The 144,179-nt window shown below is 32.0% G+C and overlaps 3 protein-coding genes across 3 annotated transcripts; 2 read left to right on the plus strand and 1 right to left on the minus strand.

Moving 5' to 3' along the window:
• The first annotated feature begins 4,992 nt into the window (after positions 1–4,992).
• On the plus strand, positions 4,993–58,988 carry ort (glycine receptor ora transientless). The gene is made up of 10 exons (XM_088239128.1): positions 4,993–5,155; positions 19,829–19,995; positions 21,459–21,606; positions 27,616–27,698; positions 30,141–30,367; positions 48,515–48,649; positions 52,446–52,546; positions 55,605–55,765; positions 58,316–58,415; positions 58,543–58,988. The coding sequence occupies exons 2-10, from the start codon at positions 19,895–19,897 to the stop codon at positions 58,723–58,725; spliced, it is 1,239 nt and encodes a 412-aa protein (XP_088095254.1). The 5' UTR covers positions 4,993–5,155; positions 19,829–19,894; the 3' UTR covers positions 58,726–58,988.
• Positions 58,989–65,412: 6,424 nt separating this feature from the next.
• On the plus strand, positions 65,413–100,188 carry LOC148273106 (uncharacterized). The gene is made up of 20 exons (XM_088239129.1): positions 65,413–65,525; positions 65,937–66,022; positions 67,840–68,019; positions 69,685–69,934; positions 71,149–71,344; positions 72,934–73,029; positions 74,857–75,002; positions 76,774–76,900; positions 77,845–77,985; positions 80,070–80,234; positions 80,836–81,275; positions 84,536–85,433; positions 86,201–86,399; positions 87,767–87,881; positions 89,827–89,960; positions 93,612–93,747; positions 94,226–94,376; positions 94,600–94,728; positions 96,378–96,480; positions 98,993–100,188. The coding sequence occupies exons 1-20, from the start codon at positions 65,425–65,427 to the stop codon at positions 99,070–99,072; spliced, it is 3,873 nt and encodes a 1,290-aa protein (XP_088095255.1). The 5' UTR covers positions 65,413–65,424; the 3' UTR covers positions 99,073–100,188.
• A 28,052-nt stretch (positions 100,189–128,240) lies between these two features.
• Positions 128,241–143,710, minus strand: LOC148273107 (dual specificity tyrosine-phosphorylation-regulated kinase 2-like). Its single transcript, XM_088239130.1, has 7 exons — positions 143,705–143,710; positions 138,311–138,467; positions 137,469–137,654; positions 135,158–135,260; positions 133,071–133,215; positions 132,600–132,678; positions 128,241–129,500 (listed from the first exon to the last, which is right to left on the minus strand). The coding sequence occupies exons 1-7, from the start codon at positions 143,708–143,710 to the stop codon at positions 129,370–129,372; spliced, it is 807 nt and encodes a 268-aa protein (XP_088095256.1). The 3' UTR covers positions 128,241–129,369.
• Positions 143,711–144,179: the final 469 nt, after the last annotated feature.

The raw sequence follows: 144,179 nt of genomic DNA on the forward strand, positions 1-144,179 counted from the left end.
TACTCTGAGGTTTATTTAGTCTATTTGTTATTTGGATAATGTGTTCATTCCAACGTGAGAGGAAATCCATACTGATATTATAAAATGCGAAAGTGTGTTTGTTTGTGTTTCCTTCACGTCTCAACGGAGCAACCGATTGACTTACTTTTTTACACAAAGAGAGCCGGAGAGGTGAGAAGTAAAATATGATACTTGTTTTTCATAGTGATTTAAAAAAAAATATATACTTATTTATTTATTTATTTACGGACGTTGTCCATTTATACAATTCATGGGTTATTAATATTGCAATATAAAAATAGTTAAAAACATTAATAAAGAAGAAAAAAGCATTGACAAACATAAGGGACATCGAGACAAATTAAAAAATTACAAGAATGAAAAAGTTTTTTAAATTAACAAAATGTATGTACCCAATACAGGTTAAAAAAAATATGAAAAGCGTATTAAAATTACATATACATAATACAAGCTAAAAAAGTATGAAAAAGCATAAAAATCATTTCAAAAGTTTTAAAAATTATATATACAAGCAAATATAAATGTCGGGTTGTGGTCCCGTGGCTAGTATCTCGGACTCACGGACCGAAGGTCCGTGGTTCGAATCCCACTCTACCCCAACTTGATTCCATTTTCTAATAGTGAGTTATTTACAACTCGTTGAAAATGGCCCTGAAAATTAAATATTTGGGTAAATCATAAGAACGCAAATATTTCTTTTTTTTTTTTTTAAATTAAAAAAATATATATATATATATATATATAAGTATTTTAAAGTATACGCTCAAGATTCGCATTCTCTGGATCAATCAACATAATTTAAGCAAAGTACTTCTATAAATAATTCTTCAATTCGCACGTCCTGTTTCTGTATTTTGAAATTGGCGCTTTAAATTTTTGTGGCAATTCATTAAATTCTTAGAAACCTATGTACTAAAAGATCTAGTACCAAATTTCGTGGACTTCACAGATCCAATATATTTATTAATTTTTTGATCGAGTACTGTACTGATGGACGTCTCTATTAAAAGCGGGCTTTATGTTACTGCGCATTGAGTCGAGATGCGTATTAATGATAGTGCTAGTTATCTCGAAATAGGAAAGCATGCTAAAGGGCATGATTTTTGTTTCAAAATAAATGTCCCAAAAGCTAGGGTTTCCTAGGACAGCGGTGCCCGTATCTTAACGGCCGTAGTGAACGGTGATGCGGTAGACAGCCGTCGTAGCGGTGACTAGACAGTGGTTTTATTTTTTAACGTGTTATCAACACCCTTTTTCTAGGAAACTACTTTCTAGCCACCATTACGACGGCTGTCCACCGCATCACCGTTCACTACGGCCGTTAAGATACGGGCACCGCTGTCCTAGGAAACCCTAGCTTTACATGAGTATCATACGCAAGGTGAAACACATTTCTGATCGCTCTATTCTGAATAACCTGCCCCTCCGAAATTTTGCGATTAGTTGCAAAACCCCAAATACAGCATAGGTTTGATAAATGCGAATGGATCATGGTAAAACAGATTGCTCGAAGCAACGAATCTAGAAACATTCTCTGAAATCTGTACAGTATTCCAGCTACCGGGACAATCTTTCCCTTCACGTGATCAACATGTTCATTCATGAACTGGCCATGCCTTTGTGAGATTTTTTTGTTTACTATTTTTACTGTTAATATGTTTTTCATTTCTATGTAATTTTTTCCTTTATTTTTTAATACTGAAAATTCGCTGGGTAAAAAATAAAAAAAAAATTAAGTAATATTATGTGACAGACAGTTCGTATTATGGTTTGCCCTAACGGAATAAATATATTAATTTTGATAAAATTTAAGTTATATTTAAATTAATAAATTATTTTTTTTAGTAAAAAAATACAAGAAAATATGTTATACTGCAATTAAAAGAAGTTTTTGGCAAAAAATGCCCTTTTATTCAGTAATTTAGTTAATGTCTTTTTTTCTTAGTGTTAATATGCCAATAGATTCTACTCAAATAATAAAATAGACGTTACTGGCTATCAGTGGCGAACGGTGATATTATTTACAGGTAAGCTATAAAAAATATCATATATTTGTACCTACATAGAAGGTACATAATATTATGTAAGTAATATATACTATAAATTGATATTTTTCCGTGGTTCTGTGTGATACAACAACTCTTATCCACAAAATCAACTCAAACGATGTAACTTCGTGATATATTATATATTGTAGAGAAATATTATCCATTCTTTAATACATTATCCTTAAAAAAATACCACTATGAATTCAGTCGATATTAGGTATTCAATTGAAATGTCAACTGGCCGAATTGTTCTAGTAATTACTTGTTCTAAAAACGACCGCGTGGAGTGCTATATGTCATGCAACATGACGCATGAAAGTAATTAAGGTCTTATGTCAAAAGTACCATCTCTAAGATAAATAGTCCTTAAGAACCAATGTTTGAAATACTGTTTGCCAAATCAAGAATCTTCATATAATTTGTGTAATCTGCAAGTTTAATCCAGGAGAAAAAACCCGCACTGAGGTTAATACATTCAAAATATAGTATACTTATTTGTATGAAAAAATAAGCTGGAATAATCGGCTAGTTTCTTAGCTCAAAGCAGGCGCTGGACGCGCTTTATTAAAATCTATATTTATGTTAGGATACTTAAAACTTACAAACGGTGGAAATTATTTAAAGTAAATGGTAATTATTTATTTGTTTTTCTGTAAATAAAGTTAAAATAAAACATTATTAAGGTTAGTCAAATATAATGGTAAGCTGTGCATAATCGCTTCTATACACGGTTCGCCCCTGCTGGCTATTTACTTACTGTTACTGGCTTTTCAAACTAGTAACGCCGACCTAGTTATCAATTAACAAGAAAAGCACGGGACACCCCAGTGAGGGAACATTATTCTGTATTAAAAATAGAATACAAACAATGTAAAAGTATGAATAAATAAAATAAAATAAATAAAGAAAAAGTTCGAAAACTCTATTTAATCTATGTTTAGGGATTAAAGAGCTAAACGATGGCAAGTACTTTCGTTCAATGGGATTCGTATAGCATAGTAAATCTGACTGAAAAGCGGATACCGTGGAAAGACGTACTATATCGTCGTTCGGCATGCAACACCGCGAATTCGACATTTTTTTCAAAAGTGACTTTTTGATACCATTCGATTCGTTATCTTTTTCTCCACAAATGTGCATACTTAGGATGTCAAACATTTGTATAAATCGTCATATTTAAGGGCAAACTGTAACACCGCGTATGTTGTCTACACTGCAATACCGCGAATGTGTCATGGCGGCCATAGTGTATTCACAGATTTACGAGTGTATTTTTGACAGCACACCGAATGTACGCCTCGTTGCTTAAGGTGAGAAGTCTTTTCATTTTAAATTGTGTTTAGGTCTCCCATTTAACGGTAATTAACAATAAATAGTAATTATGATGAGATGGACTATGCTTAATATCATTTTAACGTCGATATAACTTTGTTGATATTTTGACGGTTACACATTCGCGGAATTACTTGTAAAACACGCGGTGGATACGCGGTATTGATGTATATAAATATAAGATTTAGTATAAAAATATTTTGCAAGATTCCCCTAAAAAGGGGAGAAGAATGGGTCCAATGTGCAATCTCTCCGCGTGCAAAAAAGTCTCATATCAAAGTAAAATTTGATAATGCAACAAGAAAGGCAATCTTAAAAAATCCGATATTTTATGACTCGAAATATCGATGAATATTGCCAAAATGTAGAACCAACAACATGAAGATGAAAAAAATATGTTAAGTCCACCAAGATAGTCGAAAGGGTAAGATATTTTTTAGATCAGTAGCCAAAAACACCATCCCATTACTGCAGAAAGTCGACCAATCAGTTATATTTAGAACCAATTATTATTTATTATTCTATTAAAGACAAGACATTTATCAGTCTATAAAGCCAAGTCGCGGTGTTGGCCTTAATATAACAGACATTAGAGTTTTGTTAAACCAGCCTAATGGAATAATTAAATTTGAAACTAGTTTCAATGACAATTTTACGGATTTGCCTCATCACCCAAAAAACCTCTCTTTACCAACTTTTTTCCCTCCCATGTTCGAGGGGCCATCGAAAATCAAAAAAACAAAATATCAATAACCTTTAAGAGTTAAAAAGTTTTTGTCTGCTGATTGTCAGCCATTTCATGATCAAATACTACACTTAATTTTGATGTAATAATATATTGTATTATCTAATATTATTTGTGTAAGTATAAAAAATATAATTTGTTGTAGTACTTACATTAATAATATTTAAGGAAGTAGTATTATGAGCATAATGTGACATTATAAAATATAAATAAAATTTAAAGCTTACTGTTTTTATTATCTTTAAATTCTTGGAACCAATAAAAAAAAATTTACAAAAAATAATTTTTTTATTTTTTTATTTAATAATCATAATTTAATGTAATACTCATACAAATATTTATTATTTATAAGTATAATTAAAGTGTAGTATTATGTACACAATGTGAAATTCTGTGACATTGTGAAAAAAAATAGTTTTCGAAACTTACTATTTTTATTATCTTTAAATCCTTGGAACCAATCATAGTTTTAAAGAAAAAAAAATGTTTTTTATGGTTGACCTAATATTATTTACATGAAAAAAATGTGAAAATCCGCGAATGTGCAATTATTTGGCTTAAAAAAATGACATAACCGCGAATGTGAACGTAACAATTATAATACCGGAATAAAAATGATTTCTGAATTAAAAACCAATAAAATAAACATACAGGTATTTAAAAAGCAAAAAAAAATCTTTCATTAATTACTTATGTAAATAATCACTTTATTCGCTCTCCTGAACATTTTGTTTCATGTCGCTTACGCGGTGTTGCATGCCGACCGACGATATCCAATCATCAGCGGGCCTCCCCTCTCATTACTCACCTCTGAATTTTGCTGAAATATAATTTCAGGGGACGGTTTCAGTTACATTTAAACCTTCGTACAAAGCGCAGCCTTACAATACATCATTTGAATCCTGAAATATACATTTCAGTTTTTCAGTTTCAGTTTTGAAAACGTGTTTTAAAATTCGAAACAGTTATTTAAGCGGGTTTATAACAACAAGAGTTATTTCACATTTTTGTGAGTATCAAATTATCCAAATTTTTTTAGCATCTCCAAATGTTTGTAGACAAGCTGGATTTCCTCCCTAGGGAAATATTTTGATTGAAATCTGTTGCAACAGAGAGAGAAAAACATTTTCGAGAAGGGAATATGGAAGTCAAGGCATTTACAGGGCTTATGACTTGTCATTGGATGGTTTAAGAAACCAATTTACGCATGGTGTAACATTCACTATTCTGCTTAGACTTCCATATTGACTTTTCAAAAATGTTTTCCGTCTCTGTTGCAACAAATTAAGATTTAAAGATAATAAACTGACCAAAAGAACTGTTGTGGCAAAATCTTAAATTTTTGTTTTTTAACAAAAAAATTGTGATATTTTTCTTAAATAAAATTGTGCCTTCAATCTTAGATCTATAAATAAAATTATATTATTATATGGTGCGAGATTATTTACTTTGTTTACTATTGTTTTAATGGACTATAATATGTATATGAGATTTAAACTATCTATGTGCTTCTTTTTTTGAAACATGTTTCTGTAATTACCTTTTTTGTTTTACTAATAAATTTCGTAAAAAGTACATGTTTTTGTAAAATTCTAAACATATCTACTTTTACACATCTAGTAAATGTTTTCACTGTAACTCTCCAATAAAAGAGACTAACTTTTGTGCTTGGAGAGTGACTTACACTGTTTTAGTTGTTTATTTATAGGAGTTTATATAATTTTAAATTCGAGTACATGAAAAAGAAAAATAAAAACATAGGATATATAAAGAAAAAACATAAAACAATAATACATTCATTCTGATTAAAATGTAATGTTGTTTTTACACGTGTTCAAAAAATTTCTTTAGATAACTTTAAATTTATTTATTCATATATTTTTTTTCATAGTTTTAAGTTCATTTTAGTTCACCTTATAACATAAATTTTTTCACCTTATAACATTCTGTATTAAACATTTAAATAAATAAATTATTGAACGCATAATTTCTCGTAGAATTGAAGAAAAATATCATCAAATTTAAGTAATTAAAAATGCTTGTACTCGTATTTCTTGTCAAAATCCAAAAAAAATGATTTTGCTTCCACAGTTCTTTAGTTTAATTTATTACCTTTAAAACTTTTTAACGAATTTCCAATAAGTTTTTAAATTTATTTATTTATTATTATTAACGGTCTATTAAAAAATGCTAAACACAAATTTTTATAATACATACAAGCTCAATTGAAATAAAATACAAATAAAGAATATTAAAAATATCGGTCTCATAGTGTAATGGTCAGCGCATTTGCCTACCATGCAAGAGGTCTCGGATTCAATTCGCGACATGGTTGATATGAAATATTTATTTACAAGGGTGTTTTTACACTAGAATATTACATAGTTTCTGGGCTGGTACCTCAAGCGTAAGACTGATCATATTTCCTTCATCTAACAAAAGTGATCAAGATACGCTGCGATTGGTGGACCAATGCAGAGCCCTATGCACCACTAAGTGCGGAAAGGGAATAATGAAATAAATGAATGAAAGATAGGAGAAAAAATAAATAATCTATGAGAATCAACGTACCAAGTTTGGTCTAAATTTTAAGAGGCGTAATCTGTCGATTTAAAAGTAATTATATTTTACGTAATAAGTTTTTCTGGGTTATTTTTTTTATTTATAACTAACTAAGTACTTTGGCGGACTTATTGTTAAAAGCAAGATCTTGCAGCCGACCAAAACTATTATTATGCCGTGGGTCGATCGTACTATTTACCGAAGTTTCGGATCGCGTTATAGCGTCGATAATCAGAGTTTATGTTATTTGTGTAGATATGTAGATGTGTAACGTTATGTACCTAGGATTTTTGAAATTTTATTTAAATTGAAAATTTAGATTTTTTGTTTAAAAAAAAGTCATTTAGGGACATGCAGATAACAATATTTATTTACAGACATTTATATTTTAAACTATAACATAATTTTCAAAAGCAGAACGGAAATTCTGATAGACTACATTAGCCTTTTCCCTACTGTCCTAAAAACACCCGCGCGTTACGATGCTGTGTAGTCACTACACATTTAAAAAATAATATATTTAAAAAGGGAAAAATGGAATATTTGTAGGGAATGGCTTTTATTAACCATAATTTAATTCAAATATGATAACATTTCAAATTTAACTGCTGAAAACATGAAAAAACCATTGGGTATCGCCAATGACTCGGGCAAAACGTGCACCTGTGCCAACTTCCCGAGAGCTACTAAGTAGCTAGTGCTGGATAACGTGACTTGACATGTAGTAGACGTGTAACGCCAGGTGTTATCGGTAAACTGTAAGTATACTTTTGATGATATCTGTAATTTATACCTGATTTCCGATAAAATGCTTTTTTTGTGTCTAATAAGTTCTTATTATTTTATAACAGATTATTTCAGTCGATATGTAAATGTGTAATGCAGGAATACTGAAAATCGAAACCCAATTATTATTATATTTATAAAGATATTTTAGTTATTAGACGCAATGTGTACTAGCTACACATCACCGGGGAGGGGGGGTTAAAATAGTATGAAAAAGAGTTAAAAATTATATATACATAATACAATCTATAATAGAAAAAATAATATGTTTAAAAAGTTATAAATTACATATATTTGTTTATACTTACGCACCCACACACACACACACGCACCCTCTCCCTCATTCATTCCCACGCGCACATGTACCCTCTCCTTAACGCTAAAAAAGTATTAAAAGCATATTAAAATGACATAAACGTACATAATACAAGAAAAAAAGTATGAAACAGCATACAAATAGCAAAAATGGTAATAAAAAAATCAAAAATTATATGTTCAAGATCCGCATTCTCTAGATCAGTGGTCTCCAAACTCAATGAGGATGTGAGTTACTTTCCGAAATCGAACTTGTCTGGTGAACTGCCTATAAAAATTCTCTCTTTATAGTTTTATATCATTAGCCCTTATCGTATTTTTATATTAGTTTAAATAAATAAAAACTCCAAATTAACAATAAAACATAAAATGCGTTCTTTAAATATTTATTTATAAATAAAATAATAATTGAAAAAAATGAAATAAAATAAATAAAACTTTATTTTTAACCACTAATTTTTTATTATTATTTTTTTCATCTATATTTACCATCAAACGTTAAACCGGCTTTCTACACAACTAATAATACAGGAACATTGTTAAAAAATCACACAGACAAAGTCCATAAATATAATAAATGAGGGATATACAAATTAAATTGTAATGATTGCGATTCAATCTACATTGGAAAAACTAAAATAAACTTTAATATAAAAAGAGTAAAATAACACTTAACATGCTTAAATAATAATCATTTTTAGGAATTTGCAAATCATCTGATAGAAAATAATCATAACTTAAATAAAGACACTGGATTAAAATAAGACAACTTAGAAATCTTAGAAATTAAAAAAGCGATTCATAATAAGAAAAAAATAATTAACAACCAAATAAACAATATTTCTTTTAGTCCTCTCCTGTCTAGCTTCAAAAATATTGATTTCAAATTACCACCCTTGTAAGGAAGGAAAAAAAGACTTGATTTATTGGGTCCACGTGTGGTATTTAGGTGAACATGATAAAAATAAAATAGGCATTAATTCATTAGTTACGTAAACCTTGACGAAGAAGCTCGTTTGCTTTGAAACCGGTCGGTGGAAAAAATAGTAATTAAAAATTAGTCGTTAAAAACAAGATTGTTTTATTTATTTTATTATAATGAATAACCACAAAGTTTTTATTTTATTTTTAAATATTATTTTATTTTATTCAGAAAACATACAGGAATACATAATACGTATTAAAAGCAACAATTTTTCAACATAAAAAGAACAATTAAGTTTTCATAAATTATGCAAAAGATATAAACATTGAATGTGATAAAAAAATAAATAATAAGTATTTCAAGTGAGAAGAGAATAATTGTTAAAATTTGCGTTTTCCATGGAGGTAATAAATTAAAATAAATAAAAATACCGAACGTACACTCCGAGCCATCCACGCACACACATGAACGCACATATAAAACATACACAAACATATACATTACATGCGGCACATATACATAGCTTAATCTGTTGTAATCGGTGGCTTCTGTTCAAACTTTTCTTCTATACCATCAGGAGTGCCCCAAGGTTCACACCTCGGGCCACTCCTTTTCAATGTCTATATTTATGATATCAGTCAATGTTTCAAATTCGCACAATTCAGTCTTTTTGCCGATGATATGAAAGTATATTTACCTATTAATAATGATCAAGACAGTATAAATCTTCAAGAAGACCTTAATAGATTAAACACATATTGCATTAAAAACAGATTGTCTATTAACATTAAAAAGTGTCAGCAAATTTCTTTTTACCGCATTCGTTCTAAAAAAAATAATTATTCGTATAAAATCAACGAGTTAATTATAAATTCTTCTACGGAAGTCCGTGACCTTGGTGTTGTACTTGATAGTAAACTTACATTTAACAAACATATAGAAAATACTGTAGAAAAAGCTTACAAAATGTTAGGGTTTGTCATACGATCAACCAAACCTTTCACAAGAACTGACGCATTAAGAAAACTTTTTTTTTCATATGTACGTAGTGTCCTCGAGTTTGGTTCGCCAATTTGGAATCCCCAATACAATACGTACAAAAATCGTATTGAACATATTCAAAATTATTTTCTTAGACAATTAGATTTCAGAAATAATGTTTCATTCTCAAGTAGGACTGAGTCAGCTAATTTTCACAAGGTTCAAAATCTCGCAACTCGGCGTACCATGTTGGATATGAGCTTTCTATACAAAATTGTTAATAACGTAGTTGATAGCCCAGAAATTGTTAGAGGCATTTCATATCGAGTCCCTGTCCGTAGAACTCGTCAATCTGTACTCTTCGACATTCCTAAGTCAATGACTAATTATTTAAGAAATAGCACTCTACGAAGAATACAGATTACCTATAATGACAGTTTTAGTGACATCGACATACTACATTGTAAATACCATATTTTTATCAGATCAGTTAAAGACATTTTAAATTTATCTCCTGCTTGACTTTTAACTTTTAATTTGATTCTTGATTTTGTCTTTCAATTTTAACTTTTTAGTTTTAATTCTTAATTTTAACTTTCAATTTAAACTTTTAACTTAATTTTAATTTAAACTTTTCATTTTAATTTTAACTTTTACTTTTAATTTTAATAATTTAATTTAACTCTTAATTTATACTTACCTACATCTACTACCTGCATCGAATAATTTATTGTTACTTGTGATTTTTTTTTACAATTAAATTGAAATGTTCATGGAAGCAGAGAGAGAGGGAGGAAAATAGAGTAGCTTTACAATGTCTTCTCCTTTATATGAACTTTTTATGGAATATTTTTATTTTTACTTTTTTAGAATTAAATTATTTTTCCCCTCTCCTCCTGCATTCATTAGTGTGAAATCTGTAATTGGTCTTACTTTTTAAAATTGTTATTTTGTACCTTGTTGTTTATATAAAGACTGTATGATTTCATTAATAAATAAATAAATAAATAAATAAACCACTCAAGTGCATCTTGAGTGGTGCAACTATCCCAAATAATCGACCCCATGAAGAATTTTCTGTACAAATGCAACGTGCAGTTAAAAATTCGTTAAAAAAAGTCAGTGCTTCAAATATAAACTTTATATATGGAAAAAAAAGATGTGATTGAAAATTATCATAAAAATAAAAGTAAAAATAAAGAGTAAATATAATTAGTGAAAAGAATGGCATACACTTTCCTCCACAATTTTTTCGATTCTCGGTGAGTACCTAGTAACTCACATCCGAATGCAATTATCAAGATGTAAATCTATGAGTCTGTTTCTATATTTACTCTTAACAACCTTCATTTCAATTTATATTTCTAACAGGCATAACCATTGGCAGGTTTTTTTTTTTTTTTTTTTTTTTCTTGGTTGTGTTGCATTGTTTTTCCCTTGCTTATTATTTATCAAGGTGATATATTTGTGCTGTTTTTAGTGTTAGTGCTTTGTGTATGATTTTACGTGTAAGTGTTTGTGTACTGTCAATTAGTTTACAATCACATCAAAAGCACTAACACAAATACATGTGTCGGCGCCCCCGAATGCGACTATACTTGTTTGTGTTATGTATTTTGTTATTTGTGTTCGTTTTTATGTGAGTCATTTTGCGTGTTTGTGTTTTGTGTACCTATAACCTCTGTTTTCATGGGCTAGTTTCGCTTTCCGACAAAGTGTTAAGGGAACCATGAGAAACCTTAACAGGATAGGGAGGTATCTGTGGAGAAATTTTGATTAGTTTACATTTTTATATTGTTATTATCACAGATTGTTATGACAAGTATAGAGTGCCAGCCTCTTTACTTGTTCATGGGTCTTATTCTATCAATAATTACTTTAGCAAAGTTCACGACCATTGGCAGGTTGGTCCTGTATATTGGAATGTGAAACAGTCTATCCTGACGCTGTCTAAGGTAATTATCCGGAACATAAAAGCTAATGCTCCGCATAATTTCAGGGTTGTCAATAATACCGCGCGACAATCGAAAGAAGTGCGTTGTTAAATACACATTACTTCTGGTCTTCAAACTGCTGTAACCAAGAATACCCTGGAGGAACTCAGTGGGATAAAGCCATGGATAATATCATAGTGGAAAACGTTGACAGCAACCTTTTAAGCATTTCGTTGAAGATAGCACATTTTTTATTTATTTTTTTGGAGCTCAATAATAAAATTTATTAGGCAAATTTAATATCCTACGTGAGCCACCGAAATAGCCTAGGCGAGCTACCGTGTGGCGATCCCTGTTCTAGATCAACTAATATTATTTATTTGAAATACATTCGGCAAACTAACAAAAAATAATAATATACACGAATGAGAAAAATATGTGTACGCGAAAACATGAATAAATTATTGCACGGTCATAAACACTTTCAACGTTTTATTCTCCTGATGCCATATACAAGTATGCGCTGGGGTCGTTTGATCCCCCGTCCGAATCATGTGTAATTTTTGGATGCTTAGTGAGGGAAAGGTTAATACGATAGTAGGTCAGTAGTAATTGCGAATTGATTTCAGGGTAACTCCTACAACTCCATCATTGTTTTTTTAGGAAGAACTTGTGACAAATTTTTAAGTAGTTCCTTATTATTATTTTTATTTCCAATATCCCGTATCATTAAACATCCTTATTCCCTTAACCCTTTAAATTTTACCAAAATTAATTCCATCAAAAATATTATATTAAAATGTATTTTTTTGAGGAATCAATCTTTCCCCAACGTAATTACTATACCCCGGTTTCCAGCTCACTTCCATAGTAAAGACGCACCCTTCGTCGTCCTTAGCCGAGTTTCAAAGCTCCCATTATATTTCTCACAAATAACCCTAAAGTGGGCCAGAAAAGTGGCGATTATACCCCTGGACGTTACTAACCCTCCCCTAAGCGGAATTTCAAACAGAATTCTTTGCTTTTGTACCCTGGGGTAAAAAATAATCTTAAAATCAAATATTTTATTTTAAGAATTTTTCGAATCGAACAACTGCTTTATAGAGAGAGTTTTCATTAATGAAATAAAAACAGGTTAATGCAGTATTCTTTTACTTAACAAATCGTTAAATATTCAACAATATTTGTCCAGTTCAACTATCAACTTTCATACCGTTTGCCATCGGATGAAAAAATATTTTTAAATAACCCCAATATTACTTCAACCATAATGTGACTTAAACATAAACAATACCCTTAAATATATTCAAAACATATATATATATATACTACTACTACTACTACTACAACCATCACGCCATTTCCCCGTAGGGGTAGGCAGAGAGAATGGACCGCCACACACGTCTATCCTGGCATACACTCCTAGCCTCTTCCACATTCATACATCTTGTCATACATGCCCTTCGGTTCGGTCTGCTTTTGACATGACCAGACTTAAGATTTCGGTTTATCTGATCATGCCACGTCTTCCTTGGTCGTCCTCGTCTAACGTTGCCGTTCATTTTTGCCATATATACTTGTTTTACCATTCTCTCGTCGTCCATTCGTTCTACGTGACCAAACCATCTCAGAGACCCTTTCTTAATCTTATCAATTATACTTGTCTCAGATTTACACTCTCGCCTGATTTCATCATTCGTAACCCTGTCATACATTGATTTCCCACACATTCGTCTAAGAGATCGCATTTCAACCGCGTTCACTCGGCTTTCATCCTTCCTCTGCCAGTTCCATGTTTCACTTCCATACATAAGTGTTGGGACTAAAACTCCGTTGTGCACTGCCAGTTTAGCTTCGATTGACATATTTTTATTAGAAATTACTGTGCTTAGTGCTCCGTTCATTTTGTTGCCCGCATTCACTCTTCTTTCAACATCTTTTTCTACTCTTCCATCTCTTGAAAACATGCTTCCCAGGTACACAAATTCTTCTACTTGTTCGAGACATTTGTTTTTTACATTTATTATGCAGTCAGTAACCTCACTATATATATATATATATATATATATTAAGTATACACATAAATACGTAGTGTTTAAAACTGTCTGAATATTTTGTTAATTATCTCTGTTTATTAAGTTAGTCTTCTTTGTTTATTCTCAAATGTTAAATTATTTTTTAAAAAGTATATTGTTAAGTTTCCTCGGCACGGCTAACCCCAGTGAGGTCACATTATTTTTGTTATTAATTATAGTTTGTAAGAGAAAAAAATATGAATAAATAAATAAGTAACCATAATCAAAAACAAATATAAAGTAATGTAATATATAAGAATATAAACTGAGCAACAATATTTTGAGTTTGTCCAAATTTTTGTAGACAAGGACTGGATTCAACTCCCTCGGAAGCTGTTTATATTGACATATTACAACAGAGATGAAGAACATTTAAGAGAAGGTAATATGGAAGTCCAGGCATCTACAGGACTTATGACCTGTCAATGGCTGGTTTAAGTGGCCACTTTACACACTGGGTAACATTCACCATTCTGCCTATATTTTAATAAAGATTTCAGCTCTTTAACTTCACAAACATTAACAGATGAAAGAATTGAAGGAATATAGATGTTCAAATATAGGCAGAATGGTGAATGTTACACAGTGTGTAAAGTGGCCACTTAAACCAGCCATTGACAGGTCATAAGCCCTGTAGATGCCTGGACTTCTATATTACCTTCTCTTAAATGTTCTTCATCTCTGTTGTAATATGTTAATATAAATTGAGGACAGGATATACTGACAGAATGCTTTAAGTCAACACGCTTTAAATATTTCAAATAAATATACGTGAAAAATGTTGATTTCAAATTTTATGATATCCCAAGAATAAATATTTTTCTTTTAAAGCTTTAAAAAAAAAAAAATTGTGGGAAAAATAATGCGTCGAAGGAATAAAAAAGCTTTAAATGCGATTATCTCGGAACTTGTTTTAATGATTTAATGCATTCTCTCAGTAAAGCCTAGAAATAATATGTGTACCAATTTTGTAAAAAAGTACGTTTATTTGTCTCTACATAATTTTTTTTAAATCCCTCGTCACACTATTTACATGTATTTATATCAGGTTATTTTTATTTTAAAATTTGTTTTACATTTTGAGTCCTTTATATTGGTCATTAAATATGTTTGGTTTTACAAATGAGACAGTTCAGTTGTGTTGCTGTGCGAGCATTTACATTTTGTAGAGTTCTTTTGAACTCACTTAGTGTAGCATAAAAAAATAAGCTATAGGCACCTCATAAACAACTGTCTTACATCCAATATCCTAAACTTAAACATTCCTTCAATCATCCTTCACCACTCCTTACCAATTTCCTTATTTTCCTTCCCACTATCTCCTTGTTTTGTCCATATTTCTCTTATTTTAATATATAGTATATTTATCTATATATATAATTCCTCAGATTCCTCTGTACGTGTGATGCCACTGAACTTCTTCTTAACGACTTAACCGATTTACGTGCGGTTTTCAGAGAAATATAGATCTTTGCGCTGTGCGTGTTCGTAGATATTAAAATCTTAAATATGTGTAAAAAATAAGTAAGGAGCATAAATGATTTATTCATCGATCTACCAAGGTTGCATTCGAGGAGAATGCATTTAGAAAAAAATGAAAGATGTTGTTATATTGCGAATAAAGTGTTTGTTTTTGAATGTTTACAAACAGCATTTGTTTTTTGTGGATCTCAATCAGATTATTTCCTTGAATTCCTTCTAATTTCTACCCATTTATTTCTTTTTACTGGATTTTTGGTAATAATAAAATAATATTTAATTGAACACATTTTTTTAAATCGTATTCTTACATACGTACACCCTCTGTTGGTGAGAAGACCAGAGTTTGACGTTTGCAAAAAAATGCCATATTTGATAAAATATTTATTTTATGTTTTGGAATTCAACCATAAACAAGTACTTAGGTACCTACTTATCAATATCTTTTTCTGAGCTAATAGCAGGCAAGCCAGCGTTCGGGTAGGACAACGTATGTCGGGTCCGCTAGTTATTTATATAGTTTAAACTTTAAGCCGTCGTCGCTTTATTACAGTATTATTTAGTGAATGCATATAATTGGATCTGATATGTATACATTTTATATAGTTTTTTTTAAATATTAATTCAACCTGTACATCTGTTTGTATTTGAAATAAATAAAATAAACTCAGCGAATAGATTTTTTGTTGGATATCTCAAGAGCTTAATGATAAATAAAAAATAACCCATTAAAAATAACTTACCGTTCTTTAAAAATATAAAAATTTTCTGATTATTGAAAAATTTATACGAGTACATGAAAATAACATATTTATATCTATAAACTAATATGTATTTTTTTTTATATATATACGCCCAAAAGGCATTTTTAAGGACATATTGTAAGGGTCAGTATATAGAAGAGGTTGAAGTTATTTATTTGGTCCCAGTTGGGCGACATTTGTAAAGGTAGGTTATCACAAACCAATTCAAATACAAAAAATTATAACCGAACTAAACTCACTAAAATCGCCAGGTATAGACTCAATAAGAATTCGGGATTTAAAATATGTAAAGGAAAATATCAGCCACTTGCTTTGTAAAATAATAAATCTGTGTCTAGAAAAGGGGATTTATCCTGATTGTCTAAAAATATCTATAATAAGGCCTATTTACAAAGGAAACTCTCACTTGGAATACTGTAACTATAGACCTATCTCTATATTGACTTGTATAAATAAAATATTTGAAACATTCTTGGTTCAGAACATAACAAAATATCTTCATAAGAATTCAATAATAAATTGTAAACAGTATGGGTTTCAAAAAAGAAAAAACACAACACAGTTATTGTCTGACTTTGCAAACAATATAAACCAAGCCTTAAATAACAAAAAACACGTGATTGTTATATTCGTCGATTATGCTAAAGCCTTCGACACCTTAGATCACTCTCGCCTTGTAGAATGTTTGGACGATGCTGGGATCAGAGGAAAGTATAAAGAACTACTCGCTAACTATCTCAAAAATCAAAATATAATTGTGAAAATACAAGACATATTCAGCAAAAAAGTACAAGTAAAAACGGGAGTAGCCCAGGGGTCAGTAATTGGTCCCCTAGAATACCTGATATACTGTAACTCTATGGCAAATGTCATACAACACTCACTGTGCTATCAGTTTGCAGATGATACGGCAATTGTTGCTATTGGAGACTCACAAATAGACGCGCAGCAAAAACTGCAATCGGATTTTAATCAAGTTTTAAGATGGTCACATGATTATAGCCTTACAATAAATATAAAAAAAACGAAAGCGTTACACATTACGTCCCCATATAATAGACCAAAAGAAGATTTGTTAATATATGCACACACTCACGAATGCTTGCATATCAATCTGCAAGACTGCAAATGCACAAAAATAGATCACGTATCAAATTATAAGTATTTAGGTATTATTATAGATTCCACTTTTAATTGGGAAGAACATATGAAAAACAGTTTGCAATAAGCTAAGAGTTTGCCTACTAAACATGTACCATTTAAAACCATACATACCATACCCAGTGCTGAGACTAGTTTACTTGGGGCTAGTTGACCCAATTATTCAATATGGATTAAGAATATGGGGATTAAGTTTTAAATCTTATACGGATAGAGTCTTGAACTTACAGGTACAAATTTTAAAAATTATCGTACCTGTAAAAATAAAGAATGAGGCAAAAGACAACAATAAAATATTATTTGATTTTGTTAACGTTTTGCCAATTAACAAACAGTGTCAATATAAGATAGTGACAGATCACTTCCTCGATTGCAATTTCAAATCCAAAATAAACCACCAGATCATGACCCGACAAGTATCGGCACAGCAGCTGATGGTACCACGACAGAAAAACTACTATGGTGACAGAACAATGGGTAGTGTAGTACCAAAACTGTACAATTTAATACCAGCCAAAAATCGCGAAGAAAAAAACCTAATTTCATTAAAAAAAATAGTCAAAAAATTATTAAACAGCAAGTGAAACTTAAGTGTATAAATATATCTTATTCTTTAATTATTATTAAACTATGTACTTACTTATAAATTTTAAAAAAATAAAATGTAATGTAACCCGCAGACAAGCTTCGGCTTTGCGGGAACAAAAATACAATTTTGTATGTTATTTACTTGTTAAAATGAATAAAACTTAATAAAAAAAAAATATAAAAAAATAAGCAAATTTTTAAGATTTAGAAAAATAATGAAGATACCCAAATAAAGTACCTACAAACAACTTACCCTTCACCAGTTTTGCTCAATCGGCAAGAACATGAGAATTCTCCCAAAGAATAAGATTATGTTATATAAATTTCATTTTATGAATGGCATCAAAAACGTTATATATAAAATACCTTACTGTAAAATGGAACAAATATGACTCAAAGATCTGGATTCTATGAAATAAACAACTCGTTAGTGAAATACAAAATTTTAATAAAAGAAGCAATTCTCTACAAATGTAACAGGATTAGTTAATATAAAAGAATCAGAATTCTGCCTAGCTGATATGAATAAATGGTTGACAGTAAATTTATCTAAGAAGTAAATATTCGTAACAATAATAATGACAAGTGAAATAGATTCTTAGTTGTTTTCTTCTCGCCGTAATATGAAATAATGTTGATTTAAAGAAATAAAATCCGCCGATGAAATATGCGACGTCTTCGGTTGATATGTTTGCCCTCATGATTGGCTCACTTGATGATTTCCCAGAAGATTGTTTGTCGACATCCGAATTCAGTAAATGATCGTCCGCTTCATTGCATTTTTTAATTTGTGTCTCATGATCTTGTAGAAAAATTTTGAATCTGACACCGACTTTTCCAGGTATTTACGAATAAACTTCGTAATGATTAATGAACCATTCAAATCATGGAGTAAATATACCATATTGTAAAATCTTTATCATAAGACAACGTAGATAAAATATGTAGGAAAATGAAGAAAGGGAGATAAAAGTGGAAGAAGGTAAAAAGGTAGAAAAAAAGAGGGAACCTGTATAAAATACAATCTCATTAGATCATGATATCTCTCTCTACAAGAATTGCGCTAATAAAATAAAAAACAACTACGCTTGCGTTACGTTGAACGTTCCCTTTCTTGAAGGACTACAGTTTTGAAATGTGTGGTCGCCTGCCCTTCGAGTTCTTCCACGACAGATGGACTGTTCGTCCCGAGTTTTCAAATGGAAAAGAATTTATTTCTACCGCACGGATATCGTATGGATGAGTTACTACCGCGGCCGTCAGATGGCGCTAAATCAGGCAACATAGAATTGTATTCCTGTACTAAAATGCTTTCAAAAACGGGGTACGTTGGACTTTTTTTTTACAACGTTACAATATTTACTCATAAAAAATTATTTAAAAAAATATATAGTATATATATAAAATATATATACTATAAAAAAAATGTATAAAGTAGACTTTGTTGGAGTGGAAGCGGAAGAGAGGTGTTTATAATTAAATTTGATTAAGTGGTCGGTTGAAAAAAGACAACTTCTTATCAAATAAATCAGGACTGGTATGTTTGTTGACAGACCTAAGAATTCTGGGCATAGGAGAATGAAAACCATAGTTAGTTTTATTGTTATCTATAACCTACTTCTACTATCTATTAAAACAATTAGTAACGAGAAAATGTTCAAAAAGGCTATAAAAAATGGATAGTGGAGCTAGATAGAAGTAAAATGGATTGTCTCATTCACCCAAACCAATATTGAAACAGCTGCTCCACAAGTGTATAGCTTATGTTAGGTTTTTGTTCTTTCATTATGCGTTTTGTAATATAAATAATATAGATGTGCATAAATTAATTATAAACATAAATACGTAGTGTTTAAAACTTTCTGAACATTTTGTTAATCATCTCTGTTTATTAAGTCTTATTTGTTTATTTTCAAATGTAAAAATATTTTTTTTTTAAAGTATATTGTTAAATGTCCTCGCCACGGGTAACCCCAGTGAGGTCATATTATTTTTATTATTAATTATAGTTTATAATGGAAAAAATATGAATAAGTAAATAAAATATGTAAACATTATTCATACATTTTTAAAAAAGAGGGTAAGATGAAAATCATGAATATTTTATTTCAGATAGTGACGGGGTGGAATGTGGAATAGTGGAACGGAGAAGACCGGCTCTTGATATGATGTGACGTAATGGGATCCATCATGACGACCAAATGGACGCGCTGGATGTGGATAATGATGGGAGTCAGCACAAACATTCTTTTGGTGGTTACAGACCTGTGTTACGCTCAGTAAGGCCGATATTTTTTAAAGATAAAACTAAACATTTCAGTTCACGGTTTACATCTTCGAACACTAAAGTACCCTCTTACATAACAGGGAAATATTACATACTAGAATACTGATAAAAACGTGTGAAATTGTTTTTTTTTATAATTGTATTTTGGAGATTTGGGTATTGTGGAGAAATGTCTTCGTACATCATTTTTAGTTAAAGGGGATGCAAACCTTTTTTTTTTTTAGATATAAGTTCCATCTCCATGGGACTAAAATTCCTGAGTTGAGTAGGACGAGTAATTAGTTATCACAGACATACGAGTATATCACCACAAATAATATTACATTACATAGGATTATAAAAATAATAACATTTTGTAAAAAATAAATATATGGCACATCAATATGGTAAACAGCAAACATTTCGTTTATATTAAATAAAAAAAGAATGAAAAGAAAAGGTAGTCATATATTCGGAAAATCATCATTTGATTGCAAGTCGCTTTAAATTTATTATTTATTTCTTCATTTCGGTTAAATTTAAGTATAGTTGAGAATACTTTGAGTTAGTCAATATATTTGTAGACAAAAGACTGGATTTCACCTCCAAAGGAGTCATTCAACAAATAGCAACAGCAATGGAGAACCTTTTATAGAAGGAAATATGAAAGTTAAGGCATTTACTGGGCTCATGAACTGTCATTGGCTGGTTTCAGTGACCACTGTACACACTATAATGTTCTATATTAAGCCAATATCAACAAACATAAATTAAATTTTCCAAATATCTTTTATTTGCAGATAACCTTAAAATATTCAAAATTATAAAATCAATTGATGACTGTCATAAACTACAAAATGACCTACATTCATTCCTTATCTTGGTGTCATGAAAACGACTTATTTTTTAACATAAATAAATGTATGTCTATTAAATTCACAAGAAAAATAAAAAATATCGTTTTTCATTATTCAAACAACAACACAATTTTAATGAACGTCTAGACTCTAGACAATTCGAGATCTTGGGATACTTTTTGATAACAAACGCAAATTCAGCCATCACATTGACCACATTTCAAAGAAAGCGTCCAAAATCTGTGGATTTATTTTGCGAATATCTAAGCAATTCAAAAGCCCAAAAATCGCAATTTCATTGTGTAAATCATTTGTTCGTAATTTGCTTGAATTTAATTCTATAATATGGTCTCCTAATTATAATATTCATATAACGCGGATTGAATTGGTGCAACGTAAATTTTTTTAATCGTTAATATTTAGAATCGGATCAAATACTTTCATAATCAACTATTATGATCGTCTAGACGTCTAGAGTACTTTCATATCTTAAGTTTAGAATTCAAAAAAAATTTGGCTAGTTTGATATTCTTGCACAAATTAATATCTAACTGTATAGATGCCTATGCTGTCCTTGCTCAGATAAACCTTAATGTACCTCGCCATTTTACATTTTCAGGTCCAGCTTAACATTCCAGGACATTTTGCCTGAAGATCCAAAGCAATATGATAAGATGCGACCGCCCAAAAAGGATGAAGGACATCCTACGGTGGTCTACTTCCACGTAACAGTGATGGGTCTGGACTCCATCGACGAAAACTCTATGGTAAGAATATATCTAGACCGCTATCTTCAAAGGTACATACCGGGACGGTATGCATAACTTATGTACTATCTCTATCTACTTCAGTATGTTCTACCGATCTATCATCAACGTCATATGTTCGAATCCAACCAATGAATGACCCCGAAAATAAAGTCCGCGTTCCATACTTAATTAAAATTTTAAATAGTTCTAATTAACATTTCTGTCTGTCTTTAACGTGAGTCTTGTAAATTTAAAAAATCAATCTTAATATTTCATATCGAAAAGAAATTAATATTCATTTTATATTGTATGATAATAGTATGCACCTAGCTGCTTTAAACTGTATTTTTTTAATATGTTTGTTTTTTATTTTATCTATTTTTTAATTTCAATATCTAGCTTCCTTATCTTTTTTTTATATATACGAACTATACTTCTAAACGCTGTATTATATATTATTTCTTTAAATTGTATTTTTTGAAATTTATGTTGCTTATACACTCATCTTTTTATTTTTATTTTTAACCAACTATACTTCTAAACACTGTTCTATCTTTTATTGCTTTATATTGGATTTTTTAAATTTTATGTTATTTATATACTCATATTTTATATAACTTTCATGTGTGTAAAAGCCTTATGGGCGTAAAAATTAATAAAATAAAATTTAAAAAATAATAGGCTTCTCTGATTAAAAGTAGTGATTATAAACTAAACCTATAAATTCCACAATGTTTTGAGTATGTCCAAATGCTTGCAGACTGGCTGGATTTTCTCCCTAGGGAGTTGTTAAAAATAAATGCTCACTTGAACATGACTCGCTTGTGTGACTTTTGACAATTTCCAAGACGATATGCTTATCTTTGGTCTGCATTTATCAAACGAGTGATTAAAAAGCCGTATCTTCTGACATCTCGATACGTGCACACATGAAGATAGTAAAACATATGGAAAAAATATGAAAATAAATTTATTTTTATAGAGGCAGCATTTGTACGACTAGATACTCTTATATATTAAAAGGCAACATCTAGCCAGTCTGGCCACTGCATCTAGCCGTTCAGATTCAAAACTGACGGTCACGTCAGAATTTAATTCGACTTCAAAATTTACTTACTTTTCTCTCCTGTTTCAACTAGGCTTTTAAGAAAAATATATCCACCACAGAATGATTAAAAAGTTAAATAAATTGTAATTTAAGCAAAAACTGCTCGGCGAAAACAAAAATTTTGCCACTTTGAATGCGTGCCATCAGGTACTAGACCCATAGTTACATACATATGTACCTACCTCAAAACTTGAAGGGGGGGGTTCGGTAATAAATCTTCGTGATCGCTCGGTAACATGAGGAAGTTCAAATTCTTTGTTTATTTGTTAATAGACTATTAAACTAAGCTAATTTTGCGCAAAGCACAATGATTTATTAAAGTTTTGTATTTCTGAAATAACTCCGCGTGTGACGTCAGTGGTTCTTCGCTGTCAGTTATTCCAACTGGTTTGTTTACGATTAGCAAACCGGATATTCTTCATAGCTCTCATATCATTAGTTGGTCCATATGAACCTGTTACGTTGTTCAAAGTAGTGCGTCTTTATTAAAATATTTTAAATTATTTTTTTCGTACATTTTCAAGAAACTTTGCCAAACAATTTAATGCACTTACCGCGCGCAATTTCCCGTAGGGCTGAAGTTCCTCATTGACCTTCAATAATGAAGTTGTGTCACTTTAGTGCGTAGATATATGTACCGTGGCGTACGCTTCCCCTTGTTACATATCGATATACCTACTCAAAACTTAAATGTAGAGGTTTGGTAGTGTATCTTTGTAATCGCTTGGGAGAGTTTATCTTTAACTATAACATCATGGTGAAGGTGTGACGTCCTTAACTTCCCATTGTAATCGTGGCCCTGTAGCTCAATCACAAATAACCATCGACATGCTAATAAGTGACGTGATAACAATTTCTCACCATTGTTGACTATCGTATTCGCGAAAACAGTGGAACATTCGTGAAAACCTAATATTAAATGTCAAAATATTTACGTTCCGCGACGTATAATCCTGCTGCGCAATCACATATTTGAATTTCACCGGTGTAAATATGGAAAATATTCCAAAACTGCTATTTTTATTTATTTACTTATTATTTATCATGCTATTTATTGCATTTAGCCAGTGGCGGCGGTTGGCAAGCCAAATGTCAAAAAAAACAGTCGCCAGAGTAATTGTAATTTAATTTTTGCTTTTTTGTATTAGATACTCCTTACTATTTTGCAATATATTGTTTTATTTTTTATATTAAACGCCAATTTTTCGCTAATGAACTGTATTTATTTACGAGGAAAACAAAAAACAAACCGACACGGGCGTTACTTAGAGATTACACACGCGTTGACTTATAATTGCTATAACTTAAGCATATTCATTATTAACATATTACATCAGAGATGAAGAACATTTAAGATAAGGTAAAGTAGAAGTCTAGGCATCTACAGGGCTTATGACCTGTCAATGGCGGGTTTAAGTGGCCACTTTACACACTGTGTAACATTCACCATTTTGCCCATATTTAAAATCTACATTCCTTCAATTCTTTCATCCGTTGATGTTTGTGAAGTTAAAGAGCTGAAACCTTTATTTATGCGGGCGAGATTCATCTAATTGAATTTGTGTAAAGTGTATAAAGTGGCCACTTAAACCAGCCATTAAGGTCATAAGCCCTGTAGATCCCTAGACTTCTATAATACCTACTCTTAAATGTTCTTCATCTCTGTTGTAATATTTTAATATAATCAGCTCCAGGGAGTTGAATCCAGTCCTTGTCTACAAAAATTTGGACAAACTCAAAATATTGTTGATATTCATTATTCTTAATTGTGATCGCTCAAATGCTTAGCATGTTTTTAAGAACGTCGATAGTTATTTGTGATTGAGCTACAGGGTCCTTTTGCTGGAAAGACGTGATATTTTGTCACTCACTCTAAACTATTGTTATGAATGACCCGAATCTCTTGCTTTTTACGTTTACCCCGCTTGCGTTCGACCCATAAGTTGAAAAATACGGATATAAATAGTTTTGGACTGACTGATTATTTTATTTTATTTTTATTTAATTAACATAAACGGCAGATCTGCTTTTTACAAAAATTTATAATACTAACATGTTTGGCTTAATATTTAAAAAAAAAAAACGTTAATTTCCTTTTATTCAAGATTTATAAATAAATTAAACCAAAAAATTATACAAGATTATAAAAAAAAAATAACTTCAAAATTATACAACATATTCAGTAGAAAGTTTAAACAATTTAAGAATAAATAAAAAAAATAAATAGTTAATAAAATATTCTAAAGTAATACAACAAGAAAATCGTTAGTACTGTTTCATACAGCTGGGCAAAGTGAACAAAAAATTGTACATATTATGAAATGTATAAATAAATAAATATAATTACCATTCACCATCTTTGAAAAAGTTCAAAAGGTTTGTTCTGTAGGAACAATACCCTACACTAAATATATCCGATACGTGGGAATAACTATTGCCGAGTTCATGAAGTCTGTTCAATACGGCATTACAAGTATACACTGTCCGTGAATTGTTGGTACAAAACGTAATTATGATAACAATAACCAATTGATAACATTATCCGCAATTCTAATATCCGAAGCCCTTATGTTAAATGTTATATTGTTAAAATTGTGGTGTAATTCGTCAAAATGCCATCCGTTCTTATACTCTTTACATTTCCGGAAACGTTTCAATCGAAAGCCTGGGACAAAAGCGGAAACGGACACAAGAAACATAATTCAGACCTGCAGATCTACCAGTCAGCCATTTTCAATTCAATGTTGAAAATTCCGAGATAGGTCGCTTTTTGTCTTATGGATTAGGGTGAATTTGAAATTCATTTGCTTTTCTTCAGTTCAGACAGTCACAGATGGTTGTTAAAATTCCATATTTGAGTATTCCATATTTGAGTAATAATCCAAGCTCAAAAAATATTTTCAAACATTATTTTATTTTATTTAGTTTTCACGCCCATAAGGCATTTACGTACATAGAAGTTACATAAAACTTAAAAAAAAAAAAAAAATAGAATTCATCAGTTAAGTATACCTTAAGCTTGTATAGCTTTGAAACCGGTCGGTAGAAAAAAAAAGAAAAAAAATAATTTAAAACAAAGTTGTTTTTATTTCTAATGTTATTCAAAATTGTAAAGATTAAGTTTAGATTTATTTATTTATGACAATATACATCGTTTTTAACTTTAAATATCATATTACATTACATGTGTTAATTGTACGAAATATTCCCAATCAGCAAAAGAGCTGGTATGAGGGGATATAATATATCATTTATCTATTTATTTCGACGGCTTACGCCTTTGACAAAGTATAAAATAATATTTAAAAACAATTATAATGAAACAAAACACCTGTTCACAAGTATATAAAATATAGATACATAAAATAAAACCAGCAGAAAATAAAGAAATGATAAACGAAAATTAAAAAAGAAATTATAACTTAGGTATGCAGCAAATCAACAATATATAAAGAGTTTAAATATAAAAAGTATTAAAATAACAGAGGCGATGTATAAAAGTTTATTTATTTTATTTATTTGACACTTTTTATACATATACATATAAGGGCGGGCATATTGCATTAGGGCAATTTTTTCCTACCTACCCAAACCGTTCAGTTTAAAAAAAATTATAAATACATGGACAAATTGAATCTTACAATTTTATACAAAAATTAACAGTAAAACAAATAAAGCACCTAGTACGTTTTTATAATTTAGAAAAGAAATAGTTAACAAAATAATTATTTTATTTTGTATAAAGATAAATGAAATAAATCTATATGACACGATAGTTTTAATAAAAAGTCGATAAAATAACACCACAAACATATCATTCGTCACACGAGCTCTAAGAACTGTTTTATTAAATGAATTAATTTGAATTTCTTTGTTTATATGTATTTTTTATTGTTTTTTTTTACAGGTTCAAAATAGTTCTATTTCCAAATTCGGTTTTTTATAAAAAAAAAATATAAATGTTTACATAATTTTACATAAAAATAAATTTAAAATACTGTTTATCTGTTCAGGCGTCTTAATTTGTAAACAACTGTTAGTTTTATTCTATATTTTACTTACACGTTATAACGTAACTCTACTTACATCAGGGGCGAACCGTGTATAGAAGCGATTATGCGCAGCTTACTATAACTTGACTAGCCATAATAACGTTTTATTTGTGACTTTATTTATAGAAAAACAAATAAATAATTACCATTTACTTTAAATAATTTCCACCGTTTGTATTTTTATCCGCAAATAAATATAAATATTAATAAAGCGCGCCCAGCGCCTGCGGTGTGCCAAGAAACTAGCCGATTATTCCAGCTTATTTTTTTATACAAATAAGTATACTATATTTTGAATGTTTAAGACATTTACGTACGTTTAAGACCCAGTGTGGAGTTTTTTATCTTAGATTTAACATGCAGATTACACAAATTATTAGAAGATTTTTGATTTGGAAAACAGTATTTCAACATATAGCGCTCGACCCGGCCGTTTTTAGCACTATTATTTACTAGAACAATTCGGCCAGTTGACATTTCAATTGAATACCTAATATCGACTGAATTCATAGTGGTATTTTTTTAAGGATAATGTATTAAAGAATGGATAATATTTCTCTACAATATATAATATATTATGAAGTTACATCGTTTGAGTTGATTTCATGGATGAGAGTTGTTGTATCACACAGAACCACAGAAAAATATCAATTTATAGTATATGATATTTTTTTATAGCTTACCTGTAAATAAAATCACCATTCGCCACTGATAACATGTATGTACTATGTATATTATTGTACCTGCAACTTAAATGTTAAAAGCACCCTGTGCCGGTTATTTCAATAAAATTTTAGATAAATAAAAAATAGTTTTTGCTCAGCTCAAATATTAAAGATATAGTGCAGTATATCATTTCCGTTACAGACATATGCCGCGGACATTTTCTTTGCTCAAACGTGGAAGGATTTCCGGCTACGGCTTCCAGAGAACATGACTTCAGAATACAGGTCTGTGCATCCCTATACTATCGCTTTTTTCAGCTTATTTCAGGAAAGCTTTCAGGACTGAACGTTTGATAAACTAATATATTTTCTTTTTTATATTTGCAGCACTTACTCTGTGGTTATTCATAGGATATGATTAGTGTCAAAAACCGTTTTTAAACACTAATCATATGCTTTTTTTAAAATAGTGTCTCTAAAAATATCGTGCTACAAAAAATAACTTTTTGTAATTTTATTTATTTTAGATAGTTGAATAAATAAAATTTCAACATCTAATTATAAATATTTTAAAAACAAAATATTATTTTAAAATCCAGACGCTTTCCGATGACACTTTACGCATATGGATGTTTGTTTTTAACAAAAGTCATCGCCATCCCACGAAACGATGCTATAGACCCATCATCCCTAATCTTTTTTCATTATCATCATTATTCCATGTCCGCTCCCTAGTTGGAGCATATGGTGTCCACAAAGATCCTCCAGGCATCTGTCAGCTGCCAGCTCCTGTGCGTCCTTCCAAGTCAGGTTCGCGTACCGTAGTTCTGACTGCTGACGAACAGTCTGCAGTGGACGTCTGCGCGTTACGGTGATCTGTAGTCATTACACATGCAAACAACGAAAGATTTTAAATCGGAAAAATGTAATATTCATAGGCGATTGCTTCAGTTATTTGTATTTGAAGTCAAAAGTGATAATATTTTTAATATATTTGCTAAAAACATCAACAAACCATTAGTTCATGTTCTCAGCGCGTGCGAAAGAACTACCACTGATGGAAGTCGGACAGCTACTAACGGACGTCTGGAAGAAGTAATTTTAAAGTAGGTTTGAGGTTTTGGATCAGCATGGAAGGAACAGATAGACACATTCTTTAAAAAAACAAGTAAAATTAAATATAAATGCATTCTGCAAATAAATCATGTTTTCGTTATGTCAGCATTTGTTAATTTAGTTTTTCTTTTCTTTTTTTTCATGTTCATGTCATACCATATATATATGCTATTATATGGTATGACATGTTTTTTTTTTAATTATTAAAAAAGGAATATCCCACGCTCAGACGCTGAAGTCTTTGTGGGCGTTATTTCCAATTCATGTTATAGCTTAATTTTAAGATGTGTTTTTTTAAAGTGTATTTTTGTAATTATATCTCTTCGTAAATAATATGTGTATAGACAAATAAACAAATGATTTTTTTTTAAAAAGGTACTATTAACTTTGATGTTCGTGGGTGTAATACGTGAAATTATCTTTCTCGCTCACAAAAATATACCGGGAGTTATCGAGAGTGAGACGTAAAGAGTATGTGAGACAATTATATATTAGGATAACTCTTTTACTACGTACCCAACATGCGACATATTGGTAAACTTTCTATTGTATTTGAGTATCTCTGATTTTTTATAAAATGATTTTTTGGTTCCCAATAAGCATTGATTATTTTTTTTTTTTAAATATATAGATACCTTAATGTACTCGTATAATGAAGGAATACCGAAAATCTCAATCCATAATCTATATATACATAAAAGACAATGTTTGTATGTGTTTCCTTGATAGACTGCATAACTACTGGACCGATATACGTGCGATTCTCAGCAAAATATATATTTTATTATATTAAAAATTGTGTATTTTGTGCATTAAATAAAAAAAATTAAATAAAAATCTATACTCCTTCAATTCTTCCAAGTTTCAATTCAATTATGTTTATGTTTTAGAAGCTCAAGACGTGAAACCTTTATTCGTGCGAGTTAGATTCATAATATTCAGATTCAGAAATAATTCAATCAGAAGAATCTCACCTGCATCAATAAATGTTTCAGCTCTTCAATTTCACAAACATCAGCAGGACGAAGAACTAAAGTAACGTAGATGATCAAATATGGGCAGAATGGAGAATATTAGGCAGTGTGTAAAATGGCCACTTAAGCAGCCAATGGCAGGTCATAACTCCTGTAAATGCTTAGGCTCCTATATTCCCTCTCTAAAATCTTCTTCATCTATATTTTAATATGTTATTATTTTTTTTTATTATCAATAAAACGTATAATACATAGAGTACATATTATACTCCCAGGAGTTTATTAAATTCGGAATGGCCAATATTTTCCAGAGACCTTCTGCCTATCTTTGTTGAGCGAAACTTAGACACATGAAGATTCCCTGAGTAACGCGTATTGTAATTGTGAATATCATGACCGAATGTGTATTTTAAATTTGTGTGAGCAGAAAAGTTTATGATATTCAAAATAGTATTGGTTATGTCACGCAGTGGCATTATATTATTTTACTTATTATTATATCAGTTAATTTTTATTAAAATCAATTTCATGAATTTTTTCATACATTTTCGAGAAGCTTCGCTGTACAATTAAATGCTCTAATTTTTCCCGTTGAACTAAAAGTCTTCAACTTTGATTACGTGTTGTACTTCTATAGATTGCTGGAAGTGGAATGGCTGAAGCACATGTGGAGACCGGACTCCTTCTTCAAGAACGCCAAGTCTGTGACCTTCCAGACCATGACAATTCCTAACCACTACCTCTGGCTGTACAAGGACAAGACGATCCTCTACATGGTGAAGCTCACCCTCAAACTGTCCTGCGCCATGAATTTTCTCATTTACCCCCATGACACGCAGGAATGCAAATTGCAGATGGAAAGCTGTAAGTATTTTTCTATAACTAAATAATATTTTATACATATATTCAAAATCCCTCAGCAGGCTTTATCATTTAAAAAAAAAAGATCGTTACCTACATAAGTAGGTACATCACGTATAAACTGCGAATTGACATTGGTAAATATAAAAATTAGACAAACGGAAAAAATATATGGAAAGTTAGTAAAAATAAAATGTAAATAAAAAAAATAGCAGGACTCGAACCCAAACACCCAGAAAATTACTTAAGATCTTAATAATTATGTAGGAATAGCAGTGGCGAGCCGTGATTTATTTTACAGGTAATCTATTAAAAATGTTCATTAATTTGTACTACATATAAGTACTTACATAACATGTAAGTAATGTAATTATAAATGACTATTTTTTTGTGGTTCTGTGAAAATCAACTCAAACAACAATTATTATTAACCACGCAATAAACGTAGCTTTATTCTACACTATTTTCATGCAATACTTGTAGTAAAGGTCATTAACAAATACCACAATGACATTCCGCAGATATTTCCATTATGATCTGTCATTGACAGTACTGTCAACACTAAAGCACTGGTCGATTTCTTTTAAAATGATAATTCCTAAAACGGCCACTGCGAACGCCACCTGCCCTATGTGATACATAATATGTCAATGGTATCCCATCAAAGAAAAATAGTCTTTCGGAAATATGATCGAAATACTAGTTTCCAAATAGAGAATCTTCTAAAAATATTTGTAATCTGCAAGTTTGTTTTAGTACTAAAAAAGCCGACTTGGGTTAAAGACGAAAACTACAGTGTACTTTTTTGTATAGAAGAATAAGCTGAGGTAATCGGCTAGTTTCATCGTTCAGTAAGAACGGGCTGGGCGATGGCGCTGGGCGCACTTCATAGATATTTTTTTGTAGAAAGGTATAAACGGTGATTTATAATAAATATCAGTTACTTTATTTATTTTTCCATAAACATGGTTACTTCAAATTATTATTATTGAAAGTCAAATGTAAGCTGTGCATAATCGCTTACTTTGACGATTCGCCCCTGAGGAATAGGTTGTTAAGGGTTGGAGTTCCTACCCCAGTTAGAGATTGACAGAGAAGACACGAAGTTGTTGTTTGAATGCGTATTTATTACATAGCAAATAAGATACAACACTTGGTTGTGTAGCGCCAGCGTAGCGGCGATGATGGGTTGAAGAGACTGCACTTGAACTACATGCTGGAACTGAGTGACTGCGTCGAGATGGACTGACTGAATCGACTGACTGAACTAAACTGCTCTTGTTGGGCTGACTGACTGGCATTGCCACGCCCTGTAGTCTCTTTATAGGCAACGTTTCTTTGTAGTTCATTTTTTCATGGTAGGGACGATGTAAGTGTACTGCAGAACGATGCTCCCGATTTCATGTGCAATACTGATAGAGTTGCAATATAATGTTGTATTGAATTCTATCAAGTGAAACGTTTTAGCTCGTGTGTGTCATCGATTATGGACTATGAACCCTACAATTATGAGATTTCTTCAAATTTTGATATTGACCACTAAAATATATTGATAATGCCTATTTATTTGACAAAAACGGGGTAAATTGTTTTTAACATAATAAAAAGAACATACAAAATGAAAAAACAATATAATGAATTGCATAACATAGTAAGCAAGTAAATTGGCGGCCTCTGTGGTTTAATAGTTAAGACGCGTGACTCACGTACGGAAGGTTCCGGGTTCGATTCCCGGTGAGAACACCAAAATTAAATGTGATTTTTCTCTAACTTGGGTGTTCTGTGTTGTAATTCACCATAGTTGAAGATAAGTTCGCCCGAGCGATTACTAAGATACACTACCGACCTCCAAGTTTTGGGTAGGTACATCGATATGTAACAAGGGGAAGGATATCAGTTAAATTTTAAAATATAATGCTAATTTTTCAAAATACGGTTTTGAAATCTAACACACTTTTAAAAAATACAATTTATAACATTTCTTGATTTAAATTTTAACAAAAAGGTTTCAAACTTTTTGCCAAGCTCTTTCTTGTACTATTTTTGATATATTTATAAGTTTCAAACAATTATTTTTTTATACTTACGCACCCACACACACGCACCCTCTCCTTCACTCATTTATGCATACATCAAACACATACAATTACGTTAATTCTTTTCTTATATATTATGTGTCATTAGATTCACAGTGGATTTTTTTAATTGGCTAAAGTATTGTTAATATTTTTCTACTTATTTTGTTTATGTAATAGCTGTAAAAATCCCAAATAAAATAAAATAAAAATACGCCGCGGTACACATATCTACGCACTTAAGTGACATAACTTCATTATTAAAGGTAAATTCTCTTGAGCAATTATGAAGATACACTACAGACCCCGACCTTTAAGTTTTGATGCAAGTACATCGGTATGTACCGACGGGTCTAGTACCTTACGGTACAAATATCTACTCATAAAAATGGACAAAAATATTGTTTCATGCAGTTTTTTTATTTAATTCATCATCATCATTCCCTTTCCGCACCTAATGGTGCATAAGTCACTGAATTTGTTCATCAATCGCAGCAAATCTTGATCATTTTTTGTTACATAAAGGTAAGATGATCAGTCTTACGCTTCAGGTACCAGTCTAGGGACAATGAAATATTCTAGTGTGAAAACACCCTTTTAAAACTCATATAAACCATATTGGAAATCGAACCCGAGACTTCTTGCGTGGTGGGCAAACGCGCACAATTTAATTACAATTTATTTCATCGCTCTGTCGTAGCCAGTCTTTTTCTTAAAAGCCTAAAAAAATATGTGGGAGAAATAAGTCAATTTTGAAATTGAATTAAATTCTGGCATAACTGTCAGTTTTGAAAACTAACGGCTAAATGCAGAGATAATGTGGCTAGAATCTGAATTTTGAAGTCAGTTGTGTTTCAATCAATAGATCCGAGAATTAATGTTATCAGTTTTGAGATAAAAATAAATAATTACGATTTTGGGTAGCCACCATTGGATGACCCTTATTGTTTTCAAGAAAAATACAATAGCCGGCAATGCCATACCTTATTATTATGCCTTGCCCATTCAACGCGTTACTTGAAATTTGATATCGGAATTTTAGACGAACTGAAGTGTTGCCACTCGAAAACGCGCCGAAAATGGTCGTTACAGAAAAATAAAATGAAATAAGAAGGGAAATATAAAATGGTGCTTTTAGAAACTTAAAAATGGCGATAAAAAAGAATGGACTGTTTTTGTGAAATAAAAAAGAAGCATTTGCGCCCTTATACAGAGTGTTCTTTAAACCCTGTCACATCTGAAACAAGGATGATCAGTATGAGCAAGAAGACATATTAGCATATTTAGAACAAAGTAAGTCCAAAAAAATATACATAAAAAAAAACAAATTGTTGCTAACTTCTGCAGGGGAGAAGCGAGGGGGGCGCGGTCGCGCGGTTGATGATATATCAGACTTCCCCTCCCCCCTCCTCGTTTCTCCCCTGCAGAAGTAAGCAACCATTTGATTTTATTAAATATTTTATTTTTAAACATTTTAGTCGTTCTAAAATTGTATTTCAATGTGCCAATATGTCTTCTTGCTCATACTATCATCGAGGTTTCGGATGTGACAGGGTTTAAAGAACACCCTGTATTTCATGCGAATATTTCAATTTTGGGGGCATTTTTGGCAAGTTTTATAAAATTCACTATCATTTTGGGAAGGATCAGAAGATTTATTGATAAAGACTCTTGCAAAACTATTTACAAAGCAATTATTGAACCACACGTTAACTACTGTAGTAGCATTTTATTTTTATCAAACAAAGAAAACATAGATAAACTAACTGTATTCAAAATAAAGCCGTTAAAAACATTTTGAAAAAAAAACAGATAAACGAGGGTAAAGTCGATGGTAAATGAAATGAAATTATTAACATATAAACAAAGAATATTTTACAATACAATGATATTTGTTCATAAAATTATAAACTCTAATAAAAAAACAGAATTTTGGAAAAAAAATTGATCGGAACCAGCATGAACACGATCACAATACTAGAGAAAATAACAAAATTAGACTTCCATTTAGGAAAAAGGCAAAGTCACAAAATTCAATTTTATTTAAAGCAATTAAAAAGTATTACGAAATGGAAAAAAATATTTATGAAGAAAAAATATCAAAATTTAAAATAATGGTCAAGACATATGTGATAAACAATTTATAAATTAAATATATTTGCAATGTTATTATTAGAACACACATAACAATATGTATGATATGTGTGCCCTACTTTAAGATTTAAATAAATAAAAAAATGAAATCGTGTTGGTGTAGTTTCGAAGATGTCGCGCAAACGAAACCCTAAATCGTATCACCCAAAAGAATATAAAAAAAACCTTATTCGTTTGTACTAGATTTTTTTAGCTATTTTAAGTAATGAAACGATTGGTCAAACCATAATTTATTAAAAATTTATCAAAATTTGCATGGTTTAATTTTTTTCTGAAAACAAGTTTTTCCGTAATAACTCTTCTGTTTAATGTATTACTTTTAAATCATATTAAACAATTTTTGTAAAATACTTTATGGGTAGGTACTAGTGTACTTAAATTCCAGTGGCGAACGGTGACTTTCTTCACAAGTAAGCAATAATTTTTCATAATTTGTACCTACATAAACAAGTAAAAAAGTATATACACGACTTTTTTTTCTACAGTTTTGTGTGCGAAGTAGCAAAGAGTATCCGAGTTCCAAGTCCAGGGGGTAGCGGCGGTCAAATATTCCAGGTGGCGGTGAGGTCCGGTTTGAAGCGAGGCAGGGAGACGAGGTGGAGAGTAAAAGCCCTTAGTAGCGTGACGATTTGACTAGTTTATTATTTCCCTAGTGGGGCTATATATACAATACATTTTGCCGTGCGGCGGCGATGCTAGGCCAATAGCGGGCGGTACTAGGTTGACCAATCACGCGGCGAGAGAGATAGCGAGCACATTCGCCCGCTCTATCGGTCTCTCTCGCGCCACGAATAAGGACCCCGCTGTCCCGCTAATCGGCCGCAGTTCCCCGCCGACCGCGCGGCGATCAACATTCACACAGACATAGTGAACAGTTTATTTTATGATACATTAAATAACATGGTAGGCAGTCAATAATATTACATTACATGATTCCTAGTCTATACATGCTTCAGTATGGCGATGACCACCCCCGAAAGCGACAAATACCGGTGTTTATTGGGGAGGTAGTACCTCGCTTACACATACTGAAGTCCCTTTGCTAAAATTATATCGAAAGGCCCCAGGAAGGGCCGCCAAGCTGACATAGGCCGCGTTACGTCGGCAACAGGACAATTTGCTCCGGCTAAATTCGGTTTAAATTTAGAGGACGAAAAGTTACATAAAACTTTTAACACTTTGTATCCCGGAGCCGTGTAAACACGTGATTATATAACCACGCGTTGTGTCCCGGTTCCGTGTTTTCACCTGGTTTACCAGACTTTAATTATTACTTTTTCGGTGTTGGTAAACTACCTTGAGGTGATTTTCAAAAAATGGCGCCTTATAAATTATTCAACCATAACAATACGTGAAAACACGGGCCTGGGATTTGACCCAGTATTTTCATAATTATGACCCTTTTAAGAAACCCTTCACAAAGCATAAAATTTCACAAAAATGAGCCGGGCACAGGGTAAATTCTATGTGTATTCGGCCGGTGCTCAAAGTGTATTTTATAAATGAAATACCTTAAATGAATTGTTGGTAATAAAAGTTATTATCCTTACCAGACTATTTAACCGCGATTTTAACATTTTTCTTGGCAATATATCTTAAAAGATACTGTCAAGCATTGTGGGCCTTTTACGCACGTAGATGCTTATAGACCACCTGCGCGGTATGGATGACCACTGAACAAAAATCAACCGTATAAATTTTTCAACAATGTTATGAGTATTTCAAAATGCTTTCAGACTGGCTGGATTTTCTCCCTAGGGAGTTGTTCATATTTAAATTTGTTGCAACTGAGAGGGAAAACATTTTTGAGAGGAGAATATGGAAGTCTAGACATTTACAGGGCTTATGACCTGGCTGGTGGTTTAAGTGGCCACTTTACACACTGTGTAACATTCACCATTCTGCCTATGTTTTTTTTTTATTTAATGTACAAAATACACAATTTTACATAGACACAATTGTGTGTTTTTTTATGTCCCGACTTGTTAGAAAATTCCGTGTTAAGTCGGGACTCTACAATATATCAATCAAAAACCAAAAATATTTATTTACATATTAAAACAATATACAGGTAATCAAAAAAAATATGCAAAATAATCAAAACAATATACAAAATATACAAAATAGTAATAGAAAAATAAAATTGAGTGAGATTCATCCGGCTGAACCAATTCACCTACTAGGCAACGCCTAAAAACAATATTCCAATTTTTATACGTCTTCTTGTACCAGTTTGTTTAATATGGATGTTCAAACATAGGCATGATAGTAAATGTTAAGTGGCAACGTAAACCAGCCAATGACAGGTCATAAGCCCTGTAAATGCCTAGACTCCCATATTCCTTTATCAAAAATGTTTTCCCTCTCAGTTGCAACAAATTAAAGTATTTTTTTTGGTTTACTTCCAAACAGGTAAAGATAGAATATTTAAATTCATCCTACACAATTCAAGATCTAAACAGAGTTCGGCAAAATAAATAAAGAAATAGATAAATAGTTATTGTTGTATTTTTTAATAAATTTTCGTACAAATGTTGTATTAAAATAGTGTAGCATAAAACTTCATATATCGCTAAGTTGATGGATTTCTGTTGATTTTCACAGAACCACAGGAAAGGGCATTTATAATTATATTACTTATATATCAACGCTTATCAGTTCATGGTTTACCTCTTCGTTCTCATTCTCAAGGCACTCTCTTAATACCCATACACAATTCCTCTTTCTTCTCTAACTCATAAAGTGTCCATGCGGCTCGACTGTGGAATCATCTCCCATCCACCATCAAAGATGTTACTACATTATCTCTGGTTAAATCACGTCTGAAGAAACATCTCCTTTCTCTTCCTTAATCTCTCCTCCTTTCCTTTTTCCTCTTTTTTCCTTTTTCCCATTGAGTAATAGTTTTGATTTAAGGTAATTTATACGTTTATTTCTATTTTTATATATTTTTAACTTTTTAATATTTTTTTTCTCTATTGAATATGTTCTGTAACTTGAATTATAAAAATAAAACTTTTATTTTATTGGTTGGTTGGAAGAAATTGCCATTTGTCAATAAGCCCGCCAATGTACAAATAACATTATGTACAAAAAGTTAAATAAATATTAAAATCTTATATGTAGGTACAAATTCATGTTCATTTTTTGTAGATTACCTATAAAAAATCACCGCTCGCCACTGGTATATGGGTACTCGTTTTTCCTTTTTTGAGATTTTGATTACGCGCGAATATGATTATTAGTGTCCGTGACGTCACTGCGCCACTCGGCCGCCATCTTGTGTGCTTCTTCTTCCTCTATCCCGAGAGTTCTCGCCGATTTCCCCCAATAATGAACAGTCGAGGGCCCTCGAGCCAACCGCCACTTGAAATACAAATCCTAAGACGAAATCCACACAGGCGTTGTACCTGGGAACACGAGGGGGATGGTAGAAGCTAGAATATTGTAATGTCGATTTATTTTTAGTAGCTTTGGGCATTATTCAATCAAATTTATGCTGAGATATTTTTTCAACAGAGATGAAGCTGTTGGAAAAGGGAAGTCTATAGTCCTTGAAATATAGCTTGATTAGAATGACAGTTGTCAGCAAAAGTGACGACACAACTTTAGAGCTACGTCTAAGGAGTGATTTTTATTGACACACGAAAAATCATTCGTATCTGGCATGTTAATAAAAAAAATTCATACAATGATATAAATCAAAATAAATATTCAAAATCCGCTTTAAAACTAAAAAAACTAAAATAAACATATATATATATAAAATAAAACGACCACTTTTTTTTCCACCGACCGGTTTCAAAGCAAACAAGCTTTTTCGTCAAAGTTTACGTAACTTATTAATTATCTTCTATTTTATTTTTATCGTGTTAACTAAATACTACACGTGGAGCCAATAAATCAAGTATTTTTTTCTTTACAAGGGTGGTAATTTGCTATCTATATTTTCAAAGCTAGACAGAAGGAAAAAATACATGATTTATTGGGTCCACGTGTCGTATTTTTTTTTTTTTTATGAAATTTTTTTCACATAAGCATTCTTTTAAAAAAAAAAAAAATTCCCGCCAAACTGCAAAAGCAGTTTTTTTGCAAGGATTTATCTCTTTAAACATTTTGGTAACACAATATAATAACGTTTACATAAAATATTAAAAAATCTTAAATACATCAATAAAATAAAAGTTTAAAAAAATTAAATACGAGTAAATCAAGTCTTATTGGATAACGAAATATATAAAAAATAATAAACAAACACTTTTTTTGACACTGTTTTAAATTGTTTGGTTTCCCAATTTTTTATATTTTTTTTACACACTAAACTTAGAATTTAAGAAAAAGATTTTTAAAACTAATTTTACTTTGTTTTTATTTATATGACTATTATTTATTTCGTCCGAGAGTCTCTTTACTATGCGAGTTAGTTAACATGATAAAAATAAAATAGTAAATAATTTATTAGTTACGTAAACCTTGACGAAGAAGCTTGTTTGCTTTAAAACCGGTCGGTGGAAAAAAAATTAAAAACAATTAGTTGTTCAAAAAACAAAGTTGTTTTATTTATTTTATTATAATAAATAACCACAAAGTTAGTGCCTCAAATAAAAAAAAAATATAAAAGTACCTAATTATTAACGACGTTCTTACAAGGTTACGTTATTTTTAAAAAATGTTAGAGATGAGACAAATTGATCAATGTAAATCGATTGAATAAAAAAACAACTTATTTGATGTTGTTCAGGAAAAAAGTACAAAATGTCTTATTTTTCAGTGAATAATAGTCTTAAACACACTTGGCTTGACAATATTTTGAGTTTGTCCAAATTTTTGTAGGCAAGGACTGGATTCAACTCCCTGGGGAGCTGTTTATATTAACATTTTACAAGACTTATATATTACCTTTTCTTAAATGTTCTTCATCTCTGTTGTAATATATTAACACTTGGCTTGTTTTTGCGTTTTTATATCCATTTTCGGAAACAGAGTTTCATTATTGCATGAAAAAACTGATCGATTTGATCGGTACATGATAAGTGATCAGTAATTTCCCATCACTAGTGACATTAGTTTGGCAACTGTTACTTTAATCAAGCTATATTTTAAGGACTATAGGCATCTACAGAACTTAAAATCAGTCATTGGTTGGTTTAAGTTATCACTTCACACATTTACATGGCAGCCTCTGTGGTTTAATGGCTAAGACGATTCACTTACGCACGAGATGCTTCGGGCTCAATCCCCGTGAGAACAAAAAAATGAAATGGCTGTAGGGAAATATCACTTTTTTGTAAGATTACTTTTAAAGTAATAGAGGTCTATGAAATTACTATTCAGTAAAAAAAAAACGGTACTTATTAGTAGCATAAAAAGTATTTTCAACATTTGTAATTTTTAATTTCCGCAAAATCCATTGCGTTGACCACGACCCTAATACGTCACGATTCATGTTTATTTTCAACTTTGTTCCTAACCATTTTATGAAACATCGTCACGAATCTTTACGTCACAACTATCATAGCCAAACATGTCGCGTTTTTAGTGGCATATTTTATAACAATTTCTTTTTTTAAGTTACTTATAAAAATATTTCTCCACAATATCCGAACAAAAAAAAACATTTACCATGTCCATGGCATTCAACTGTGTCCAGGCGGAGGTAAAACATAGTTCTGAGTGTGAAATAGAACCAAAACCCAGCATTTGTGTACTTAATCCAGCGTGTCGTGAATACTAAGAACAATGAAATATTGCTGTTCAAACAACCTAAAAAATCAATATTTCACGTCCACCCTGCCAAGAATCGAACCAAGGACCTCAAGCATGGTAGATGAACGTACTAACCACTGCACTATAAGGCGAAGATATCTCCACTTGATTTCCTTTTTCAACTTCACCTTAGAGCACAGTCGAAAACACTCGTCTAGGATTCTATTTCTATTTCATACAGAACTGTTTTCTTCGTCCACCTGGACACAGAAAATACTTATATTTTGCTACTTCTAAAAACCGTCGCTATTGAGTTATTTCAATATTTTTTTCATGTTTAAAATTCATCTGTGTGAATGCAGCTTAAGGTTTTCAAACCATAGAAGTAGTCTTTGAATAGATATAAAGTGGCTCTTATTTAGGCAAATCGCCGCGTCATCAACTCTACCGGCAAGCTCGCGACTTTTGTGATGACGTAAGAACTCTTCGTAGTATTTTTGGTAGCGGTGGGCATAATCGAATGATGAAAAATCTAATAACTTGTAACCAGAATAAAGGCACTGATAAATTTTAAAATTCACATCCACAGTAAATAATAATGTTAACATGTTTTTATGACCTTCATGCCTGCTCTTACCGGTACCGAGCAGGTATGAAGGCCATAAAAACGTTAATTAGACTTGTTATAAATTGAATATTACAACCAGAATTATCTTCTTTAAAAAAAAAAGATAACACAATTTTATAAAAAAAGGTTTCTATTTGAATAAATATATTCTTTTAATGTATTACCGAAGGCATAATTTTACGTAGAAATAAAGAAAAATGTCACAAAAATGTATGTGATTTAAATGCTTGTATTTCTTTTCAAAAACAAATTATTTTTTTTTTGTTTCCGCCACTTTAATGTTCAATTTATTATCTTCAAATTATTAAAACAAATTTTAGTTCGATACCTAGTCTATATTTAGATCCCAGATACCTAAATTTAATCTAAATATTGAATGGCATAATCTGCCGGTCTAAAAGTAATTATATTTTAGTTACATAACATTTTTAAGTGTATTTTTTAACAGAAGTACCTTTAAAAAATATTGTTTATATCCAATTTATGTTTTTTTATTATTGCGCCATTTAAAAAAAAACATTAGTTTTAAAATGGTAAAATCGTACTATTTCCTCATTTTGCGAGCGATTTATCAGACTACCCCTACAATTTAATGGATCCATGTAAAAAGGGCCACAACAAGTCCATAGACTCAAAGTTTGAGAAAATAGATTAAAACTGACTCTTTTTTTTAAAGGAATTCGTCATATTTTTTATTAATAATTTGGAATAAATAAGTAATACTGATATAAAAGTTTATTAAAAATATTATTTTGTTGGTTAGTTTTTTTATTACAATTTTTAAAGCCACGGACTTGTTCCCTTGATCAAAAATTTTTGAATTTCTAATACTGAAACAAACGTTAACAAATAAAAATCAATAAAACATACTTTTTATTATTTAAATAAAAGACGAGTGATACTTTAATCCACAAATTTGGAATAACCAGTGACCGGTTTCATCGCTTTCGCGACATCTTCGAGACTGGTATCTTTATTAAGGAGTTCAATGTATTTATACAAAACTGAGGTAAGGTTATTTTTATATTAATGATCATTATCAAAGTTTTTTCGGGTTAACTAATGAGTTGATATAATGCTATTTTAATGAGTTTAAGTATTTTATTTTTAGTGTCCCATCCTTCTCCTTAATAAAGATACAAGTCTCGAAGATGTCGGGAAAGCGATGAAACCGGTCACTGGATATTCCAAATTTGTGGATACTTTAATCACTCATATTTTATTTATATAATAAGTTACAATGAACTTCCATCAAGAATTTTCACTCACAAACTTAAAATAATACAAACATAATCGCCATACATCAAAAAAGGAACTAAAAAACCCAAATTTATCCATAACTAAAAAAAATTTAGACTAATTCCAATAATTGATCTCAATCATAATATTATCCTATAAAAGGGATACGAGGCCTGACTTTTATTCATACAAACTTATTACGTATTTTCTCAATGAGAATGAAAATTTCTCCGCCTGTGATGTCGCTAGTACTGCAATTGATTGATTTTGGAGAACCAATGACGTCGTTTAAAGCAGTTAGCAAATTTTTTTTCATACATTTTCTAAAAACTTCGCCGTACAATGAGGAAGTTCAGTGGTTTTTTTTATTTTTTTATTTTTAATAAACTTATTTTTATGTACATAATTATTTTGTACGTGTGATGTCACTGAACTTCTCCTAAACGGCTGGACCTTGCGGGAATTTAAAATGACAAAATTAAAAATATCTTTTATGCTACTAATAATTAGCAAAAAAAAATATTTTTTTACTGGACAGTATTTTAAAGACCTTTATTACTTTAATTTTTTTTTTTAAATGCCATATTTCCCTATTGTTTACAATAATTATAACATTGTAAGTTCGAAACATGGTTTTATTCGTCAGAATCTGATTTTTAAATAATTGGGTTTGTTGCGAATTGAGTATTGCAAAGTTAGGAATCTCCGAATTTTTTTTTTCTTTTTTTTTTATATTCAAATATCAAATACAAGGATACAATATTACTTCTTAATACAGTTATTTTATTTATTTAATACATATGTATATTTACATTAACGTTTCCTATTACGTGAAAGAAAACTGACGTCTTACAATGTTTTGTTTATTTAATTTTTTATTATTAATAATTTTAAGATAAATTCCAAAAATAAATAATTCTAAATGGTGTTTTTAATCAGTGCTACACAAAGAAGAATTCTAAATATAACTTTTCACTTCTTTCTTAAATATATTGTATTCATGAGTACACTTTTAATTTTCTTTGTTCATTTTATTAAAGATAAATATTCCTCTGTAAGTATAATGATGTTGTGCTGTAGTTGTTTTTAATTTGCGAATTAAGATATTACCACCTGTTCTAGGCCGCGTCCTCACGTTTTGTGACCTAGAAACACTACTATTTATTGTGTCGTTATGTATTTAAAGGATACAATTATTTTCATAGAACTATTTTTTTTATAATTCATTGCCCAAAAAAAAAATTGTTGAAAACTCGTTTATTTATCGTAGCTACTTCAAATTTAATTTACTTTGTCCCCATTTAGATATTTTTAGTACAAAATTTTGTGACTTTAAAAAAAACTTTTTGAAACACTAAAATGAAACATTTGTCAGTGTGTAATAAGTTTATGTTCCTTTAAATATGTTTATGATATCAAAATTTAGAATTGGCAAACTATATTATGAAAATCCCCCTCCTCCTCTCCTCCATTCTATTTTCTCATCCCTTATCCTTCTAACGAGCTTTTTTTTTCTCATGTCTTATATAATTTATTATTTTCTCTTTACTGTGTAACGTGTTCTCTCAATATATTAGTGAAAAACTTTAACTGGATGTATGTACTATATTTTATATTTTGTATTCTTATATAACAACTGTTGTTTTTCCTTAATAAATAAAAATATGTATATTTTTTTTTTAATTATATCTAAAACCTTAAAAAAAAGAGAAGAAAAGTAGACCGTTTTTTTTAACAACTTTTCTAATTAATTTTTGTATTTTTTTGACCAGTAAAATATTTGTTTTAAAAGCACCACCCCTCCCCATCTGATTATTCCTGAATGAATCATTTCGCTTTTGTATCTTAACATAATCCTGATTATTTCATCACAAATCAGTATGAAAAAAATTGAAGCTTTTTGCTCAAAACAAAAAAGACGGATTTTGCGGTACTTGCATTTAGAAGCTCGCAAATATCCGCGCTGCCACATTCCATTAAAAAATACTTTTCCATTTGTGTTTCGATATCGATCAAGGCATGTTTGTCTCTTATTTTTATTTACATAACGACTTTGTCATGCTTCAAACTGCCTCTGAAAAATTCCCTGTCTCAACAAAGCGCGCCAACTCGTCTCTCCTTTTTGAACTCTGAAGAGTGTCAGCCATTATAAAAATCCACAAATACACGAAAAAAGAGTGAAACCATCCGTGAGGAAATAATGAGTATGACTTATTGTAATACTCTTCTATACTGTCCTTAGCTACCCTCAATCCCAACCCCAACCCTTGCACGAGTATCTATCCCCTTCAGTAATCTCTACTACGGGCTGAAAAAATATTTACTTATTTATTGGGCTTTTTTATTGTAGTCTGCATTACTTTACGAATTGTTAAACCTATTATGTAATGCAATTACATCGCAAAAGACAAGTTGATAAATAGAAAGCTTCTAAATTCCCAATATATAAAAAAAAGTACAAATTATCTGCAGAAGCCGTATTGTTTATTTTCCCTATAAGTATTTATATAATTAAGTACTTAATTATTATAATAAAAATACGTATTTAGTTTTATTTACTATTTGTTTTTTTTATTCATAAATTTCGTAAAAAGAACATATTTTTCTAAAATTCTAAAATATCTACTTTTACACATATAGTTAATGTTATTACTGTAACTCTCCAAAAAAAGATACTAACTCTTGTGCTTGGAGAGTGACTTACACTATTTTAGTTGTTTATTTATAAGAGTTTATATAATTTTAAATACGAGTACATGAAAAGAAAAACATCGGATATATAAAGAAAAAACATAAAACAATAATACATTCATACTAAATTAAAATTTAATATTGTTTTTACACGTGTTCAAAAAACTTCTTTAGATAACTTTAAATTTATTTATTGATATATTATTTTTCATAGTTTTAAGTTCATTTTAGTTCACCTTATAACATAAAATTTCTTTGGATTAAGTTTAAATTTATTTATTGATAAATTATTTTTAATAGTTTTTAGTTAATTAGGAGGATTATTATAATTTTTTACACCTTTGAAGACAAAGCTATTTTGACCATGACTTGTATGGAATTTAGGAATTTTAATATTATGTTGGTATCTGAGTGACTTATTCATTTCAAATTCTTTTATTTTTTCTTTTTTATAAATTTGTATAATATAATTTATTTTATAAAGAGTGTCTATAGTATGAACCTTAAATATTTTATATAGACTTTCCGTATTTAATGTTGAGGGTTTCTTTAAAATTACTTTAATAATTTTTCTTTGTACTATTTTAAGAGAGTTTAATATATTGGCATATGCACCACCCCATCCTACAATACCATGTTGTAACAAAGATTGTACAATTAAGTAATAAGCTATTTTTAAATTATTGATTTTCAAAATATTCCTTAATCTTATAAATATGTATTTACGTTTTCTAATTATTTATTATTTATTTTAAAGAAACAATCAGTCGAAAATAATATACTAACTTTAAAAGGTGCGGTTTTAAGGCAGACCAGCAAAGTTTCTAAATAAAAATCATACATTAAATTGTAGTACAACAAAAGGGTGTGTTTATGTGTATTTGTATGAGAGTAAGTTTAGAAGTGTATTTATGTGTATTTGCGTGGGAGTAAGTGTTCAGGTGTGTGTAAGTGTGAACATCATTAAATAGCAAGTGAGATCATATCGCAGTCTTTTTTCTAAATGTTTTCTATTCTTGTTATGTATATGGTACACCAAAAGGGTGTGTTTGTGTGGAAGTAGGTGTTCAGGTGTGTGTAAGCTTGAGCATCATCAAAAAGCAACTGGGAGCGTATCGCAGTCAGAAAGAATGAGTCTTAATTTATTTTTAAATAAATTAAGGGGCATGTAAAATATATCAATAGATGAAAAAAAAAGCATTATAGTTAGAGCAAGAAAGATAGAGGAAAGAGTGTTGTGCATAGTTAGTGCTACAGACTGGCAGATGGAATAAAGACTTATTTCTTGTCACGTGAAAGGGAACATTAAGATTTATTTTGGAGAGTAGGTTAAAAGAGTCTACTTTATTATTTAATAATTTATATAAATACTATAATTCAGATAGAATGCGTCTATTTTCAAGGGTAAAAAATCCATTTTGTTTGGCAGATTGGCAAATCGTCAGACTGGTGACGATGTCGGTCATGACGAAACCCGGTCACTGGTAAAAATTTAAAAATAAAAGTGGAATAAAACTATATACGTATTTTTTTTAGTTTAATTAAAATGCAGTTCCACCAAGAAATGTCAGAAAAAAACTCAATAATTAAGTACTGTTAGCATAACGAATTTTTGCAATCAATTCTTAAATTTACTGTGGATATTTTAAGTTCGTACTTTCCAAAAAATAATGTTTATGTTTCAGATTTTATTACAATTCAAAATATGAACAATATTTTGAGGTTATCCAAATTGTTTTTAAATTTTATTTTAAATAATTCAGTCAGTTGAACCTCACCCACATATCATAAATGGTTTCAGGTCTTTAACTTTACAAAATCAAATGATGGAAAAATTTAAGAAAAATTGTTTTGTTAAAAAAATGCGCACAAAATTTTATTGTAAAAAACATCTGGACAATAAATTTTAATTTAAATCTTTGCAATGTTTTGCAGCAGTCTCCTGCAATGGCCTATTACCTTAGATAAAATCCAAACTTGTACACTTCTTCTGAAAATGGCTTTCGTTTTGGATAACTAAATATACAGGGTGTTCTTTAAACCCTGTCACATCCGAAACCACGATGATCAGTATGAGCAAGAAGACATATTGGCACATAAAAAAATTTTTTTAGAATGAATACAAATTACAGATAGTGTTTTTCTGGGTTATTATGCCGTGTTTGTGGGCTTTGTATTGCCGACGTTTCAGAGCACATTGCAGTGTCCATCTTCAGGGCTGAATGTATGAGTGTAGTTTTTAATGTGTTTAATTGTGAGGAATTTGTACCGTGTCGCAGTCGGGCAATGTATGTGGTTAAGTGTGTGGAGTTTGTACCGTGGGCTTTGGAAGCACCGGGTACCATGAGGTTCGTAGTCGTAACCCATCATCCCTGTTTATGTTATTAGGATGCTTGTATATTTCTATGGCTTCCTTTATTAAACGGGCTTGATGATTTTTGGGCTTTCCAAGGACATTTGGCTCAAATGAGAAATTATGCCCTGTTTTTATGTAGTGCTCTGCAAGACGGGACATAAGGACAGTGTTCGGTACGACCTCAAAAGTAAGAAACTTACTAAAATCAGTAAAAGATCGGGACCCACTTGAAACAGATGGAGTATATAAATTAAATTGCAAAAGCTGTGAAACAGTCTACATAGGGCAGACTGCCAGAAACATAATGACAAGAATAAAAGAGCACAAGAGTGCATGCAAGTTGGGCTACCCGGATAAATCAGCTCTTGCAGAGCACTACATAGAAACAGGGCATAATTTCTCATTTGAGCCAAATGTCCTTGGAAAGCCCAAAAATCATCAAGCCCATTTAATAAAGGAAGCCATAGAAATATACAAGCATCCTAATAACATAAACAGGGATGATGGGTTACGACTACGAACCTCATGGTACCCGGTGCTTCCAAAGCCCACGGTACAAACTCCACACACTTAACCACATACATTCCCCGACTGCGACACGGTACAAATTCCTCACAATTAAACACACTAAAAACTACACTCATACATTCAGCCCTGAAGATGGACACTGCAATGTGCTCCGAAACGTCGGCAATACAAAGCCCACAAACACGGCATAATAACCCAGAAAAACACTATCTGTATTCTGAAGGCCGTGAAAACCTACGAACCTTGAATACAAATTGTAAAACAAAATATCAAAAAAAGCAAATGGTTGCTTACTTCTGCAGAGGTGAAACGATAAGGGGGGAGAGGGGAGTCTGATACTGCGCCGCGCTCCCCTCACTTCTCCCCTGCAGAAGTAAGCAACCATTTGTTTTTATTAATATTTTATTTTTAAAAATTTTCTTTGTTTTAAATATTTTTGATAATAAGCTAATATGTCTTCTTGCCCATACCGATCATCGTGGTTTCGGATGTAACAGGGTTTAAAGAACATCCTGTATTTATATAGGACATTGAACACTTTTAGGGTCACAAAAGAGAAATTTTATCGGAGTGAAAGTCGTACGTGTTTTGGTATTAAATCATTTAAATTACAGAAAAACCCCATACCAGCTTCTGCTGGTACAGGGACCACCGTTCTAGGAAATAACTGCCGCAAACGTTATAGGAAAAAACCTTATACGAGTGTACGTTATAGGGGGGTTCACTGTATTTGTATGAAAAATAAATTATTTTTTTAATTCTTTATTTTCCAGTGTCGCATACTACAGACGACATGGTGTTCCAATGGGATCCAGACGTTCCCTTAGTGGTAGATGAAAATATAGAACTTCCACAACTTCAACTAGTCCAAAACAGAACAGCTGACTGTACACAGGTGTATTCCACAGGTTTGTTTTTCATAATTTAATTGACTTTAGTAGGTATACTTTAGCCTCTGATCTCCAGTTGTGGAGTGCTTGAAATGAGAAAAATTGAAGCAACTGAAGAATGATTAAACACTGCTTGATATCCAAAGAAACTAATTAGGTATACAAAGATGATATCGAAGCTTAAGAACGAAAACGATTTAACCATTAAAAAAATCCAATTGAGTTAAGACTATAGATTGACTTTTTCCCAGAACACGAGATATGTGACAAATAAGATAGCAAGGAAGGTTCCTCTTATGGGAAGAATCAGAAGATATCTAACTGCTTCGTGCAGGATGATTTATAATTCCATTACTGTGCCTCATATAAATTACTGTAGTAGTATTTTTTTATTAATATCCCTACAGAGATGAGGTAGAATTTTTTTTAAATTCAGGATTATGGATATTCGAGCGTTTACAGGGCTTATGACCTGTCATTGGCTGGGTTAAGTGGCCACTTTACGTATCACAACATTTCCCATTCCGCTTATTAGCGAATATCGACACAGGTAACATTTTTTTGATTTTTGTATACATGTAATTAAATGAGAAACCATTCACAAGCGTGTTGGAGCGCCATCTATGTATTGATATTGAAGTTAAGTATTTTAAGAAGATTAAGTACTGTAGTAGTATTTTGTTTATGGCAACTGAAGGGGAAAAAATAAACTTACTGTTTATTTATTAATACATCAACAGTTCAAAGAACCTTTTACAAGAAAAAAATAATTTACAGAAATAATCACAGCAGTGCACAATAATCATGTAGTACATAGTGTGAAATAATAGAATAATTAAAACTAAACAATTTAGTTAACATATAATACAAAAAGTTAAAAAGAAACATAACATTTCTAAATAAAGAGCAATAATCATGAGAAAATCTTATGTACTAAATATAAATATAAAACAGTAAAGTTGAGAATAACTAGATAATAATAATAAATAAAAAATACAACATTAGTACTTAAAAAAATAAACGTTTTTTAAGCAATAAAACAAAAAAAAAGTTAAATTACTAGATAATACCTCTATTTAGTGAAATCATCATCATCAGTTGGTCGGAAGAAGTTGCCATTTGGCAATAAATCCACCAATGCACAATTTAAAATTATGTCTAACATATTAAATAAAGAAATAAAAAATCTCGTATTCCAGGAAACAAAGTTAAATTTAATAATATATTTTAAAATAAATCTATTATTTTTCTAAAAAATAACGAGTGAGAATTCGTTTTAATTCATGAACAGAATATGTATTGAAGATATCGAATATTTGTTTTAATTCATTTCCATACCTATTTATGTCCTGCAGAATAGGGCTATGAAAGTAATTTCGAGAAAAAATAAATACTCTATAATAAAGTTGATGCTGAAACAAACAAAAATTATGACACTACGTCAACTAATATATTTTAATGCAATGTTTTTTGTTCACAAAATAATTCATTGTTACACCTCAAAAGAGTTGACTCAAAAGGTTTTTTTCTAATCAATGTGAACACGAATATCAAACAAGAAATAAACATGAAGTAACATTATAATTTCGTAAGAAAACAAATACACAGAATTCGTTGATGCACCGAGCTGTACAGTTATATTATGAGGAAATACCATTAGAAATAAAAGAGCAAAATAATATTATTTCATTTAAATATCAGTTAAAAAAACATGTGTTTAGCAGATAAGTTAGTTTTTAAAAAGTAATCTTATTTGTGTTAGCTTTATTGAAGTTTCCTTTTTAAGTGTACGTATATTTTATTTTTTTTACAACAAACATAGGTGATAAAAAAAAGTATTAAAAAAATAAAGCATAATTACATAGCAATGAAATACATATTAATAGTAAAAATAGTTAACAAAAAATCCCACAAAGGCATGGCCTGTTCGTGGGTATACAAGAAAATGTTAATGAATTTTTCCTTCTATAATAAATAATGGACAGTTCTAATATTTTTGTGTAATAGAAAATTTTGTGTATAGAAATAAAAAATAACATATTCTGTAAAAGATTAAATGGTATTTTTTTTATAGTAATTAAAAAAGGAAATAAAAAAAAAATAAAAAAAACACAAAAATATTCCTTATTATTAAAGGGTAACAAAATATATTATAGAACAAAAAGAGTTCATATCTTTAGTTTGATAATAATTGGATATAAGTTAATATTAGGACATTAAATTATTATGTTTGTACTATTTTAAGACTAAATAAAAAATTTAAAAAAAGATCATAAAACGACTTCAATGAACATTATCCATCTTTCTGCATTTCAAAAAACGCAACATCCGGGTGGGAATAGGACAAAACTATTACATCGGTCACTTTTTTACTCAGAGAATTTAGATTTCTTGTCAGTACGGAAGCGACGCTAGTATAGTCCTCAAAGTATATCTTAATTAAAATGACAGCTGCCAAACTAATGTGACTAATGATGGGAAAGAACTGATATCTGTTCATGTACCGATCAAATCGATTTTATCAGTTTTTTCATGTTATCAAACTCTATTTCCGAAAATTGATATAAAAACGCAAAAACGAGCCTATGTTTAAGACAATTATTCACTGAATGTGTATTTTAGTGACGAAGAGATCTATGAAAAGCCGGAATATCTATCCCAAACAATTCCAAGTTGTGTGACGAATTGACTAATCTACAATCTACACATTCTGGACATTGGGGCATAAAATCAAAAATTGCTCTTAGAAGATTTGATAAAATGCAGATTTTAACTACAGCACAATCACAAATGACTATCGACGTGCTAATTAGCGGCGTGATAACAATTTTTCACCGTGGTTGTTTATCGTATGCGCGGTCACAATGAAACATCCGTGAAAGTTATCGATCGGGATTATCATATTCGTTTAATATTGTCATACTTCAACTTGATGCTTGGCAACACCTAATATTAAAACATTTTGAGTTTGTCCAAATTTTTGTAGACAAGGACTGGATTCACCTCCCTGGGGAGCTGTTTATATTAACATACTACAACAGAGATGAAGAACATTTAACATGTTGATAAATTACCTAATCCATGAACAAGCATAGAAATTGAAAAAATAACATTTTCAGGCGTTGCCTAGTATGTAGGTGAAATAATTCAATTAGATGAATCTTACCTGCATAAATAAAGGTTTCAGCTCTTTAACTTCACAAACATCAACAGATGAAAGAATTGAAGGAATATTGATGTTCAAATATAAGCAGAATGTTGAATGTTACACAGTGTGTAAAGTGGCCACTTAAACCAGCCATTGACAGATCATAAGCCCTGTAGATGCCTAGACTTCTATATTACCTTCTCTTAAATGTTCTTCATCTCTGTTGTAAAATGTTAATTTATGACATATATTATATGAGCATTGATAAAATAAAATAGGATCGAATTCATTAGTTATAAGTATCCCTTGATAAAGAAGCTTGTATAGCTTCAAAACCAGTCGGTAAAATAATTTAGTTTTACTTTTTTGTTCACAATTTATCATGCTATTTATTTGATTTGGATCCTATTGAGAAAGCTATTAAACGAAACAATTGTTGAAAGCGTTCGGCGTTTTGCAACGCGACCGCGATAACTTCAGCGTGTTCATAATTGTTCGTTGTGATCGCTCAAATACTTAGCACGTCGATAGTCATTTGTGATTGAGCCCCTGGTCCTTTAAAAACAGGTTTCGGTGTATAGGAAGAGTTTTATAAGTACTCGTAGGTGTTTTTAAATGTAAACTCAAAACAATATATTACTTATTGAAAATGTATTTATTTTTCAGGAAATTTTACGTGTCTTGAAGTAATTTTTGTCCTTAAAAGAAGACTTGGATACCACCTATTTAATACGTACATCCCAACTTGCTTGATTGTCATTATGTCCGTAAGTACTAACATATTATTATTTATTAATAAAGAAACCGCACATCCGATAAAATTAAATCATAATTTAAAAATTTTTTTTTTCAAATAAATATTTCATTTTGATTCTCATTTCAATTTTGGTGGCCATTTTCAAAGAGTTGTAAATAGCTTGCTATTAAAAAATGGAAATGAAGTTGGGGCCGAGTGGGGTTTGAACCTCGGGCCTCTGATCCGTGAGTTCGTAACACTAGCCACGGGACCACAACCCGATTAAAGTAATAAAATAAATTATTAAAAAAACACTTATATTATGCTCAAAATTACATAATGCAAGCTTTACGATTTACCCGATACATGGCTGTTCTTACGAAATCGAGATTTTCTCTAAAAAATGCAAAACATTTTTAATGACAAATCTAAATAAATATGTCTCATCGGCATGACTTTTTTTAAATCAACGTTTTTTATTTAAACCAATCGACGGGTTATTAAATTAAACAGTTCATTAAATTAAAAATTGCACAATCTTTGTTACAATATGGTATCGTAGGATGGGGTGGTGCATATGCCAATATATTAAACCCTCTTAAAATAGTACAAAGATTAATTATTAAAGTAATTTTAAAGAAACCCTCAAGAAAACATTCAATACGGAAAGTCTATATAAAATATTTAAGGTTCATACTGTAGACACTCTTTATAAAATAAATTATAATATACAAATACAAAGAAGAAAAAATAAAAGAATTTGAGAAGAATAAGTCACTCAGATACCAACATAATTTTAAAATTCCTTAATTCCATACAAGTCATGGTCAAAATAGCTTTGTCTTCAAAGGTGTAAAAAATTATAATAATCATCCCAATGAACTAAAAACTATTAAAAATAATATATCAATAAATAAATTTAAAGTTAAATTTAAGAAATTTTTTGAACACGTGTAAAAACAACATTAAATTTTAATTAGTATGAATGTAATATTGTTTTATGTTTTTTTTTATATATCCTATGTTTTTATTTTTATTTCTCATGTACTCGTATTTAAAATTATACAAATTTCTATATATAAACAACTAAAACAGTGTAAGTCACTCTCCAAGCACAAGAGTTAGTCTCTTTTTTGGAGAGTTACAGTGATAATATTTACCAGATGTGTAAAAGTAGATATGTTTAGAATTTTACAAAAACATGTACTTTTTACGGAATTTGAGAGAGACAAGGAAAGGACATTGCCCTGTTGGTAAATATCATATTTCGAAAAGTGAGCTAATTATTTATTTTTCGTACAATTTTATTTACTGTAGACTATCATTGGACACTTTCAAAGGGTTGATAAGAAAAAAAAAATGGTTGCAAGATGACGTGTTAATTTAATTTTTAGGCTCTCCTGAAAATTCTGTTTTTTTGAGTCATGACTCTCTTAAATTTTTCTTCAAGATCTTCGAAATAAATCCGATCTTTTAGTCCGATTAAAAATCGTCAATTCACTCTTTAATGCGCCTGAACTCAGTAGAACTCTATGAAATTAAATATCCCAACGTAAGCCAAAATTGACTTGTTTGTACTTAGATCAAAGAACTAATTTTGGTTTTCACTCCGCCTTGCCTAGAATTCTGAGGTCTTCCGACAAATATCCCAGTCTTGATTCCTTTGATGACAGTTAGTCTTCTTTCTTGCGATCAATGAATCAAGTTCAACTATAACCATCTCTCTCCCTCTTCTATTTCCACTTAGTCCAATTCTGTTTCTTATCCTGTCTTCCTTGATGTTATGCTCTTGTACTTATTAATATAAAGTATACTATTATATGTTTATTGTCCCTGTAAATTCCTTCGCGGCGGATGTATAGTGAAAAATAAATGCTTGGAGTGCCGCGCAGTGTAGCGGTTTGTTTAATTTAAAACAGCGAAAATAACATTTCGTGTTGCTGTGACGCGCCATGCAGTGCCCACAGTGGCCTTCAACCATTAACATACTTTGTAAAAAAACTCCTTCGAGTCGCTGTGTGGGAACCTGAGGTTAGGAAATGATCGCCTCATAATCACTATCTCTTTTCTTTTTGAAATTATACGTGTGTCTTGGCTTAGTGATCTAATTAAAACACATTTCTTTCTCTCAGGTGAATGTTTTATTTCATTTGTCTCAGGATAATCATTTTTGGAGACCAATGGACAAAATATTTCATTTAAAATTATCCACCTAATATACCTTAATGTGCGATTTTTTTTTTCTTATGTGTTAAAGTTTACATGATTTTTTTTTAAATCGTGGTTTTGTATTCACAGTAGCTGCCGAGATATTAATTAATTAAGTGCAATAGCCACCTTTAACCTTTAACAAACTTCCTCGAGTCCCTGTGTGGAAAATTGAGGTTAGGAAATGATCGCCTGATAATCACTATCTCTTTTCTTATTGAAATTATACGTGTGTCTTGGCTTAGTGATCTAATTAAAACACATTTCTTTCTCTCAAATGAATTTTTTATTTTATTTGTCTCTGACAAAATATTTAATTTAAAATTATCCAATATACCTAAATATATTTTCTTATGTGCTAAAATTTACTTGAATTTTTAAAAATCGTGATTATATATTCATAGTAGCTACCGAGATATTAATTAATTAAGTGCAATAGCCACCTTTAACCTTTAACATACTGTGTGAAAAAACGTCCTCGAGTCCCTGTGTGGAAACCTGAGGTTAGGAAATGATCGCCTGATAATCACTGTCTCTTTTTTTATTAAAATCATATGTGTGTCTTGCTTAGTGATCTAATTAGGTCACATTTATTTCTCTCGGATGAATGTTTTATTTAATTTGTCTCTGACAAAATATTTCATTTAAAATTGTCCAATATACCTAAATATATTGTATATATATTTTTTCGTATGTGCTAAAGTTTACTTGAATTTTAAAAAATCGTGATTATATATTCATAGTAGCTGCCGATATATTAATTAATTAAGTGCAATTTGCAACGCCGGTTACATCACAGGAACAGGCGGGTTAACATCGCTGAATATTCTAGCATAAACCTGCTAGTGTAAATAATTTAAATCCGTCTCTGTATTTTTCAGTGGGTATCATTCTGGATAAAACCTGAAGCCGCCCCCGCTAGAGTGACTTTAGGAGTGACGTCACTACTAACTTTGTCTACTCAGCATGCCAAATCTCAAGCCTCGCTTCCTCCAGTTTCATACCTAAAAGCTGTCGATGCCTTTATGTCAGTATGTACGGTGTAAGTATAAGAAAAAATAATTTTAATTGTCATAATTTATATTGTTTTAATTTATTCCGATTTATTTTTTATTTATTAACCATTTCCAATGGAATTCCAAAAATCTTTTTTTTTTGTTAATAAAACGTATAGTACAAAAAGTTCATATTATACTCACAGGAGTTATTAAAGAAACTCATTTGGGACTGTACATAAAAAAAAACTTTTTTGTGACACTACATAATATCATACATAGTTAATACATCCGAAATAGTAAGAAAACATTAAAAAAGAAACATAAAACACAATACTTTACACCATCTATATAAATAACATTAATAATTATCACTATCTAAAAAATGTAAGCAATATTTTTTAATTGCGAGAGTTCTGGATTTTTTATTCGATTGTTCGTGTTTTAGCTCATCGGGCAGTTTATTAAATTCGGAATGCAAATATTTTCCAAAGACCTTAGGCCGAACTTTGCTGAGCGAAACTTAGACGCATGAAGATTCCCTGAGTTACGCGTATTGTAATTGTGAATATCATGACCAAATGTGTATTTTAAATTTGTGTGAGCCGAAAAGTTTATGATATTCAAATTAGTATTGGTTATGTCATGCAGTGGCATCACCTTGAAACCCTAACAACTTAACAAACTTCATCCAAAATAACACTATACTAATATTATAAATGCGAAAGTGTGTTTGTCTCTTTGCTTGTGTTTTTTTCCCGTCGCAACGGAGAGACCTATTGATATGATTTTTTGCACGGTGATAGTCAAAAAGCTGACAAGTGTCATATGCTACTTTTTAAGCTTCCTTGGAAAAATTGTTGATGAAAAAGTTAATTAATATTAAAACAGAATGACGATGTTACGTCGCCATCAGGAGCGTGTGGTAAGGTTTTCGGTTAGGGAAGAAGTTACATGGTACTAGGCACATAGTCAAATATGTGTCTACCACTAACACAGTGATTCGAATTAAAAGCTTTGAAACAAACTAAAACGCAATTTTTTAAAATAATTTCTGCAAAAAAAAATATATTTCGTAGTTCAATATTATAATACCACCATATCAACCTATCTAAATACTAAATTTGTTATCGAACTGTCACAATATACGAAAAATAAACGTGTATTGGTTTGTCAGAATTGCTTCCACAGAGCTACTGTAAATCTCAATTTGCGCATGCGCGGACTTGTGAATTCGGTACCGGGCGACCGCCTTAAAGGAATCAACAGATTTACGGAGCTCCTCATTTCAGAATTAGACAAAGCGCAGTGAATTTTAATTCCGTCCGCGCTTGACTGCGCTGGCAAAAGTTTGTTGTTGAGTTTGTCTAGTTATTTGTTTTGTATAAGTTTGTCTAGTTATATACAAAAAAATATATACTGATTGATGAGAAGTCAATTTTTTAGGGAAGCATTGCGCTTTGGTTCCATCCAATCTATGGATGGACCGTGCATGGTCACCATATGTAGACTAAAGGATCGTCGATTTTTTTGCATAGTGATTGTTGGAAGACCGGCAATCGATACGGACTACCTTTTAAACGAAAAAAAAAAATATCATTCCATCGGGAAAATTCTTGTATTTATTCGACAAAACTATTAATTAATTAAAATTTGTGACAACAGAGAGGGAAAAAATTAGGAAGGGAATATGGAGGTCTAGGCATTTACAAGGCTTATGATCTGTCATTGGCTCGTTTAAGTGGCCACTTTACACAATGTGTAACATTCACCACTCTGCCTATGTTTGAACATCCACATTTCCTCAACTCTTCCATCTGTCGACTTTTGTGAAGTAAAAGAGCCGAAACCTTTGTCATGTGGCTGAGATTCATCCGGCTGAACCAATTCACCTACTGGGCAACGCCAATGGTGAATGTTACACGATGTGTAAAGTGGCCACTTAAACCAGCCAATGACAGGTCATAAGCCCTGTAAATGCCACCAGACCTCCATATTCCCTTCTCAAAAATGGATTCCCTCTCTGTTGTCACAAATTTAAATAGAAATAATTCCCTAGGGAGGAAAACCTGCCAGTCAGCAAGCATTTGGACATACTCAAAACAGTGTTGTATTCATTAATTGACTAATTTCTCCCTAACACCACGCGAGCGAAGCCGAAAATAACACAAAATGTCTTCGTGCAAACGTATTCTCGTATTTTCTCCCGCATTGTCTTTGGTCTTTCGTTAACAGTAACTGTTTTTTTATTTTGTGAAACTGTTTCGGGTATTCCCAAAGAATAAATATTTAAAAATAACTGTTTCTTTTTTACCATCTCTAATTCCGATCGCTTACTAACCCAACTCGTGCGGACAAATATTTGATAGATCTGAATATTTTGCGACTGTGGTGGCATTATTTTGAGTGACAGATTCTTTATTACATTTCGATTGCTCCGAACAACAAAAAGAAATTGCGAGACCCGAAGAGGCGATAAACTTTTAGAAAAAAAACCCGTTATGGTCGTAATTAATTCACAGATATTGGATACGTATGTTTTTTATATGATACTAGTTGACAGGAATAAATAAATAATTCAATTATTTGTATTTTAGGTTCGTGTTCATGGCGCTGATGGAATATTGCCTGGTAAATGTCGTTCTAGGAGATTTTGATGCGCCAAAACCACCACCTCCCGAACCTGGTTTACCAAAGGTAAAACAATTTTGCATACACATCGAGGCATTAAAAAAAATTCTCTTGAAATTGAAAACGTATTTTATTTCTGTCATGTGAGTTATTTTTTACTGAAGATAATGTATGCGTTTTTGTCGTTTTCCAGGACAATGCCCTCTTCATCAATAGCCGACCGCCTCCGAAGCCGAAGCCTAAAAAAAAGGAAGCATCAGCGTACAAGAGAAGGATGCGCGCTCTGAACATAGATCGATTTTCCAGAGTCTTTTTTCCTTTACTATTTTCGGTTTTAAATGCTACCTATTGGATAATGTTCTCAAAATACATATAATCTGTTATTAAAGCAATCTACAATGCCAAAACTACGTTAATATCATAACTATGCTAGTAATAGCGCGCGCGCTACAACTTGAGATGCCATAGAACAAAAGCGTTGCATGTTTTTGATTAGCGACAACTTCACTCTGGCGGCCATTATTGTTTTGTTTGACAACTGGCCAAGTAAACGTTTTCGTCGTTGTGCTTGGCTTTGCTCATAAAGAACGTGGAAATTTCCTTATAACAATAATAAAAAATCGTCAATTTGAAAAAAAATAATATTTTATCTTAACTTAAGTTTTTTTGTGGTTCTTTTAGGATACCTAATTAAATATTAGAAATATTTGCGAAAATACAAATCGAAAAAACTTTGCGAAAATTTTCAAATGAAAAATACTAAAAATATTTTTTATGCAAAATATATCTTAAGGAGTATTATAAAAAATACAGCAGAAAAATAAAAATATAAATTGGAATAACGCTGCAAAAATAAATATATAATACCGTCAAATAGAGTAATTTGGACGAAATTGAACTTTGAGCTTCTACCAAAAGTTCATTTTCAATTAAATAAAGTGGTGCATTTATCAAATCCATCAGTCAATGTTTCCCCTTGAAGTTTACTGACCACATTAAAAGCCTAGGGCACTCCCTTAAAAAAATGTAGTCTCAAGTTGCACCGCAAAGCCGGATGGGGTGGTATGTTGGGACATTGCTCATTTTCTCATGATATCTCGAGTTAGATTTTTTTTTAAATGTATTTGGGAAAATAAGCATTACAAAAACGTTAAACAAAACAAAATCAGAGGCAATTGTATTATATTTCCGAACTCATTTAGAGAAGATAATATGTCTCCCTCTAAAAACCTTTTCAGGCATACTTTTTTACAGTATTTATTTGTTCGGGACTAGCTGATTTGACATCGCTTTTATTGTAAAAAATGTCGATTTCTTGGTATCACGACTGGAAATAAATTTGATATTGAGAATAATTACTAAGTCATTATGGTCTCCTATACCAATTTTAAATTTCCATCGTAAGTGTCTCAAGTTAGACCCAGTCTCAAGATACCCCTCTTGACGGTACCTATCTTAATTACGATGCAAATGATTTCCGATTTGGCAATTCTTGACCTTGAGTACGGTTCATTGTTTTTCTGCAAACTGTAACTAACTTCGTAGATGATAATTCTATGAAAATTTTTCGGCGGCTCTAAAAGCGGGAACGCGCGTTATTACTCTGAGGTTATTTCTATAAAATATTGAAGACAGTGTATTCATTTTTATTTGCCGCTCCTAACGGAGGTTGGCGACCATCATGCTGAAGTCGTCACGATTCTGGGCTAGTCTAATCAGCGCTGCTGCATCTGGCAATCGAACCGCTGTCTAAGATTTCAGAGCCATCATGTTATTTTACGTCCCATACTCCGCTAGCCCCTTTGAGTGATAATACGCCACTGGTAAATAGAGTCGCTCATACGGACAAAAACCATTATATGATTATTAACCACGAAAAAAGCTACAGTTTATAGCAATGCAACGGGCCGTAGGTACTCAGGTCGAGGATTGCAAACGCAAACCGAAACCGTCTGTTACACGTTTGATGTTAAACTAAAATCCAAACTGTGAGATTTTAGTTGTTTAGGGTTGTTGGTACTTTCAACCCCAGTTAGAGATTGACAGAAGACACAAGGTTGATGCTTCAATGCGTATTTATTACATGGCGAATGAATAATTAATAGAATTATTTCGCGTGAGTGTTACGGGGATGATGTGTTAAAAAGACTCTTCGGGCTGGCTGAGCTGACTGGTGCTGACTCAGCGTTACCACGCACTGTGGTCTCTTTATGGGCCACGTTCCTTTGTTCGGCAGGACGTCGCTCTTATGTGTTGCAGAATATAATGTATTGTATTTGATATTAAATTATGACTTGCTTCATCGGTCGTCACATTATACGAGGCATATCCAGAAATTAAGAGTACTGTTTGGCTCTCGTTCTGTGAGAATTTTTTTACAAAAGTTGGCATCACTGATTGGTAGTGGGGGGTCTCCTGAACACAACGAGCACCGGCGACCTTCGTTAGAGCCAAACATTGCCTAGTCGTGTTCGTTTCTGTAAAGGTTGTCAATAAGAAATCCCGCCAAGTGCTAGATGCGCGCTGTCATAAGGTTTCTTCTCGCGGAAGAAAAAACTCCCACTGATAGTTTTGCATGGTTTGAATTCGTTTCGTTGGGACATTTCGAACTACCCTGACAACCTCTCTGACTTAGCGCCTTCAGATTTTCATCTTTATACCTTCCTGACGACTCACATGGGTAGAAAAAATTCTAACCGATTTGGAGGTGAAACAAAAGGTCTTGAAGTGGACGAAGGAGATGGCGAGAGAGTTTAAAATTTGAGTACTCTTACTTTTTGGATATGCCTAGCATTTCAGGTGAATTATTTAGCACGCGAGTGTGTCATTGATCAATAGACTATGAACCCCACAGTACGAAGTTGGAACGCTTTTGTTCTATGCAATAGAGCTTCTTTTATGCAATAGACTTATATGCAATAGATTTCTCTCGCATGTTCTATGCAATAGATTTCTCTAGCGAATTATTACTTCGAGGCCTGCCCCCTATCTTTTTTTCCACAATAAGTAACAGAAAAGTATACTTCTTAATGCGAAATATGTAACCAAAGTATGGGGCTTTTCTTCTTTTGGCAATGGTCAGTATCGCTTTTGTTCTATGCAATAGAGCTTCTTGTATGCAATAGACTTCTATACAATAGACTTCTCTAGCGAATTATTACTCCGAGACCTGCTCCCTATCTTTCCTTTCACAATAAGTAGCAGAAAAGTATACTTCTCAATGCAAAATACGTAACCAAAGTATGATGCTTTTCTTCTTTTGGCCGTAGTCAGTAACTCCATCTCTTTATTCATGATGCTTAAAATTGCTTCATTGGAGACACGTTCAGTTCGTGAGATTTGCAGCATTTTTCTGCACAATCATAGTTCCACGGCCTAAATTTTGTTTATCGTTGAGACTATGAGTCTAACCATCTACTCCATACAGCAACGCTGGCAATCCATAGTCTTAAATCATAGTTCCACGGACTTTTCTTCTACAATAAATAGCTGAAAATTATACTTCTCAATGCGAAATATGTAACCAAAGTATGGGGCTTTTCTTCTTTTGGCAGTAGTCAGTAACTCCATCTCTTTATTCATGATGCTTAAAATTGTTTCATTGGAGACACGATCAGCTCATGAGATTCGCAGCATTTTTCTGCACATATAGTTCCACAGTCTCAATTTTGTTCATCGTTGAGACTCTGAGTTCAACCATTTACACATGTACACCATACAGCAACACCAGCAATCCATAGGCTTTAATCGCTCTCATCTTGTGCTTAGACTCAGATCTCGATTGCACAAGAGTTTCTGCATTTTGCAGAAGATTAACCTCCCCAATTTCAGTCCTTCTCAATTCTGGTCTTTCTTTTCGAATCCGGATTCCCCTCAACGTTGGTATTATATTTTTATGGTGATGGTGGATGGCGGGATTTTTTTTATTTTTAGAAATAAATATTTGCGTTTATTATTTACCCATATATTTTGGGGGCATTTTCAAGGAGTTGTAAATAACTCACTATTAGAAAATGGATATCAAGTTGGGGTAAAGTGAGGTTCGAACCTCGGACCTCTGATCCGTGAGTCCGCAACACTAGCCACGGGACCACAACCCGGATTCGAATGTTAGTGTACATAGTGTCCTGACGAAGAGACGGGTACGTCTCAAAACTGGTAGAAATAAAGTTATTTAGTGGTTATATACAAATATTTACTAACATTTATCAGTAAATCTTTTCCTTATTTATTTATTTATTTATTTATATTTTTCGCTTAGAAACTATAATTAATAATAAAAATAATGTGACCTCACCTATTAATTTTTATTCGGCTCTGCAGCTCAATAACAATGGACGCACTTGTCAGTAATTACCGACGCGATAAAAAAATCTTATGTATAATTGTTGGTTGAGGACTTTAATCGATGTAAGAAACATCGTGATAACCATCTGTGATTGAGCAACTGGGATGATTTTATGAACACAATTTTAACTTGTTAAAGCGCGTATTTAAGTACTTAATATGCGCTATAACGCGTTAAAATTGCGTTCATACTTCCACCCTTGGTATGGTCAAGATAAGGTACCTAATTACCAATCACATTTTTTTAAATGCTATCTAGCTAATTAAATATTATTAGGTCTGCACTGCTCATAATTTCGCTGTTCCTGGACTGGCACTTGAAGCGTAAGACTGGTCATCTTACCTTCCATGTAACAAAAATGATTGAAATAAGGTATAATTATATGGCCGATGCGGTGCCTTATGCACCAGATGGGTGCAGAAGGGGAAATTATGATGATGATGGTGAAAAAGCTTAATTTTAATAGTATTTTTGTCGAAATAGGTTTTGTTAATTATAATTTAAAACAATCTGCAAATAATATTTCAAACAAAAACATTAAAGTTTTAAAATAAAAACATCAGTTTTATAGACAACCATATCCAACTTATATTTTAATAATTATTATAGCACAATGTCGTGAGAAAAAAAGGAAAAGAGACAATTCTTGCATCATTATTTCATTATTATAAAAATTATATTATTATTGTAAAAATGAGATTATAAACATTTTCAAAATGGCTGCTTTTGAGCAGCGCCCAAATGTCCAAATTAAGAACTAACATTTCGTTAAATGCTTAGTTAAAAATACGATAGAGGTCTCTAGAGCACAAAAAAATATTGGCACCGTTTACTAAACGATGTTTACTAAAATACTTTTTTGCAATGATTAAAAAATATATATATAATTCACTTTCGATATGTACAAAAGTACCTACGTTATCATATTTTAATAATATTTTTTTATGTTACCTAACATAAAAATGATTTTGTAAGTGTATTTTTATAATTGTTTCGTTGTGTCAAAGTAGTCATAAGCTCTTAGTCATCGTTAATTTTTTTTTACATACTAATAATGTGCCCAACAAGTATAGTTACCTAAATAGGTAAATACTATGTGTTTTCATTTTGATTGTAAAATAATTAAAATAAAAATACCCATTACTTAAGCCTAAGTAGAAAATGCATACAATAAAAAAACATATTATAACGATAATCTTTGATTATCGAAAATGGGGTTAGCAAAAAAGCTAAAAACAACGATTTAACTGAATTAAAATATTATAATATCACCAGTCTATAAATGTATTGATAGTAAATTAGTAACCAGTAGTAATAGATTATTTGATTGAGTATATAGATAATTAGTATGTCTAAATTAAAAGTTATTCGAATTATTAAAGTATGTATTATAAGAAAAGATAATATATAAAAACATAATCTTGAATATCCGTTTTAAAGTAAAATAATATACATATTTTCGTTGTTATTAAAACTAAATGTATTATTTATTTACCGTTAAAATATATCAATAATTAATTAAGATAGATTGACTGTATTGTTTATAGCTGATGTTGCCGTATTATAAAATGAAATAAAGATTTTATGTTTTAAATGAGAAATTTACTTTTCCCCAACTTTATACGTTTTCAAAAAATGTTTCACGGTAAATAGTCGAAACAGTCGTCACATAAAGTGATAATAATATACAAAAATTATGATATAGCCAACACGTTTTCATAGCTTAACAACATTATTTGTAAATGCATTCAAGTTTGTAAGTAAAAAGTATTGGTGGATGTTTATGGAATTTATTTATTATAGAAATAAAAGATCCACAATTTTAGAATACCCAGTAATAGTAACTTATTGTGATTTTTAAAAACTAAACAAAACTTTATACATACATTTTTTTAAAAATACTTAGTACTTAACGTTTGATAGTTTAACAATTCGATGCCACAAATCTAATTTTGTAATGTTTGTTTTTGGACAACAATTTAAAATATATATATATATATGTGTCGTCGTCGTTCATGTTTCTGAAACAAATAACCCGTATAAAATCTGAATAAAATCATATCATTTAAAAATCAAAAACATGGTTCTAATTTGTTCAGAAATACATACGTGTCAGTTTCTGCTACGTGCAAATGTCAGCGTGAAGAGAAAGGTCGTGCTTGTAGAACAATGATAGATGTGCAAAAAATGCGACGTTTACTTTCGTTTATATTAATGTGATCTTTAAGAAGTTTTATAAAGGCTTTATTATACATAACTAACCCAGGAATCGAATGAATAATGGTATATTTTTGTACTTATTAAATTATGACATAAACCATTCAGAAAAAAATAAACCACTGGAAAGTTGAAAAAATCATACGTGTCGTTGTTCTACAATCATGGCGTTAATTTATTTATTTGTTTGGTCTACAAACAATAGAAAATAATATTTGAAATCCAGAAATATTTAAATAATTAAAAACACTACTTATTTTTCATAAATTACATGTAAACACTAGAAAAACATATAAAATCAACAATATAAATCTTAAAGTAAAAAATACTTGGTTTCTAAAGCATATAAACTATTTTTTGGGTGCCCAATGTCAGTAATTTCCCAGAAATAAATTTGCAATATCAGTAGATACCTATTTACTGATGACAATGATGGTTTTTTTCGTATGGTTTTCAAATTGCGCAAATCCCCATCTACTGCTTCGTACCTTTCTCTATGGTTTCGCCAAAATGGCGTCGTCGGCGGAGACATACTGTCTTTGCGGGCAGCCTTATAATGTCGGACAATTCATGATTGAATGTGATTGCTGCCGTGAATGGTTCCATGGCAGGTAAATAAAACTAGTTAGGAGATTCTGAGCCGAAAAAATACGTGACATTTGCCATAATATATTAGCGGCGCGTGATTATAAATCTTAGCCCCTCCTCCGATAGTACCTTTGCGTTTTGCCTTGTTTCTAAATTAAATAGTGTAGTATATTCAAAAAAATGGTCCACATAGTTGGGGGAAACTTCTACTTTTCCGCTTGTTTACTCATATTCCGCCTTTTGCCTGAATTTCGTCCCTTTTTGACGCGACATTGTTGATTGTTTACTTTCTCGTTGCTAAGGACGAATTCGTCTAAACGTCAGTGGGGTGCCGCGATTATAAAGAATTTCGAATGTTTTACTCAGTTTTCGCTTTATAATTAACATTGTTTCGCTGTGTAAACCTTACATTCAAATTGCGATCTATTTTTCAGCTGTGTTAACGTAAAAGTTTATCAATCTGAAGACATTGACAAATACCACTGTCCAAAATGCGTCCCAACTTACGGACCCTCTATATGTAAGTATTACACGTAATTACAATGCTTAATTACTTATTAAATCAATCGCCTATTCATCAATCTAACATAAAAATATTATTGCTATTGTTTTGACAAGTTATACCTGTGTCCCAGCGAAGTTAAATGGCTCCTGTCAAATGTAGTCCTTCCATATTAGACAATAATATTGTCAAATTTCAAAAATGTTTTTCATTTAGCTTGAGAACCGTTCTACTCAATTCTAATTATAAAAAAGGCTATCGATTTTTTCTAATTTTCAATACTTTTTCACGTGAAGTACGCACCAGCAAATCCGTATTCTAAACTTAAATTTCTTAACTAAAACAAAAGAATGTTGTTTTCATGGTTTATTTGTTGCTTTGCCGCCTTTTCTTTACTTAAATCTTAATTTTATCAAGACTTTGAATACATTTAATATATTATTGTAATATATCGAATTCTTGTGCAATAATAATGATGGTGATGCTATTTTTAAATCTTTGTTTTGCACAATACATAAGTTTTTTTAACCCTATATTTCGACAGTGTTCAAATAATGTGGTTGTTAACCTTCGTGCTACCATGTTTGACATTACATTCGTAATAATTGTATTTTATTTAGAACTTTTTAATTAAGAATTTATTGATTTTCCTGCTGAAACACAAATTCAACAATTATTATGAAAAGTAGTTTTTATCAATATGCCATTTTGGTTATCTTCAAATGTCCATAGCACAAGTGGTATTTATTTATTTATGTATGCATCCAGTGGTCATTTAGAAGGACGATATACAGTTATACAGTGCTTTGGAATATTTAATAACGCTATGTTGATGTGTTGACAGAACGTTTTCAAATAAAATATTCTAGTATGCCTGACAATATAATAGATAGGACAATACTACAATTCGGTTGCAGCACTGCAAAAATGAAGACACGAAAAGGCGACCTAAGAATTCTAGGCAAAGCAGAGTAAAATCTGAATTGAATATAATGCAACAGTGCTTGTGTATGTCCAAATGCCTGCAGACTGGCTGTATCTCCTCCCTAAGGAGTTATTCATATTTAAACTTATTTCAACAGAGAGAGAAAACATTTTTGAGAAGGGAATATGGAAGTCTAGGCATTTACGGGGCTTATGACCTGTCATTGGCTGGTTTAAGTGGCCACTTTACACACTGTAATATTCACCATTCTGCCTGTTTGAACATCCACATTTCCTCAACCCTTCCATCTGTTGACTTTTGTAAAAGTAAAAGAGCTGAAACCTTTATCACCGTGGCCACTTAAACCAGCCAATGACAGGTCATAGGCCCCGTAAATGCCTAGACTTCCATATTCCCTTCTCAAAAATGTTTTCCCTTTCTGTTGAAATAAGTTTAAATATGAATTTAATGCAATTACCTACCTTGTACTGGGGTTCTGGCACCTTTATTGTTCAGAACTTCTCTCGCGTTGGCTTTTTATGGATCCCGATCAGATTCTTTCCTTATATTCTTTAAAACTTCTTCCCATTTATTTCTTTTTACTGGATTTTTGGTAACACTAAAATAAGAAAATCGCATTCATGAATAAAGTGCTCCCCTGTTGGTGAGAAGAGCCGAGTTTGACATTTGCCAAAAAATTCAATATTTGAATATTAATAATTTTTAGTTTTGGAATTCAATCATAACCAAGTACTGATGTACCTACTTATCAATGAAAAGTCTTTTTCCAAGCTAATAGCAGGCAAGCCAACGTTCGGGGAGGACAAGGTCTGTCGGGTCCGCTAGTTTGATATATTTTTTGGGCATATGAATCAAAATAATCTTATCGTATTGTTTCGTGATATCTCAGACAGGGTGCCCACAAACGAGCACCGCCAGGACAGGTACGAGCTGAACGCGGACCGGAAGCCGATGCAGTCGGGCAGCCGGGCCTTCGTGGCGTCCCTGAGCAACCGCAAGTTCGGCCAAGATAAACACTGCATCGTTCTCCATGGCCACAGCTTTACTGAACTCTACCTCAAGGAGCAAGGTAAACTATATAACGTCAAGGCTAAGCCATTTAAAACAGGCGGTTTATAAAAAATTGTACACAGCAACAGAATTCCACTTTACTAAAAGTAATGAAATGGAAATAATCGAGAAATTAATAAGTAATAATGAATACATTCCTTTAAGATTCAACAATGTTTTAAGTATGTCCAAATGTTTGTAGACAGGCTGGATTTCCTCCCTAGGGAATTTTTTTAGATCTAAATTTGTTGCAACAGAGAGGAAAAACATTTTCGGAGGCATGGAAGTCTAGGCATTTACAGGGCTTATGACCTGGCTGGTGGTTTAAGTGGCCACTTTACACACTGTGTAACATTCGCCATTCTGCCTATGTTTAAACATCTAAATTTTCTGAACTCGTCCGTTTGTTGACTTTTAAAGCAGCATGTATAAAATAACGGTGCCCTTGTGGTGAATTTCACAAAAATGACGCTGTGTACATTATCCGCAATAATAATAATAAAAAACGGCTAAAACCATTATTCATGTGGTTGAGATTAATCTGGCAGCATTATTTCAACTTCTAGGCAACGCCGGCAAACACTTTTGAAATTTGTATACTTCTTCTTAGTATATTTCTTCTTTTATATTGTATTGCATACTTCTTCTTATCAATAATGTTTTGAGTATGTCCAAATTAGTTAGTTTAATCAACAATGTTTTGAGTATGTCCAAACATCACTCTGTCAGATTTAAAATTTACACTAAAAATGTATTATGTAACTTAGTAGACATTATAATAATAAATATGTTCATCTCCCCCCCCCCCCCCCCTCCTTATCCTCTCTTCAAGCATTTTTGTCCTTATCCCGCCCAATTTACAGTAACTTAATGTTCTTAAAATTAATATTTAAAAAATCTTTGATTATTGAGTACATGAAAATAACATTTTTATATGTATAAATTGTATGTATTTATTTGAAATGTAATATATATTTTCTTTACTAACTTTGTATACTATGTGGAAATCTGTTATTAGTTCTGAGTTTATACACTATATCTGTTTGTTTACTAAAAATATGTATGTAGAACTGTTGATTTCCCTAATAAAATAAAATAAAATTAGTTAGTTTAATCAACAATGTTTTGAGTATGTCCAAATTAGTTAGTTAAATCAACAATGTTTTGAGTATGTCCAAATTAGTTAGTTAAATCAACAATGTTTTGAGTATGTCCAAATTAGTTAGTTAAATCAACAATGTTTTGAGTATGTCCAAATTAGTTAGTTAAATCAACAATGTTTTGAGTATGTCCAAATTAGTTAGTTAAATCAACAATGTTTTGAGTATGTCCAAATTAGTTAGTTAAATCAACAATGTTTTGAGTATGAGTTATTCTCAAAAATGTTTTCCCTCTTTGTTGCAACAAATTTACAACAAATCCAGCCCGTCTGCAAACATTCAGACATACTCGAGACATTGTTTTTTTAAACCGCCCATCAACAAATCGATGGTCTAGTTAAGTGGTCAGCAAACCACGGCTATACATATATATAAAATGTGACTGCATTCATAACCCATAACAGCCAAATTTTGACTTACGGCAGTATGCTTCCGGGGGTGTGAATTTTTAAATAAATATGTGCCCATGTGAGTGGATCCTATGAGAAAAAAGTGTCAGCAAACATTTTAATTTCCATTTTCAGGTTTCAACAACCCTCTCCAGTTTGAGAACTCAGCGGGGTTGGACTTGCGCGTACCTCCGGCCAACGCCTTCAGCGTGCGCACGGTGGCACGCCACTGCGGCGCCGGGAAGGAGATCGATGTGATCGACGTCACCCGCCAGACCAACTTCAAGATGGCGCTCGGCGACTTCGTCGACTACTTCACCTCCACGCCCGACGAGCGGGGCGACAAGGTGCTCAACGTGCTCAGCCTCGAGTTCAGCGACACTCCGTGAGTCACTAAACTCTGTATAAATATTTTATTATCCGGCTTCGTTCGGATTCCATCAAACTAAATTTTTGTTAGTTGCAAAAAAAGTCTTGCTTTTTTTTTTTTTTAATATTACACTTTGTAAAAAATACAGTCTTTTGTCTACAAACATTTGGATAAACTCAAATATTGTAATAATTGATTTGTTGTTGATTTTTTTGACTCATTCCCTGTATTTATTTGGCAGAATGTAAATATTTTTTTTTTATAGAAAAAAGAAAAATACTTGACATCTTATTATTAACACAAATATTTCAATTTTTTGACCATTTCCTAAAAGTCCTAAATAACTTGTGCTAGAAAAATGGAAATCGAGTTGAGGTAGAGTGGGATTTGAACCTCGGACCTTTGGCCCGTGAGTCCACAATACTACCACGGTACCACAACTCGGTTCAATATTAGATTTAGTAGATAGACTGTTGAAATTATGAAATAGGACGATATTTATAACATAATACTTTGAGTTTGTCCAAATTTTTGTAGACAAGGACTGGATTCAACTCCCTGGGGAGCTGTTTATATTAACTTCATCTCTGTTGTAAAATGTTGATATAAACAGCTCCCCAGGGAGTTGAATCCAGTCCTTGTCTACAAAAATTTGGACAAACTCAAAGTATTGTTGATAAATTACCTGGTCCATGAAGAAGTATAGAAATTGAAAAAATAATATTTTCAGGCGTTGTCTAGTATGTAGGTGAAATAATTCAATTAGATGAATCTCACCCGCATAAATAAAGGTTTCAGCTCTTTAACTTCATAAACATCAACAGATGAAAGAATTGAAGGAATATAGATGTTCAAATATAGGCAGAATGGTGAATGTTACACAGTGTGTAAAGCGGCTACTTAAACCAGCCATTGACAGGTCATAAGCCCTGTAGATACCTAGACTTCTATATTACCTTATCTTAAATGTTCTTCATCTCTGTTGTAAAATGTTAATTTATGACATATATTATATGAGCATTGATAAAATAAAATAGGATCGAATTCATTAGTTATAAGTATTCCTTGATAAAGAAGCTTGTATAGCTTCAAAACCAGTCGGTAAGAAACAAAAAATATGTTGTTAAAAACAAAGTGTTATTATTTTAATTTTTACTATAATTGTTAACCACAAAATTAATGCTTCAAATATACATTTTATAAAAGATATTCGTTTTTATCTCTGCCAGCATGTGCGGGGTGGTATGGCCGCCACTGATGGCCCGGCAGCTGGACTGGGTGCGCGTGGTGTGGCCGCCTGAGGCAGCGCCGCCCTCCCCGCTCGTGCAGCGCTACTGCATCATGTCGCCGCTGGGCTCCTACACGGACTTCCACGTCGACTTCGGGGGCACCACTGTGTGGTACCACGTGTTGCACGGCCAAAAGGTAACGAAAAAAAAAACGTTTTCATCGACACCATAATTAGAAAGCGACATTAGTAATTTATGATGAAATATTTTTCACCGTACAAAATAGCAGCTATCTCAGTCATTTGAACGAAGAAATTGTTGACGGAAAAGAGATGAAATGCAATTTGTCAAATATCACATATCTCTTAGAAGATTTATATTCTTTGGAATAAAGAGTGGTCAGTAGTACAGAAGTTTACATTTGTTTGGCTAAAACACTTAAAAATAATTTATACCATAGAATTATGAATAGTCCAGAAGGAGCGTACAATCATATTTCAATACATTGGACTGTGTTCAAAAAACTCCCCCCACTTTGCCTGACTTTCGCCGCGCGCATGCCTAAAGTCCCCGCGTAATGTTGCCAGATCGCAAAAAATATAATCATAACACAAATGTAAGATAATAATATTTTTTAAAAATACAATTGGATTATTATTAATATTATTGAACACGCGGAAACATTGATTGACACAACAGGGTAGATAAGTAAAGGGTCATTTAATAAGAGTAATTGAATTAATGAACTTTGAATTTAAAATATAAAACAAATTTTATTTTACATAAAACGGATATTTTTATATCATGTTAAAAAATATTTGATTTTTTAAAGATAATGTCGGTCAAATGTCCACCACGGCATTGTTTAATCCAAAAGGTCCAATTTTCATTAGTTCTCTCTAGATGAGCAAAGTAGCCTTAAAAAATTGACTACCCTTTCAAAATGTCAATGTTGTTTTTAATATAAATAATTCAATTTTTAAGTAATGCATTTGCTACTTACACATGAAATGTGATCCCATCCTGTTTCTTTAAGAGTATTTCCACACTTTAAAACGACACAACACGGCATAGTTGAATTCAAATCAGGGGTTGAGCACTGATCGACATCTACAAAGAAACTAATGGATCAAATCATAAAACTACTCCTTTAAGAGTAGTTTAGTCACCTTCTGTTTGATGCGCGTATGCGGTTTTTGGACTATTCTTACTTCTATGATTTATACTTTAAAAACACTCTCCTATCCACCATCAAAGATATTTCTACAGTATCTCTGTTTAAATCACGTCTGAAGCAACATCTCCTTTCTCTTCCTTAATATCTCCTCGTTTCCTCTTTCCTCTTCTATTTTTATATATCTTTGGCTTTTTTGTTTTTATTTTCTATTAAATATGTTTTGTAACTTGAATCATAAAAATAAGGCTTTTATTTTATCGGTTGTTCGGAAGAAATAGCCAATTGGTAATAAGCCCGCCAATGTTCAATTAACATTATGTACAAAAAGTTGAATAAAAAATAAAAATAAACAAAGTATTTGGTAAAAAAAAAAAATTACTTATATTTTATTCATAATTACTGATTTGTGATGTTTTTATTGACCCCTGTAATATAAAGTTACCATTTAGTGGCTTACATTGTATTCAAAATAAGGCGACAATAAATACTTTGTTTTTTTTTTCATTCATCACCTTTTGGCCGTTTTAAGTACTACAAAATAAATTCTGGTGGTCTCATAACACAAAAGTTTAATTTTATGAATTTATGTATTATTTTTTTCTTTTCAGATATTTTATTTTATTCCGCCAACGGTAACAAACCTGGCGCTTTATCAACAGTGGTCCACATCACCAAATCAAAGTGAAGTTTTCTTTGCAGATCTGGTAAGAATCGAATCATTTCAATTTTGTATGCAGTATATATCGTGGGTATACAAGGAAAACCGGCTCACTACGTTCTTGGCATATTTGAGTTATGAATACCATTAACTTCAAATGTTTATCCTCTATCTACAGGTATAATCTCGCAACTCGGCGTACCATGTTGGATATGAGCTTTCTAGACAAAATTGTTAATAACGTAATTGATAGCCCAGAAATTGTTAGAGGCATTTCATATCGAGTCTCTGTCCGTAGAACTCGTCAATCTGTACTCTTCGACATTCCTAACTTAATGACTAATTATTTAAAAAATAGCACTCTACGAAGAATACAGATTACCCATAATGACAGTTTTAGTGACATCGACATACTACATTGTAAATACCATATTTTTATCAGATCTGTTAAAGACATTTTAAATTTTTCTCCCGCTTGACTTTTAACTTTTAATTTGATTTTTAATTTTGTCTTTCAATTTTAACTTTTTAATTTTAATTCTTAATTTTAACTTTTAATTTAAACTTTTAACTTAATTTTAATTTAAACTTTTCATTTTAATTTTAACTTTTAATTTTAAACATTTGATTTCAACTCTTAATTTATACTTACCTACATCTACTACCTGCATCGAATAATTTATTGTTGGTTGTGATTTTTTACAATTAAATTGAAATGTTCATGGAAGCAGAGAGAGAGGGAGGAAAGTAGAGTAGCTTTACAATGTCTTCTTTTAGAGAACTTTTTATGTAATATTTTTATTTTTACTTTTTTAGAATTAAATTATTTTTCCCCTCTCCTCCTGCATTCATTAGTGTGAAATCTGTAATTGGTCTTACCTTTTTTGAATTGTTCTTTTGTACCTTGTTTTATATAAAGGCTGTATGATTTCATTAATAAATAAATAAATAATTGGAATAATGATATTACCGCCATTTACTGAGTTTCAGAGAATTGTAGAGCGAGTAAAAATGTAAATTATAACATTTCTTCTCAAATCTTTACAAAGAAAATCACTTAAATGATTTTAAGTGATGGTTTTTGAATTGAAGTTTATGTTTTTAACAATGAATAAACAAGGAAAAACGATTGAATGTCTTTGTATGGTTTTCGTTACTAAATCACATCCAATTGTTTTATTACAAGTAAAAACAACTACTATGTGAGTTTAGTTAGTTTTCATTGAAGTGAAAATATCTGCCTTAATGAAACCTTACTACATCGAAAAACTATGTTAAAAAGACTTGTTAAGTTATGCCAAACAGGAGTCATTCCCGAAGAATTCCATCATTGGTACAAGAGTTTTTCCACTTCCGCTAATGTGATAGATGCTTTATCTGAAGATGAAGACGGTGTTGAATTTGACACAACTCAAATTCAGTTAGGCAATGTCCCCGGCTAACTCAACCAGCACAAATTTCTTCACAAGGAAAATCAGCTAAATCGGATTTTATTTTTCTTATCTTACTCAATTTTTTTTTCTCAAAATTCTGTTGCTTTTTATTTCATATAAATTCTGTAATGTATAAAAATATGTTTCGTGAATAATAAATAATGAATATTAAAAAAAAAAAAAACATAACTTTATTTTTAATGAACAACCAAACTTTACAATTCAATTTACGCAAAACTGGCTTATTTCAGTTAACCGTTTTTCCTTGTATACCCACGATATATTGTTTTATTTTTTAATTTATTTTATTTTATCCACATAAACAAAGAATAATAATAAAAATAATGTGACCTCACTGGGATTCCCCCTGCCGAGGACACTCAACAATCAATACTTTTTTAAAAATATTTTTCTATAATTTGTATTTGTGTTAATTTTAGGTGGAGTCTTGTTCTGTATGCGTGTTGAAACGTGGTCAAACCCTCTTCATCCCAACGGGTTGGATCCATGCTGTGTGGACTCCGGAAGATTCTCTGGTCTTTGGTGGAAATTTCCTTCACAGTCTCAACATAGAACTGCAGCTCCAGTGAGTATCGCAAAGCGGATTTAACTAATACACAAAAAATACATAAAGGCTATCACTCCAGAGATATTTCTTAAAATATACGAGACCTACGTACGACCTTTATTGGAGTGTGGATATCAAGTATGGAGTCCCTACTTCACTAAAGACATCAAGCTACTGGAAAAAGTTCAAAGATGTGCTACAAAAATTCCCAAATTACTCAAAAGGATGCCTTACCACGGTAGATTAAAAGCACCAGGACTTACACCATTGGAGGAACGACGGAAGAGAGGGGTCTTGATCGAAACCTGCCCCCTGCATGAGACATATCAATTACATCCCATTACAAATTTACGGGGTCATAACTGGAAGCTCCATCGTCCTCAATTTCAAGATAAACTTTCTTTCCAGCAGGGTAGTTACAGATAGGAATAAATTGCCAAGCCTATAGTCCTTAAAATATAGCTTGATTAGAATGACATTTTTCAGCAAAAGTGACGACATCATTTTGTAGTGACGTCTAAGGAGTGATTTATTTTGACACACGAAAAATCATTCGTATCTGGCATGTTAATTTATTTTTTTAATACAAAGCTTGACATATAAATCAACATAATTATATAAAATCAGCTTTAAAATTTAAAAAAAACTAAAATAAACCTAATTATTAATGACGTTCTTACAAATAGGTGCGAAGGTTTTCACGGTCACTGTTATCAATATTATGTATCTTTTTTGGGTAATACCGTGTATGTTGGATTTGATCCGACGTTTCGGCTACCATTGCAGGAGCCATCTTCAGGGAAAACTGAAGATGGCTCCTGCAATGGTAGCCGAAACGTCGGATCAAATCCAACATACACGGTATTACCCAAAAAAGATACATAATATTGACGTTCTTACAAGGTCACATCATTTTGCAAAAATGTTAGAGATGAACAAATTGATCAATGTAAATCGATCGAATAAAAAAATAATTCATTTGATGTTGTTTATGAAAAAAGTATAAATGTCTTATTTTTTGGTGAATAATTGTCTTAAACACACTATAATAGGCTTGTTTTTGCATTTTTATATCAATTTTCGGAAACAGAGTTTCATGTTGGCATGAATAAACTGATAAAATCCATTTGATCGGTACATGATCAGTGATCAGTAATTTCAGTTTGGCAGCTGTCATTTTAATCGAACTAAATTTTAAGGGCTATAGTTGTCCATTCCATTTCAGTCAACCGGTTCAAAAACCGTTTAAATGCTTTTTTGAAGGAAGAATAACTTAAACAAAAAGCTGTACAAGATATAAAGGCGCATCAGTAAAGGCTGCCTGCCTGTAATGAATAATAATAATACGCCTCCACAAAAACGTGACAAGATTGGCCTTGATCGATTGGCGGTCCTCCAACAATCACTATAAAAAAAATACGACAAATAATATTATATTGAATTATTTTTAGTGTACTTTTTTAACTTCTGGGGTGAAAACTAAATAGCCTATATTACTTCCCACCACTCCGGCTTCCCTATGCCTATGAATGTCAACATTCAAGACATTTGTTTGAAAATGCCCTAACAAGGCGAAACAATTGTCACAAAAGTTTTGTTTTTATATTTGCAAAAATAAAATAATGTGTTCAGTAGACTCAAATCAGTGTTTGATTTCTTATATTATAAGTTAAGTATGGATTATTTATTTATTTTTTTACTTGGCAGTGCACCGCTTTTATGCACATACTAAAAAACGTATTTGACGGAATGATAATTTTCCTCTACAATGTTCTGTTTTTGCATCCAGGGTTAACGAAATAGAGAAGCAGATAGACACTCCCTCTATCTTCCGCTTCCCCGGCTTTGAGACTATTCACTGGTACGCTGGAGCACATTTACTGCAGCAGCTAAGAAGAATCAACGAAGAGCAGCAGGTAAGTCGCCTTTTAAAAAAAATGGCAGGAATAGGAATATTAATTCCATACCATTAAAATTTAAGACATAGTCATTCAAAAACCTAAGTAAAATATAATCTGATATTTATTTCAAATTTTATATTTGAAGCGAAAACTTTGTTTTTAACCATTTATTTTGTATTTATAAAGAAGCTTGTGTAATTTTGAAACCGGTCAGTAGAAAAAATAAGTGGTTAAAGACAAAGTTGTTGAATATTTATTTTATTAAAATGAATAACCACAAAGTTACAGTCCTTCCGGGTAACATTGGAATTCAATATAATATTGGACAAAAACCTGACATATATGACCGATTACTTTCTAAAACAATAAAAAAGGCTTTATCAAAAAAAAAATATTATTTGTGTGGTACCACCGCTCGAGCCCAAGAGTAAGTATGTTTGGGATAATGGACACAAATTCATGTTTTTTTAAAAAATGCTTTGGATCAGAAGAGTATTTTATATCAAAAAAATATAGTTCAATGTTACCCGGAGAGATTTTTTAGTAAAAAATCAAGAAATTCGTTCATTGAAAATACTTAAGTTATCCAAATATCCATATAACATTGGACCACCCATAAAAACATCATTAAAGTTATGTTTTCATGTAATTTTATAAATTTTGTTATATGGAGCATTCAGAACACCAAATAATTCATTAATTTTCAGCTGGCTCAATCCAATAAAAAAAACATTAGAAAAAACTTGTTGAAGTGGTCCAATCTTACCCGTAATGACTAGTGCTTCAAATATAAATTTTATTTATGAATAAAATGTAAAATATTTCATTCTAAGAAGAGCCGCGCTTTACGACCATTGTCCTAATTTAATAAATTTCGGTACTATGACGGAAGGATGTATTTTTTGTTACGCTCGTGTCTACTCTCTACTCTACTCATTAACGTCTTTTTCTGTATGCAGGATAAAGACTTCACCATAAATGAGGGTGCTGCAGACGGAGTGGAGGTGCAGAAGAAGTCCGGCCTGGACCTTCCACCGTACTTAGTCCGCGGAGTAAGGATCCTGGCAGCAGCACTCAAAGAGTGGAATGGATGCAAATCTGTAAGTTACCTAATGCTAATAATGAGATACTTTTGAAACAATCTGTTATCTATTGTAAGTCAAGACAGAGGATCAGATAGGTAGAAATATATATTATTTTAGGTATGCTCGGTATCACAATGTTCCGGGCCAGGTGGAGTATTGCCTCGCTTATGATCGACTTTAAACTTCTGAACGGATTAATTTACAATCCCAACATTTTGGAGCGCATAAAATTATTTGTAGCGAGCAACTATTTAAGAGCTAGACAACACAAACCATTTTGTGGAGAATTGTTTCAGATAATTGTAGAGTGAGTAAAAACGTATATATGGCAATTCTCATTGCTCCAGTACTTCTTCCAACCAACAAAACAATTCATTGATACCGAGACTGCATAGGTTAGGTAACACTTATGGAACGGCTGCAGACATTCTGTCCAATTCTTTACCATCTTATAAGTCCACAATATCAAGTTTATTTGTAGCTGCTCGTCAAACTACGAGTATTATTGACAATTCAATTTCATAAATTTAAAAAAATACTTACTTGTTTATTTTTATTACCTTATACTTGTTTTTTATTTTTTACTATTATATCAAATTGCACTGTAGTATTGGCAAATACGCATTTCATAGATACATATTTTTATTTCTTATTTTTTCTTGATAATATATGCTTGCTTGTTTATTAATTTAACTTAAAAATGTCTTTATTGCTTACCGTAACACTTTATTTATTGTTTGCCTTACAGAATTTATTTCATAAGCTTATATCTTTGCATTTTTTGTTTATATGCTTACTGTTTTTTCTTGCATACCTTTGTTATTATTGTTTTTTTTTTTTTTACTTTGTAAAACTTTTTATCATATCCTTTTTAACTAATTTCACATTTTTTTTCTGTTTATTCTGTTTATTATTTAGTATGTTAGCATGTATTTCATTTTTATTTTTTGTAAATGCCTTTTGGGGGCGTTAATGAACAAAATAAATAAAAATTTTCTTCTCAAATATTTACAAAGAAAATCACTTAAATGATTTTAAGTGATTATTTTTTAATTGAAATTTATATTTTATTATTGAATATACAAGGAAAAACGGCTAAGTGTCTTTGTCTGGTTTTCGTTGCTAAAACAATATCACATCCAAAGTTTTTATTACAAGTAAAAACAACTACTATGTTACGAGTTTAGCTAGTTTTCATTGAAGTAAAAATATCTGCCTTAATGTTATCTTATTACAGCAAAAAACTATGCGTTGGTAATACGATAGATACATAAAAATATATTATCTTTTTTTGCTTAGTTTTTAAAAAAAATATTAAGAAACTATTGAACTTCCTTACTGTCAAAAAATTATACTCTGCAAATATTTTTTTTTGTTGCTAAAAATTATTTTCCAACTATCTGCCACACTAAGTCACCCTGCATCGAGACGAGAATAACTCTTTTGTTTTGTCAATGAGGAAGTTCAGTGCAACGGGAAATTGGATATAAAAAATGTTTTCTTTGCGCGCGCGGTAAAAATTAGAGCATTTAATTGTATTGCGAAGTTTCTCAAAAATGTTTGAAAAAATTTTTAAAAAATATTTTGATAATAATGAACTACTGTGTACGACATCACTAGTTCTCCGAAATCAACCAATGACAGAGTGTTATGATACATTTCCGGGTACCGGGAAGCCAGCTCACCATTCTGGACAACTCACCGTAGAGAGCTTGAGACGTCACAGGCAGAGTAATTATAAAATCACAAAACTTTAAAAAATCAAAGCGCTGATAATACAATACATAAAATTGTTTTTTTAAATTTTGGCTTTGGTAGTCTATTAACAAATAATAATAAAAAATCCACAGAACTTCCTCATTGAGACAGAAGGTATTTAACACACTACATTATAAATGAAATCTTCTATTGACTGCTCCAATAGGTCTTTTATTTTTTTATTTCTATTATTTTATTTTTTTACTACCCGACCTTCTGCAGCAAGCTGTTGAATATAAACAGGTGACTTCGCTGTCCGTACACCGTTAGAATTTCAGGTACTTTAATTAGTTCTTTGCCCGAAGACCTCGAATTAATCTAATCTTAATGATTTTTCCCAGTATGACCAAAGCAAAAAAGACAATATTCCGGACAGCATCAACAGCGGGCAGCTGGTGCGGGAGTTGGCCAAGGAGCTAAGGAGGCTGGAGAAGCTGCTTCCGCCGGCGCGTCCAGTCGTGTTGCAGTCTCCCGTTACCAAGAGAAAGAAGAAGAAGCCGAAAGTGGTGCGTACCTTGTTCTCTCATCATCGCTTCCCTGAATATAATTATGTGATCAATTCTTAAAAAATAATCTGTCACAGCCTTCTCACTGAAATGATTGTAGTATAGGACCTAAAATTCTTGCTTTTACTATGGCTTACTAACGCTAAATAATGCAACAAACAACGGAAAGGAAGAAAAAAATTGCTATTGTCATAGCAAAAGCTATTTTAATTAAGATGTTAGACCCTATGGGAAATTGGTAAAAAAAAAGTATGTTTAAGTGAGGTCAAAATTAGAACATTAAATTGTACAGGGAAGTTTATTGAAAATGTATGAAAAAATAATAAAAATGATTTTAATAAAAACGAAGTACATTGCATGATGTCACTAGTACTTCTGAATCAATCAGTGATAAGAGAGTTCTGTTAGATTTCCGGTTTACGATAAGTCAACTGACGAATCAGCAGAACTCATCAAGAAGAAGCGGAAGAGAACTTGCAATGTCACATGTAAAATAATTTAAGAAATATAAAACTTTAAAATTTTAATATTTTTGGCTTAGTCTATCAACAAATAAAAAAAATAAAAACCACCGAACTTCCTCATTTTGTTTTTGTTTTAGGACGCAAAACAGCCGAAAATCTCTCCTCAACAAGACCGCCATTTCGCGTCGGTTTCCAACTCCAAACACCCTCCGGACATCCCCCTGAACTATGATCCCAGCAATCCTCGCACCCTGTACAGCCAGCACACGACCCTGCCGCCGATGCCCAGAAAGGGCCTCAAGCTGACCCTCCCCAAGCCCATCATGCACGTCCCCGACTCCGACCACATGTTTCCCAACTCCAGCCAGGACTCTGAGGACGCGGAGCTGAACAACATCGCCACGCTTGCCTGCCGGAGTGGCATGGCTTCCTACAGCCAGGAATACGACTCCCAAGACTCCTTCGGCGGGGAGAATGACTATAGAGTTCCGGGCGAGAATGTGGAGCAGAAGAAAAACCCCTATACGGAACTGACGAGTAATGAAAGAGGAGGAGCCGTCTTGAAAATTAAGTTAGGGTAAGTGTATTTAATACTTTGTGCATAACAAATTAAAGTATGAAAATTCTGGGATTTCTGTTGCGAACAATTTTGACTTAGTCAATGTAATGAAAATTTTATAAGTTGCTTTAGTACGTAGTCAACTTGAATACAACTCGTCCACATAGATACCCTTCTAGATAAACTACAACATACAGGAGTTAAGGGACAAGCTCTCAAAATATTTAAAAACTATCTACAAGGAAGAAAACAGTTTACGAAAATTGAAGAACACAAAAGTGAAATAACAACAATGCAATTCGGAGTACCTCGGGGATCAATATTAGGACCATTGTTCTATATAATATACATTAACGACATAATACACAGTGACATAATGGGAAAAAAAACAATCTATGCGGACGACTTAGGAATTTTATATGAAAACAAAAATGACATTGAAACGACTAAAACTATCAACAATGACGTGCAAAAACTATTAGAATGGACAAACAAAAACTTCTTAACACTAAATGCCAAGAAATGCAATATAATACATTTCGAAACACAAAAGAAGAACTATAACATGAACATAAAACTAAACAACGAAACTCTTAAAGAACTAGAACATGTGACTTACCTAGGACTCACAATGGACAGACAATTAAAATGGACAAAACACATAGATGGACTCACTAAAGTAATGGCATCACTACATAGCCTCTTCTACAAAATTAAAGATTTTATACCTATATTTAATTATAGGAAAAAATTATAATGTACGAAGCCTATGTCAAAAGTAAATTGAGTTACATGATCGCCTTCTGGGGAACTGGTAACAAGACAGACATAACAAGAATACAAAGACAACAAAATAAAATTCTCAAACTAACATACAACCTACCCTACCTGACCTCTACGACTGAACTGTACAAAAAAACACACCAGTTTGACATAAACTACTTGACTAAAATTGAGACCTTAAAAATTGTGCACAAAATAACACTGGGAAACATACAAGACGACGACATAATATTAGTCAAAAATGCTGACATCCACAAATATAACACCAGACAACAACAACACTATCATATTGAAAAAGCAAAGACAAACACAGGACAGTCAAAAATACTACATAATGGACTTAAACACTACAACGACTTACGTTACTACTTGAAAACTTTTACTGGAGACAAATTTAAAATCAATCTGAAAAAGCACATGGTGACTGAACTAACTAGACTAGACGAGACATAAAATGACTAGACAATATAAAATTTCGAATGTAACCCTAACGGGTTTTTTAAAATTGTAAATAAATAAAAAATAAAAAAAAGTTCACCATATTATAAAGTGCATAGGGTCAAAGCACCAATGAATGACCGTTTAAGGTTCAGCTTGTAATGAAATCCACATTAAAGGTATAAATTTCATTATTTCAGCGTACAAAAAGAAAGAAAACAATAAAAAACACATTAATATTTTACTAAGTACTTTGACTTTTTTATTGAAATACAAGTATTACAATTTATTATCATTAATATTACTCTAAAAAAATAGAATGATCTTTACTACCCCAGTAAAAATAATACTCGTATTTAGTTACATCATAACATTATAAAACACCCTAACACATTAGAATATGGATATATTCAAAGAATTGCATAAGAAGTAGTATCAAATAAAACACTTACCACACCTTTCCTTATAAAAACACTATCAATCTCGGAACAATACCGGGAAGACGCACTATTACCTTTTGACAACTCACATTTCAAAACTGATAGATTTGTTTCTTACCAAAAGATGTGTCCGCCTACTGCTTTTGTCATAGTTTCTGGTGTTAAAAGTTTTTGACTGGACACATGTAGCAATTCTTATTATACGAGTATTGTGTTATATTAACCAATGGTCATTTACTGGGGGGGTGGTCATTTACTGGTGCTTCGACGCTATATGTAAATGATATCAAAAGAGTTCAACATTTATTTTTACGTTTAATTTCAAATTAAATTTTCCAATTGAACATATCAAGTATACATACTTAAATAATTATTTAAATGTAGCAACATTGGAAGATAGACGAAAACTAAATCATTTATTATTTTTATTTAAAATATTAAATTTGACTCTTCCCAACTGTTACAACTTACAAGTGCCTGGCCGGGTTACCCAATTTAATAAACTCTTCTATGTAAATGTATTTACAACAAACTACAGTGCACACAATCAGGAGAATTCACGCATTTGCAAATGATATACAGTAAAAACCCCTTTTCACGTTTTTCAAGGGAGCAAGAAAAAAAGTGTAAAACTGAGGAAAACGCTAAAGTGAGGAAATGAAAAATGTATGGAAAAATTATAAATGACATAAAAATATAATTGATTTGCTACACTGTAGTGTACATATACTTCCAGGAAAAATTGTTATAATGGTGAAAAGTGGAAATTGTCAATAATTTTTTTTACATATTTTCAATAATTTCACTAAAAATATTTTTATATTTTTTCAAATAATATTATGCAATCTGTTTTTTTATTTGAAATAAAAACAGTATGTCAAAATTATTTTATGTGTAAATAAAAAAAAACGAAAATAGAATTTAGAATTCGCATAAAATAATTTTTCCCTTAAATGTTGGGAAATTTTATTTATGCGGTATCACTTTCATATAGATCGCGGCTTTTTAAACCATCTTTTTTATAACTTTAAATATTTCTATTGTTATGTTTTAAACATCTTAATTTAATAATATTAAAACTTTATTGTTTCTAAACATTTGTTAACTGTGTATCATGATTTGTACAAGTCAATATGATGTTTTTGTTCAAATGAAAACTAATACCCGTATGCAGAGACCGACCTTAAGGTGAGGAAAGTACATTCTATTGTCATTTTATTTTATTTTTTTTATTTTTTTTTTGCACCACAACAGGCCAGGAGGCCTAATTACAGTGGTGAATTACATCACAGAGCACCCAGGCTTGAGAAAAATCACATTTTAATTTTTGTGTTCTCACCGGGAATCAAACCCGTAACCTTCCGTGCGTGAGTCAAGCGTCTTGACCACTACACCACGGAGGCCGCCTGTCTTCACCTTCGGGTTATTCTCTGCATTTGAAATTAGAATGTACTTTCCTCACCTTAAGTTTTGTCTCTGCATACGGGTATTAGACTTATAGCCCTTCAAACCAGCCAATGACATGTCTTAAGCCCTAAGCTTCCATATTATCTTCTCTGATATGTTCTCCATCTCCGTTGTAATATGTTTATATTTATTTTTATATGAACATTCCAGATCACCCCCTGCCACCTCTGAAAGTTCACCTCAAAGGCACCCTAACCACGGGCCGCCACCCGATTATGCCACTACAGAGCATTCCATCCTCAAGTCGCACCTCATCGGAAACTCCTCCAACATCCAGCGCCACCAGAAGCCGTCCAACCAGTGGACAATATCAAAAAGCCAGGTCAAAAACAACATCAATGATTCCACGGACGAACAAATCCTATTCACAAACGAAAACCTCACAATGCCCGGGACCTCGCACTCGAATGTGACTTCTTACGTCAGCGCAAATATTCCGTACGATGGGAACGGCATGCTGTACGGTCCGGGGATGTACGCAAGCGACGAGATCCAACACGTACAGCAGGTGCAGACAAACAACTACGATCCCGAGTACGTCGTCGACCGCAAAAACAACGGAATCCTTCCGGACTATTCGCCGACGAAATCAATCAACGAATACCTCGGGCAGGCGAAGCCGCCGGGATTCGTCGAACCGAAAATCGAAGACGTAAAGTCCGGATTCGCGATGAATTTAAATTTTGCTAATAATTCTGACCCGTACGCGCAAGCGATACGATCGCAAGACGGAGCCTCCCCCTACAGTGACGATTCTACCGTTTTAACGGGAACGGACGGTTATCGCTTGATCCAGGATGATCCGAAAGGCGGTATCGTCCAGGAGAGGATGGATTATATAGTTTCCGAGCCGATTTATAATTATGTTGATTCTAAAGGCAATCTGTACAAGTCTGACCAACTGCTGGACAAGAAAGACGTGGATAGGAACATTATTCGGCACGGTGTGATAACAGAGACTGGACAACATGTGCAGAATATTTTAGTGTATGATGCAGTCACCTCTGTACATGAAATGAACTCTCCGACCGTACCCCCTCCCGCTTATGTGAGTATACAAATAATTATTTATGTTCAAAGCGTAAATTTTGTATTCAATTTTTTTTATTAATGTTAGTAAATATTGGTATATAACCACTTAATACTAAAATACACTTTTACCTTTACCATCACATGCAGAGTTAAAGGGGGTGCAAACACCACCATGTCCGCACGTGCACTAAAATTAGTTTGTACTTTTTTGTTTATAAATTTGTAAAAAACAACCACTATAAATAACAAAGGTTGATTTATATTCTCCACCGCTGACCTATTTCGAGTGAATGAGTAAAGAAATTGTATCTTGTTTTTTAACGTATTCCCCCTGGGCTTGTATGCACTTCTTCCAGCGATGCTCCAACATTTCCATAGCTTCCTGGTAGAACATTTGTCCACCTTAGCGTAATAGAAGCCCGTTACTGCGGCCCCCTTTGACCGTTAGTCAACAAGCAAACACCGAAGAAGACTGAGGCTATGGCCTCGCCTGATGAAGTGGTTTCCACTGAATGCTTCGGCGTTTGATCTCAGTGTCATAGTAGTGGACGCGTGTTTTATCCACGGTTACATAACGATCAAGAAAGTCCTATTTGTTTTGCTGGTGGTAAGCAAGAAGCTTCCTGACAGTGTACAGATGAATTTTCAATTGTGTTGGAGTTAACATTCAAGGAATCCATCTTACTGAAAAAAATTGGGTGGTCTAATACAACACGACACATCCACTTCTTTTCCTAACTTGTTTATTGAATTCTTTTTTGATTTAATTTATTTTTTTTGTAGAGTACTCCTACTACGATGACGCCCAGAAGAACTGATCGGCCGACGCGACGCAGAACTGACCCTAGGCAGTCCATTTACGACTACGAGGACCTCGACGACTCGGGAGCGCTCTACATTGATGAGGCGGCTCCCACCCCACCCTCCAGCTCCAAGGGGAAGAAAAAACCCAAAGACAAAGGCATCAAGATCACTATACCAGGTCAGTTGAGTCTATTTACTATACTACTAGTCTTTCCTATCCCCACTCAGTGGTGTATTGGTATGTACTGCAATTATATTATGTATGGTCAGCTTAATGCTTTTCAGGCATTGTACATTGATAACAGAGGGAATTAGTAATTTAGTGGACTGTATGGAAATTGTTACTCACTTTCCAAGTTCTTCCGATTGTTTCTTATGTGGAGCACTTCACTATTGCTATAGCACGGATACCGGTATCGTGTAGATGATGATGAACTGTATAATTTAGCCTGTTTATACTACACTGACTTCATTTTGTATGAAATATGCTGATGCAGTATATGATAAAGATTTATCAGAGAGAAAACTTTTATTATTCTTATTATTTTTGTATACTGTACATAGAATTAAGAATAGTCCAGAAACTGCATACGCACATCAAACAGAAGGCGACTAAACTACTCATAAATGACCCATTAGTTTCTTTGTAGACGTCGCTCAGTACGCAACTCCTGATTTGAATTCAACTATGACGTGTTGTGTCCTTTTAAAGTGTAGAAATACTGCTAGGATCTTAAAGAAACAGGATGGTATCACATTTTATGTGTAATTAGCAAATGCATTTATTAAAAACTGAATTATTTTTCCATCTGTCAGATTGTCGAAGAATAAAATGAAAATTTCGTTAGTGTTGCCGGGGTAGTAATTTTTTTTACCCTACTTTGCTCATCTAATGAAAGAACTAATGAAAATTAGACCTCGGATTCAACAACGCCGTGGGGGAAATTTTAACGACATTATCTTTAAAACATCAAATATTATTTAACATGATATAAAAATGTCCATTTTATGTAAAATAAAATTTGTTTTATATTTTAAGTTCAAAGTTCATTAATTCAATTACTATTATTAAATGACCCTTTACTTATCTACTCTGTTGTGTCAATCAATGTTTCCACATGCTCAATAAATTTTTAGAGAAATTAACAGATTGCTTTTTTTTTTACCTTACATTTCTGTTATGATAATTTTTTTTCCCACCAAGCAACATTACGCGGTGAAATCACGAATGCGCGCGGCGACATCGTGAATGCTCGCGGCGACATCACAAATGCGCGCGGCGAAAATAGGGCATGGTGGGGGATTATTGGACACAGTCCGATGTGTTCAAAAATGATTCTACGCTCCTTCTGGACTATTCCTTATTCTATGATACCTTATGTCCGAAGGCGGCACATAAAACTAGACGCATTCAAGGGTTTTTGGATGGTCCTAGATACAATAAAAAAATAATTCTAAACAAACAAATAAAATGTCAGGGAAATGAAATTAACATCATGGAATTTTGAAACTTCTAAGCTTCTTCATTTTTTTCTCTTATTCTAGCTCATGTGTACCGACAAGAAGAGAGACAGGCTAATCCAGGGAATTTCTCAGCACCAAAGAATGGAATTGAATCTTTACTCCAAGCGTCGGCCTTCACCGGATCGTCTGATAACCAGTAAGATAACCATGCAAATTTGACACCTGGGCTGGTATTCTGAACGGAATTGCGAATGAAGAGATGGCTCTGGTTAGCGTGTATTAAATATGTAAATATGCATTAAAAATGCGTTTTCTACGCGGGCTTGTGCGATCAGAATACCCCACCCCTTATAATCAAACTCCATCTATAAACTTTATATCGGACCTATTGTCCAACAATTTGAAGGACAGGATAATGGACAGAGACTTGGTCCGAGAGATAGACGGGCAAGCTATCTCCGCAAGACAATGAATTACCCCTACGCGGCCGCATTGTCTTCGAGTAAACACGCATGGACAGAACAGTAGGACAATAGCCACACATCCTTTAAACCCAACTTAAGACTGCCATATTTGACCCCACTAATGATTTAATTAGTGCGATATTTGGTTACATTTTTTCAAAACTGCTTTTTATTTTAATATTATTATTTTTAAGCGAGCAGCTTAAAGCTGATATGCTTAAATCTATTTGAACGAAAGTTAGTTGTTGGTGCACTTTAACTTTTCCGAAATAAATCTAGTCCATTTACTAACCCATTGAGACTACACATTAAGATCAGCTCTTGTGACAGCTTATTCCAACCATGAACAACCCTATTGCTCGGGAAATGCTTCTGTGGATTTAGATTGAATCTCATGTTCTCCAGCCTAAGACTGTGCCCTTGAAGACGGGCATCTTGTGTAAGCTTGAACAATGGGATCCAAATTTGGGCAGCTATAGTGACTGTTGAGTATCTTGTATGTCTATCAGGTCACCCCTTTCTCGCCGTTCCCGCAGCGTTGCGAGACCGAGAGTTTCCAGTCTCTCCACACATGGAACCCGTTTTAGGCTTGGCGACAACTTTGTAGCTCGTCTTTGGACTCTTTCCAACAAGTTGATATCCTTAACATAATAGGGATTCCATATCTGACACCCGTATTCGAGAGTAGGTCTGATATAAGTTTTGTATATTCTTAGTAGCATATTCAACGTTGTATATATACTGATAAAAAATCACTAATATTTCAAGGTTATGTTGTTGACAGATGTCCACCTTACGATGGTGTTTTACATCTGACAACTTCAACCATAACTTACTGGTGGCGCCAACTTTTGTCAAACAACGGAGAATTATTTGAACATCTAATAGTTTCGGGAGCGTACACCTCTATTCTTTTTATTTTTTATTTATTTCAATTTTTTGTTTTTTTTTACAGTATACATAAGAGGTAAAACAGAGTATTAAAAAATAAAGGATAATTAAATAGAAATGAAATACATATTAACAGTAAAAATGGCAAACAAAAAAATCCCAAAAAGGCATGGCCTGTTCGTGGGTATACAAGAAATGTTTATGAATTTTTGCTCCTATAATAAATAGACAGTTTTAATATTTTTGTGTAACATAAAGAGAAAAGAAAATATTCTGTAAAAGATTTTAAGGTATTTTTTTTTTTTTATAGTAATTAAAAAAGGAAATAAAAAATATAAAAAAACATAAAAATATTCCTTATTATTAAAGGGCGACCAAATATATCATAAAAAAAAAGGTTCATATCTTAAGTTTGAATCCAGGATAGTGCGCGTTTTTTAAAAGAAGGAAACGGGAAGAATACCTTAAATAAGGGAATATGGAAGTCTAGGCATTTACTGGGCTTATGACCTGTCATTGGCTGGTCTAAGTGGCCACTTTACACACTGTGTAACATTCACCATTTTGCCCATGTTTGAACATCCATATTTCTTAAATTCGTCCATCTGTTGATTTTGGTAAAGTTAAAGAGCTTCCCTTATTTAGGGTATTCTCCATTCCTGTTGTAATTTGTTAATCTTAATGACTCTCGAGGGGGTGAAATCCAGTGAATCCCACAAACATTTGGACAAACTCGAACGTTGATTTTATTTTTAAATTTTAATTAGAATTTTGCGCACCTTTCAGGGAGCGTGATGCCGTGGCCGGCATGCTATCCATAGGACAGAGCTATGGTCTGGCGAGAGCCGAGGCCACCAGGAAGTCCATCCCCGCCACGGAAGCGCCGCCGATCAGAGCCGTCCACAAAGATGAGGAATATGGTGAGCACGCAATCCATCCAGTAATTCAGACTGGCAGGTTACATGATGGAAAATTCGCCCCTTCGTGCCAATCGCATCTGGATTTATCTGGAGTGCAATTGAACGTAGTTATGCAGAAAGCAGCCAGTTCACAATTTCGGAAAAATGAGATATTGACGTTATCAGGTGCAGTAAGGTCGATTCTATGTTCTGCTAAAAACAGCCAGACCGCTTTTGTATAAAAAACTGTATTAATCACCTCCGGAAAAGGGTGTCCATCACAAAAACAGCATTTCTCAATTTGCAGAAAACACTCACAAAACTAGAAAAATCTTATGGTACTTTTAAAATCTTATGGTACTTTAAAAATCTTATGGTACTTTAAAAATGTTATGGTACTTTAAAACCCTCATGGTACTTTAAAAATCTTATGGTACTTTAAAACCCTCATGGTACTTTAAAAATCTAATGGTACTTTAAAAATGTTATGGTACTTTAAAACCCTCATGGTACTTTAAAAATCTTATGGTACTTTAAAACCCTCATGGTACTTTAAAAATCTAATGGTACTTTAAAAATCTTATGGTACTTTAAAAATCTTTTAAACTGGTCAAATATACAATAAGATTCTTGTTTGTAATATAAAAAAAAAACTTATGTATTCATTGTTTCTCGTTTGTTAAAGTCAAAAACATTCCAACTGTTGTGTAGATTTTATAATTCACTCTTTTCACAAAATGGCTATTATCTCAGTTTCACTTTTCTATGACTGGCTGCTTTCCGTATAACTACGTTCAATTATAAATCTTTTCTACCTCCTAAAGAGTGATTAATTCGAAGATTTATATTTTTTTAATGTGAAGACATTTTGCTTCATATAATGTCCACCCTGATGATGAAACTTCAAATGGTGTATACTGCTTCAAAAACGGAAATAAAGCTAATACAGTTTGGTCAATTCAACCTAATTAAGTGTTTTGGGTAATGCTTAAGGCCGCAATAATGTTCTTAATTAAAATCATCATGTTTGATTTCACATGTTCATATTTTTTTACTTTTATTCATCAGTGTGGCCATATATGAAGCAAAAATTAGTCGCATGAAAAAAAATATATCTCTCATAATTGCACCCCTGAGGGACCACTTGTTGTTTTTTTTCACCTCTGCGATCTTTTTTGGTTATTTTAATGCTTCAATTTTAAGAAATGTTCATTCTAGCACGGTGTTTATTCAATCTGCAGTGACCTTTTTTTTAAAATTATTTGATAGGAGTTGCATTATTTTTTACCTTGCCTATAATATACGAGGTTTATATTTTAAAAATCTGGCAAAAAAAAAAAACTCGGCCTCGTGGTGTAATGGTCAATGCATTCGCGTACCACGCAAGAGGTCTCGGGTTCGATTCCCGATATGGTTGATTTCAAATATTATTTAAAAGGGTGTTTTTACACTAGAATATTTCATAGTCCCTGGACTGGTACCTGAAGCGTAAGACTGATCACCTTACCTTCATGTAACAAAATGATCAAGATACGCTGCGATTGGTGTACCAATGCAGTGCCTTATGCACCATTAGGTGCGGGAAGGGAATGATGATGACATTTCAAAAAGAGGATTTTTCTGCTATTATATTACATTATTTTAGCAAAACTGTAGGAATCAGGAAGGATATTCTAATGTGGGCCAATCAGGCACTTCTCAGCATTTGCTCACGTGGAGAGGAAACCACTTAAAAGTCTTCACGAGAAGCCGGCCTGTTGACAGTTGTCAACCGGCCTTCCATTCCACTAGAAGAGTGTTCGGTATTTTGTTCCTACTTTGGTTTATTTTACCAATTGCCTGCACTATATTGATCATGTACGATACTACCTCTCGTGTGAGTTCTTTATTACCTATCACTGATGGGATGTCGCAAAGATCTTCACCCTGGCTTCTGCATCACGCCTCCAGCTGTTGTCTTTAAAAGCACGAAAGCTGTGTATAATGCGTCCAATAACCGATAAATGAGGGTCACTTGATTTCGGCTGACTTATACAGATAAACCAAGTGGCGTGGTGGTCAGCGCGTTTGCCTACCATGCAAGAGGTCTTGGGTTCGATTCCCGACATGGTTGACACGAAATTTTGACATAAAATGTGTTTTTTCATTAAAATATTTCATAATCCCTGGGCCTGAATTACAGTGGGAAGTTAACATTTATCTTCAATTTTATCTACAAAGTAAAATTAAGATTTCTGTATGAAAAGCAGAATATGCATACACTTTTTTCTTCTAAACATATTTAATTCTAGGCTACTAACGAAGATACTTCAAATGTTTTTGTACACAAATATTGTTTTTTTTTTATAGACAGTCGAAAATAACTCTGAATACTTCCCATTGTAATCAGGGTCCTGGACTGGTACCTGAAGCGTAAAACTGATCATCTTGCCTTTATGTAGCAAAAATGATCAAGATACACTGCGATTGGTGTACCAATGCAGTGGCCTATGCACCATTAAGTGCCGAAAGGGAATGATGATGATTCAGATAAACCAATTATTTATAGCATTAACTTTGTGGTCAAACATTCTACTAAATGTTATTAAATATTTGTATTAACATATTACAACAGAGATGAAGAACATTCTAGAGAAGGTAATGTAGAAGTCTAGGTGTCTACAGGGCTTATGACCTGTCATTGGCTGGTTTAAGTGGCCACTTTACACACTGTAACATTCACCATTCTACCCATATTTGAACATCGATATTCCTTCAATTCAACATTATTTTTGGTACGTGTATTAATAAAAATATATACCTACTCCCCCTTGGGAGAAATCCAGATTTGTGTATGTACAAAATACACGTACCAAAAATAATGTTTTGTAATAAGATCTGGTCAAAATATAAGTATAAATAAATTGCAGAGTCATCTGCAGGCGATTACTAGTACTTAATTTAACTCGGAAGAGTCTTAAATACATAAAATAAAGTAATATGCTAATTAAAAATACTTAACTTCAATATCAATACATAGATGGCGCTCCAACACGCTTGTGAATGGTTTCTCATTTAATAACACATACACAAAAATCAAAAAAATGTTACCTGTGTCGATATTCGCTAATAAGCGGAATGGGGAATGTTGTAATACGTAAAGTGGCCACTTAACCCAGCCAATGACAGGTCATAAGCCCTGTAAACGCTCGAATATCCATAATCCTGAATTTGAAAAAAAATTCTACCTCATCTCTGTAGGGATATTAATAAAAATTCCTTCAATTCTTTTATCTGTTGACGTTTGTGAAGTTGAAGAGCTAAAATCTTTATTTATGCGGGTGAGATTCATCTAATTGAATTATTTGTTCATCTATTCATCTATTTGAATTATTACTCTAAAATGTTCTTCATCGCTGTTGTAATATGTTAATGTTAACAGCTCCCCAGGGAGTTGAATCCAGTCCTTGTCCACAAAAATTTGGACAAACTCAAAATATTGTTGTTAAATATTTGTATATTACCACTTACCAACTTTTCTTTCTACCGGTTTCGAGACGTACCCGTCTCTTCGTCTAATCAGTGCATGTGCTTATTATGCATGTCGTGTTGGTTTTATATTTTTGTGCAAAAATTATAATTAGATAATTTTTTACTTTCCTTCGTGATTCCTAGTATTATTCTAATTCACAGTTTATCCATCGTTGGACATGTCTTCTGACGAGGAAGACGGTCTCCCTCCCTCGTCATCCAGGAGGACTCCACTGAACCGATCCCACAACAAGAGGAGGAACCCCCACTCCACGCCAGGCCTGGACAGAAGTGACAGGTAATCTCAAAAGCCATCCCAACAGAAATGGAGAAATTTGTCAAGACAGTAGGGCGCAGATGCCGAGGCTTTTATATAACAGAGTTCTGAATGTATAAATGTGCATCTTCTATCTATCCGGAATTAGTCAAGTGGCTAACATGTATTTTTTTACCAGGCAGAGCTATCAAAATGTCAAAAAAAAATGGCAACTCTGTAATTAATTGGTTGAATCATAAAAACTTGTAACGTCATTGGATATGAGGAACTAGAATCCCAACATCCATGGGCCATGTTGCTGTAAGACGTGTTGGGACGTTTCTTATTCAGTGCGCCCTTGAGATGATTCTCACAAAAATGGCGCAGTGTAAATTATCCCCGGTAATAATAATGATAGTAAAGTGAACGCTTATCACAGACCTAATCATTGGAGACATTTATTTATTTATATTATTAATATTTAAAGCCCGGATAATTAATAATTTGGATCAAATTGTAGGGAGGACGAGTCCTGGTCTCCGAGAGGGAGGGTCGGCCGCCTCCTCCCTCGCCTCAACCGGCCGGCGCGTCGAGGGTCACGGAGAGAAGCTGTCCAAGCCGCCCTCAGGGCCGCCAGACTACGAGGCATCCAGCAGGATGAGAACGCGCAGGTAATAAAAATTATAAAATATTGCGTGAAAAAGGACATCGGACTGATTGTGCCTTACTAAAATCGAGGTTTCGCTGTCTCGTTTTCTGCACCTCTAAACTGAACCGATCAGAATGAAATTTTCCATGTTAATACATATTCTGATTTAAAAAAAATATGTTTACCCCCGCAACCCCTTAATATAGTTGCCTTGTTTGTTTAACCTATGTGTTTCTTCCTTCCAGATGGCCCCCGCCATGCTGCCCCCCACCATAGTACCGCCCCCCGCCCCCTTGGAGCTGACTCCCGCCCCCCGTTTCCCACCTACCCCGCACCTGCCCATCCTGAGCTCAACGCCACTGAGAGAACCTGCGGTAAGTTAAAAAATGTACCGGAACGTCATGGCAACTTTTATTTTGTCGATAGCCATTCCCAAGGATTCGGAGCTTCAGCTATGTGTTTGTTAATCTGATGAATGGATGCATTGAGAAATAGGAAACTGGATGGCTGAAAATAGACTAACACTTAACCCATCTAAAACGGTACAACTATGGACGGCTCCAGCCAGACGACAGAATTTGATTCAGGATACGGCACTACCCGACTACCTAAATTAAAAATCAATAAATTTAAGGGAATTCAATCAGATTTTTCTCATTTATTTTCTACCATCTCGCCAACATCGTGATCACATTCGACAGTCTAGGTTAGCAGAATTTCGTTTCCGCTTCCTCGTCGGATTCTCCTCTTTATCAGTTTTACTTTAAAATTATCTGTATATTCATTTGTTTACTTAGCGATGGCAATTGAATTAAAAACAACCTTTCTGATATAACAAGCAAATTGAGCAAATTTAGTCGGTCCCATCTTTCTTGTAATAACCAAGTTCTACTATATTTCTTACTTCTCTCCCTGCGTAAAAGACAATGATAAGTCATATGAACGTAGTTATGCGGAAAGCAGCCAGCCATAGAAAAGTGAAACTGCTATAATAGCAATTTTTGAAAAGGGTGAATAATCAAATCTACACAACAGTTGGAATGTTTTTTACTTAAACAAATGATAAACAATGAATACACTTGTTTTTTTTTTTTACATTAAAAACATAAATCTAATTATGTATTTGACCAGTTGTAATGATTTTTAAAGTACCGTAAGATATTTCTAGTGCTATGGGTGTTTTCTGCAAATTGAAATATGCCATTTTGTGATCGACACAATTTCCAGAAGGTGATTAATACCGTTTTTTTTGTATGTAAGCGATCTGGCTGTTTTTAGCAGAACATAGCATTGACCTTACTGCACCCAATAACAACTAATATATTTGAATGTAATGTTTTTTGTTCATAAAATGATTAATGGTTATACCTCAAAAGAGTTGACTCAAAAGGTTTTTTCTAATCAATGTGAACACATATATAAAACAAGAAATAAACATGAGTAAGACTACCATTTCGTAAGAAAACAAATACACAGAACTCGTTGATGCACCGAGCTGTACAGTTATATTATAAGGAAATACCATTGGAAATAAGAGAGCAAAAAAATATTATTTCATTTAAATGTCAGTTAAAAAAACATGTGTTTAGCAGATAAGTTAGTTTTTAAAAAGTAATCTTATTCGTGTTAGCTTTATAGAAGTTTTCTTTTTAAGTGTACGTATATTGTTTAGAAATTTTAATAATTAGTATATGTTTTATTAATAATTAGATAGGTATAAGTTAATATTAGGACATTCATTTATTATGTTTGTACTATTTTAAGACAAAATAAAAAAATAATAAATAACATCAATGTCTAATTTTTTCAAAATTGTGGACTGGCTGCTTTCTGCATAACTTCATATGTCAAGACTTCCATATCCACTTCTCAAAAAATTTTGTATGCAAAAATGCATACAAACATTTAGACATGCTCAAAATTTTATTGGCAGAACTGTATTCTTCGTCCGTCTGGACACAAAAAAAACATTTTTTTGTAAAATTTCGAATGTTTACATTTTTTATTTTTTTTATTTCAACAGGCGCTGACCAGTTTAAAGAAGCCGTATAGGAAAAAGCGGCCTATGAAACCCCTTCGGCCCGTTCCCGTTCAGCATATCATACCCTCCCCCACCACACCTAAAGGTAACATTTCTTCCAGTTTCAGCTTTTATTTGGCTATGCCGCGGTCTATTACCGCCCCGAGATTTGACGACGGTAAGATCAAAAATATTTCTATAAGTTGAAATTTTTTTAATATTTTTACAAGTTCCGTGCTTTGGAAAATTGCTCTTTCTATTATGTTGTATACCTACTCAACACAGGGCTCATGGCCTCATAGAGTTATTTATTTAACACTTTATATATATTTATTTATATATCAACGGTTCAAAGAACCTTTTACAATAAAAAGTTTTACAGAAAAAATCACAGCAGTAAACAATTCATTATGTAATATATAATATGAAATATACCTATTTAATTCAACTAAATAATTGAAACTAAACAAATTAGTAAAAAAAAAATTTTTTTTTTAAAACTGCAAAAAAGTAAAAAAGAAACATACAAATCTAAGATGACAAATAAAAGATAACAATTAAAGTGAGAAAATCTTATGTTCTAAATATAAATATAGCAAATTAAAATTGAAAATAATTTAACATAAACATAAAGTGACTAGTATTTAGCTAGGTAATAATGAAAAAGAAAAATAATGCTACAATAAGATTTTATAAATAATATGTTTTTTGGATCAATATGAAAGCTTAAATAATCTCAATAACACCTTTATTTTATCAGTTGGTTGGAAGAAGTTGGAATTTGGCAATAAATCCACAAATGTATAATTATAAATAAATATAAATATGCTAATGAAGCAATGAACCGTTTGGAGAAGATTTGGTAAAATCGAGGTATATCAATAAACACAAAAAAGCGGATGATGGAAGCCCTGGTATTCTCCGTTTTCCTATATGGGGCTGAAACGTGGACAATGCGTGCCTACGAGAGGAAGAGGATTGATGCATTTGAGATGTGGTGTTGGAGAAGGGTGCTGCGTGTGCCTCGGACAGCCAGAAGGACGAATGCATCGATACTGGAAGAGCTCCATATTACAACTCGTCTATCAGTGGTGTGTTTGAGAAGGATACTGTCTTTCTTTAGACATATTGCTAGACGTGATCCAGACAATCTAGAAAAGGCAATAATGTCTGGCCGAGTCGAAGGTAGGAGAAGCCGGGGTAGAATCCCATATAGATGGACTGACCAAATAAAGGTGGCTACGGGGTTAAAATTTGATGAGTCCGTTCGTCGGGCTGAGGTCAGACTGGAATGGAACAGAATAATCAGAAGTGTTCATGGTGATCTTGATCCTCAGCATTGAGGGACCGACTTGGAAGAAGAATATATATATTATCCTCTCTTCAAGCATCCTTGTCCTAATCCCGTCCAATTTACAATAACTTACTATTCTTAAAAATAAAATAAAAAATTGATTATCGAAAAATATGTACGAGTACATGAAAATAACATTTATATATGTATAAACTTATAGTAATAGATTTTCTTTACTAACTTTGTACACTTTGTGGAAATCTGTTATTGGTTCCGAGTTTAAACACTATATCTGTTTGTTTACTATAAATATGTATAATATGTATGTTGGTTTCCCAAATAAAATGAAATAAATAAATATACAATTTATATACAATACATATAAGGACGGGCATATTGCCTTTAGACAATTTCTTCCTACCTACCCAAACCGTTCAGTTTGAGAAAATTACAAGTTCATGGACATATGCAGAATCTTATAATTTTATACAAAAATTTTAATCGAAAATTAACTAAAAATTTACACTATACTATGAAGAAAGGAGAGGAGAGGGGATGGAAAGGAAAGAAAATGGAGAAAGGAAAGGAACTCAAACATTTAGATCGTGACATTTCAATTTTGATTTAGGGATATGTCATTATTTTTTTTGTAATATGTATAAAGATGTTACTACATTATCTCTGTTTAAATCACGTCTGAAGAAACATCTCCTTTCTCTTCCTTAATCTCTCCTCCTTTCCTCTTTCCTCTTTTTTCCCTTTTCCCATTGAGTAACAGTTTTGATTTAAGGTAATTTATAAACAAATACGTTTATTTCTATTTTTATATATCTTTAGCTTTTTAATCTTTATTTTCTATTTATTTATTTATTAACGGAAACTGTCCATGTATACAATTTATAAGGTTTAAATATTACAATAAAAGAATAGTTTAAAACATTTTTAAAAAAGAAAAGAAGCATTGACAAACATAAGGGACATCGAGACAAGATCTGGACTATTTATTTAGTGCTCGTTTAAATCGTTAAACTTAAACCAAAAAAGTCCAGATCTTGTCTTGAGTTAACAATACGACAAAGACGGGTCATTGGAGAATTAAGGCCATAGTTTGTTCTATTGAATAAATATGTTCTGTAACTTGAATTATAGAAATAAAACTATAATTTTATTGGTTGGTTGGAAGAAATTGCCATTTGGCAATAAGCCCGCCAATGTACAAATAACATTATGTACAAAAAGTAAAAAATCTTAAAAAATAAAGTTTCACGAAAGCTTTAAATATTTTTCTATGTATTTCTTACTAATTCCGGGTATTTTTTTCCAGTTGTAAAATTCAAGAAAGGAATGAAAACGGCGAAGCAGAGACTCGGGAAGATATTAAAAATTCATAAAATGATCTGCTAAACTCGGAAAAACTATTTATGGACTATTTAAAACAAATCATATTTAATATAAGCGACATTCTAAATCTATATAATATGTACTACACAACTGTAATCCAACTGTCTACTTCTATTACTATTGTAATGTTCCATGTTTAGTGTCTTTTGTTCACCGCCTAGAATATTTTACACCCGTCTGTCTATTAAATTGTGTTTCCCCTAACTTATTATGACATTGTAAATTAGCATTAGAATTTAACTAAATTTAAAGGCAATTCGTTGTTCAATAGTGAGATTAAAATAATACATATGAATGTGGTAAGTAACATCATAGTATATCAGTGTGATCTGTAATATATCAGATATGTATTGTGATATCATAAAACAATGTGGGTCCTTAACATAGATGTTATGTTACGTCGTGCAGGTGTGACATCATACCATGTGAATCTCTAACCTCTATGATATGTGACATCATAAATCAATGTGGATTCTTAACATAGACAGTATATGACGTCATATAAAATTGTGAATGCCTAACGTATATGATGATATGTGACATCATTGTGTCTCAATTAATTGTGGATTAATAAAACAATGTTAATCCCTGTTTTAAGTCATTATGGTTTATTTCCTAACATATATTGTATGCGGTGTCACAAAACATAATTGAGCCATAACATAGTTGGTATTTGACGTCATATAATTATGTGGATTTCTAACATAGATGGTATGTGACATTGTATAACAATATAGGTCTCTGTCATGGATGTTGTATAGTGTCATATAACAATGTGGATTCTTAACATAGACAATATGTTATGTTATATAACTATGTGGATCCGTATTATAGACAATATGTCACATCATAATATCTGTGCCTTAAAGCTGAAATGCTGGAAGTCACATTTGGTAAATGGTTCAGGAGAGCGGTTTGAAGTTGTAAAACTGTTTCAAATGTATCTCTCTAAGTAAAAACACATTTATTGATGTTTTTTTGGATTTATAGGCTTTTGATAAGAATATTTAAGAAAATAACATTTAAAATATGGACTATCAAATAACTAAGGGACTTAAATGTTTTTTGTCCTAACCACCCGGTTCGCTCCCTAATTCACCTCAGACTTTAGTACAAAAAGTAATGTAGAATATTGAATGAAAAACAATGTATTTGTAAAACTCTCTTTGGGCAAAAACATTAAAATATGTGCTATTAATTAATGACATAAACAGACTACAAAGACAACAAAATGAAATATCAAAGTTAGTAAATGACCTTTCCTATCTAACAGCAACTAGATAACTTTTTAAACAAACTAAGCAATTAAATATAACTGAACTCTTTCAACTAGAATCATTAAAATTTATCCATAAATTAGCCACTAATGTAACTGTAGACGACGAACTAAAACTTGTAAAAAATATGGACATAATACGAGAATGTATTTATAAAACTTTCTTTAGACAAGAGCATTAAATTATGTGTCATTAATTAAGACATTAATTATTTATGTAAATAACAGGTAAATATAAATTTAATGATGTGATATTAATAGCAATAAAAAAGTAATTGAAAGTAAACAGTATGTGAAAAAAAGCAAAGTAAAATAATGAAATGATCAGTAAAAGAAATGACATAATTAACAATATTTTGAGTTTGTCCAAATTTTTGTAGACAAGGACTGGATTCGACTCCCTGGGGAGCTGTTTATATTAACATATTACAACAGAGATGAAGAACATTTTAAAGAAGGTAATATAGAAGTCCAGGCGTCTACAGGGCTAATGACCTGTCAATGGCTGGTTTAAGTGGCCACTTTACACACTGTGTAACATTCAACTCGGTTTCAGCTCTTTAACTTCACGAACATCAACAGATGAAAGAATTGGAGGAATATAGATGTTCATATATGGGCAGAATGGTGAATGTTACACAGTGTGTAAAGTGGCCACTTAAACCAGCCATTGACAGGTCATTAGCCCTGTAGACGCCTGGACTTCTATATTACCTTCTCTAAAATGTTCTTCATCTCTGTTTTAATATGTTAATAAAATGACATAATGGTTAAGTATGGTTGATTATGACAACAATACTTAATTTTACGCAAAACCCCTCGCTGCGTCAGAGGTAGTTTGTTATAAACATTGTGGAATTTATTCGGTATCCACTGCTTTAATACCAGCAAAACGTTGAATTTTGTTGAAAGCACGAGTATTATTACTGCACTACTGGTGTACTGGTGTTTTCGAACAAGCTAGTGGTATACCGGAGGACTCCAATGTTTTTAGCATTAATAGAATCTGAATATATTAACAAAATGACATTTATAACTCAATTTTGCAAAAAATGTGACTTCCAGCCTTTCAGCTTTAAAGTACAGATATAACAGTGTGGATCTGTAGCATAACTGTATATAACATCATACAACTATGTTGACTCCTTATATCGATTAGGGCTTCCAGTCCCGGCAGAAATTTGAGTCTCGAGACTGAAATGAGACTCGGAGACCATGTCTCAAAATTTCCAGACTATTAATTCTCCTAATAGAAAATATGCGCAGCTTTGCATATATTCGAAAAGTGGCAGTTTCGACCTGGCAATTGTTTTTTTTGCTTTGCATTTTTAGTGTTGCCTGCGCTAGCACTGAGATTGTAAAATTGTGTCTTCATTTTCATTATTTTATTAAATTGTCATGGTTGTATTTTTTAAATTACGTGCTAACAACATGTTCTCTTACCCCTTAGAGAGCGTTTAGAGTAATACTGCTGGTCTCAAAATTTAAATACTAGCATCTCGAGAGTCTCGATATTAAAAATGTAATGTATTCATTTCGATTTAACACCTAGTTATACCTTAACAAATAAACAATATATATACAAAAATAATTTTAAAAACAAAACATTGTAATAAAATCCAGACGCTTTCCGATGACACTCTATCTACCTAGATGGATGTTTGTTTTTAACAAAAATCATCGCCATCCCACGAAACGATGCGATAGACCCAGCGTCTCTAATATCTTTTGGCAACTCATTAAACATATTAAGTCCTTTATGATACAGATTGTTTTGAGTTGCCTGGATTCTTGTTTCGGGGAGTCTAAAACCTTCACCTCCCCTCGTAGGATAGCGATTAATTTCGTTACTACGCTGAACATCACAAAACATGTATTTGGGCAATAATTTATTTTTTAATTTAAATATTGACATTTAAGTATTTAAAATTACTCTTTTCTTTACCTAAAGCATGTTCAGTACCATCAACATATGTTGAATTTTTGTATATCTTCCATATCTCAATATTGTCCTCATTCCCCTATTCTGAGCTGTCTGCGTGACATTATATTAATTTTCGGTGCTCAGAAAGAGAACACTCGAGCAATAATTGAAATGCGGCAAAACAATTGCTTTAAAAATTAGATTACTCGCATTTAAACTCAGATTTTTTCTTCTATTTAAAAATCCTACCTTTTTAGAAATTTTGTTGTTGATATACTCAAAATGCGATGCAAATTTTAGCTTATTATCGATTATTAACCCTTAAATATTTTGTTTATTTTACTTCATCTATATTTTCCCTGTGAATGTTTAGTTTATTGCATTCTTTAATTTTTTATTTGCTTACTTTCATGAATTTACTTTTTGAAACATTTAATTTTATATTTAAATTTATTTCAACAGAGAGGGAAAACATTTTTGAGAAGGGAATATGGAAGTCTAGGCACCAGCCAATGACAGGTCTGTAAATGCCTAGACTTCCGTTCTCAAAGATGATTTCCATCTCTGTTGAAATAAATTTAAATATGAATAACTCCCTAGGGAGAAAATCCAGCCAGTCTGCAAGCATTTGGACATACTCAAACATTGTCATTTAATTTTAATTTATTTAAATCCAACCATAAGATATTTGATTTAAATCTATTTGCATCTTATTGCGAGCATCATCAACATTGTGTTCGGCCACATAGAGCAGAGAGTCATTATTATTATTATTATTATGGGTAACTTATATAGCGCCATTTTCGTAATAAAATACCTCAAAGGCGCTTTACATAGTGATTCTATTGTTAAATTAATTTAATTGAAGCTTTTAAATTTGTAATTTAATTAAAACAATTTATTTGGTTGTCACATGCTACGGATTTATTCAAATGATTTAGAGAACAAGTGGGTTTTAAATTTTTTCCGAAGCATCACTTCACTTTCACAGCCTCGCACCTCTGCTGGGAGAGTGTCATTGGCAAAAAGTTTAACAGAAGAATATTTTAAGCATTTAACAATATCATTTACATAAATAATAAAAAGTATTGGCCCCAAATGCCTCGAGGCTCGAAAATTCGAGTCTCAAATGGAAGCTCTTATATCGATGGTATGTTACGTCACACCTGATATTCATTTTTATATATTTCAAGTATGTAGATAGTACCCTAGATGATTGACTAAGTGAAAAACTTCCTACTTTGAATCTGTGCGTTTTGTATTTAATTAATAAAATAAATTCATGTAAAATTAGATTGAAAATCGACCAAATATAAGCAATATTTATGACCATAGTTAACAAAATCATCACTTGACGTAATGTTGACTATCTTTTTCATGCGATGCACAATTTTTTCGGTGTTCGTGTAATTTGTGACTTTGTTAATAATGTTTTCAGAAGACTTTGTGACTTTGTTAATAATGTTTTCAGAAGACGGTCATATACGATGAAGTTTTTTGTAAAAAATAAAAAATTACAATTTGATTAAATAAAAAATCATTTCTTCATTAAAAATATATTTCGATGGTGGCTACGTAAAGTATTGTATTCTGCTAGCAACTTTTCAAAATTCTAACTATTCGTTTTGATTTTCAACTTATACGAAGGCCCCGATTTACAATGGGAAGTTATCAGAGTTATCTTCAACTGTCTAAAGAAGAACCGATATTTCTGTATGAAAATGAGTATATTTGCATGAACATTTGAAGTATCTTCGTCGGTAACCTATGATTGAACATGTTTAGAAGAAAATATTGTATGCATGTTCTGCTTTTCATACAGAAAACTTTACTTTGTAGATAAAATTGAAGATAAATGCTAACTTCCCATTTTAATCGGGGCCGAGGTATATCAACAAAGAATGTTCCGTTTGACAGGAAAACAAGATATTAAAACAAAATTATTGTGAAAAAATCTTTTGACCTGCAACTATTTTTCTACATAACCAGATATATTGCCAGATAGTAGGTAGGCCTTTGGATTGCGATTATGCTGGTTCGCGGATTTTGCAGTTGCAAATTACATTATTTTCAAATACTGTTGTCACTGAACCCCAATACAAATGAATGCAATTACGTACCTTGTACTGGGATTCTTTCAAACCTCGAACTTGTCTTGTCTTGTGGTGAACTATAGTCGTTAAAATTTAGCTTGATCAAAATGACAGCTGCCAAACTAATGTCAATAGAGATGGGAAATTACTGATCACTGACCATGTACCGATCAAATCGATTTTATCAGTTTTTTCATGCAAACATGAAACTCTGTTTTCGAAAATTTATGTAAAAACACAAAAACAAGCCTATTATAGTAAGTTTAAGACAATTATTCACCAAAAATAAGACATTTATACTTTTTTCATGAACAACATCAAATATTATTTTTTTTTTATTCGATTAATTTGTCCCATCCAATCAGAAACTACCTTAAATATATCTTCTCTTCAAGACCGTCGAAATAAATCCGGCCTTTTAGTCTTATTTAAAATTCTCAACTCACTCTTTGATGCGCCTGAACTACTGAGCTCAATAAAATTAAATATCTCAACTAGAAACCTCAGACAAAACTTACTCTTTCATACCGATAACCATAGAACCAACTATGATTTTCATTCCCCTATGCCCAGAATTCTTAGGTCTGCCAACAAACATACCAGTCTTAATTTCTTTAATAACAAGTTGTCTTCTTTTAAACAAACACAGAATCAAATTCAATTATAAACACCTCTCTCCCGCTTTCACTCCCACAAAGTCTACTATATACCATTGAGTCTTTCTACTTTTTTAATAATAATTTTCTATGTATAAATATATATGTCATTAAAAATGCCCATTGAGCGTATATTTAAATAAATCTAACGTTTTTGCAAAATGATGTAACCTTGTAAGAACGTCGTTAATAATTAGGTTTATTTTTGTTTTAAAGTTGATTTTATATATTTATGTTGATTTATATGTCAAGCATTGTATTAAAAAAATAAATTAACGTACTAGGTACGAATGATTTTTCGTGTGTCAATATAAATCACTCCTTAGACGTTACTACAAAGTTATGTCATCACTTTTGCTGGCAACTGTCATTCTAATCAAGCTATATTTTAAGGACTATAGAGAAATTTATATGAACAATATGGAAGTCTAAAAGTAACCACTGAAATCAGCCAAAGACAGTATCAAAAATGTTTTCCCTCTCTGTTGCAATAACTTTCAATCTTAATAACTCCAGTGAAATACAGCCTTGTCTACATACATTTGGACATACTCAAAACATTGCTGAATAATGTTTTTCTTCATAAGCAAGTACAAAAACAACTCTAATTATATGAACAATCCTATTTGTAACATTTTTATTTGATGTAAATTTTGAATATTTTTCAAAATTCACATTACCGATTCATATTGTTTTCAGATGATCATAAAGTAATTGATTCTGGAAGAGACATTTTTTAACTGAATTTTTTTTTTTTATGTAAGTAAGAATATTTTTTAGTTGTGTATCGAAACAAATATTTGGAAATTGTATAGCATTTGTATGTACTGGAAAAATACAATATTAATATTTTATATCATCCCTTAAGTAACAATACCACGTAAATAATTTTTGTCATTTTCACATTGATGAAAAAACTGATTATGTATGTAATTAACCCTTTTGGACCTACGAAGTGTACCTAGGGTCCCCCGGGTAGCATATTTATTTCATAATCTACCCCATAATATTAAGAATGTATCAAAATCATTAAAATATTTTTCTGCTGACTCTTTTCGATAATTTATAATTTTAAAATTTATATGGGTCTATGAAATACTGTCGTGCAAAATGTTGTTATTTAATAGATAAAAATATTTTTATATTACCGCAAAAACGGTTCATTGCATTTATCACGCCCCTAATATGTCACGATTTGGCTAGGTTTTGAACATTGTGACCGTTTAAATTTAAATAGAACATCTTCACGAATCTTGACATCACAATAGTCAAGGCCAAACATGTCGCGTTTTTGTAGACATATTTTTTAACAATTTCATTTTTAAAATTATATATGAAAACATTTCTCCGCAACATCCATCCATATTGATTTTGAAAATACAATTAATTTTTCTAAATCCATTGTGTTATCGGTATTCGTAGTATGTGATATTTTCCTATTCACATTTGTCTTTGCTTACCCCCGTGCAGACAGCAAACATTACAATTCATCGCTTTACAGTTCAATATTTTTTTTATATTTTGGTCAGTTTGCACGTGGGCTTTTTGCTATTTGGGTGCATATTTCCAGCTATAACCGCAAAAATTCGGATTTCGTACCCCAACTCCCCGCTGTACCTACACGCTTACGAGTGACGCGACCTCAGTGCTGTTCAACGCATCACAGCGAAAGCAGCGCTATGTCACACAGCATCCTCACATCAATATTACATAAATAAATGTTTGAATTTCGCATACAACTAAATATAATGAGACAGTTTTATAAACACTATCATGGTAATCATACTTACATTAAAAACTATTTTTTCAATGTCATATTTATACGATGTAATAACTTATATTTACATACAAGTTATTAATTTAAAAAATACTTGGTACACTTACACTTATTTATTTTGACCAATTAGCGCTTTTACCCTCTAATGGGCATCTTCAGACTGGTGAATATTATACAGTGTACGGATAATTTATATAAAATTAAAAATTATCTTAAGTGTAGGTACATTTAAAAAGTAAGTATATAGTTCGTACAACTAACATGTACTTGTCCTGGTTCATATAAAGGACAAAGCGGGAGAGCTATTAAATATAGAGTGAAAGAACATTTAGCTTCACATAGATTAAATAACGACTTATCAAACTATGCATCACATTTAAATGAATTTAAACATACTTTTGATAAAGCAAAAAACATAAAAATTTTACATGTAGGACATAAAGGTCAAAAGTTAGATAGATTGGAAATTTTAGAAATAAATAGGATAAAAAATAATAGCGATAGAATTTTAATAAATCAGCAGATAGAATTTAAAAACTCACCCTCATTAGCCCCCTTAGTTAGACCCTGTACATTGTAATAAAACAATAAATATTTTTCACATAGTAGAATATCCTCTTAAAGTACACCGCCAACACATGTTTCAATCATTTGTCTCACTCTGTTCCATCGCAATATTGCGTATTGTATCTTTTTCAACTTATTTTTTAAATGTACTTACACTTAAGATAATATTTAATTTTATATAAATTATCCATACACTGTATAATATTCACCAGTCTGAAGATTCCCATTAGAGGGTGAAAGCGCTAATTGGTCAAAATAATTAAGTGGAAGTGTAGGAAGTATTTTTTAAATTAATAACTTATATGTAAATATAAGTTATTACATCATGGAATTCCACCAAGAATTGTCAATAAATAATTAAAATGAAATCATATTTATACCATTTTACCTGGGGCGTTCCTGGTACCGCCCTCAGGAATCGGAAAGGTTAAAAAGCTCAACTAAATTACGCCTTAAAACTTATTGCAATGAAACGTTATCCATGAAATGTCTCCTATCAAAAACTCTAAGTGTAATTCCTCTTCAGTTCAATAAAATAAGCAAAAGTGACTCAAGCCGTGTTGTTGCTTAAGGGACGACATACAAAATTACATACAACACAATCAATAATTACTTTCATGTCCCGACTTGATAGATAAATGCGTTTTGAGTCGGGACCTTATATATTAAATAGGCATTTTATATTTTTTGCTTAATATAATTTCCAAATATTTAGTAACTAATGTACAAAAATATATTAGATTTATTATTATTATGGGGTGATAAATTTTCAAAAGATTAATTATACTTATTTCTATTGTAAATATTAACTGTAAATGTTTTGATGGATATGATTTGTTTAACATTTGTAATTATTGTGACGTTTGGATGACTTTTTGCAACGGTGTGATGCTGGAATACATTTTTTTTCTTTTCAGAAAACATTTAAAAAATATTTTATTTCGATTTTTTTAAAGAGCGTATATCATCCTATTACTGGCAAAAAGCTTTAAGTCTTGTTTTGAGATATTTTTTTTTATTTTTTTAAGTTTCAATGTGTTATACAGTCGAACTTGGCTACTACGTGAAAGATGGGACCGACTGAATTTGCTCGTTATTATTATTATGGATAACTTATATAGCGTCATTTTCGTGATATAATACCTCAAGGGCGCTTTACAAAGTAATATATAGATGAATAAATTCAATTGAATCTTTTAAATTTGTAATTTAATTAAAACAATTTATTTTATCATCACATGCTACGGATTTATTCAAATGATTTAGAGAACAAGTGGGTTTTAAGTTTTTTCTAAAACATCACTTCCCTCTCACAGCATTCCATGCCATAGGGCCTGCGACTGCAAATATGCATTCACGGAACTTAGTGCGCTGTTTACGTATAGGTATAATACCCTTTTCTCTCGCCGAAGACGTAGGGGATCTAAGCGTAAGACGCCTGTCAGCTGGTTCATCTGGAATGCATAGTTCCCTTAGATAATCCGGAGCAGAGTTGTGCAGTGATTTATACATAAGCCAACAGAGTTTGTATTCCACCCTCTGTGAAAAACATAGCCCGTGTAATTTCCGAAGTAGTGGAGTGATATGACTGAACTTAGAGATTCCGAAAATAAGTCTCGCTGCAGCATTTAATACAGACTGTGGGCGAGTCATTTTGTTCATTGGATAACCATGTTGTTATATGTAACCAGGATGTTATAAAACAGAAAAAGGGATTTAAAAAAAAATACAATCGCAGACACTATGGGGGAAGATAGAGAAACCTTTTTACACACTTCCACATTTTTCGCATCCACGTTCTATTTCACTAATAATAATAGCCAATTTTTTCACAAACTGAGAGACGCTTTCTCTTGTTAGTAAACAAATTTATAACGCAAAGGTTAGTTTTTGACTGATCTGGTCTAGAACTGATATCACCTACTCGTAAGGTTTATTATGCATTGACCAGAGAACATTTAAAAATCTGAAAAACATCATAAAGAAACCCCGAAACAAGAATGTCATTCTTATACTACCAAAGAAGTTGTAAATTGTAATGATGTGCCCATCAGGTACTTACCGAGTTCACAAAACTTGAATATTTGACTAACAATTTCAACCAAATATGATGCTTTTTCAATGTTTTGCGAAAATCTTATTGGGTAAATAGACACATTCTCATAAACATAATCCGATCCTGACGCCCCATGTTATTGGTCCTTTAGGTTAGCCGCCTGTTTGGATTTTATTACTTGGGTTCTTATTTTGAAAATTATATTTTCAAACAATTTAAGATTTTTTGCGCAACTGTTGACAATATTTTTGTTCAGTATGGCCGAAAAGTAAGCTTATGAAAGTGAATAAATGTATGGAGAAAACCGCAAACTGAAATTTCTCGCTATTTCCGTGATCGTTAAAACCAAGTTCGACTGTAGTTATAAATGAAATTTTTGTAATTATTTAGATCAAGTTGGAGGTGAAGCTTTTTGCCAGAACCATTTTGAAAATTTGTTTGACGGGTTTTTACTGTTTTTTGCCACTGAAACATTTAAGAGTACTCTTGAATAATAAATGTCTATTAAATATAATTTACCATGTAATTTATTTTGCATTCAAATGGGAAAATAGAAACAGTATTTTTATATATTTTGTCAATCTATCTTTCAAATGATCAATTAAGGGAGCATAATATATTTCAAGCCAATAAAGAAATTATTTCCTTAGGTTGGAGCATAAAAGGAATTCTATTTCAAAGACAGAAATAACTACCATAGTTCATTTTTATATCACATAATTTAAAAAACTATAAAGTCTTGTTTTTTTGTCAATGCCAATCTATTTGCTTTGGATCTTTTAAACATTTTCATTTAACTGCATAATAATTTCTGCTTAAGCATATATTATTATTATTAGGTATCTTCTATATAACAAAAAGAAAGATGGAAAATATGGCATTACAAAATCAAGTGATTTGAATGTTAATTAAGTTTGAATTTGAATGTTCATTATTTTATGATAATGTTAATTATCTTAACAGTGGTTGGCTGAGCTGTAGGTATACTGTTATTAAATGTGGTAGTGTCGCGGACTCAATCAACGCTGATCAAGAGGCATGAGGTTCGAAACTCGCTCTCAACTTGTTTTCCATTTTCTAACACGGTTATTCAAGATTTAAAGTAAATTACCAGAAAATTGAAATATTTTGGTAAGTCAAAGAATACAATAAATGATTCTGTATTACATATTTTATACTTTGGCAAATGTCAATTTTTGAAAAATGAAAATGAATGCAAAAACAAAATATTAATTTAGATGGAGGATACATATTTTTAGGATAAATTTATATATTAATGGATTTTTGCTAGCCGAAAAGAGGTAGCTTTTAAGTGCTGGTCACTGTAGTCCCATTATGGCGATCAATATCTTTATGTTTATATATTTTTAATATTTTGTTTCATAAAAAAATTACTGTTTTAAAATTGAAACTTTTTGACAGTTTCTTTGGTTTGGCTGAAAATAAATAAAATACATTTCATAATTACTCCGTTGCTGGAATTGATTTTAGAATAAAGTGTTAATTTTCTTTATATTATAGTAATATTGTCCACTGTACGTACAGATGTACGTTTAGTTTAGGTTGCACAGTTTGAAAGCTACACAGATTTGTAAATACAATTTTTACAATTAAACTAATAGACATTATTAAATAATATGTGTTTTATTCAATTTCATTGGTCTTGAATGGATACAAAAGGTCGAGTAAAGGTCAATAAGAGGTTTGATAAAACCACAATTATTATTTGAATGTTTTTAAACAGGATTTTGATTTTGTTTTCTAGAAAGTAGTTAGCGTCGCAAACTTGTGCCATCATTTTTCCTGCTGTACGAGACGCGTTTCCACCTCATATAAAGAATTGTGAGACTAATCCCGGCAAAGCTGGTATTCTACTGCGAGCTGTGATAGGTGTCGGTGACCCGTTAGTATGAATAATTCTTTAAAATATTGTCACCTGACGACTAGCGGGTTGTTAATCCGCTGCTGGATTCGGCGGAGTCCAGGAAAGTTGCAGTGAAGATCTGATGACTAAGTGGCGGAGTAATCAGGTCGAGTAGGCCGTCGATGACGATCTTTATTCGGCGGATTTAAGGGGCGCTGGATTGACGTGGGAAGAGGCAATAATGCTGACTGGCGATAGGGTCTCCTGGAGGCAACTGGTGATGTCCACATGCTCCACTTAGGAGCGGATGTGGAAAAGAAGAAGAAGAGAAGAAGTCACAAGTTCCGCAGTGAAGTATGGAAAATGTTATGCTTGAAATGACATTGAGAGATAAAAAGAAAAAAGAATTGGATTTGCAGTCAAACCAAGGTATGTGATGTGGTGGAAAAGATCTGTATCTCATTGGATATTGACATATTTTAGGATAGCTTTCTTTTACTCTTAATTACTAGCTATTTTCATTTTACCAAATTGTACTGTTCATCTTTTTTAATGTTACGTTTGCATGTATTAAATGAATTATTATCATTCTTAAATAAAGAGCAGGCTGCTATCAGATGATATGCCCCTATTTAGATTTCCCGATAAGCTTATTTCACTTCCTTTATATGTTTCTGGTTTCTGGAAAAAATGTGTAACTAATATTTTACTAGTTATGAGATAATTCACTTATGAAGTTAAAAGCTCATCCCAAATCAACAATTTAAATAAAACTGTTAATTGAACATTATTTTAATTTTTATTTGGACCAGTTACTAGTCCATGAAGAAGTTTAAAAATTGAAAAATTGTTTTCAGGCATTGCTTAGTGTGTGAAACAATTCGATCAAATGAACCTCTTCACAACAGGGTTTCAACTCTTTAACTTCAGTGAAATCAACAGATGGAAGAATTGAAAAAGTATGGATGTTCAAACATAGGCAAAATGGTGAATGTATGTATGAATGTAATAGTGTGTAAAGTGGCCACTTTAACCAGCCAATGACAGGTCATGAGCCCTGTAAATGCCTAGACTTACATATCCCTTCTCTAAAATGTTCCCTGTCCCTGTTGTAACTTGTTAATATTTTTATTTACATTTTAAACTAAGATTATTTGACGCCAGTTATGAAAAATGTCATTTTTAAAAAATTTGTAGTTTCCAACTTGTGCCAGAAAAGTCCAATTTGTTTTTTAATGTATTAACAGATGGCGCCATATCTATTTCTTGAAGCGGATGATTCCACCCATCCGCAGATCTGCCATTGATGGCATGTTTAGCCGGATTGAAGTTGAACTTTGGCTTCTCTAATTAAAATTGAAATTGAGAATCGGGCCACATAGCGGGAATATGTCTGACGATAGTTGGAGATTGTCGGATGATATTCGGAAGCTTGTCGGGAGACAGGGAAGGCCGATATCGTACAGTGGTCCCAACATGGGTGTACAGTACAACACAGGTAAATAAACAGTATCAACGTAAATATAAAATAAAACAAGAATAATGTTTCCACTTTATTTATTACAATTTTCAACTAATGATAAAGTACATACGTAATTTAGTTTCGTACGCAAATCATGTGATATTATGGGCTGGCGTGCCCTTTAATATCGCCTATCCAACATAATTACATACAAAATTGTTTCGCATTCTTAATTGTAGTCGACAACATTATCACCTAAATTTCAATTCACACTTCCTTACTCCAGTATTATTAAGTGTCGTTTATTTTAAAAGGAAAATAAAATGCGGACAAGTGTTGAAAAATACCGTGTAATGTTTTCAGAAGGGGAATATCGCCGTTTACTGATACAAACAATACTACAATACCAACTAGATTCTAACAGCTACAGTATCGTGTCATGTCCGCTAAAGGCTTATTTACAAGTTGTAACTTCGGGGAAACGTGCTCAGTTTCTGCTGCTAACATTACAAAATATCCACTTTGACAAATTATATAATTCTACAAATAAATCCCAATAGCAATTCAATATTATAATACATATATTTAGGTATTTTTTCATTTAGCTAAACATCTAAAATCTCAGTAAACCTTTAATAATCACATTATACTCGCAACATTTACACGGAACAGTTATGTCAGATTTTTTTTACAAGTGAATTGTTCGAAAAAATCTGACAGAAGCGTTCATCTCAGTATCACACAAAATCTGGACTTCTAATGCTTTAAATATTTTGATATATTCAACATTCAATATAATGATATACGCACACTTTGTTATAACATCGGTACGATACTATTTTCTTTAAGTGTTATTTCTCGTTTACTAACAAATAGTTCTCACCGATAAAAAAAGAAAATGGGATAGAAAGTTCTACTTTTAGGTTTTGAAAATGAGTATATTTTAAGATTATTTTTTTACAGCGAAGAACATCATAGTTTGAAGAATCCAGTATTTTGTGCGCCATAGCAATCTAGAACACGGACCATGTCATTCTCAAAGGCAGTTTTCATACAAAAACATTATTTAAAGCAATACTGTTCAACGAGAAGCATTTTATAATAAATACATCCAGTTATTTTATATCTTCCGTTAATTTCATACAACAATTATATTTATATTACAAAATTTCCATACTCTAATGTGGAGTTAACTCGACAACACAAAAGAAATATTTCTATAGAAGGCAAGAATGATAAATTTCCACAAAATCTCCTACACACAACAATTTTAGATTGAAAATTTTTATTAATTAAATTTAGATTCCTTCTTGAGGATTATTTATCATAATATTTTTGATCAGTCGCAAATTTGATTAATTTCAATTATAAATATATTTGGTAGGTTAAATTTTGGAAAAAAAGAGATACGTAAATTCTTACAATCGTCAAGAATCATCGACACACTCCGAGCAGCTTTCTTCGCCACAATTCTGATTCATGTTATTTTACATTGTTAAAAAAAATCATTCATATAAGTGGAAAGTTAATTAGAAAATAAAATATTTATGCTTCAAAATCACCAAGAATACATAGGAAAATTTCAATTTCGAATGCACAGCACATGAAAACCAAATTAAATAATGATTGTATTACAACTTTCATTGGATTATTATTAAATATAAAAAATGTCGGATAAATACGGTCAGATAATAATCGTTTATAGTTTTACTAAGAGATAAATCAAATACAGACTAAATTGCAGACTTAATAATATTATTGATTATTATAATTGCATTATTTCACACAGCTGTACATTGGACAAATTAAAATACAATTAGCTAGAAAAGTCTCATAAAAACGCATACAAAGTGTAAAGGGTTAAAAAAAAAATTTTTCAACAAACAAAAAACAAAGAAATACGTAATTAGCCTCGCCGACCACAATTTCATTTTCAGTTCTGGAAATATTACTTTAAAATGTTAATTGTCCACTTTGAAATGTTTGTCATATACATTTTATTTTGTGTTTGAAAAAATAATATTTTTTTAAAATACTCCAGTGGGAAACACCGTATTTTTTACAATTGACTAACATAAATTGTAACAATCATAGATCACTAATAGGCGAGGCTTGATTTTCAACCAGGTTTTCTAACTAACTAACTAGGCCACTCAATTTTAAATTCTCTCATTTAAAAAATAAAGTCACGTTACTCTCATTAGAAGTAAATCGTTGCTTACGCTTTCAAGTAAAATAATTTATGTAAATCGCATCAATTTGTGGTATCTTGCAATGCATGGCTTTGCCAACAGTCTGTAGCTGAACATCGCACAGAATGCGGGACTTGGCAACGGAAGACGCTGTCAAATTTTATCTCGTTGGTATATATGTAGTTTAAAGGATCGTAATAAGTTAGTTTGTTATAATTAAGTAAATTAATCTTAAACGTAAAACCAGCATTGTTTAAAAAAATATTTTGATGTTTGTCTGTGAAAACTCTTTCCAGTAAACATGTACAATATTATACGAACAAAAGTTTAGCTGTGAATTATATTTTTAACGTAAAAATGCATCACATTTTACAATTCTAATAGATGACCCATTTCAGTTTAAACCTTATCAAAACATACTTAGTACAAGGAGAGTTATATTTTTCAACATTTGTGTTGTTTTAGAAATAAAACTTAATACCAGAGCCACTTAAACGTGGTCTGATAATATATTATGCAAATTTGACGTAATATTTTTTTATAAGTAGTAACATTTACAATACTTAAAAATTTATGCGAGCATTTCTTTATTTACTCAAGCATCTATCAAAATTAATCCCTAAGTATGTCTCCATTTTATTCTGCTTATGTCGGAAGTCAGGATTACACAAAAAAAATAGTTTGACAGCTGGCACCCTGAATGATATTTAAGGCAAGTTTCAAATATATTTCACAAAAATTAAACTGATATGATTGGATAAACATATATTGTAAGATAATGCAAATTTTGACGGTTTATTATTAGATAGAATATTTACAGAAATTTTTAGGAATTAATTTGTTAACAAGTTAGTCTAAAATGGTTAACTTGTTTGACCTAGCAAAACATTAAAAGCATATTTTATTTCATTGTCAGAACGACGGAAGAGAGGGGACTTGATAGGAACATATAAATACTAAATGATTACTATAAATGCCCCCTGCAAGAGATGTATTTACAACACAAATTTACGAGGTCATAACTGGAAGCTTATCGTTCCCAATTCCACCTTAATCTAAAAAAAACTTCCTTTCCAGCAGAGCAGGGTAGTTTCAGACTGGAATACATTTTCAAGCCTAGCTGTCCATTCCATTTCGGTCAGACAGAAACCAGTCAAAAACCGTTTGGATGCTTTTTTGAAGGAGGAAGAACACAGACAAAAAGCAGTACACGAGATATAGCACCAGCGAAGGCTGCCTGCCTATTAAAAAATAAAAGTCAGCAGTGTCTTTAAATGAGAGGATTTTCAAATGAGTGACCTTTTCCAATCAAAATTAATTTTATACATTTTGAAAAAAAGTAATACATTGATTAGATAACACGATCTATAAATTTGAAGAGGGATAGTTATGATTTGCACCTTATGTGTAGATTTACAATGTAAAACACAATTCGATCATAATTCATCTAAGACTTATCGATACCTCTGATAACAACCAGAATCACAAAAATTAAACATATTATTATACTCACACCTTTCTGTTTGGATTATAAAAAAGTGACAAATGCTTTTTGGGATTTTCATTCTACAATTTTTACTACTAAACACTGACTACTTACTGAATATGTTTAGTGTAATGAAAATAAAATTATTCCCAGTCATGACTGTGATGCTAATTGTTTTTCCAAATGCGTTACAATATTTAATTATAAAATTGGCAGTATAAAAAAAAGCATTGCAAAAAGGTTTTTTATGATTATTTATTTACATGTGCTTATAAAGTAGTAAAGGAAAAAAACAAAATATTTCATCATTTACGTACATACGATGTGACCAAAAGCTTTTATCCATATATCACATTATTTTACGCATAACATTTCCGATTAGTGAGAAATGATCTCTTAAACAACTTGTCATTTTAAAATTAGGAACAAAACAATTGAACACATACAAAATCAATTCTGTGTTTAGTAATATTGGGTTTCCATTACAGTTAAGTGGAATTTAAATAAAATTATTAAAAGTAACAAATAAATACTGTTTGAATTGTAAATACAAGTAAAATAATATGAAGAGTACACCGCAAAACCAGGCTAATTATATTTTTTTCAATATTCAACGCTTTTTTCTCCTGAATGAGTTCAATAAAATGGAATATTAAAAACTAATGAAATATGGGTTCTTGTCTTATAAATTGTAGGAATGGAGTCACGGCTCACAAAAACTATGTCGAAAATGTGACGATTGCTTCAATAAACATTTTTGTTCGTTTTTTTTCTGTAATTAGTAGTACTTTTCAATTAATGTAAAATGTATTCTACATTAATTGAAAACCTATTTTATTAAATATATGGATGCAGTGTCACACAAATAAAATTTTTGTTCTTCTTTTTGGTGTCCAGTAAAATTCATTATGTGTTAATGTGCCTGTTTCTGCGGTGTACCCTTCATATGCGTAAATTAGTTTTTCGAATTAAAAAATATTTTCCTATGAAAGACAAAGCATTGAACCATATAGATGCAAATTACCATAAACTGAAGTGACAAACGTTTACTTCAATGGCCCCCGTATTTTGATTAAATCTTTTTCGATAAATTTAGCCAAAATTACTAAACACAGTTTTATAATTGTCCTTTTTCCAAAATCATAATATCGTGGACTAAAATTATTAATTATTATATTCCAAAACAATATTAAACAAGAGAGATTATTTTCACGGATGTCCGCAAATACAAAAAACGCCATCTTCTCATTAGTAATTCGTCTAACTAAAATGAATTTTCATATTGAGATCTGATACATAATATACGCTTAAATAATTACATAGATTACGATATTCAAACACTAAAACTATCTAAGTCCAATATCCTAGTAATAAACTTGTCAATTATAGTGATTGGCAAACGCTAGCATTTCGTGCAGAGAAAAAATAATTAATACGTTTCATGCACTTTTTGACTTATTTCGTTAATCCAGTACGCTTTTCTTTCAAAATACTGAGTAGAATCTTGCAAAAAAAAACATTTTTTAAATCTTCAGAAGTAAAGAAATACGATCTTTTAATTCATAAATAGTGTGAAAACTATTTATTTAAAGTAGTAATTTCTACTATAATTTAAAATGGTTCATATTTAAAAAAAAAAATTAATACACAAAATTTAAATGACAAAATTGTAACTCCAAAAAAAAAAATTGCCTAGTTTTTTATTATTTTCAGTCTTTGCTCCATTTCAAAATAGCAATTAAAAATATATTTAAAGCATATTAAGAAAGTCAAATTTAAATAATTTTTTAATTCATGAACATAATAATTTATTTTAAAAAATCCGAACGTAAGAATTAGGTTAATCAAAGACTATTCTATTTCATAAATGCGTTCGCAAACACTTTTTTCTCAAAGGATGGATACTCATATGGACATTCTTATTTTTAAAAAATATTTTACTTCCGATTTGACTAATTAATATAGTGGGACACTCTTGTTGGTGACTGTTTTTAACAGGGACACAATTCTCCTCCTACCATACGATCATTACTTTGATGACTATAGCCGACATATTCGCCAACGAGTTAATGAAGTTAAGAAAAATGTCTAATTTGGTGATTCTCTCAAAACCTGAAAGAAAAATTGACTGGATTATAATCTTAATGTTCAGTTTAAAATATTGCAGATAAAATAGGATTCTCTATACTAAAGAGAAAAAAATTAAAGCGCAGAAATCTACAAATTACTAAATGAAAATAATTTCATAATATGAGCTTCTTCTTGCATAAGTAGATTTATTTATTTATTTAATAATACACAAATTGATGTTTAATATCGGAGAATATTTTTAAATAAAAAAAATACACTTAAAACTAAAAATAACTGCTGTTACAACATAAATTAAGAATCAAAATGCAATGTAAGTTTTATTATAATGCAGTAAACAGTAAATTATATTAATTACAAAATGAATACATTTAAAATACATATACATAGCGATAGTAAAAAGGACTGATGTGACTGATGCCCCACTATGGCCAAAATCGAGTTATATATTCCACTTTTCTCAGAATTCTACACAGCATCATATGAGGTGACACCCACGGATATGAGATGACAATTTTTACGTTTAAATCATAAATCCTCTACTGTGAAACTCATTAGTCGACGGATTTATATCACACAAAATTGGACTAAATTTTATGAATTTTCATTTAGCTTTTATTATTTTATATATACGCCCAATGGTCATTTTTAAGGGCACATGTATTCAGAGAAAATTATTATAAAAGAATGTAGACACAATGGTATATAGTAGACTTGGTGGGAGTGGAAACGGGAGAGGTGTTTATAATTGAATTTGATTCAGTGATCGTTTGAAAGAAGATAACTTGTTATCAAAGAAATCAAGACTGGTATGTTTGTTGGCAGACCTAAGAATTCTGGGCATAGGGAAATGAAAACCATAGTTAGTTCTATCGTTATCGGTATGAAAAGGTAAGTTTTGTCGGAGGTTTCTAGTTGGGATATTTAATTTTATTGAGCTCAGTAGTTCAGGCGCGTCAAAGAGTAAGTTGAGAATTTGAAATATGACTAGAAGGTCAGATTTATTTCGACGGTCTTGAAGAGAAGATATATTTAAGGTAGTTTCTAACTCATTATACGTATATTGGTCACTGGATAAGCCCAACCTCCAGTCTATTTTTCCTTAAAATCGATGTTGAACTGATTCAATATTTTTGATGTGATATGGAAACCAGATAACAAAGGAATACTCTAAGTGCGGGCGAACTAGGGAACAGAAGAGAGTCTTAGGGTTATTGATATTTTTGAAGTCAGTTGGACTTCTGTTAAGAATAAAATCTGTTTCTAATATTTATCATACATGTGTTACATATAACCTGCATTGGAATTTGTTAAATGTTGAAAAGTTAACAGAACCAAAATGAAGTTCATGATTGTTGACAGAGCCAATATGCTACAACCATCAAATAGATTTTAAGACCTTGAAACAGTGCAAGATTATGTCTATTTGCACAAAAAAAGGAAAAAATGATGCATCCAAATTCTAGAAAACGTCATGACTCGACTGACCAAAATTTGGCAAGATATTATATTTGGCAGAGCATCTCAAAGGAAACAAAAATATGCTTAGTGTGAAAGCTTTTGCTTCTAATATTCTCATATGGTGCAGAAACGTGGACAGTTAAAGCACGTGAGCAGGAGAGAATAGATGCCTTCGAGATGTGGTGTTAGCGTCAAATGTTGAGGATCCCATGGACAGCCAAAATAATATCTCCATACTGAAGGAACTAAACTAAAAAGTTTCGCCCATATGCTGCCAATTTATTCCGCAGTTCTTTTGGATATATAGCCAGATGAGACCCCAAAAATAATAATCACGGGCAGCATGCCAGGACGAAGAAGCAAAAGGAAAGCTACAGCTCGCTGGATCGATCAGGTGACGGCAATGACACAGGCGAGCCCGCCTCCGCGCCCAGTGGAGAGGGCTCAGATCCGTGAAGAATGGATGAACTCATTTTACACTTTTTTAAATTGTAAAATGAGTTCTTGATATTTTTAATCTTCAGTCGACTCCTGCAAAATTGACTTTATGGCGATCTGATCAGTCATTGTCGTATGCCTTTTACTGTCAATATGTATGTTTGGAGTTTAATTTTTTATCATTTAAGATCCAAAATTTTATAGAAAATATGATTTCAACTTTTCATATGGTAGGCCTCCATAATTTAAATTTTAACACACAGGGCACACTAATAATTATTAGTAAAATATATCTACAATTCAATTATGTCCATGTAGACGGGCAAATGCGATTTTTTAGTAATTCAATAAAAACTTTTAGGCAAAGCTATATTAAGTCAATATCATTGTTTTTTTTTTTTTAATAAAATAATGCTCATTTCACAAAATTGAATGATTGTCAATGGTACCTCACTGCTATATATACCATTTTATGTTTAAATAAAACTTTTGTATGGTATACCCTTCTACGTGGGCACGATTCAATTGATGATAAAAAAATATTTTATTAATGTAAAACGTACAAAATGAACACAAAATAATTATTTAACAACAAAAAAATAGGTATTTGCAAATACTATAATACTTAAAAATACAGATTTCACTTTCACTTTTTAAATTACCAAATAAAAGAAATATGAATGTGCAAACATAGGCAGAATAGTAGTTGTTACACAGTGGTCACTTAAATCAGTCAATGAAAGGTCTTAGGCCCTGTAAATGTTAATAGTTTCCATCGCTTTTTCCATATCAAAGATGTTTTCCTTTTCTGTTGAAATATAATAAAAAATATAAAATTCTGACTTTAAAATAATAAAAAAGTTCAAAGACCTTTAATGCAATGAAAATGTATTGAATTTACTTATATATATTTTTAAATGTATATCAATGAAATCTGTACACATTTTTTTCTGCTTTTTTAAGAGAGGTTTTTTTTTACACCCCAACAGGCCAGGAGGCCTGATTACAATGGTGAATTACATCACAGAACACCCAGGCTTTAGAAAAATCACATACAATTTGTGAGTGAGTCCAATATTGATTTACACTTTAAAGTTTCATTCTCTATAGCGGGCAAACACGCATGCAAAAGAAATATTTAAAACAAGCATATATATATCGAAATTGAAAAATGACATATGTGAATATGGAAGTCAACTAACTATAGATAGAATGGTCAGGGAAAAATTGATAATATGTCTACAATGCTTTTAACATACACGGAAGCCTCCAGGTTTGATTCGCGGAGAGAAAATAAAAAATATGATTTTTCTCAAGCCTGGATATTTTGTGCTAGCCGTAATTATTCTCCATTGTAATTGGGACTTCCGGTCTTTTTAGTGTAAAAAAAAAATTACTTGCTAGCGATATGTGATACATATTATATCACTAGCCTGAAGCAATAGTTAGATAAACCAAATTTTTCAATATTGAGATAAACTTAGAAAGATGTTAATAAATTAAACATATGAATGTTTTCAAATAATAAAATATTAAAGTTAGATAGTTTTACCTATTTGAAAATATAGTATTCATAATTTAATTTTGTCAGGCCCTTTGCAAACCTAAATCTGATAATATCAAAATATGTTCTTCAGAGATATCTCACTGTTGCTTTGGGCTAGCAATATGTATCTAAAAAAAACTGTATTTATACATTGAAATAATTGAAAGCAAATACTCTTAATAATAAAATTATAGCAAGGCAGTGTATTGCTGGTATTAGATAAATCACTAAAATAATAAAAAAGAATATTTAAGTAGTATTTAAACGAGGACAATACAATATCTCTGTCTCCTAGGACACAACCTATACCCCGATGACATTGCTCGGAGACATTGTCACAGAGATAGACGGGCAGACTATTTTCGCAGGACAATGTATTACCCTCACCACTGCAAGTGGCCGAACGCGCACGAATAGGACAATAGCGATTTGCTCGACGCCAATGCATTCTGCAAAAAAAAATGCCAGCAGAAAAACTGTCTTATTCATATTTAGTTCGTCCTTAACAATACTAATATATTTTGGCTAACTTGCTCGTAACAAACACCATTGCGTGTGCATTTTTAACTAAGACCGATTTTTTTAATTGTCCCAGTGTCCTGTCCTGCACGGGAAAGGCTAGTCACGGGGCTGGGATAAGATAATATCGTCCTATCTATTGTATTGTCCTCGTATAAACCGAGCTTTAAAAAAACAAATAAGCAAAAATAAATATTATACATTTATTCAGTCAAATATGGCTAATTTATATTATAGGTTTTGATTTTAGAAGGTTCTCATATCAATAAGGAGGTTTCGTGGTGTTATGGTCGGCGTGTTCGCCTATCATGCAGGAGATCTCAGGTTCGATTGCGGAAACAGTTGACATGAAATGTGTTTTTACACTAGAATACCTCATAGTCTCTGGACTGGCGTCTAAAGTGTAAGATTGATCATCTTACCTTCATGTAATAAAAATGATCAAGATACACCGCGGTTGGTGTACTAATGCAGTGCCCTATGCACCATTAAGAGTGGAAAGATAAAGATGATGTATTTGTTATTGTGCTATATCAAAATGGTGGTTTGCCTTTGAGAGGAAACAACTTCCACTAGCTGTTATCAAACAGAGGTGATACCTTGGTTGGCTTAGCCCATATACTGCGAATGGCTCCTGAGAGCCTTAACCACGCTTGCCTACTTTACAAGGCATCTAGTTCTCCATGTCGGTAGTTTATGTCAAAACAATGAGACGCGAACCTGACTTCGGAGGATGCATCGGAGTAGGTCGCCGACAGAGATGCCCGAGGCTCTTTGTGAACACCACAAAAATTAAAAAAAATGGATTTTATTAAATATTGTTTTTATTATTTGTGATGTCACTAATGAAATCGGATCTATACTTTGGCTGACATGTATCTTATTTTAAAATAATATTAGTGTAGGAAGTAAGGATCGATCGGAAGGAAGGATTAATTACAATGAGGAAGTTCAGTGCTACGGCAAATTAGATGTAAAAAATATTTCTTGCACGTGGTAAAAATTAGAGCATTTAATTATATGGGGAAGTTTCTCAAAACATATGCAAAAATTAACTACTTTGAACTGCGTCACAAGTTCTTAAGAGCCACTGAAGAGAACTTGTGACGTCACACACGGAGTAATTTCAAAATTATCAAGCTTTTCGAAATCATAACTTGGTTTGATAGTCTATTAAGAAATATATATTTAAAAAAAAAAAAACACTAAACATGCTCATTATTAGAGGACAACTTTTCTATAAGATGTCAAATGCCGTAACATCTTTGAAGGCTGATTTTGCTTAAAAACAAGCATACGATTCCCAGAGCTGGAAAAAACCAGACACTTACTTACAAGAGAGGGGAGTATAATATCGAGCCATAATAGTCAGAACAACATAAGCGTCAAATAGTGAATTGTGCAGGAGAAGGTTTTTTTTTATTTTTGTTCCATTTATTTATTTTTTGATAATTCGGTAAATGGGATTTATAATGGTTGGTTAATGGCAATACTGAAATGACAGCCAAATTGTTTAAATACCTTCCGCTTTTAAGATAGTGGCGGTAACGCTGTTTTGCCTCTAACTCTGACAGGTTTATTTTTTGGTGGCGAGCTAGCGTAAACGCCTACATTGTCGTTGGTTACGTTGTTTAAGCTTAGCTTTAAAATAATATGTTGACAAGTTTAAGTGCTAAAAGCCACATTTATTTTTTTACGAGTGGAATAATGTGGAGTAATATATACTGCCGTCATAAGAAAGAAGGACGCATCTAACATTTTTTTTGAAAATGAGTTAAATACATATTCGGAATCAGGAAAAAAATACGCATCTACTGGTACTTGAATTATCTTCCTAAAATAATTAAACCCTATTATTTTCACTAAATAATGAGACTTGACTGCAAAAAGTCTCGAAGATTACTAAATATAAAAGGCTGTTTTGACTTATATAATTACAAAAGACTGATTAAAATACTTATTTTTTCTTCTATTCCATTCCATGAATGTACCTACTCGTATTCAATTCAATTTAAGATCTGCTGGTAATTTCGAAGTTAATTAATTATTAGGCCGGCGTTACTAGTTTGAGAAGCAGTAAATGGCCATTAACGTCTATTTTATTTAGTTGAGTAGAATCAATCGGCATATTAACGCTAAAAAAGAAAGACAAAAGACATTGCTTAATTACTAAATAAAAAGGGTGTTTCTAGCCAGAAATGTCTTTTCATTGCAGTATAACATATTTTATTGTATTTTTTTTACTAAAAAGAAAATGAAAATGTTAATTTTTAAATATGTAATGTAAAATTTATTAAAATTAATATATATATTCCGTTAGGGCAAACCATAATACATAATACATACTCTCGCATAATAATATACTTAATTTTTTTAGTATTTTTCACACAGCAAATTTTTTAATTTCTGAGTTATAAAATATTTATTTTCTCCGTTTTTTGTTTTATGTAGAAGCGTCCTTCTTTCTTATGACGGCAGTATAGAAAACTATAATTTTGGTTTATTTGTAAATGTTGTATTTTTATTTCGTTATAATGGCTGTTGTTTTCTTAAATAAATATGCTTAAATGTGGCTGGTGAATTTTATAGAGCTATGATGTTTTTAACACTTTTCCTTAAAAAAAATGCAATTCGCCAAAAGTGTTGCTTACATTGTTCTGCCGATTATGACTATTGAGCCATAATCGGCATATTTGATGCTCCTTTTAATTTACAAATCTGTATATTCCCGTCCCTTTTCATCAAGTGAGGGTGAGCTAGATCCCGTTAGATCCGACGCCGAAGATTCCATGACCTTTAATATAATTTTTTATGTAATTTAAAAAACCTGACCTCTCTGTCCACAGCGCCTCTTTTAAAAGAACTTATGCATTTTTTGTATATTCCCAGCATTTTATAGGAATATCTTTTTTTCATTCTTAGGTCCTGTGATCAAAAAAAGCCAGAAATCGAGAAACTCTAATTGTAATGTAATATTACTGATTAACTTAGTTTAATACAAGTGCAATATTGCGTTCAAGTCTCCCTAGCAATAAGATTTATTTAAAACGTCTGAGTGACTTGTATTTAATTAGATTTAAGATCTAAATAGTATGGCTAAGAAAGATTTGCGCATACACAGACGATTAAAGCTAAACAATTTTTGATTTTCGGTCAAAATGTTTTTAAGGCGACAGAAAAAGATATAACGATAGTAAAAATATGTTTAGCTCAAAACGTGGACCGCTGAGAAAAGAAGACTCGGTACTTATTTATTCTATTTTATTTATTGTACGGGACAATGTATTGATAAAACGGATTTTGTGTAATGATTGAAAAATAAATGGGAATGCTTGCTAAACACCAATGAATAATTTGAAAAGAGTAATTAAACAAATGTAAATTTGTGAAATATTAGGAAAATTGGAAGAGTTGAATTGAAATGCATAGATTACTTACTGCACATAAATTAAAAAATATTTTTAAACATAGAAAATTAGAATTGTATTATTCTGAAAAGTAAGATCATAAAAAAATTGTAAGTCAGAGTCGGGTGATAGATAAATTTATAAACATTTTTCTTTTGGGTTACGACAATATTATTCTAAATAAATAATAAGTTCATTTGTAAAAGCGTTTGTTGGCTTCAAATTCATTTGCCCAGTTTCAATAAATCGTATGAAACTAGGGAAAGCCATATTCACATATGTAATCACAAATAAACCTACTCAAGTGATGTGAACGGATTTTTTTAAAAATGTATTAATTATTTATTGTCTATTAAAACATTCAAGCGTGAAATGGACAAAATCTATGCATTTCAAAATATTCCATTTCAAAATAGAAAATTCTTTGTGCATTTCAAACTATTCAATTTTGAAATAGAACAAAATCTAGGCATCCCAAATTTGAAACAGAACATAATCTAAGCATTTCAAAAGATTTGAATTTGAAATAGAGAAAATCTGTGCATTCCAAAATATTCAAATTTCAAATAGAAGAAAATCTATGCACATCAAATTATTCAAATTTCAAATAGAACGAAATCCAAGCATTTAGACAGATTAAAATTTGGATAAAAAATCAAATTTGAAATACAAAAAAAATATTAAATCAGTTCATATTTGCTAATTTTAAAAAAGCAGCTAAAAAATCAAATTTTGTGTACCGTATTTTTTGGAGCATAAAACAAGTTTTTACTCTGAAAATTCGACTAAAAATTGGAGTGTGTTTTATGGTTCGATGCGTCTTATCGTCTGCAAAATGTCGGTAAACACAAAACCATATATCAAAAATTGTAAGATTGAATATTTTTGGTAACGTAATTTTTTGAAAACCGTTTTTGTTCAGTTATAAAAACGAAAAGAGGAAAAATAAAAATGCTACCAAAAAATTGAAAACAAAATGATATGATTATCAAGAAATAGATTTATCTTTTTTTCATTATAATTTTTTAGTTAGAAAGATTTTTTTATGAAAAGGTTTTACTTGATTTTTACTAAATGCAGTACAAAATATTACAAATTTTAATTATAGTTAAAAAATACATTAAAAAATTGGCAGGTTCTTGTAAGAAGCAGTCTTTCGTGTTAAGATATCAAAACTTATAAATAGCTTAAGAAGAGGTAAAAAAAAAAGAAGATTTTTAAGATAGTGCTTAGATGGATATTTAAAAACCCACCCTGGCACATTGAAGGCCAGTCGCTCGATCATGAGTAATAGTTGAAAATCATAAATAATTGTAAAAATTTAGAATTAGTTTTCCTTTTTATAGAATTGTTACTATTACTTCTGATTTTTATTTATTACCGAAGATCAAAGGGCCTTAGTTAAATGTAAAGATTGAAAATGACATTCAATAGTTTGCAAAACATGAAGACTTATAGTATTTTAAAGTGAAGTGCAAAAACTACACAAGATGACTGAATTTACAAAACAAAAATCCAAAAATTAGTCAAGTAAACAATAAAACATTAAAATCAGTCATTATTAAATCATAAAAAACACAAATGGTTTTTAATTGTGATTTTTAAATAATAAATTTAGGACGAAACTCATTTAATACAATTTTCAAAAATGTCTTATAATAATGTATGACCAATATTTTAACTGCTTTATTGAATTAAAAATGGCAGACTGCGATGTCATTGGTTCCAGAAGTACTTCTACAATATTCTAGAATCAATATAAAAACAAAACTTTATAATATTTACACGTTTGTAAAGAAATAGACTGCATAAAAAAAACTTACAAACAAATATTGACTTTTTAAAAGAACTTTCGGTTAATTATTTTATACTTAGTTCAATTTAGTATAAAAAAGATTGTCACACACACATGGATGATACTCACTATTATACGCATGCTCGCGCGCGTGCGGACATAAGCGCGAGACATCACATCGCGCAGAAATTCAATAATAATTTTCAAACAATAAACAAAAAACATTATTATTCGTAAACGAAAAATAAACAAATTAATATTTGATTAATTATTAAGTTCAGTCAAATATTACGAAGCTCAATTTTTTTTAGCGCCACCTTTCCATTTCCAAGGTGAGATATTATTAATTTAAAGTAACGTAAGTATATATTGCATTGTCTTATAGTATGTATGTAATCACGTACACACTAACACGAGGGTCAATTGTAACAACACCAATACACTCTCGGCAGATAGTGGGCGCTTCGTGAATACGATTATTAAAATACATTGTTATTCTTCTAATGATTATTTCCATATTATTTCTAGGCATCCGACTTCACATCTTTTCTTCAAAAAACACTCTTTGTAATCCTTCGTGCCATTGTGGAGAACCGTGCGCGTACTCGGAAACGTTTCAATGCTCCGGACGTCTGCGTGTCCACATTCTCCACTTGTTTTATCATCCGCTCGATCCTAAAGCGCACCACACTGAAGCGTACGGCTACAAAGATAATATACGCAGAAAAGTCAATTAATATAACAGTGAACATTTTTATGCTAGGATATATAATCAGCGAGTGAGGAAATGCATTATGAGGCTAGTCGACCCGGTCAACCTGTCACAAAACGCTTTAGAATCCAACGGATTTAAAACGAGTCCGATCGATTCCTTCCGAACCATTCCAAGAGATCAAGCTTAAACGAGATCGAAATCTCTGTCAAATGAGCCGTATCGGTCGTCGATACTCGCGTCCAGTATGTCCAAGTCGAAGGAGCGGTCCATATTCAGGCTGTGGCGGAAGCAGCGCTCGTCCTCCGAGTCGAAGTTCAGGTCGAAGCGGCTCGCGCTCTTCCTCGAGTTGCGGCGGAGATACCCGGAGGTCTTAGGCTCCATCCGGTCCAGGCGCTTGGCGAGGTCCTCGTCCAAGTCCAGGTCGCGGAACGGCTTGAGCTCCGTCTGGTCCCCCTCCGGGTCGGCGGAGCGCCCGGCGTCCAGGGACTTCTGGCGGCGGTGGTTGCACCGGCGGGCGCGCTTGCGAGCGTACTTGGCGTCGGCCTGGAACGCTCCGCCCTGCGTCACGGCCCCGGGGCTGCTGTCGTCGCTGGCCTCCCGCGCGGACGACGCGGTGCCGAGGCGGCAGAAGTCGCCCTCGGTGATGTAACTGCGGGAAGACTTCAGCATCTTGTCGGCGTAGTCGTTGGACTCGCAAAAGTTGCTGAGCTGGCTCCGGGACGAGCCGGAGTCGAGGGATTCGGAGAAATTGGAACGTTGGTTGCGCAGTTCTCGGCGCAGACTGACACTTTTCCGTCTTCCTTCGGCTTCCCCGAAGCTCCGGCGCTCTCCTTCGCACTCGGAGAAGTACTTCCTCCTCGCTTGGGGCTCGTCCTCGCCGGGCTTGGCGTCGTAGTTCCGCCTGTCGTCGCTGTCGTCCTTGGGCTGGCTGAAGGAGGGCCGGCAGGCGCGCGGCGGCTCTCCCTCGTCCCAGAAGGGCTAGGAGGGTGCGGGCTGCTCGGCGGGGGGCGCGGGGGCCGGCGCCGCCCCCTGCCCCGACGGGGACGACACGGGGGACAGGAGGGGGAACAGGCTGCAGGGGGGCAACATACAGCGTGCCCGCGGTGTTTCTGCAAAACAACACCCAGTATTAGAGTATTATTGTTGTGTTAGGATTTCATTGACACATCTCTTGCAGGAAGATAGTCATAATAATAATTTAGTATCTTATAAGTTCCTATCAAGTCCCCTCTCTTCAGTCGTACTTCTGATGTAATAATAATATTTGTCTGATTAATATAGCGCCATTTTTGTGAAAATCACCTCAAGGGCGCTTTACAATTGGATACTGAAACTTACATTCTAACCGAGCTAAAGTGACATATTATATTTTTTGATTTAAAATTGATGGTATGATAATCTAAAGAAGTGAGATTTTATTTGTGACTGGCGATGATTCGTAAGTTTAAAGGCAATCGGTTCCAGGCAGAGGGTGCGGCAACGGCAAAAGCACGATTTCCGAATCTAGTGTTTGGAGGGTGCCGGATTTTGACGAGTTTTCCTCTACCTGGATCAAATGCTGATCTAAGAGTAGATTTTCTTTGACTTGTATTTTCCCTAATACAAAGGTCCGATAGGTATCTTGGAGCCATTTCATGAAGGGATTTGAGTACTGTTCAGCAAAGCTTGTATTTTTTTATCTCTGGACTTTTTAACCTGTGCAAACCTCGAAGTTGTGAGATGTGAGAATATTTTAAAACTTTAAATTTATTTCAACAGAGCGGGAAAACATTTTTGAGACGGGAATATGAAAGTCTAGGCATTTACAGGGCTTACGACCTGTCATTTGCTGGTTTTGGTGGCCATTTTACACACTGTGTAATATTCACCATTCTGCCCATGTTTGAACATCCACATTTCCTCAACTCTTCCATCTGTTGACTTTTGTGAAGTTAAAGAGCTGAAACCTTTACCACGTGGGTGAGATTCATCCGGCTGAACCAAATCACCTACTAGGCAACGCCTGAAAACAATTTTCCAATTTTTATACCTCTTCTTTTACCAGGTAGTTAATTCAAATGAATAACTCCCTAGGGAGGAAATTCAGCCAGTCTGCAAGCATTTGGACATACTCAAACATTGTTGTATATTTTTTACTCCCGTAATAAGCCTTGCTGCTGCATTGTAAGTCCTAGTGCTTTTAATCTACCATGGTGGGGCATCCTTTTGAGTAGTTTAGGAATTTTCATAGCTTCGTCCATATTAAATTAATTTAGTAGAAATATTAATATGAGGAACTTCGTTAGAACTTCAAACTATGTATGTAATGACAGGTCTTGTAAATGACTAAATTTCCATATACCCTTTTATTATTATTATTATGGATAACTTATATAGCGCCATTTTCGTAATAAAATACCTCAAGGGCGCTTTACATAGTGATTCTATTGTTAAATTAATTTAATTGAAGCTTTTAAATTTGTAATTTAATTAAAACAATTTATTTTGTTGTCACATGCTACGGATTTATTCAAATGATTTAGAGAACAAGTGGGTTTTAAGTTTTTTCCGAAACATCACTTCACTTTCATAGCCTCGCACCTCTGCTGGGAGAGCATTCCATGCCATAGGGCCTGCGACCGCAAATGCGCGTTCACTAAATTTAGTGCGCCGTTTGCGTAGAGGTATAATAACTTTTCCTCTCGCCGTAGACGTAGCCGATCTAAGCGTGAGACGCCTGTCAGCTAGTTCATCTGGAATGCATAGTTCCCTTAGATATTCCGGAGCCGAGTTGTGCAGTGACTTATACATAAGCCAACAGAGTTTGTTTTCGACCCTCTGTGGAAAACGTAGCCAGTGTAGTTCCCGAAGTAGTGGAGTGATGTTAAAAAATGTTTTCCCTCTGTGTCAAAATAAGTAATCACTATCTTTTTTCATAAATAAATCTCCAATTCTATTTCCGTATTCAATAAACAACAATCAACTGGAAAAAGTCACAGAGATTCGAGATCTTGGTGTCATATTTAACGAAAAACTTGAATTCAAAAGCCACATCAACCACATTTCTTTTAAAAGTATGAAAACTTTGGGTTTCATTCTTAGAACTAGAATCAGATAAAATAATGAAACTCTTGTATATATCCTTGGTTAGAAGCCAATTAGAGCACAACTCTACTATATGGTCCCTATAATGAAAATTTTTGACATTCATTAATTTCAAATAGAATAAGTTAACTACATGTCTTTGTGAAATTCTTTGAATTAACCTACTCTGGAGAATCACAGGAAAATAACTAACTTAATATTTTTGTATAAACTCTGTACCTCAGAGGCAAACGGATGCAAATCCAAAATTTGATGAAATGACATTTCGATTTTCGTATCCAGTTTATGATTATGTCGATTGATTTTTTTAAATTTTTTTTTTATTTTTTATTTATTTATTTAGTTCTATGTATTACATAGTCTAATATATATTTACAACACAATATTTACATCTATACTTATTCTAACATTATTTATCACTATTATACACTTAGTATCCTAATTTATAATATTAACTGTTTCATACGTACATTTTCATTAATTATATTCACTATTTACACTATTTACTACCTAATATTTTTAACATATTTACTTTTTACATTTAATTTTAAATATATTTACATTAATTTCATTTTTTATGCTTTCTGGCATTTCTTCAAATAGTTTTATTCCCTTGTACATGCGGCAGTTCTGGGACATTGCTTTTGATTTCTTTTCCAGTCTTATATTTTTAGATCCTCTTGTTGCATAGTTATGAAAGAACTCATTATTTTTTAGTTTATTTTGAAAATATCTCGGAACTATTCCTTTAATAATTTTGTTTATTTCATTGGCAACATTGAATTTGATTCTTTGATCAATTGTCATGATATCTAGAAGTTGAATCATTTTCTTAACATTTTGAAGAAATTTAAGTCTTATAATGAATGAACCAATGTATGAAAATACAAATTAACATTCTGATTAATTGTTATTTATTAGAAATCACTTAGAGAAACTAGATTCTTTAGGCTATTGTTGAACATTTGACGTTTGGATTTGCATCCGTCTGCCTCTGAGGAACAGAAATCATTAATTCTAAATTTGATTGTTGCGAACTTCTGGATGTATTAAATATCAACATACCAAGACGTAGAACTAGGCAAAATAATAATTTTAAGATAAATAAGCAATTTGATTCTTACCAGTGGTACCAGGTTGAACCAGTTTACATTTCGAAGGAACTGGAGCCTTAAAGCTATATATTTGGTTCATTTGGGTATCCTGAAATGGTAAAAAAAACAATGTTTTAAATTTTATACTTCATAAGATATAAAGTATTGATTAGCACGATTTCAATATAATTAACTATCAAAAAAAACTGTGAAAAATTTCTCTTGCCGTGACGTCGTGTCGGGGTAAGCAAATGACAAGTTAGTGTTTAAAACTTTCTGAATATTTTGCTAATTATCTCTGTTTATTAAGCTAGTCTTCTTTGTTTAGTCTCAAATGTAAAATATTTCAAAAAAGTATATTGTTAAGTGTCCTCGGCACGGGTAACCCAAGTGAGGTCACATTATTTAAATTATTAATGATAGTTTGTAAGAGAAAAATATGAATAAATAAATAAATGAAAAAATTATGTATTTTATATTAGGGATAGATCAGTAGGCGACCTGTTGCGGGGTTTCGTGGCGGGCTTGGTGAGGGCAGCGGAAGGTCACGATGGGGTCAGGCGGCCTCGGGAGGCGTCTCCGCAGCCAGGTATGGCGCAGGGCTGCAGAGGGCGTCATCCGATACACCGGGTCCCAAACCAGGCATCTGCAAACAAGCGTCGTTATATCATTCCACCGCAGTCAACTAATTTTAAGACTGCTTAAAGAACCCTCATAGTAAAATTAAAAAATAACTAATATTTGATACGGGCACGCTAACGAAGGCTGCTTGTCTGTACTCCAATAATATGAAATTCAAATTCATCTCGTAATTTCCAAATAAGTCCAAATGACCAAAATTCAATACTAACCAGCTCCAGCAAAGTCAAGGCGCACGGAAGGAATGCGGTAATATATTTTGACGTTAGCCAGTTGAGTTTAAAAAAATTAGCACCTCGATATTAAAAACAAAATACATTCATGAATATTGACCAGCTAATTTTTATCTTAACTCAACCGGACATTTTTTTCGTACACTTTGAACGTAGACCCCCAACGGTACATATATTTAGAATTAAAAACTTTAATGGCCTCCTTACAAAAATCAAGAAAACCGAGGTTTAGTTTTTTTTAAATTAAATAAATAGTCTGTGGGTTATACATATATATTTTTATATATTTGGATAATTTATACAGCGCCATTTTTGTGAAAATCATCTCAAGTGCGCTGAACAATAAAAAATATCCCAGCACATCTTGCAGCTACAGAGCGCATGAACGGTTGAGATTCTAGTTCCTCGTCTCTAATTATGATATATGGAAACTAGATTCCAGCAAGTCTTGCAGCTACAGAGCGCAGAGACAGTAAGAAATCCAGCCCCTATTTACATTTTTTTTATTTTTTTTATTTGACAATGAAGTATAGGGTGATATTTAAAAAAAAAATTATAAAAATTGAAGTTAGATTACAAGACTTGCAGCTACTGAGTGCATGGACGGTTGGAATTCTAGACCCCTACTAAATTTAGATATTTGATAGTATTTACCTATTGAAGCTAGATTACTAATCGTCTTGCAGCTACAGAGTGCATGGACGAATGAAATTCTAGCAACTTAAAATTATCAATAAATTTACAAAAATAAACATTGAGCATAATAGTAAATTTGTAAAGTATTCATGCTAAAGAGTGATTATGATATATAGAAGTTAGATTACAACAAGTCTTGCAGCTACTAAGCGCATGGACGGTTGGAATTCTAGACCCCATTTACTATCTAAAAAGGTCCAATGTTGTAAATTGCAAAAATATTGTGTTAGACTATGTTTATCATAGTACTAAATAAAATTAATTAAAAATAAACAATGTTTTGAGTATCCCTAGGGAGTTATTAAGATTTAATTTTGTTGCAACAGAGAGGGAAAACATTATGGCCACTTACACCAGCCAATGGCAGGCCCTGTAAATGTCTAGACTTCCATATTCCTTTCTTAAAAATGTTTTCCCTTTCTGCTGCAACAAATGTAATTAGAAAGTTCAGTGCTATGGGAAATTTTCTACATTTTTTTTCTTACATGTGGTAAAAATTAGAGTATATCATTGTACAGCGAAGTATCTCTAAAATGTATGAAAAAGTTGATAAAAATGGACAAACTACATCACAAGTTCTTCCAAATCAACCAATGATAGTGTTGTGATAGATTTCCGGGAAGCCAACTACTTGAATAGAATTTGTGATGTCGCTGGCGGAGTAATTTCAAAATTATAAAAATTCATGGCGCTGATAATGCAATACATTTTTTTTTTAAATTTTAACAGTTTGGATAGTCTATTAACAAAACAAAACCACTGAATTTTCTTGTTGAAGAGAGGAAGAGACCAAAACTTGTAATCCAAGCATGGAAAAGATCCAACTCTCTCAGTGGACTGTTCAGATAGTATGATTGAACCCTCAGCTTTAGCCAAAATCTACTAGGTGGAAACTCAGAAACGAAAAAATATTGCAATGAAAAACCAAAATTATGTCAATCTTGCCAGGAATCAAACCAGGACCTCAGACATTGTAGGTTTCTGAGAAGACACTGTTGATATTATAGTGAGTATTTTTACCTTTTGATAAAGTCTAAGAAGTGTGGATCTTGGCAGCCTTTGAGAACTGTCTTGAGGTCTTTAGAGCCAGGAGGTCCACGGACCTTCCCTCTTCTCGAAACACCTGAAAAATCAATCAAAATAAAGTTTAATAAAACAACTTTGTTTTAAACCACTTTCTAACGACTGGTTTCAAAGCTACACAAGCTTTTGTATCACGATATAAAGTACACCTTGATACAGAAGCTTGTTGTTAAAAAAAGCTGTTTTATATTTTTTATATTATAATGAATAAACACAATGGTAGCTCTTCAAATATAAATTTTATAAAATAAGATATAATTATAATGAGGAAATATCGGAATATCGTAAGGTTCGAACCATCAGTAGGGTCGCAGTGAGTCACATCTTGCTAGAGGGTATGATTCTATTAAATGCTGCGAATGCCCAGTTGCATTTCACCAGCTACACTACTGACTAGTCCAACTCGTTAGCGTCCACGTCGCGAACCTTGGGCAATAGGATCACACGCATAACGATGTGATCACAGCAGATAACGAGAGGATGGAAGGCGTTTTCGTTTTGAAAGTTTCTGGCGCCTCGAAACCAGAACCAACCAGCTAAGAGCTAAGGGAAGGTAACGCGGACAGAAAAATCCACCAGAGAAGGGAACGGGAAACCACTCTGGTCATTTTTTCCCAGAAATCACTATGGCGAGTACATCCAACAAGCAGTTGTCCTGGCCTCGGTCGAGATGCTTTCGCTGTAGTGATCGCCAACGTCGGGGGGACCTACATACTACGAATACCGATAAAAATATATGAAATGGATTTACAATAATTGTATTTTCAAAATCAATATGGATATTGTGGAGAAATGTTTTCATACATAAATTTTAAAAAATACGTCGCTAGAAAAACGCAACATGTTGGGCCTTGACAGTTGTGATGTCAAGATTCGTAACAATATTCTAGACAAATTTGAATGGGCAGGAACAAATAAACATGAATCGTGATGTACTTATTTATATATTTATTTTAAAGAAACAAACAGTCGACAATGATATAATAACATTTTTTAAAAAAATACAGTTTAAAGACAGACCAGCAAAGTTTCTAAATAAAAATCATACATATTATTAAATTGTGTTACAACAAAAGGATGTGTATTAGTGTGTAAGTAAGTGATTAGGAAGGTGCATCATTAAATAGTAAGTGGGATTGTATCGCAGCCAGAAATAATAAGTCTTAATTTATTTTTAAATAAATTAAAGAGTATGTAAAATATATCAATAAATGAGAAAAAAACATTATAGTTAGAGCAAGAACGATAGAGGAAAGAGTGTTGTGCACAGTTAGTGCTGCAGACTGGCAGATGGAATAAATACTTATTTCTTGTCACGCGAAAGGGGACATTAAGATTAATTTTGGAGAGTAGGTTAAAAGAGTCTACTTTATTATTTAATAATTTATGTAAATAGCATAATTAAGATACAGTGCGTCTATTTTCATGGGTAAAAAAAAAATCCATTTTGTTTGGCAGATTGGCTGTAAGTACAAAGTGTTTAATTGTTTTCATAATCTAGGTATTTTAAAAATTTTCGTTTAACATTTTCAATCCTTTCTATGTTTGTTATGTGTTGTGGGCTCCACACAACGGATGCAAACTCCAAATTACTGCGTACAAAAGTATTAGGGGCGTGGCCAATAGAATGACCATTTTTGCAAGAATTCAAAATTACAAATTTAAATTTTAAAAATGCTACAAATAATTAGTAAAAACAATATTTTTTTACTGGGCAGTATTTCGTAGATAAGATTTCCCTATTACTTTTTAGAATTATTATTGTTTCCTGAAGTCTTCATTGACAAATAGTCCATATTCATTGTCATGTCTCAGCATTCTTAGAATACATGTGATAAATAATACATGTGATAAATTATACATATTGGAAAAACTGCATGTCGCGAGGCAAATTCAAAAAATTTTTTTAACTGTAATTTTAAGAATTATTACTGTATGATTTGCTGTTTTTATGAAAAGATGTATATGATGGCATGAAGACCCACAAATAAATGTTAATTATAGAACACACACATAATTATTTGTCCATTCGTAGATTGGATGGAATCAATGCTTCTCTAAAAATGTATGTTCCAAATAAGGACGCATTTACTCTGACTTCTGAGGCTGGTGCACGACCTTTCATAGGTGAATATTGTACTGATTGTAGTCAGTCAGCCATGGAAGAGTAACATTGTGGGACCAAGACAGCAAATGAACAAAAATCGACGGCACACTTGATTAAAATATATAAAATAACGTGGCCTACCTCCTCCCACTTCCGTGGAGCCGTTGGGCATAGTGGACTGCGTACAGTAGCGCGGGAGGCCCCGGCTCGTGAGGAAGGTCTTGGAACGCTTGCCCGCGTCCGTCAGCACGCGCGGCGGTACGCCCAGCAGCTCGATAATGCACGCCAGCTGGTCCGCCTCATCCTCACCGGGCAGGAGGGGGAAACCTGGAAAAGGAAACATAAATTTATAAGGAGCCTGGAATATCGTTAAGGTAACATTGAAAATGATTATGGAGCATCTTTGATTAATTTTAATATAGAATCACTCCAAAAAAAGGCATCTTACATGTGATTTGATTTTTCATTTAAAAATTCAAAATAATATGGTTGATTCGCCATACCTTTTACAAAATATCGGTTTCCGTTGTCCTCTTCGCTTTACTAGATTAAATTAACTTTTTTATATACCAACTTGTAAAAACAATTATACCACGAATTCATTCATTAGACGTACCTGTATTATTATAATGTATTATAATGGACTCAGTAGTGATGTAGACATTTTTAACTGCACGTTGCATTTTCACAGAAAATTTCTTCAAGGAGTTGATTATTTGGGATAGTTAAGATAATTAAAAGCAACAATTCAAGGAAAAGTAAAACAATAATATTTAAAGGTAAATGATGGTCATTTTGAATAGTCATCTCTCATTTCTCTTTTATTCCTTATGTATGGAAGGGTATTCTCTATTCCGCCCGTAACGGGAAACATAATTACTCACCATATTTTTAGCATACACGGTGTGGTTTTCACTTGATTTGAATTGTTTAGTTAACAACTTCATATTGGTAATGGACCGGGAGGGTTCGGAGCAACTCACCGACAAACAGCTCAGCCAGGATGCAGCCCAGGGACCACATGTCCACGGGCATGCCGTAGCGCACGCCGAGGATGACCTCGGGCGCGCGGTAGAAGCGGGACTGGATGTACGTGTACACTCTCTGATGCTCGTAGCACGAACTGCCAAAGTCAATGACCTGCGAGAAAATAAAAACAAAATGAGTCAATATGATTTTAGACAGATTAGGAAATCAAAATGTTATTATTAAAATTTAGTTTAAGAGTTAGTCCAAATTTTTGTAGACAAGGACTGGGTTCAACTCCCTGGTGAGCTGTCAATATTACATTTTAGAGAAGGTAATACAGAAGTCTAAGCATCTACAGGGCTTAAGACCTGTCAATTGCTGGTTTAAGTCTTCAAAGGTGTTTTTACATTTATATATTTACAATTATAATAATCTTCCCAATGAACTAAAAACTATTAAAAAAAATATATCAATAAATAAATTTAATGTAACTCTAAAGAAATTTTTTGAACACGTGTAAAAACTAAATTGAATTTTAATTAGTATGAATGTATTATTGTTTTATGTTTTTTCTTCACATATCCTATGTTTTTTTTTTCTCTCATGTACTCTTATTAAAAATTATATAAACTCTTTTAATAAACAACTACAACAGTGTAAGTCACTCTCCAAGCACAAGAGTTAGTCTCTATTTTGGAGAGTTACAGTGATAACATTTACTAGATGTGTAAAAGTAGATATGTATAGAATTTTTAAAAAAACATGTACTTTTTATGAAATTTATTAATAAAAAATAAAAAAATAAAAATAAAAGAAGGTGGCCACTTTACACTGTGTAACATTCACCATTCTGTCCATATTTTATATAAGCCCTGTAGATGCCTAGACTTCTGTAATACATTCTTTAAAATGTTCTTCATCTCTGTTGTAATATGTTAATTTTCAATAAGTGTTCATATTACCGCATAATTTTTCTATGTCTACCAGTTTCGAGATGTTTAACTTATTACATTAAGATGCAAATCTTAATATACAAGGTGTCCTAACACTAGACATTAAAAAAAAATGTAGTGATAGAACACCCTTAGATCTATAAAATAAATGTGTTTATAATCAGTTAAATGTTTACCGTTTTCGAGATATTTAATTTTTAAGGTTTTTTTTCGTTGATTTGTTTATTTTTTATTTCGAAATACAAAAATGTACAGTACATGAGTTTATTCGCATGAGCTAGCAAACTCATTGTGGGACAGTTACAATTAATAATATTATCAGATATAAAGATTTGTAGTTATACATAATCAAAACAAAAATGGTCATATCTCGGAGACATTTTTAAAAACAAATTGTAATATATTATTTGACATTAGCTTGCATAAGTCAAGGGTTATCGAGAAATAGTTTTAGGAATTATTTTTTTTTAATGCAAAATGATTTTTATTGGTTTGAAGTGAATAGGCAGAAGGTTATAAGGGGTAGAGGCAATGTAAAGGAGAGACCTAAATCCGAATTTAGAGGAGTGTACAGTGTACAGGGGGTAAAAGGATACAGTTATGAGATCATGTACGATGGTTGTGAACATCTCTGTTGAATTTAAGTATTAAATTAGAGTTTTATTTATTTTGAAATATTTGTAAAAAATTGTTTGTTACTTCACAAATGGGAAAATTACTAAATGGGATTATATTTGTTGTTTATTTTGCTTGAGTTACTTAAAATTATATTTCAGTGTATAAAATATATTTTTTTTTTTTTTTTTTCTATAACAATAAAATATCTAATATTTTATCACAAAAAAATAATAAGATCTATCGCATTATTGTAAGAACTTTTAATTTAATAAGTTTATCAAATATCATGAAGAAATATACCAAGATCTTTTTTTTTCAAGAAGTTAAGTGTTTTTTTTTTTTTTTATTTGTTAAGGGGACCAGGGCCTCGATTATGATGGGAAGATAAAGACGTCATACCTTCACCTTGACGGTATAGTTTAAGACAAATTCGCTCTAGCGATTACAAAGATATACTACCGAACCCCCCCCCCCCCCTTAAAGTTTTGGGAAGGTACATCGATATGAAACAAGGGGAAGCATACGCCACGGTACACATATCTACGCTCTAAAATGACATAGCTTCAAGATAGATTTTCAAAACAATTAAACGCTTTGCACTTACAGCCAATGTGCTAAACAAAACGGATTTTTTACACTTGAAAATAGACACACTTTATCTGAATTATGCTATTTATAAAAATTATTAAATAATAAAGTATACTCTTTCAACCGACTCTCCAAAATTAATATTAATGTCCCCTTTCGCGTGACAAGAAATAAGTATTTATTCCATCTGCCAGTCTGTAGCACTAACTATGCACAACACTCTTTCCTCTATCGTTCTTGCTCAAACTATAATGCTTTTTTTTTCATCTATTGATATGTTTAACATGCCCTTTAATTTATTTAAAATTAAATTAAGACTATGAATTTAATGATGCTCACGCTTACACACATCTGAACACTTACTCCCACACAAATACACCCCTACACTTACTCGCACACAAATACACACAATTTGTTGTACCAAAATTTAATATGTATGATTTTTTATTTAGAAACTTCGCTGGTCTGCCTTTAAACTGTATATTTTTATGTTATAATATCATTGTTGACTGTTTGTTTCTGTAAACTAAATAAATAAATACAAAAATACATATTTATTGGCTTAGTTTGATAGTATTTTAACAAATAATTCAAATACAAATCAAATAGTAGTGTTTCTAGTTCACAAAACGTAAGTACGCGACCTAGAACAGGTAGTAATATCTTAATCCCCAAATTAAAAACAACTACTGCACAACATCATTATACTTACAGAGGAATATTTTTATTTAATGAAATGAACGAAGAAAATAAAAAGTGCTGTCAGGAATACAATATATTTAAGAAAGAAGTGAAAAGTTACATTTATAGTTCTTCTTTGTGTAGCACTGATTAAAACCACCGTTTATAATTGTTTTTTTGTAATTTACATGTCATCCTAAAAATATTAATTATAAAAAAATAAAATTAACAAACTATTGTAAGACGCCACTCCCCATCATGTACACAAGCATTGTTTTTTTCTTTTACGTAATGTGAAACGTTAATGTTAATTAGGTATTTAATTAATATGAAAATTGTATTTAGTAGTAATATTGTATACATACAGGGTGTTCTTTAAACCCTGTCACATCCGAAACCACGATGATCGGTATGAGCAAGAAGACATATTGGTACAATAAAATATTTTTTTAGAATGACTAAAATCATAAAAAATAAAATATAGAAAAAAAACAAATGGTTGCTCACTTCTGCAGGGGAGAAAAGAGAAGTGGGAGGGGGGAGTCTGAACTGCATGGCAACGCCCCCCTCGCGTCTTCCCTGCAGAAGTAAGCGACCATTTGTTTTTTTCTATATTTTTTTTAAAAGATTTTAGTCGTTCTAAAAAAATATTTTAATGTGCCAATATGTCTTCTTTCTCATACTGATCATCGTGGTTTCGGATGTGACAGGGTTTAAAGAACACCTGTATATTTGTTATCCGAATAAAAAAATATTAAGAAAAATGTTTTTTCAAAAACCACTGAAGTTTTTAATTACAAAAATATTTATTTGAGATTGAAGAAAAAAAAATGCTACCATACTTGAAAAATTATTTGGAAAAATTCTGGCGCAATATGGCGATGAGATAAAAACAAAATGCATAAGAAAATGTTTGATCGTTTCATAGAAAAAACGTAAATATGATAACTTAATGTATCAGATATATAGGTATTATCATACTTAGAAGAGAATATATTTAGGGAGAAACGCTGATAAAATGATACGACTTTCGAAGATAATTTATGCAAATTGAAATGATGCGAAAAATGTGTAATGAATTAATCTTTTGTGCAAACAGAAGATTCTGGGAGCGTTGTGAGTTATGAGTAGGGAATTCCGATGAAAACTTCGCCGTGAGTCACGGGTCACTTTGGCATCTTGGCGACGAAAACGAGTCACAATATCGTTGGCGCTAGATTTCTCCAGTGGGTCAATTGATTTAAATTTAAACACTATGATACAACTCTATGATTCTGCATAATAACAATATATTTATTACAAATGAGCCCGTCTGAACGCAACAAATACAAGTACGTCACTGTGACGTCAGATAGCATTGAATATCATCAAAAGTAACTTATTTTGAAAATTAATTGCAACAGAGCGTGATGCGCGTTTTTAAACAATGTATTTTTTCTTATGCTTAGTTTCTGTAATAAAATCTTAATTTATCTCTAATTCTTAATATTTTATATATTTTTGACACTTGTGCAATAATATTTACACACATGTCCATCCTCATTCCATTATAACACCCACTCACCCACCCTCTCACACACTTACACCCACACAAACGCACTAGCGTGTACTGTACGAGTATTCAATGTATTTCTGTGGATATCTGTCATTAGTTTTATTCTCTGTATATTTTATTTGTTATATGTATCTACTCTCACTGCCTCTACCTTCCATGGAATCATTTCTCTACAATACCGCAGAGTGTGTGCGGACCAACTACTGCTTTACAAAATTATGACAGGAATGGTTGACTGTACAGAGCTGCTTGGTTTAATATCAATACATGTGCCAGCCAGGATTTGTAGACGGTACCACCTGTTTCATGTACCAATGAGTAAAACATCGTATGTTAAAAATGCTTTTTTTCGTAGGACTTTTTCAATGTACAATACAAAATTTAAAAATATAGATTACACAAACATCACTCTGTCAGATTTAAAATTTACACTAAAAATGTATTATGTAACTTAGTAGACATTATAATAATAAATATGTACATCTCCCCTCCCCTCCTTATCCTCTCTTCAAGCATTTTTGTCCTTATCCCGCCCGATTTACAGTAACTTAATGTTCTTAAAATAATTATTTAAAAAATCTTTGATTATTGAGTACATAAAAATAACATTTTTATATGTATAAATTGCATGTATTTATTTGATATGTAATATATTTTCTTTACTAACTTTGTATACTATGTGGAAATCTGTTATTAGTTCTGAGTTTATACACTATATCTGTTTGTTTACTAAAAATATGTATGTAGAACTGTTGATTTCCCTAATAAAATAAAAATAAAAATAAAATATTTTTTTGCATGTTGATATCCCCAATAAATAAAAAAAAAAGAGAGGGAAAAGGTCGACCTCGTGGTGTAATTAATGGTCAGCGCGTTTGCCTACCATGCGAAAGGTCTCGGGTGCGATTGCCGACATGGTTGATATGAAATATTTATTTGAAAAGGGTGTTTTCACACCAGAATATTTCATAGTCCCTGGACTGGTACCTGAGGCGTAAGACTGATTATCATACCTTCATATAGAATGATCAAGATACGCTGCGGTAGCGTGTACCGATGCAGTGCCCTATGCACCATTAGGTGCGGAAACGGAAGGGACTACGAAATATTCTAGTGTGAAAACACCCTTTTCAATAAATATTTCATTTCAACCATGTACGTGATTTCTTTATTTAACATGTTAAACATAATTTTAAATTGTACATTGGAGGATTTATTGCCAAATGGCAACTTCTTCCAACCAACTGATGATGATGATTTCACTAAATAGAGGTATTATTATTTGGTAATTTAACTTTTTTTATTTTTTGTTTTATTGCTCAAAAAACTTTTATTTTTTAAGTACTAATGTTGTATTATTTTTTTTATTATTATTATCTAGTTATTCTCAACGTTACTGTGTTATAATTATATTTAGTACGTAAGATTTTCTCATGGTTATTGCTATCTTCATTTAGAAATGTTATGTTTCTTTTTAACTTTTTGTGT

The sequence above is a fragment of the Micrasema longulum genome, unplaced genomic scaffold (genome assembly GCF_059751315.1).
Source record: "Micrasema longulum isolate JH-2025_06_02 unplaced genomic scaffold, ASM5975131v1 h1tg002071l, whole genome shotgun sequence".
In the NCBI taxonomy this organism is placed as follows: Eukaryota; Metazoa; Arthropoda; class Insecta; order Trichoptera; family Brachycentridae; genus Micrasema; species Micrasema longulum.

Bases quoted from the DNA above. Each gene is read 5' to 3' on its own strand.
- ort (XM_088239128.1), top strand. From the start codon at position 19,895: ATGGGATCCATCATGACGACCAAATGGACGCGCTGGATGTGGATAATG. The intron at 52,547-55,604 runs GTAAGTACTAAC...TGTATTTTTCAG, and splicing joins GCTTGATTGTCATTATGTCC to TGGGTATCATTCTGGATAAA. The intron at 55,766-58,315 runs GTAAGTATAAGA...TTTGTATTTTAG, and splicing joins TTTATGTCAGTATGTACGGT to GTTCGTGTTCATGGCGCTGA.
- LOC148273106 (XM_088239129.1), top strand. From the start codon at position 65,425: ATGGCGTCGTCGGCGGAGACATACTGTCTTTGCGGGCAGCCTTATAAT. The intron at 75,003-76,773 runs GTGAGTATCGCA...TTTTGCATCCAG, and splicing joins AACATAGAACTGCAGCTCCA to GGTTAACGAAATAGAGAAGC. The intron at 93,748-94,225 runs GTAATCTCAAAA...ATCAAATTGTAG, and splicing joins GGCCTGGACAGAAGTGACAG to GGAGGACGAGTCCTGGTCTC.
- LOC148273107 (XM_088239130.1), bottom strand. The intron at 137,655-138,310 runs GTGAGTTGCTCC...TTCCTTTTCCAG, and splicing joins CCTGGCTGAGCTGTTTGTCG to GTTTCCCCCTCCTGCCCGGT. The intron at 132,679-133,070 runs GTCGCCTACTGA...TTACCATTTCAG, and splicing joins GCCACGAAACCCCGCAACAG to GATACCCAAATGAACCAAAT.